The sequence below is a fragment of the Gopherus evgoodei genome, chromosome 9 (genome assembly GCF_007399415.2).
Source record: "Gopherus evgoodei ecotype Sinaloan lineage chromosome 9, rGopEvg1_v1.p, whole genome shotgun sequence".
NCBI classification, from domain to species: domain Eukaryota; kingdom Metazoa; phylum Chordata; order Testudines; family Testudinidae; genus Gopherus; species Gopherus evgoodei.
Window position 1 is genome coordinate 69,311,419 of NC_044330.1, and position 133,159 is coordinate 69,444,577.

At 49.4% G+C, this 133,159-nt stretch overlaps 2 protein-coding genes and 1 long non-coding RNA gene across 8 annotated transcripts; 1 reads left to right on the forward strand and 2 right to left on the reverse strand.

Moving 5' to 3' along the window:
- The first annotated feature begins 25,452 nt into the window (after nt 1–25,452).
- RAB9B (RAB9B, member RAS oncogene family) lies at nt 25,453–66,019 on the forward strand. 5 transcript variants are annotated; one of them, XM_030576129.1, is made up of 4 exons: nt 54,515–54,584; nt 57,633–57,718; nt 58,812–58,881; nt 62,484–66,019. In XM_030576129.1, the coding sequence occupies exon 4, from the start codon at nt 62,520–62,522 to the stop codon at nt 63,123–63,125; it is 606 nt and encodes a 201-aa protein (XP_030431989.1). In that variant the 5' UTR covers nt 54,515–54,584; nt 57,633–57,718; nt 58,812–58,881; nt 62,484–62,519; the 3' UTR covers nt 63,126–66,019. The 5 variants fall into 5 exon arrangements, with proteins under 5 accessions (XP_030431991.1, XP_030431988.1, XP_030431989.1 ...); XM_030576128.1 differs by lacking the exon at nt 57,633–57,718 and having other exon boundaries at nt 54,507–54,584; XM_030576127.1 differs by lacking the exon at nt 57,633–57,718 and having other exon boundaries at nt 54,526–54,623.
- Nucleotides 66,020–66,793: 774 nt separating this feature from the next.
- On the reverse strand, nt 66,794–71,718 carry LOC115657835. The gene is made up of 2 exons (XR_004002068.1): nt 71,349–71,718; nt 66,794–69,304 (listed from the first exon to the last, which is right to left on the reverse strand). It is a non-coding gene; the product is annotated as an uncharacterized LOC115657835 (long non-coding RNA).
- Nucleotides 71,719–103,696: 31,978 nt separating this feature from the next.
- On the reverse strand, nt 103,697–121,354 carry PLP1 (proteolipid protein 1). 2 transcript variants are annotated; one of them, XM_030575758.1, is made up of 7 exons: nt 121,212–121,354; nt 112,685–112,871; nt 111,034–111,190; nt 108,767–108,935; nt 107,957–108,028; nt 106,649–106,714; nt 103,697–105,893 (listed from the first exon to the last, which is right to left on the reverse strand). In XM_030575758.1, the coding sequence occupies exons 1-5, from the start codon at nt 121,213–121,215 to the stop codon at nt 107,958–107,960; spliced, it is 588 nt and encodes a 195-aa protein (XP_030431618.1). In that variant the 5' UTR covers nt 121,216–121,354; the 3' UTR covers nt 103,697–105,893; nt 106,649–106,714; nt 107,957. The 2 variants fall into 2 exon arrangements, with proteins under 2 accessions (XP_030431618.1, XP_030431617.1); XM_030575757.1 differs by having other exon boundaries at nt 110,929–111,190.
- Nucleotides 121,355–133,159: the final 11,805 nt, after the last annotated feature.

The following is a 133,159-nucleotide window of genomic DNA, read 5'->3' on the forward strand; positions in this document are numbered from 1 at the left end:
TCATTACACTAGTGCCAGAATCCACTCTGCCAGCCACTGCGTCCAGTGAAACCCACACACTCCATTACACTAGTGCCAGAATCCACTCTGCCAGCCACTGCGTCCAGTGAAACCCACACACTCCATTACACTAGTGCCAGGATCCACACTGCCAGCCACTGCATCCAGTGAGATCCACATGCTTCATCATTATGTTAGTGCCAGGATCCACACTGCCAGCCACTGCATCCAGTGAGCCCACACACTCCAGTGCACTAGTGCCACCTCACACTGCCAGTCTCTACAGAGAGATCCCTAACCCGCTTGAGGGGCTTAGATACCTGGGTCCCTGCAGGAAGGAGAGAGCTTTCCCATTCCTCCCTGGGATGTGCTTTTGGAATGGCTGTAGGGGAACCTAATGTTTCACAGTCCACACTAGTCCCCTCCCCTTTTCTTGCTGTCCGTTTAATACACATAAAGCTAAGTCTTGCATGCTACCAAATGCTTCCCACTGCAATCCAATTCCTTCCCACACTTCTCAGCCATGTTCGAGGTGACAAGAAACAGAGAGTTCTTTAAAATGGAGGTTAGGGCATCTCCTCCTTCTCTGTGAGGCATGAACAAGGCCTGATTGGTTTTCTCTTTTTAGCTGTGTTTTTTTCTGGTGCACGTTTTTTACTGTGGAAATATCTGGAGCGTCATGTCTGGCCTCACCTGCTTTTGTTGGACGTCTTGTTCTCCGCTGTACATCGGCAGCTTTTGCACACTTGGCTGGAGGGGGCACTATTTTTGAAACGAGAGGCCTGTCTGACCAATTGGTCGCTGGGTACAGGAGTTAAACAGAAGTTATCAAACCCATATTTCTTTCCCTCTGAGCTGCTCAGCTTTCACTCTCTTGAGACCATCATTCACTAATTCTCTAGCTACCCTACCGTCTTCCGAGGTAGACAAGGCATGAATTTCCAGTGGAAAAACAAAGGACTCCCTCCCCCCGAGCCCAGCCCTTTTTTGACAACCCCCCTGCTGGCCTCCTTAATACATAATAATTAGTCACCCCACCCCTCTGCAGCGTTAAAGCACTTTGTGGAGTCTCTTCCTGACCCCTCATATAACCCAGGTGGGAACATGGGTGCTGTGCTGGGCGTGATTGTGCAACTTTCATACCAACCATAGAGTCCGGCTGCGCACAGTCACTGCACAGCACTGTGGAGCTGCGTTGACAGTAAATGGAGCCACACGTTACATCGAGAGGTGGGAGAAGCACAAAGAACGCAGACACCTACAGCACCTATCCAGAGTCCTCCTGCCTCCATCAAGACAGGGGCTGCTAAAACCCCCGGACAGTAGCCAGAGGACCTGGGTTCTAGCCCCAGGCAGTAGAGCGCCCTTGACAATATCCAGAGAGCCTGGGTTTAATCTGTCCTGACTAAGCCTCAAATCAACCCCCATGTGACAGAACATTCCCCACAACAACTCAGGGCCCTTGGGTCACTGGCCAGAGCCTCAGACCACCACGAAAAGGGTGTTTTGGCTGGATGCTTATCTGCTAAAGAGCACACTCAGCAAACGAAGGGGATCTTGAGCCAGCCAGCTCCCTGGACAGTATCCAAGGAGCCTGGGTTCAGCTGCCAGTTTGAAGACTCCCTCTGGCCAGTAACCAGGGAGTTATAATTCCATGAGTACCTTGGCCAGTTCCAGGGAAGCTGGGTTCTCTCTGCAGGAGAGATGTTCCCCTCTCCACCCAGCTGGGCACATCCTCCCTCTGACTGCACAGAGCATTTCCCTCGTGAAGGAATTTATTCCCAGTTATTTTCCTCCTTTTGCCTCAGCCACTAGTGACCCACACTGATGTCCCAGGCCAGGACCCATGAATGAGCCCTCCCTAACAGGAACCCAAAATAGAAACAGCCTGCTACAATTATTCTCCTCTTCAAAGAATTTTTTTAGAAGATCCCTCCAGCAGCAGAGACTGCGTATGGAAATTCATGGCAGCTGCATTGCCTTGCCCGGCCCAGTCCTCAGAGATGAAAGTCAAGGCCAGGTGAAGCCAACTGGCCAGAAAAAGGCAATTCTCAGAATCGAATGTAGAGCAGAGCACTCTGCTTCTCGCCCAATCTCCCCAAACTTAGGGCTGTCCTCGCTCCCGTGAGAGCCCAGCATGCAGAATTACACAGACAAAGGGACATGTTTTCCTCAGGCTGCCTAACCTTTGCCCATGAGTCATTAGATGCCAAGGTACTCATGGGCATTGCACATTCCAGAGGAGGGGCTCACACATGTCTGCAAATTTGGGCTTCCTTTGGTGTCCATTGGATACAGTTCCTGGGTTCTCCCAAAACTCAGGTCTGAGCTCTAGGTGGCAGGGATGGTCTCCACGGCTTACATGGAGGTCTATACTCCTAGAGTCTCTCCTACGCTCAACTTTCTCAACCTGTCCCATCAGCACTAGTACTGATGGAGCTGCACCAGGGAGGGCAGGATTTAATCAAGTCCTGAGTGCAACCCTGCTATTCCAGCCTTGTCTATTGCTCAGAGATCTGAGAAGAGCGCTCTGGAGCAGGAGATGGATCTTGGAAGATCTGGAGAAGAGCAATCCTTCTCCCCCCACCCCTCCCATCTGAAGCTGGACATTTAAGAGAAGTAAGAACCCTCACTTAAGAGCTAGGTTGGGGAGTGCTCTTCCCACAATGCATTGTGACTTTGGGCCCTGTCGCTCAAATCCCCACAGTTAATTCATGGGTTGGGGAACACTGACACTCTGGGGGTTCAACGCAGAGCAGTAAAGAGGTGTGTCACTCCCTTCCCTGCAGTTCTGGGTGCCTTAAATGCTGGGCTGCTGGGGCTCACAGCCCTGTCACCAACAGCCAGTATACAAGTCACACTCTGGTGTCCACTGCTCAGTGACCCCAACACCCTCCCAGTCCCAAATTTCCCCAGAGGTGCCTCCCTGCAGCATCCAGCTCGCTCCTTTAGACATTACTAAATTCGCTGGTCCTTTAAAGACACAGTAACAGCAGTTTATTAAGCTAAACTGGGGTGATCAAACACACTAACACAATCACAGCACGGTGGTTTGTATTAAATGTAAAACAAGTTTATTAAACAAAACGTCAGAGGTTTAAGTGATACCAAGTGCAAGGAGTAAAGAGAGTCCAGGGGACAAACACAAACAAGTAAAAATACGCTTCTGCAGCTAAAACATAACTTCAGCACATTCCTTGCCGAGGCAGGTGTCTCACCAATATTCAGTTCCCAGAGACTTCAGCCACCTGGGCTGAAGGATCTGCTTTTCTCAGATATACAAGAGCTCTAGCCTCTTGTATCTGCCCACTGATGGAGACCAAAATGGGTTTCTGTTTCTGCTTATATCTCCCAACGTTCATTAACCCTGTTACAAGCGGCAGGAAGGTTTCCCTCTCTTCTTCCCTTTCTGTTGACTTCCCATCCCCCTGCTGATACCTATGTAAATAGAGCTCCCATTGTTTAGGTTCCATAGGGCTTAATTTACACTGGAGACAGGTAGATAGCAGCTTTCCCTCCTGGCTGGGAAAAAACCTCTTTCTCCCCGTGTTTGATCACAGGCTTTACAGCATACTATCAGGGAGTATCCATAGTTCTTCATGTAGTGTTAATGAAGTCATTTCACAGGTACATTAATCACCAATGTCACCAGCTTTCATAAAACACCTTACTGCATGATCTTTTATACTACAGTGATGTGGTATAAGATCAGTTGATTCAATAGCTTTTCATTTGAGGTGCAGACCCCACCGTTATGGCCCAGTGAACCTTTGCAATGTATTTTTTGAAGAGTAAACACAGACCAAGCTTCTGTCTCCCGCTGGGGGAGTGGGGAAGGCACTAGGCTGCCTTCCCAAGTTCATTGACCTTACTCCAAGAGACAGGAACTGTCCCTGTGGGTGCTGTCTCCATTCCCCCATCGAGCGTGGTAAGTCTGGCTCTCCTGGTGGTTTTGTTTACCTTGCACGTAAATGTGCTTTGCTTTGTCTTTGGTCACCCCCCTTGCCTCATTATATTGAAGACACATTCAAGTAAGTGGAACCCTGTTCTTTGTCTGGGACAGCCGTGACCAAGGCACTGCTTGCCAAGTCATGTTCAGAAGATAATTCTAACTCACATTTATAACTCTTAGCACACACTCTGGATGCACACCACACACTGATTTGGGGAACCAACGTGTTACCAGTTTGTGTATGATACCTTACATGACACCTTTTAGAAACTGATTATGCCAACAGTGTGGTTAGGTGTAGTGAGTGCATTAGGCCTGACAAGAGCTGCTGACACACAGGAGTGAGCCACCAATGGGCCTGCGTGGCATAGAAATACCCAGGGTTAGTGATAAACCCAACTGCTCCCCTCCTTCACCAGCCTGGACCTAACTGTTGATCCAACCCCTCTGGATGGGATTAGGCACTTTTGGGAGTACGGCCGCATTGTCTTTGTGTCGCATCGCTGATTGTGAAGAGAAGTCTGCCCGAGAAGTTTATTAAGCTTGTTTAGGGAGCGAATGGCATTCCAATCCCTTCCTTGAGGCACTGGCTGTGACTTTTACTGAGCAGAGGCAGAGTGACTGCAAGCAGTAGGAAGGAGAAAAGCAGAGAAGGGAGTGTTGAAGAACCAGCGCAGAGGGAAAGAACAATGTTGCAATGCAGCCCTCGAAATGTCCCTCACTCCGGAAGAGGGTTTATTGGCCAACTGGGGGAAAGTAATTACAAAAAAGCCGTTTGTTTCAAACGCATTCCCTCTGTCTTGGCCCTTCTTCCCCTTTTCACTCTGGCAGCCGAGGGTGAAGGCGGATGACTCTCCTGTGGTTGGAAGTGCAGAGAATGGCACCTGGGCCCCGTGGCGCAGGATGGAAAGGTGTGTTTGTGCTGTACAGTAGGCTGGAGACAGCCCAGACGCCTAGACCAGATGGAGGCTCTCCACTAGCATCCCCAGCCACTTGCAAGTTCTTGGACTGTAGTGAATGAAAGCCTGGGGAAGCACACGTGTTTCCAGACACCTGATTTTCACCCAGCCCCACTTGCCTCACATTAACCCACCAGCCAGCTGCCTCCATTTTGGAGAAGCACCTGCCTTTCCCAAAGGAGGTTGCCTGCTTTGAGGGGGCTCAGCATGCTAACTGGGGGGCTCAACCTAAGCCCATCCTGGGGTAATTACCCCAAGGCACATGTTCAGCCAGGATCATCAGTATTGCGGCAGGAAGTTTAGCTTCTTCCGTGCTTCTCAAGAGGGAGCGATGCCTGGCCCCAAAGGAAGGAGACACTGCCAGTAAAAATGGTCTCACTGGAAACTGCTTCAGGACCGTGTCCTGGCGAGGATGCTCATCTCCTGCAAACAGGGGAGCTGGGTTGAGCCAAAGAGGGGGGAAAGGATGAGAAGGGGGAGCCCACCTTAGCAGGGCTCCCCCTGCAGCCTTCCTACTCTTTTTCTTTTACAATATTTCTGGAGTGAATACAGTGCTGCTGCCAGGTGTTGGATTGATAGCCCAGTGGAGACTGAGCTGTTCTGTCTGCCCTCAGAGCTCTCACTCCACCCTGTCGGTGTGCTTCACCCTGACCCATGGGGGGCCTCCTCTTGCCTGAGCGTGTGGTTCGGTTTTCAAGCTTTGGCTCCTCTGCTAAGAATGGCACCACAGGGCACCGGAATGGGAGGTTTTGGGATGGTGACTCCTGACCAACAGAATTGGACCTAGCCCATGTCGCACAGGTAGCCGGGTATAGAGAGGATTTTTACATACTACACACTCGACCTGGAATGGTGGCTTGTTTATATTGCCCCCTTCTCCATGAGGCAGTGACTGATTGTAGAGGAGACCAAAGCCCCATGACATTGCCAGAGGCTACTTTCTGGCTGATTCATCCAGTGAAGCTCCAATGGGGGGAACTCTGGCGGGACTGTAAGGTGTCTGAAGGACAGAGTGAAGGAGGAGGCTGAGTTATCGGCAGAAAGAGGGCACCGACATACATGCAAATATCAGGGGATCAACAACAATGGGGAAGGGAATTCAGCAAAGCCTTGCGGCTGTTCAAATGCATCTTGTCCCCCACAATGTAATGCGCTTGACTTCAGGGGAATCACACCGGCAGTGAACATTACTCACTATATTTCTGTATACAATGGAGGATAATAATAATCTTAATTAGCACCCTTCACTGTGGCTGTTTTAGGGAAACTCATTCCCCCGCCCCAGGAGTCAGTAGAGCCATTTTACAAAGATGGGAAAACTGAGGCACAGCAAACTGGTGCCAGAAGAAGAACCAAGGAGGAGCCCTGACCTCCAGTCCTATGCTCCAACTAATACACACACTTCTTCCTCTCAGGGCATGTTTTGAGGAAAGGAGATTTGGAAACATTCCAGAGCTGAATAAGGGAAGAAGACATGTATTTGTCTTGCATCGAGTGGGAGAGATGGAGGGATCAAGATAGAATAAAAACTGGAGGAAAGGAAGGGAAAGCAGGTGCAAGCATGACCATTCCATTGGCTGAAATCTTTGAGGCAGAGACAGGGTGGAAGCTGCCTATGGAAGGAACACAGCTATAGGTCAGACATGCTGGGAGCTGCCTCTGTGCACCCAGGAGGAAGCACAATCATCACAAAGTCATGAGCCAAACTGAATGGAGAAGTGCAGTTTGAAAAACTGTCCTGTGTTTATGAGGAAACTGCTATCTGAGTCCAGATCCACTAATCACTGTAAAACTCCCCTGCAGTCACAGTGAAAGCAGCAAGCAGCAGACAGAGATGCTACTGGCTTTTGTTGGTGCAGACTCTAGGGGCAGGTTCCTACTGACAGTGGGACAGCTAGGGCAGAAGAGGTTGCAGCTGTTGAAAGCAGCTGCGTCTTTTACTCAAGGGGAGGGGGGGACACCTGCGACAATCATGGCAACCACAGGAGTGGGCAGTTGTGGCTGGGGACAGAGTATGGCTTGGCCAGCTGGGGGAGTTGCTGCTGATTCTTCTGTGCATCCCCAGAACATCCTGTGTCAGTGGAGCTACCATGGAGCCCATGGTGGAACAGAAAGCCACCAAAGGCAGGCAGTGGAATGAACCTTGGGTTGCCCAGTGGGATAATGCCTCTCTCCCCATCAGTACAGTAGACCAGGGAGGTGCAATTTGTCATCAGGATTGAATCCCGCCCACTCTAGTTTAGGCACTGGGTCGGCATTCAAATAGCTTCCTTAGGCCTGCTCAAAGCTAGAGCTGGTCGAGGTTTTCCATCTCGAAAGTCCTCCAAGGAAAAAGGCAGTTCCAGCTGAACCAACGTTTTAGGGCTGGAAAATGCCAGGTGTGACAAAAAACATCAGTTTTCCAAGGGGACATTTTAAAGCGATGTCGAATGCCACAAAATGTTGTTAAGTCAAAATGTGGATTCAAAATGAAAATCCTCCTGAAGTGTCCTCGGGGAAACCAGCCTTTGCTGCTTCGAACAAAGACGCTTCATTCAGAGCTTCCAACCAGCTCTCATCTATCCTGCTCAGTGTGTCAACCCAGTCGTCTTGGGAACTGCCAGCCCTGACTTTGCTTTAGAAGGTGATTCCCCCAGCACAGGAGGGCAGGCCATTGGGAAAGGGAAGGATTCTCTTCTCCCAGCAGGACGGGAGATCTGCCTTGAACAGCCGGGAGCAGCATGTGGAGAATACTGGCACTGACTGAATCTGGATTCGACTCTCTCCAGCCCAGGGTCTTTGCCTGTTGCTATTCAGATGAAGAGCAGGTCCTTGGCTTCTTTTCCTTTGCTAAATAGGAACAGAGGCACAGATGGCTGGAAGGCCAAAGGGCAAGTGTAGGTGGAGTCTCAAGGCCTCTCCCAGCTTATTTACAATGGAGGTGATTGTTCTTGGGGTACCCACGGTTGAGTCTTCTTGTTACCTCCAGCCTCCAGCAAGAGGAAATCTTGCCTGTGGTAACTGGGTGTCAGCTCCCCAACACCACCAGCCTGTCAGCCACCCTCCTCCAGGCTATGCCAGCCCCATCTTCCCTTGCAGGTTAACAACAGGTGCACCCTGGTCCTCCAGTCACTTTGAAGCATTTCCCCTGTGATATCCAGCCCCTGACACTGGCTACTCACAGAAATCCCAGCTCCTCTACCCCTAAGGGAGCAGTGTACCCCAGTTTACCAGTTTTGCCTTAAATCACCGCTCCTGTATAATGCACTGCATTGAGAAGCACTCATAATAAAGTTAAGGAAGGTTTATTGAAGAAGGAACAGAGGTTTCTCTAGAAATGAGAGAGAATAATGGAAACAAACAGGCACAATACAAAACAAAATCATAAAACGTGAACTAGGGCCCACACTATTAACAGTTCCCTTTCCTGGCTAATAAAGTAGGTTCACCCTACCCGCCAGAGTTTAGTCTGTTGCAGAGCTGCTTGGCCTCCCAGGAGCAAGGATCCAAACTTTCATGGAACACCTCAGCCAGATGTCCCCTCAGTGAATGGATGGGAGTGGCCTTCTCCACCTGTGCTACACTGAATCAGTCTTTTGTCTTTATTCATAGACACAGGGCCGCCCAGAGGATTCAGGGGCCCCTTCCATAAAAAAAAGTTGCAATATTATAGAATACTATATTCTCGTGGGGGCCCTGTGGGGCCCAAGTCAAATTGCCCCACTTCCCCCCCCCGGGGCAACCCTGGGAAAAATAAACATTTAAAAACCTTCCACATCTCAGCACAAACCCAGTTTTGAGAAAACTTCTTTTCAAGTCACCTTTGCAAGGTATTACTGGTTCTCAGCATCAGCTAGTGCTAAAAGGCACTAAAGTTCATTAAAAGGGTTGGACAAATATTTTCCATCAAAACTTTTTTTGGATTGAAAACTAGGGGTTTTTAAAAAGCAGAAAAAAATCACAGACACCAACCACCACCCTGGGATCCCACCCCCCACCAACCTCCCCTGTTCCCTGACTGCCACAACCCCTATCCACCCCCCTGCCGAGTCCTGATAGACCCCTAGAATGCCCACAATCCAACCCCCCGTTCCCCATCCCCTGAGTGCCCCCCCGACCCTCTGTCCCCCCCCGTCCCTGACTGTCCCCGGGACTCCCTACCCCTTATCCAACACCCTCCCCCAGCCCCAGCCCCCTGCCATGCTGCTTACCCCTGCCTCCCCCCTCTCCCAGTGCTTCAGTGCCGTGTCCAGGAGGCCCTGGACACCACTGCAGCGGCGTGGCTCCAGCGGAGCCTAAGTTCCTGCTGGTCAGCCTGGAGCCCCTCCCCCTTACCATGAGTCTCTGATCGGGGAGGTGCTCAGGCCCCGCCCCAGCCACACCACTTTAGCTCTATCCAGGGCCACTCCGGACGCGGCATGCTGAGGTGCCGGGGGAAGGAGGAGCCGGGGCCAGAGAATTCTCGTGGGGGCCCCTGCCGGGCCTGGGGCCTGGGGCAAATGGTTCCACTTGCCCCCACCCTCTGGGTGGCCTTGCATAGACTGGGAGAGCTGCTGGATTGCTCCTTTTTATGGCCAAGTGGCTTCACTTGTTTGCTGTTGTCTTTGATGGTTTCCATTGACTGTTCTGGGCTGGGGCAAGGCTCAACAATTGAACAAAATTGAAATTACATCACCGGCCAACCAGGAAGGGGTGACAACTCCTTCCCGTTTGAATGGGCAATCAATTCCCTTACATACAATTCCCTGACATACAATTCCCTAGTGCAAGGGTAGGCAACGTATGGCACATGTGCGGAAGGTGGCACGCAAGCTGATTTTCAGTGGCACTCACACTGCCTGGGTCCTGGCCACCAGTCTGGGGGGCTCTGCATTTTAATTTAATTTTAAATGAACTTTCTTAAACATTTTAAAAACCTTATTTACTTTACATACAACAATCATTTAGTTCAGTTTGTTGATCTGCCGCGTCCACAGGTTTGGTCGATCGCGGCTCCCAGTGACTGCAGTTTGCCACTCAAGGCCAATGGGGGCTGCGGGAAGCAGTGCGGGCTGAAGGGTGTGCTGGCTGCAGCTTCCCGCAGCCCCCATTGGTCTGGAGCAGCAAACCACAGCCAGTGGGAGCTGCGATTGGTCGAACCTGCGGACGTGGCAGGTAAACAAACCGGCCCGGCCCACCAGGGTGCTTACCCTGGTGGGCCACGGGCCAAAGGTTGCCAATCCCTGGTTTAGTTATATATTATAGATTTACAGAAAGAAATCTTCTAAGAACATTAAAATGTATGATTGGCATGTGAAACCTTAAATTAGAGTGATTAAATGAAGACTCGGCACACCACTTCTGAAAGGTTGCTGACCCCTGCCCTCGTGACTTACTTTAACTCCAAGCCCATATAGTTTTCCATATAGTTACGTTATTCCTTAAATATCAGCTGGACACACATCTAGCAATGATTAAGTATTGATAAGTTACAAGCTTTCAGCACAATCTTTACATGCAACCCTTCAAGGCTAAATGCCATGAAAGTGGTGTGTTAGGCATAGTGAGTTTGCCAGGGCTGAGACGGGAGTTGCCTGTAAAGAACTGTGAACCCTTTGTCCATTGACACCAATGGGTCTCTGTGTCATAAGGCATTGTCAAGGAGACAAGCTCATGTCTATATTTCCCAGTGTTGTTCTCTAGCATTGGGGGTACGATACAGCCTGTGGGGAGGCTCAAGGACTGCGGGGAAGGATAATGGGAGCTGCACGCCGGATTCTCTGTATGGCATAACTCTCCAGGGCACTCCCTTTGTCGGAGGACAGGCAAGGTACAGCCCGTGTGCAATAGGAGGGGCAGGAGGCTAACAGGTGGAAGCTGATACTGTCATCCTGGAGGGAGGAGCTGTTCATATCTGCAAGTCCAGGCACTTTGGTAATTTATCCTCAGGGACTGAAGCTAAAGTCTACCCAGGCTGGGCACAGAACTTCAGTTCTGGGCTGCAGCCTCCCAAGGGCTGTATGTGTTGCAGGTGAGCAGCTGCATCCCCGCCAGCCAACAGTCCTCAGCATCCTTCCCTAGGCTTCAACTCTCATCCTACAGCTTGACTGTGGACCCCAGCTTGACCTCACCCCTGATTCCTGGCAGGCCTCTTGGCCTCAGAGAGTGTCTGAGTGCTTGTGGAAAGAAGCAAAGAAAGGCTGTGTCCGAAAGCCCATGATGTATGGTGTGAAGGGCTTGTACTACCCCTTTAAGGGACAGTCTGCTGCTTACAGGCAAACCAGCCTGGGTGCTATCAAGGAATCCTGCCCCGCCCTGGGGCTGGGCTGCATAACTAGGAACAGGAAGCTCAGTGAGGCCTAGTCCTGTTGGCTGGGAGCTATGCTGGCTGATACATGGCCCAAGACACTAGCCTGATTTGGGCTTCAGAGCCTGCTTTTCTGACTGTAAGGTCAGGCTCAGGACCCTGGGGTAAGCCCCTTCTGAGCTGTGTTAAGTGGCTCCTTCCCTGACCTGATATTGGCCTGCCTCCCTTAGAGCAGTTAAGTGACCAAGGGGTTCTGCTGGGTGAGGCTGGCTTAGAGAGAGGCCCTTTGTAGAAGACATATATCTGTTAGCTTGGGACTGAGCTCCCCCTTCTTGGACCCTGTGCAGGTGGGCACAGAGATCAGATCATGGTCTTCTCCCTGGCACTGCTCACCAAGCTGCTGAGGAAAACCCTCCTCATTATTCCAAGAGATCAAAAATGCCCTATGAGTCCTCTTGTTGTCTGAGACTTGCAGACTTCTCCATCTGTGACTGTGGCAGGCACATCCAGCTCTGGCTCTCCCCTGTGCTGGGTAGGGATATTTAGAATACTGCCCCTCATTCTCCCCCTTGGTCAGGCTGAGCTGTGCTTCCACCCTCTCTGCCCACGGCCTTTGCACATGCCCCTAAGCGGCATGGATGCTGTCCACAACACAAATACCATTGTTTTTTAATGACCTGTTTGTGACACTGGTTATAAAAGGGGTGGTTCTCTTCCTCGCAGCTGTGGCTGAGTCATGCATGTGAACCTGCACCTACCATGCTGTCAGGGCTGGCTCTAGGTTTTTTGCTGCCCCAAGCAAAAAAAATTTTGGCTGCCCCCCCCCCCACCAGGCAAGAGCTCCCCCTCTTGCCCACCAGTGCCCCCCCCCACTCACACCCCCTGCTGCCCCAGCACTGGGCTCCCCCCAAAACGTGGGATCTGCTACCAGCCCACGGCAGCCGAGCCCTGGCCCAGCTGTGACTCTGTCCCCATGCGGGTGGAACTGCTGGGCGGCGTGGAGTGGGAGTACTTCCAGGTGGCGGTGCGGCTGCGGGGCGGCGCAGAGAACACAGCCCCCTCTCTGGGCTTCACGGCGCTGCTAACGGCCGAGGTGGATCAGTTCGTGCTCACTGCCCTCATCCCTGACATGCTGGCGGCCGAGGACCTGGAGAGCCCCCCAGACCTGCTGCTCTTCAGCATCATGGTGCCCTGGCCCAGCCCCAGTGGGAGGGAAGGTGAGGATCTCCGGCTGCGGGGCTACCTGCTCAGCACCGATGAGCCCAGCCAGCTGCTTACCTCCTCACACACTCCGGGAGCCCCTCTCATCGCCACCGTAGCCAGGGCTTGGCTCCAGGGGACCTCGTTTCCCTCCCTCCCCGGCTCCTCACACACTCTGGGCAGGGCCGCCCAGAGGATGCAGGGGGCCTGGGGCAAAGCAATTTCGGGGGCCCCTTCCATAAAAAAAAGTTGCAATAGTATACTATAGTAACATGTATTTGGAAATGTAAAAAATAACTAGTGAAATACATTCAAAAATTAATTTGTAATAATTTGAAAATACACCAAATACATTATTTAAATACATTACATGCTTTACTGGTATGTATACATTTGCAGTTACATAATGGGCTGTTACTGGGTGATGGTGATGGTTGGTGCCAATGGGCTGCCACTGTCTGGGGGTGGTGCTGCTGTTGCCCAGGGCTGGGTGGGGAGCTGGGCTCTGGATTGGGGGGTGCCTGGCTCACAGGGGCTGGGCTCAGGACTGTGGGGAGATGGGGTCGGGGGTTGTCCAGCTCAGAAGGGCTGGACTTGGCGCTGGGAGTCAGGGCTGTGGGGGATGGGGTCGGGGGGTGCCCAGCTCAGAGGAACTGAACTCGGAGCTGGGGGTCAGGGCTGTGGAGGATGGGGTTGGGGGTGCCCAGCTCAGAGGAACTGGGCTCGGAGCTGGGGGTCAGGGCTGTGGGGGATGGAGTCAGGGGGTGCCCAGCTCAGAGGGGCTGGGCTCAGAGCTGGGGGTCAGGGCTGTGGGGGGAATGGGGTGGAGGATTGTGCCCAGCTCAGAGGGGCTGGGCTTGGAGCTGAGGGTCAGGGCTGGGTGGGGAGGATGGGTTTGGGAGGTGCCCAGCTCAGAAGGGCTGGGCTCGGAGCTGGGGGTCAGGGCTAGGGGGGATGGGGTCGGGAGGTGCCCGGCTCCGGCACAGCCCCTTACCATGCCGCTTACCCCCTCTCCCCGAGAGTGCTGCAGCGGCGTGGTGTCTCCAGCTGGGCCTGAGTTCCCGCCGCTCAGCTGCAGCTCGCAGCTTCGCCCTCTTACCAGCTGAGACACCTGGGGATGGGGGAAGACGGAGGTGGGGGGAGCCTCCGACATACCCTGAGGGGCCCGGAGCCTGGGGAAAATTGCCTCACTTCCCCTCCCCTCCCCACCCGCCTGGGCAGCCCTGACTCTGGGAGCCCTTCTCGCCACCACCGCAGTCCGGGCTCGGCTCCAGGGGACCCCGCCTCCCTCTCTCTCTCTCCCTGGCTCCTCACACACTCCGGGAGCGCCTCTCACTGCCGCCACAGCCCGGGCTCGACTGTGTGAGGAGCCAGGGATGGAGGGTGAGCCAAGCCCAGCCAGCAGTGGCAGTGAGAGGGGCTCCTGGAATGTGTGAGGAGCCGGGGATGGAGGGAGGAGGGGTCCTGCTGCCGCTGCCACTCCCAGCGGTGCCGCGTTTCCGAGTGGGCTGTGCAGGGCGCCACCGGGCTGGGCAGCGGGCGCGGATCCTGGCTCGGACGAGTGGCTGCGCCAGGGCCAGCTCCCGGCAATGAGGCCTCAAGCAAAAAAATAAAAATAAAAAAAAAACAGGGGGGAGACGGAGTCCCGCCCCTTAGAAGGTGCCGTCCCCAACACATGCTTGGAAGGCTGGTGCCTAGAGCTGGCCCTGCATGCTGTCTCTCAGTGCATGCTGGGAAAAGCTGGGTGGCTATCCCATAGTGAGAGATAAGATGTGTGTAGACAGAGGTGCCAGCAGAACGTGGTGTAGTGCACTCTGGGATGCTCTGCCACACTGAGAGCTGGTACTAGATGGATTGGCTCACCCAGTGATACAAGAAAAAAAAAAGTGTGCTGACTTGGCTGCATAATGCCAATCAAATGTCAGTGTAGGCGGAGAAAACTAACTGCTACAGCTGTTAACTCAACATTAGCCATGCTGTGTGTGGATGCCAACCATGCTACTAACTGGTTACCAGTTCTGGTGTACGCACTCCCACTCCTGTTAGTGGAAAGCAGGCACTTTGGAGTGGATTGAAAAGCAACATGACCAGAATAGCACTCCTTCAAATTCCTCAAGGCCTGTTGGAACTGGAGCTGCTGTGGTGAAACAAAAGGGTGAGCGGGAGAAGGAATGTGGTTCCCCAGGGTTTGCGCTCACGGAGGTGGGGATTTGTGGGGTTTGTATAAATTGCAGATTGTAACTTCTCCTGCAGATATACCTCCTGTGCAGCTGATCTGTCCCTGAGGCCACAAAATCTGCACCACCTTCCTCCCTGGCCTGCACACGTTCTCTGCAGCCTGGCTGCTCTCAGCAAACCTAGGATCCTACTTTACCAGAGCTTTGTTGCCTTTCTCTCTCCTGCTATGCACATCCTTGGTGATGGCTAAAGCTGTTTCCCAGGACTTGTGCTGTGGGCTCTCTCTCACCAACTGGCTTTGCAATGGGTCTGATCCAGTTTTTAAGCTGTTCTCTGCCACCCTACTTGCTTGGCAGCCTTCTTGTGGCTCAGTTAGGTGGTATGGGAGTTTAACCTGTGAAATGGTAGTGGACATCTCACAGGAGGTGTTGTGAGAGCTCCTTAGTATGGTGTGTTGCATCTGGTTTTTCATATATGGTCTATGCAAACCAGAGAACACATCCAGGCTCCCCACAGGGACTAGAAATCATACTATACCTCCCATATTCATGCCCCTGAGGAAGGTCAGTGACCACCAGTCTGCAGAAGCAGCCCATAAGCCCATCTTTGCCTGATCCACTCAACACACAGGGTTTGCAGAACTCACAGTTCCCCTTTCCTCACACCAGCCTGGGACACAACTAATTCCTCACAGCAGAGATAAAAGTGTTCATCTGCCTGGAGAATGTGTTCTCCTTTTGGTTGCAGTCAGTGGTCTAAAATACATCTCAAGTTGTAACAGCTACGGTTGAGGAGTATTTCTAGGGAGGGGTTGGTCACAGAGGCTATGGGGCAGAGTTAAGGTCATTTGTAGAATTGTAACTAAAAATTCCTGCTGTCCAATTGTTTTACTCTAGCAAAGGAATAGAGCTGGTTTGAGTTAGTGGATATTTATTCTCAACCATCGCTCTAGCTGAACAAATATCTTTGTCTGGCAACTGAACAGCAGGCAGGAAATGCGGGAGAGGCTGGAAGCTGCGGATAACCTCAGTGCAAGGGACCATGAACTGATACTTTTCTCAGTTTTTAGAAAGCAGAAGGAGGGCAGTGGCAGAATGAGGGAGTCTGTAGAGCTTGATCCTGCAAGGTGCTGAGCAGTTGGTGCTGGTAGCTGCCCAGAAAGGCACAGGGCATTGAAAGCAGTTAGCACCTTTCAGGAGATGCTCAGCACCTCACATGATTGGGCCATAACAACTCTCCCAGGCTGCTGCTGTCCACCTTCTCCTTTCTAAAATTGGAGACCTCACTCCACCCATGCTCACTTGCACTGAGGTTACCTTCTTTGCTCAGCCCAAAGAAAGGTCTCGCACTCATGGGCTGAGATGAAATATGGGATTACAGGAGAGTGGGGAGTTTCTGGCAGAGCTGAGAACCAAGGTACAGCCCTAGACATCTCCACATCCTGGTCTGGAAAAATAAGGCGAATAAAAGCCTGTGTGCAGGTGCCTTGCCAACCTGCTCTCCAAGCACAGTCCACACAGTATGTCAAGTTCAAACATGCTTCTACAATTCCTTCCTCCGGATTGCTCAGCCTGCCCCCATGATCCTCTGTCTCACCTGGCAGCCCCTCTGACCTCCCTCATTTCCAGGTGAGGTAATGTGGCACTTGCTTCACTGAATCAGCAGACCCCTCTTATCTCTTTCCCAGCAGGATTCACCCCTGCTATCCGGGAGGGTTGTTTCAGACAAACAGTGCCAGTCTGTTTAAAAAGAACAGTCGGTGTTTGCGTGTGTGGGGTTTTTATTTTTTTTACAGCAGGTGCTTTAAGTGATCTGATAAGGACCAAAGGAAAAAATCACATGACACAAACATGAAGCCGCAGTGAGGTGAGGTCAAGAAAGCAAAACAAAGCGGAGTTAGCAAAAGCTGTAACTACAAAGAGAAAAGGTGTTGCAGCTGTGTTGAAAGAGGGACATGAGAACTTCTCAAGGAAATAACAGAGGGGAATGAAACAGGCGGAAATACCGACCACTACCCGCTCACCTTCCTTCAGTGTTCAGCCTAAAGGATGACAGAAGCAGGGCTGGGAAGCTGAGCGCAATGGATTTGACTGTGGCTCGGTCGATGGCAGCATGAGGGATAATCAATAAGGGGCTGGCGAGATTAAAAGAGGATTTAGAGCAATTCAGACAGATTGGCCTGATGCAGTTCACGCTGCAGTTCTTAAGGAGCTGGCTGAGACAGTAGATTCCTGGGGAGTAAGCAAGGTTCTGGAGGAGGTGGGGGAATAATAAACTGAATATCAGGTAAAAGGTGATCATTGTCCAGGGCGGTTAGTTAATCACAAGGGAGCTGGTGACATCGCTGTCCATTAGAGGTAGTTAGGACTAATACAATAGGACTTTTCCCATGGCATTGTTCCAATAGCTAGATCCCAAGTGCTTAAAGGAATCATACCAAGAGAGGCAGAGTGCTCTCAGGATATAAGCTTCCTGGTTGGGCAAGGAGGAAATGTTACAGTTCTTCAATCTAAGCAGGCACCTGGGTCCTGGGCCATGACTAGAAATTGTAGGACCTACAGGAATACTGCACCTACCAACAACAAACACATGTCATGACAGTGCGGTGTATGTCACCGATGCTTGGAAAGAGTGGGGTCAAAGCATGAGAATGGGAGCAAAGCCCCTATGTGAAGAAGATCAGGGCTCAGCATCCAGCAGAGAGCTTACATTGACTTCAGTGGGACTAGGTGTGCTTAAAAGTGATCACCCGCATAAGTACTTTGCTGGACTGGGGCCTCAATTAAGAATTATTGCAGCTATTTTAGAAAGCTGCTCATAATGCCTTCCAATGATAGGGGTAGGAGCTGGATTTGAAAACTCAAGGGGGCCATCTTCTTGCACCTATTACATCATCTTTTCTATCAACATACAGACCAGGGGTTTAGTCAGTTGTCAAGAGCTTAAAACCACGTAAGCGATTACTTGTAATGGAATCAAAATTAATCGCATGAATGTAAAAATTCATCTCTTCTCCCCCCATGCCCTCTGAAAGACCCTTAGGATCCTTAAACAAGGAGGATCTTGGGATCTGAAGGATCTTTAAACAAGGCATTAATGAATCATGCAGGAGAGTGGATGCTGTGGCTGCTGCTCCCATACCAGGCTGGCATTGCCTCTGCAGAAAAATTGCCAAAATCTTCGGGGCTGTTGTTTTCTGTGACTTCTTTTAGTTTCCATTGTTCTTGTTTGGGTCTGTTCCCTAGCTCTTGGGAATGTGTCATGAAGAGCGGAGACAGCTGTGCATGCTTTGTCCCTTCCAGACCTCACCACTCCCATTCCTTTATGCTGGTACCGAACAGATCTCCCTGAGGAAGCCACACAAGATGGGGAGATTTATTTGATCCATTTAGAAAATGAAATCTCTTCCTTTCCTGAGCTCAAGCTGTGTATATGCTTCCAGAGAAGGAGGCTGTTCTAGGGAATATGGATTCTAACATGGAACGGAGGCAGCAGGAGTGTTAAAGCAACCTCAGGGTATGAACCACACTAGGGAACATGAAGCCTCTGTCTTGGTTCTGTCTCTTTAAGGCTGACACAGGCAGTAATGGCTCTTGAATTTTCCCCTTTCTCCAGCTGCAGAAACTGCAATGAGAGCTCATCTGACAGTGAAAGGAATAGCAGAGACTGGAGGGGGAAGGGATCTCCTCCCAGAATCAGAGGGATGCCAGAATCTGGAGGAGAATCTCCATTCTTGGAAGCAGGAGGTTCCCCTGGATTGCGATGGGGTGCTGGTAGGGTGACCAGATAGCAAGTATGAAAAATCAGGACAGAGTGTGGGGGGCAATAGGTGTCTATATAAGAAAAAGCCCCAAATATTGGGACTGTTCCTATAAAATCGGGACATCTGGTCACCCAACGTGCTGGTCTTTATTTTCTACTCCTGAATACAGAAGGCTCCCCTGGATTTCAGGGGTGGGCAGAGATTAAAAGGAATCCTGCCCTTTGTGTTTTACTGAATGTCCATGGATGAGTAAGAAGATCCTTAAAATGTTAATAGAAATTCTGGGCAAAATGCAGCCCAGTAACACAGTAATGAGTGCAGTATAAAAGCCTAGATGGACAGATAGAGATGCACTAGGTACAATTCCAGTAACTTCAGAAGAGTTGCTTCCACATGTGCAAGGCTGAATTGGACCTTTAGGGGCCTTTTCCCCTTCAGCAGGGTAAATTCCTCTAACCGTGGGCCCTAAATGTCCTAGAAGGATCACTGTTTCTTGCAGTGAGAGGAGAATTCAACTTTCATGCTTATTTATGCCTGGGCTTCCTCCCCACTCCAGGCTGTTTCATACCCCGCCCAGAATGTCGGGGGCATGTCTGTTTCATTCCTCTGGGGAATGCTAGAATGTTTGCCATTCTGTGGTAGATACTGGGCTGATTCAGCAGCTGCTGGTGCATCTAAATTGAGTAATAATTGCTATTTTCTGCAATGGAGAGTTGCATTCTGAAAATTCCAGAGGGTGTGCTGAACAAATGTGAACTGCAATAAAATGCTGGAGCACATTCCTCATCCAGGGCTACTCAAGAGTGTTACCTCACCCCTACCTCCCCTTATTTCTCACATCCAAGAGCAGGGTGGAATTTGTGTTTGGAAAGGAGCAGCTGCTACACTTTGGAGCAAATTATTTTAAGAAGCAGCTGGCTTGTATGCAAGCATTGTTTATCATCTTTCTTTCCCTTTTTTATTACAAAAGAGTTTTGTATGAAAAGAGTTTTTGTTTCTTTGCTCCTGACCTGTAGCCCTGTGCCACTCCACAGCTACCAAGATTTGATAAAGGCAAGTGAGAGTCATAAGCAATAAGACAAGAGAGGCACCTTAAACTTGTGGAAATCACCTCTGCAGGACACTATCAAGGCAAAGAGGTTAATAAGGCTTGTTAAAAGGGTTAGATGCTTATATTAAATAGGGACAACAATGGTATTTGTGCTGGCTGATGAAGAGTACAAGGGCTATTGACCATCCTATCACAGGGCATTAACTCATCACCAGCTGGGGTCAGGCAGGAAATCTCCCCAGGCTCTTATGCCTTTTTCTAAAGCATCTGGCATTGGTCATGGGTGGAACAAGCAGGGCAGACTAAATGGATTGTTGGGGTGTCATAATGCTGTAGAACTTCCATGATCATCTAGGAATTCACAGTCACGCTATAATCACATAGAGTTCCATGACAGCAACAGGGGTAGAGCTCTGACAACACAGGCCCCTATCATGTGAGCTCCAGGAAAATCTCCTTTTACTGTAGAAGTATTAGAAGTATGATACATAGTAGAGCAATTCTGTTTCTATCCAAAGGTGAGCAGTGGTGACATACACGTACTAACTGGCACCAAACAATGCATCACTTCTAAAATGAGTCCTCGGGTATCACTGATTCTGAGAACTCGGAAGGGGAGTTATCATGACCCTCCCATCGTAGGGGATGACCCCATAGCAGAGCTGGGTGAATTCTAAGAATGCAGACTGTTGCAAGAATAAAAATAAATTCTCAAGCAGAGAAATGCCAGGAGCCAGTTGTTGTAGCCCTTGGAGAAGGCAGGAGTTTGGTGCTCCATTCTCAGCAGGCCAGTAAAAAAAAAATATAGCAGTAATGCTGAGGAACACAGCACTGCTGATATCATCAGAATGCTGGTACAGCCAAGTATGCATCTGTCTGGCACCTAGAGCTCCTAATGTTCAATACAAAGTGCACTTCATGGAGCAGGTTATTTGATGCAAAGGCATTAGCAAAGATACCGGTGAGCTCTATAGTTATCAGGCCTGGGTGGGTTATAGGCAGACCCTGTCTGTGGGGAGCAAGGATGTAAAACTTACCAGACTGAAGGGCTTTACACACAGTGCAGTTATTGTAGTGGGGGAATCAACTTGTATTTCCTGACAACTTCTAGGAATTAGGCTGAATCCAGACAGGCTCCATAATCAATATTAGGCAAAAGGGATTTGAGCTGTTTCACCATGATCTAGCACAGAGCAGGTGTAGTAGTGGCTTTTATGCCACCTCTTGCTTGGTTGTCAGTGCAGGGGCATGGCTGGGGTGCTTCTGCACTCTGGCTAGTCCCAGCTGCTAGAATGACCTGTTGGGGCCAGAGGCATAAATTAGCCAGCTGCAGATTTTACTAGGGACTAGACTGGTACCCCACCAGCCCCAAAATCCTGGGGCACAAAAGTGACATACTGCCCCGATCCTGAGCTGCACAGAATCTGCTCCTTTGTATCTACTGTTTATTTCCTCTCTCTGGGTACAGCCTAGAACTTCACATTCATTAATACTGTTGTTGACCCTTCTTCTGAGCCCAGGGTCCCCATCTTGGCACCCTTGCTGACCCTCTGCCAAGTAGTAGCAGAATTCCTGGGACTTGCAGGTCAGTTTCCCATGGAGGAGAAATCAGTGAGGTGGCATGTAGGTGTGTACTCAGTATAATTGCTTTATTTATACTCCATACAGCAGTCCTGGAACTGACAGTCACTAACAGCATGCAGGCAAAGCCTTTCAGAAATCTCAGCCCATGCACCAATGCCTGGTTCCCAGGGAGCAGCCCTGCCCCAGGAATTACCTCCAACTATGGAGAACAAAGCAGCCAGTGAATTCTCTGCATCCTACCACAGCTTCTTGCCATGGATCGGTGCAGAACAAAACTGACAAAGAGCAGCATGTTGTAACTAGTGCAGCTGCTTGGAGCCATGTCTTCCAGAGACTGAACATTTGCTCACAAGCTAAGAAAAGACACTTTGAAGGCTATGTGTAACAGTGCCACCTGGTGACTTCTGTCATCACAATACTGAACCTCCCCTTACTGCCTGCAGTCACAGCCCTTCTCTAGGTCACTCTACACTTTGATTCTGTGTCCAGGTTTTGGCTACTACCCCTCCAGTTTCAGAGTCATTCACAAATTTGATCACAATTCAGTTTACACCAAGGGACCAGCCTGATATAGAAAGACATGAAGTAGCCACGTATGGTGCTGAGAGGGGCTTGCTGGACAAAAAAAAAAAAAAAAATCCTCTGGAAACCAAAGAGGCCCGGACTGGCTACAACAGGTGTCCTTGGGGGACTGATAGATGCATGTAGGACAGACGCAGATCTGAGGACTGGGAATGGCTATGCTACTTCATACCAAAAGAAAATCCCTCCTTCAGAGTGGGGTGGGCACCCCCTGGAATCTACACTGCCCTCCACGTGCCCCATTTGTGGAGACACTCACCGCTCCTAGTTCATATCACAATAAAAAGCAGCAGCAGACACATAACCCCAAAACTGCTGCATATAACAGAGAATGCGGGAATGGCTCTGGCCATTGGCCAGGGACTTCAGGGTCGCAGAGTGTGGAGTTGGGCAGGCCAAATCCTGCATTCAGCTACACCCTTGTAAATCTGGAGTAACTCCATGGCAGTGAATGGCTACAATCATGGGCAGCGTGTGAACACCCTCATGGGGAAGGCTAGCCTCCCGGCCCTGCTCCTTGGCTACCCTGCCCCTTCTACTCCCCTCACCCGCCAGAGCCCTAAGCCCCTACCCCGTCCACTGCAGACGGAGGAACCCTGGCCAAACCACTCTGACCCCCTGGCTGCCTTCTGGCCCCAAGCACTGGCCCACCAACCCTTGCCCCAGGGTCCCAGCCCCAGTTGAGCCCCTGCTGGCTTCGAGGGGGAGGGGGAGCTAGGGTGAGGCCACTGCCTGGGTTAAGAGAGGCTTAGCCTTCCCTAGCCTATGAGACCAGCCGCCCATGGCTACTCTGAATTAGGGTCAGTGTTATTCAGATTAGGGTTAGGGTTGCTTAGGTTCCACATAGCTACAGACTTGTAAGTGAGAGTGTTTTGTAAAACAAATTCAGCAGCCCCCTGACCTAACCTTGCTTTGACAAGCTGGTCAGTGGGGTTACACTGGAGTAAAACTGTTGTGAGGAGACTCAGGACCCAGCTTTTATGTTATTTTGAGCCTGTGACTGCCCCAACACATTGAAAATGCCTGATACAAATTATAGATTCCTGGGTACAGAGCTGGCATATGCTGCGCCCTGCAGTCAGGAAGTGGTGGCCAGTCCCTCTCTAGGGCTGTGATCCCAGGGACATCAGGAGGCCCTAATGGGATCTCCCGCACATCGCTTTGACAGTGCTCTAACTCCACGGACTCCAGCTAGACATGCTGGGCCTGTTTCTCAGTTACACACAGGCCCGTTTGCCCAGCTCTGCCAGCGTAAGGGATGGGAAGGTGGGTGTAGCTACAGCGGGGCTGCCTGGGAAAGAGAACCAGTCCCAGGGAATCTGTGAAGTCACTGAGAGTGGTGGGTGCTCAGCAGCACCACTGAGGATCAGGCCCTAGAAGAGTCCCAAAGAGAACAAGCTTGTTCCAGAAATGGGTGTGTGAAGGAGAGGAGAGGGAACAGCTGGCTGGTTGTTTGTACTATGTCTCTGAAAGGCTGCTCTCTGGGTTCACTGTCACCAGTTCACTTATCTCCTCACTCTTCCTCTGTCCTGCATAGATCTGCCGCTGATTCAGGTTTCAGAGAATCTGCTCAGACCTTCTCTCTGGGGGTAGGGAGGGAGAGGCTGCCATCTGCTGGATTCACTGTTCTTTCCCCATAGCCCCCCTTCCCCCCGCCTCTCCAGTACTCAGTGCTGAGCACTGAACAACACTCATGACATTTTAGAGCCAGAGGATGGTGCCTAGCTGGTCATGTGTCATGCTAACAACAGTCCCTGCCTCTTGGCTCATTGTGCCTCCAACCACAAGACCCTTTGTGTGTGGTATGGAAGCGACAGGGAAAAGTGTTAGGATAAAGGGGAGGGGGTGGCCAGAGCCTTGTCTGATCCCAGCATCCCCACTTGAGTGCGTGATTCTGCAGTCCTTTGTGCTTTAAATAAAGATGTGCTGAAGTATGAAACGGGAACTTGAATGCTGAGCCCAGCTCAAGGAGGATGTGGAGAAAAGACCATAAAGGAACTTTGGCAGCTAAGGGCAGCAGAGCAAGAAACGTTCAAAGAGCTGATTAGCTAGAACATCCTGTGCCTGTCTAGCCCCAGGCAGGACATAAACATAAGAGTCAAGGGAGTGGGGAGGAACGATAAGGACAATCTGATCTCAGGCTTCAGGGCATGGGCAGCCTACAGGGGTCAGGAGGTAATTTTTAGCCCAGGTACAGCTGGGGGTGGGTAAAACCCTAAAGCATTTCCTATTAGCTGCTGCGGGGAGCAAGATACTGGACTAGATGGACCAGTGGTTGGATTCCATACAGTAATTCCTATTAGAGGCAGAGACTTTTGCACAAGGAAACTCGTGACTGCTAATGACTCGCCTGTCTCCAAGCCTTTATCTATGAATGCAGGGCTGAATTATGCTTCCTCAAGGAAAGAGGCAACCAGAGGTGGGGGGAGGGCTGGGTAGAGGGAGGAGAGAGGAGGTGTAGCGCCTGAGCAGAAAAGCCTAAAGACACGATGCCTGTGTAAGACACAAAGAGCTTGATTCCCAGTTACGTAGAGGCCCCCTTATGCAGCTCTGGGGCCACTGGAGGCAGAGCATAAGTTAGAGCTGCCCTGTGGCTGCTCTGATTTACACTGGGGCCCAGGCAAGCCACTGAACAGCCTCAGAATATGGGGAATGCACACATGTCTTAACATAGGATCAGAAGCCCATTGCTTCAGAGATGCAGTGATGGCATGTGTGGAGGGGAAGTGTTGGAGTCACAGCCCCACAATCACCCTACCCAGAAACACCCTCTTTGAAGCTTCTCATGCTGCCAGGCATGCTAGCCAACTTCCCTCCCATGTGCTTCCCAGTGCCCTGCAGCCAGATGATGGCTGTCCCTCTTTGAGTCTAGAGCACCTGCAAAGCCAGCTGTCATTTGCCAGGCCCAAGGGTCACAGGTTTATGTCTGTCTCAAAGCTCCCTCCATGTTCAGCATTAGCATGTGACACATGCAAGCCAGGAGCACTGAAAACAGGTCTGTGGGTACAGCTGTGGCAGCTGATATATGCCAGGGCTCCCACCGTTGTTAGCATATAGAGCTGCAGCCGTAGGAGGAAATGCTTAGCATGCCGCTTCACTCAGATCAAGCTGCCCCTGCTACTCCTGCTCATGCTGCATTGTTACTAGGCCAGTCTGGACAGCCAGTGTTTGTTTTAGAGCGGGGTGTGTTTCAAGCCATTTGCTGCAGTGTCGACTCACTGTCTACTTCCAGCAGGATCCTGAGTAACGCAGTCTCTGTGCCCTGAAGAGCTCACCAGGGAGGCCGTGGCTGGTCTTCTGCAGCTGATCGTTCGCCAGATTCCAGAGAAATGGCTCAGAGGCAGCTGGAAATCCCTGTAAGACACACAGGGATTGGATTACAGCATCCTTGAACACAGCGAATCCCAGACAGCGGGAGCCCAGGCTAATCTTCGCTCTGAAAACCAGCCCTGTCTTTGTGTGTGAGCCCTGACTCCTGAGCTACACTTTCACTAGCAAGTGAACTGGCACGAGCTGGCTCAGGGGACTGGTGAGGAGATATTGATTGGTTCATCCCTAGGTCAGTGCTTCAAAGCAGCCTCTGGGCGATATCCCAGCAGAGATTTTTACATCACTCCCCTTGATTTCAATCGGCAGTACCATGCAGGACAATGCTATGGCCATTCGCATCTGATGGCTGTTGGATGGCCTATGTGAAATGAGTTTGGTGGGTCTCAGACTAGTTTCTGGCATCACAAATGGCATCTCCTCTCTTAGAGAGAGCAGGTGGGTGAGGTAATGTCTTTTATTGGACTAATTTCTGTTGGGGAGAGAGGCAAGCTTTCGAGCTGCACCAACCTCTTCTTCAGGTCTGGGAAAGGTACTCCGTGCCACAGCTAAATACAAGGTGGAACAGATAGTTTAGCGTAAGGAGTTAACACATATTTCAAGCGTCTGTTTGGTGTCTGCTTTCTCACCCTGCTGCCCAGAACAGGAAACAATCGAGGTCTTTGCATTGCTACTGGGTGTTGAAACCCCTCGGACAGGAGTCTCAGAGTTGCTGTAGTGTGCTCCACAGAGAGCGGCGTGTGTGTTTAAAGAAAGGGCAGCAGAGGAAGTGGGCTCATCCATATGCCCACAGGGGGTAAACAAACACATGGCTGAGGCACAAGACCCAGAGGCAAAGGTGGAATGAGTTCCTCAGGGCTCAGCCTGCCAGTGCTATGGGCAGCAATAGATTCCTGGCAAGGGCAGAAAGGCTTTATCAGGGCTCTTTACCTTGGCACAGGCTCCCTGTGTTTACTGTAACACCCACAGCTGGGAGCGAGATTTGGACAACGGGAGTAAACATCCCAATCGCCTCAGTATGTGCCTCAGGAATCTGGAAAGCAGGAGCACAGCCTGGGCCGGAAAGAGCAAGCTCCCGCCCTCGCTCTGCACCGATTATGCCCAAGAAGGGCCCTACTCACTGTGTAGTCCCCTGAGTTCCCAGCCCCTTCTCCCCAGACCCCTGGTCAGTCTGAATAACCAACCTGGCACCTCCCCTTCCCCACAAATGCACATGCAATGTAGTTCCAAACTAGGCACAGGCAGAGAGCAGCCATGTCTGTTTTTCCCGGGGTCAGCTGCTAATTAAACAATCATTTCCTGCTATTGTCCTGCATTCTTATTCCCTTTCCTTCCATAAATCAAGCCCCTGCTGCAGGCTATTCCAGACTGGATCACAGAGCAAGGAATCAGGCCTGCCCAGATGGAAACACTACGTTGCCCACATCTGAATTATGCCAAGGGTCACTTTCTGCTCTTTCCTGGGAGCTGGATCAGTCTAGCTGAGTGCACCCGCCAGCCCTAAGTGGGAGGAATGCTATGCACCCACATGATGCAGCTGTTGCAGAGCGATGCCTGGATCCTAGGAGTGGGTAGGTGCCTAGCATGCTTGTTATCTTGCTCCATGCTGCAGCGAATGCAGTTCAGTGTGTTAAGCAGTGGAGGGTAAGGTAGCATGGACATACTGACCTGCTTCTGCAAGCAAAGGATTTAGCTAACGCAGGCAGGGGAGAGGCTGGAGGGAAGGGCTTCTGTTCTGTTTGAAGGTGTGTTGGGCGAAGCAGCCTGTTAATTTCCTGTCATTTCCGCTTTGGGCACAGCAGGAAGGGACTGGCTGAGCAGCGAGGGACAGATTTCCAAGAGTGCACAGCACCCGCTCTGTGTCCAGTGCAGGAATATTCAGTGCAGGCGCCTAGTGTTATAAAGTCTTAAGCAAAACAAAGACAATTGTCTCTCTCCTTTTTCTCCAGGGCCCACATGGGCCTCCCCTTAGGACGTGACTGGAGCCTCTGCAGCGAAGCCAATTCTAAGCCTCTCACACTATAGGAGTGTTGTATAGAAGGCCATGGCTACACTGGCACTTTACAGCGCTGCAACTTTCGCGCTCAGGGGTGTGAAAAAACACTGCCCTGAGCGCTGCAAGATACAGCGCTGTAAAGCCTCAGTGTAATCAGTGCCGCAGCGCTGGGAGCACGGCTCCCAGCGCTGCACGCTATACCTGTAAGGGATGTGGTTTACGTGCAGCACTGGGAGAGCTCTCTCCCAGCGCTGGCACTCCGACCACACTCACACTTCAAAGCGCTGCCGCGGCAGTGTGTTGAAATTTCAAGTGTAGCCATACCCGAAAGCTCCAAAGGTGCTGCTACAGACAGAAAAGAAAGAAAGAAAGAAAGAAAGAAAGAAAGAAAGAAAGAAAGAAAGAAAGAACTGATACCATCCAAACCATGGCAGCTCCTCTCAGCAAATCCCAGTGTGTTTATCTGAACATGAGCCCCAAGGCCTGCAGAGAATCTACTTGAAAAGAGGACAGGATTGGTAATTGGTTTATATAAACATTTCTGTAAAGAGGATTTTTATCTCACTGCATTTACACTGCAGAGCTCCAGGGCCAACACTTCTGTGCTACACCTCCCTGAAATGCTAGTGGCTCTGTCTGGGCAGGGCGTGTGCCCAGGCCTGCTCGGGGATGGTCTGCTTAAGGGCCTGATCCAAAGCTCATTTATATCAATGGGAATCTTTCCTCTGACTTCCAAGACTGTTCATCAGGCTCTGTGTCCATCCCTGGGAAGCCGCTGATGCAGTTGAAAGCTGCCCTCCCTGGCAGAAACCCAAAAGAGGGCAGTGGTGTAAATGCATCCTTGCCCTTCATGGAGGTGAACCCCCTCAGGGCATGCACAGGGTCACAGCTCTCCAGTTCACACGTTTTCACATCTGTGCAACTCTGGCTGTGAATGGCCATGAGTGCCCAGGTCTCTGAATGTTACATAGTGCATATCTAGGTGCTTGACTGTTGCATGGATACAGCTGCATGGATGTCCATGCCTGGCTGTCACATTGTCTGTGGTGCTGGATGTTATGCTACATGTTCATAGCTGTCTGTTTGAATGAATTCATGTCTGTCACATGTACACATGCTCCATATACTTAGCTCTGCCTCAGCTCGGAGCGAGGGACTAGCTGACCTCTTGATGTCCCTTCCAGCCCTAGGTTTCTCTGTTCCTATGAAATGTTGGCATGTGACTGCACAATGGTCATGTGTGGGCTGCATGTAGTGTCTGTGCAGGTTCACATGCCTGCATCTGTCAGCACTTTGAGTTGGGCAGGAGAAGAGTGATAATCAGACATAGTGAGGGTGGCTCAGGGACCTGTTACAGGCTGGCTGAGATGAACTCCTGTGGGTTTTGGTCAGGGCTGAGCTGTTCCTATGAGGCAGGACAGGAGGCAGAATGATCTAAACTGCTCGGCGTCAGTTTACTGCACCTGTAGTAGCCACCGTTCTCTCCAGCACACCTTCGTTTTTGGCTATGTTCCTGGCTCTCTTACAGGAGTCCCGGATCAGAGCAGCTGCCAGTTCACCCCAGGGTTCTGATAAAGCTCCCCGCCCCAACAGAGCCCCAGATCTGGCCGTTCTCTGCCAGCTCACACCAGGCTGCCGATACAGCTGCCTTGCTCTGAAGCATCTCTGATAAGGGCGTTTTGCTGTTGTGTACAATAGCACACACATGGCACAATGCAAATAGTACTGGCGCTCTCTGTACCTGTGCATTAGGCCACATGCAGATAAGCTTGTTCTTCCTTCACTACTGAGCCCTTGACTGAATTTGCCCCTGGAGGCATTTTTCTCCAGGAACCCTGGGACTCTCCTCTGCCACCGCTGCTGGGGGCGGGCCACACAGCACTGCCCCAGCCAACCCTCCCCATGGCGGTTGGCTCTTCTGTCTCTGAGTCCCTGTCTGTTTCTCTCCCACTCTGTTCACTTGGGCTCCTCTCTATCAGGGGGGTTCAATTAAAGGACTTCCCGAGGACCCCAATTCAGCAAAAGCAAGTCAGCACGACACCCTCTACAAGTGTGCTAGAACTCCTGCTTTGTCCTGTGCTGTTACAGCCAGAATGCCTCCAGGGATCCCCCCTGCTGTGCAGCCCTCCCCCTACAGTGACTTCAGAGCCCCTCTGTGTTACATCCGCCCCCCCCAACCTCCTGCATAATTGCACAGCAGGGTAGTGGAGTCTGTGAGCGGTGACCCCTCCACGATCCCAGGGCAGCCAAGTGTGCCCTGGAAACATCCTCCCCTGCCTTTAAAAGGGCAAGGCAGAGAACAAAGGCCCCTCAGCTGCCACACTCATCACTCCCATGGTGTGGCTCACACACCCCAGTGCAGAGAAGCAAGGCCCTGAATGGCTGCAAGGAATCATCCCCCATCGAATGACAGCAAAGGGCTTATTTCTCTGTCCCCCGCCCCACACAGGGGATGGCTGATAGCCTCCCAAGGGGAGGGGTTGCTCAGCAGCTGTATACAGGAGCGGCGCCAGGGTTTTTGGTGCCCTAGGCGGGGGTCCTTTTGCGCTCCTGGTCAGGGGCAATCCTGCGGCCGGGGGGTCCTTCCGCGCTCCCAGTCTTCGGGGCACTTCAGCGGCGGGTCCCGGAGCGAGTGAAGGACGCGCTGCAGAATTGCTGCCGAAGACCTGGAGCATGGAAGGACCCTCCGTCGCCCAATTTCCGCCGAGGGTGGCAAAATGCCGCCCCCCCCAAATCCTGGTGCCCTAGGTGACCGCCTAGGTTGCCTAAATGGAAGTTCCGGCCCTGGCTGTATAGACATGCAGCCCTCTTGTAACACCATTGCCTTCCATGGATTTGGGCCCCTTTGCACCAGGGCTGAGCTGGGCTTAGCTTGGCACAGCGGCCGTTCCTCCTGCAACCCCGGTGAAAATGGTGGTGGAAATATCTCTGTGTCTCCTTGTCTCCAGGACAGGCTGCTTCAAATCCCATCGTCACTGAGCAATCTGTGCATGCGGCTTATGACCAGTAATTATAGCAGTGCCCACCAGGGGTGGCACCCCCAGGGCCGGTGCAAGGATGTTTCGCACCCTAGGCGAAACTTCCACCTTGCTCCCTCCCCCCTCCGTGCCCCCACCCTGAGGCGCCCCCCCTGCGGCAGTTCCCCCCTTCTGCCCTGAGGTGCCCCCCTTGCGGCAGCTCCCCACCCCCCACCCTGCACCCTGAGGCACTCCCCCCTGCCCCAGCTCATCCCTGCTCCGCGCACGAGCGTCCCAAGCACACCGTCACTGCTTCACTTCTCCCGCCTCTCAGGCTTGCGGTGCCAATCAGCTTAGGTGCCACAAGCCTGGGAGGTGGGAGAAGCGAAGCAGCCACAGTGTGCTTGGGGAGGAGATGGGGTGGGTAGTTTCCCTGCATGCCGCCCCCGCCTTACTTGCTGCAGGCGGCCCTTGTCGCACTCCCCTGCCCCAGCGCCCTCCACCTAAATGTCGGTGGTGACCAGGACAGCGGAAGATCCAGCTGCCGCGGTCGCTGCCAAAGAAAATGGCACCTCCCAAATGCCAGTGCCCTAGGCTACCGCCTGGGCCACCTAAATGGTTGCACCGGCCCTGGGCACCCCACAGGCTGAGCCTGCCAACTCTGCATCCCCGGCTGGGAAAGCAGCGAGGAGTAACTCTGGCACACTTCTGTTCCTCCCTGGAGCCAGGTGCATCCATGGTCAGGTCCTACTGCCTTTCCTTTGCCACTGGGACACACAAAGAATCCTGCCCTACCCTTTCCATTGCCCTCATCTGCAGCACAGAAGTCACTGTCTGGCATCATCAATGGGGCCGAACTGTGGTCCAGCCTTGGTCTGCCCATAGCTGCGGCACTGTTTGGGGACTAAGGCCCTGATCCACAGCCTGCTAAAGCCAATGGGATACAGCATTGTCTCCAGTGGCTTTTCAGAGCCACAGCTAGCACAGAGTTTGTTGGTGTGCTGTACACTGCAGGGCCAACCTGCCTGGGGTGAGCTATGCTGTATTCATGTCCCCCACAGGCCTGCCCGCACCTGATCAGTGCTTGGGAAGGCTGAGCAGAGATTATGTTTTCCTCAGAATTACTCTCTCTTCTAAACCTCTGCCAAATGTGTTGTAATCCAATTCCAGTAAACAAACAGCCAGAGCCCTCCACAGAGCCACCGGAGGAGCCTTGAGAGCAAACCTGCCCTGCCGGTTCTCTGCTCAAACTTGTGACTTAATGTTTAACACTTACACAGTCACAGTGCCGCTCTTCCCAGCCAGGAGCGGGCTCTACCCCGCTCAGGAGATTGCTTTCCTTTCCTCCCACATGGCCTTGTCTGTTTCACAATTCCTGTTACCAGCCCCTCTGCCCCAGCACTTGATTCCTCCAGATCCAGGTTGATTCAAAAACCCCTGCCCCCGGCTGAGCCAGGGAGGCACAAGTCCCAGTCCATTGCAGCTGGATGACACCCCAGCCAGTTATCCTGCTACCAAAGGTGGCATTTTCAGGCAGCCAGAGTGCACTGTAGCAGGCCGGGGACTCAGGGAGCTATCCGACCAAACAATGGAGCAGGAAGACAAAGGCTTTTTGGCTATGTCTATGCTCGCCTTCTTCCCACTGCTTCATTTGTAATGAAAGAAGTGCTGGGGCTCAAGCAATATTTTTACATCTATAACTGATGCAGCAAGCCCAGAGGTGCCGGGGCTACGAGCTGCCAAATCTAGAGGTGCTGGGGCTCTGCCATGGCACAAATTAAATTCTGCTTGTTTTGCACAGGAAAGGGCCTTGCTGTTGTCCAAGTCGTTCACAGCCATATAGGGGGGCTCTGGTGCAGTCTCATCACAGCAAGTCTCTGAAAACTATGAGGCTGAGCAGCTATGTTGTTCTACTCTGCTCCCCATCCTGCCTTCAGGGGGAGGAGGCAATTCTCTCCTCTGCCTGGTGGTGAGAGACTGAGATCCCTGCGAGCACAGTCCAGTTACATACAACCCCCTCCCCCGCTGCACTGTCCCTGGAGTGTGAAATCCCAGGGCCAGGGAACTTTTGTCTGGCTGATGAGTCTGAAACCCAGATGACTCACCAAGGGTGCATGTGCTACCTCTGCCTTCCCCATCCCCCAGGCTGAACCTTTTCTAATAAATCAAGATTTAAAAAAAAAGCTCAATTGTATCCTAAGGCTGAGTTTCTAAGTGGATGACTCTGATCTGCCCGATGGCTTCTCCCCTCTCCCCTGGGTGCTGCAGGACCACCCTGGCTGGGCGCTGGCTGCATGCTGTACAATACATCTTTAGAGAGGGAGGCCCTGAGAGAGCATGTGTTCTCCTGCTAGCCGCCCAGGTCTCCTCCTCGGCGACTGGCCCCACCTCGCAGACACCATCTTCAGCGCAGTGCTGCCATCTGCTGATCCACGGGTTCAAAGAAGCCAGACAACGGAGGGAGCAGGAAGACAAAGGGTTTTTGGCTACGCCTAGGCTGCTCGCCTTCTCCCCACCCACTGCTTAATTTGTAATGGAAGAGGTCCCTAGGCTCAAGCAATTTTTTTACTTTCATAACTGACGCAGCAAGCCCAGAGGTGCTGGGGCTACGAACTGCAATTAAACATTGCTTCTTCCCCTAAAATGTCCCCCTGTTGCTACCCTCGGGGCTGCTCCGCACCTTCGTAGATCAGCTGCCAGTGTTTTAGCCACAGTGCCATCAAATTCTGCTCGGAACAGGTCTAGACAATGGCAAAAAAGCTAGCAGCCTCCAACACCTTGTCGCCACGCCACCCCGACCCCGGGGGCTTCACCAGTGGGAGCAACAAGGAGAAACTGCAGAGAGAAAAGGCTACTGCAGAGAAAGCATGAGAGAGAGCTGACTTTGGTTCTGAACAGCTCGCTGCCAGAAAGGCTCGAGCCCTGTCTACATCAGGAATTAGCACCACTTCAACTACCAGCTTAGCCAAAACTATTTCCCAGGGTAAGTCAAGGCCAGAGCAACGGAAGGGCTCTAGCATTAGTGGTTTCAGCATGAAAGGAAAGGAGTTGGCTCAGAAGGGGTAAAAGAAGGGAAATGAGGGTAAACATCAAGCACAGGCCAAAAACCCAAACAAAGCAAGGAGAAAAGGCAGGGAAATGGGGGAAAGGAAAAATACAAGAAACAAGAGTTAAAAGAGCCCCTGCTGCTCCCACTGGTCTTAATGGAGGCAGTGGGTGCTCAGCACCTTGGAAATCAAGTCCCTTTATGAAGGTGCCTTATATAGGGTCAGGAGGGTCACTTCTGGTGCCCACATTTGAAAATCTTGACCTTGTCGGTATATTCCTGTTCAGGGCCCAGGCCCGCAGATACTCACTGCTGAGTGCATTGCTCACAAGTGGGAGGGTTCCCTCTGAGCACAGGATTATTCATGCTCGTGAGCTCTGTGCTCAGCAGTCAGTGTCTGCAGGCTTTGGCCCTTAGGGTGGAAATCTTTCAGGACCAGGACCCTTGCCTGTACTTGTCTGTGTAGTGCTCAGCACCCTGTTGACGCACACAGAATTAGATCAATAATAAATAAGTATTAGTGAGTAATGTGAATCAATTAATCAAAGGCAAATATAGGCAAAATACCAGGGGGAAATGTGCTAATGGTAAGCTCTGTCTGACTGTGGAATAAGCCCCCTCAGGAGGTACTGGGAGCCCTATTAAATCAAGACCGAACAAGGCACCGGAGAACACAGTGACGTAGTTACATAGCTGTGAAGCACTGTGTCTGGAACTGTCTGATGACAACTTGCCATCTCAGTCGTAGACATTTGAAAACCCCATAGTCACTGTGGGAGAAGATCCCCTCCTGACCTCTGGAAAGTATGATTAGTTATTCCTGGGCACAAAACTGACTAGCACCCCTTTAACTTTCCATCCACTGCTGCTTAAATGCTCCCCAACATCACTTCCATTCACTCTCCCTGTAACAAACACCTCCTGACCTTCCTTGTATTCCCACTACCTCCAGTCCATGCGCCCTAGTTCTGTTCCATCCAGCAGCCTCAAATAGATCATCCAGCCTAATGTTATAGTAATCCTTAGCTCAGCTTAAATCTTTCTATCACCTCATGTTTTCGGGAGGAGGAGGGGAATTCAGTGGCTCACCACCCCATGCTCAATATTGCCAAGGGCCGTGCCGGTGGCATGCCCAGGAGGGGCTGGCTCAGAGGCCCATATGCCTCATGGAGAGTAAAAAACTTCCCAGCCAGTTTAGGGCCTTCCCACTGATTGATCACCAACTGTTGTTCCCTGTGCATCTAAAGGCCTGTCCTGCCCCCATTGAAATCAACAGGCGATGTCACGGGGAGCAGGGCTGGGCCCTATAGTTTTGTTTTGACAAACAGAAGTTTCCAGCTCTTGTGTTTGTTGGTGTGTCTAATGCCTGTTTTGTGATTGGTTTGGATGCTAGTCCAGCCATGGATTCATACACCCGATTCCACCACTCAGCACTGAGAACAGATGCATAACATGGCTCATGCCCAGCTGCGGACATTTTGAAGATAGCCCTTAGTATTCTAGCATGTCTGACTCTGTGTCAAGTCCCACACATACTCTCTCCTGACCATCTCAGCCTCCAAACCCTTCCCCTTTTGCCTCCCTTCCTCCAACCTGTTCCAGGATTCAGAGACTAGTCATTACCCATCTCCCTCCTCTACCCATCTCCGGTTCCCAAATCACCCCTTAGCGTGTCCTCATCAATTTTTCAGGCAGAAAAGGAAGAGAAGGGATTTCTAGCAGGCAGAGAAGGGCAATGTGGGGGAGGGCTCCGTCTCTCCCCACCCGAAGCCTGGAGCATGGTCAGATTGCCTGACTTGCCAAGCCTCCGTTAGATCATATCCGCCACATATCAGATCATGCATGAGCGAAGACACTGTTAATTAGATCACAGAGCCACAATGTTGTGTCAGGCAAACTTTCTCTAGAATAGTCATGTAAAAATGGGCCATATGCATACCTGGGAGGAGGTGTTTGCCTTCCTTCTGTTTTCTCTTCCCCCTTTTTCTTCCTGTATCTTGTTTTTTATGTGTCTTTTCCCATATCTGGGTTGCCTTTTGGTCATTCTTCTATCATTTGTTCATTGTTTTTAACTCTCTCTCCTTCCCCGCCATTATCTTTCTCCCCTCTACAACCTCACTGATGGGTACAATGTAAGAACCTACTGTAGGCAGAGCAGTGTCTGCCACACCTGGCTCCTCTCCGACAGGGTGTTGTGTCCTGCTTGCTCTGACAAATGGGACCAATGAGTGAATGGGTAACAGTAATTGTAGGACCTCCAAATGTGGGTGAACTGACATCATCATCATCATGTTCCTATTACGCCTCTGGCGTTTAGGGCAGTGACAAAACTCCTTCACTCCACTCTGTTTCTGGCAAGTCTTTCAGTGGTCCCCCAGCTGTGCCCCAGGTTTTTCAGCTGAACTGACAGCTCTATTCTAATTCCTTCTGCCACCCTTTCCCTAGCTCCAGCTGCCCCTACCCCACCCACGTCCTCTCACTGACTTGGCCCCCTCCTTCCACTCTTTCCTAGGCTCTGGAAACACCCACTTATTCTGGGCATTGTCGCAGCCCTAAGCCTATGCTCAAACATGGCTTCTGTATGGCCAATTGTCGGTCAAAAGGTCACATTGGTACCGTGTGCAACACTGTAGTGCGATGTGCTACATTATAGTGCCATGTGCATTTTCCAACTCTTTTTCCCTGATCACCTGAGGGACAGGCTAGTGCGGTGTGCAACAATATAGTGCCGTGTGCATTCTCCTGCTCTTTTTGCCTGGTCACCTAGGGGTCAGGCTAGTGCCTTGTGCAAAAATACCAGCGTGCTGTGTGCATAAGGACATTGTGCCGTGTGCAGATCCTGTTTAAGTGGAGGACTCCCGCTCAGAACCTGGAAGGCGAAGGAGCTAGGGACCAATCAGATGCTGACACGAGTAAGAGAGCTTTCTAATAAAACCATGTCTCATGCCAGGATCCGCAGGAGTATCCATGTTAGCTGGAAGGCCTGATCACCCTTTCAGCCAGAAGGGTCTCCTGTGTACCTTGCTGGCTCATGTTGTGTTCCGCCAATTCGTCATGCCCTTGGTGTCTGTACTGCTGGTCAGCTGCACCTGGAGTGTGGTATTTGTATTCTAATTTCTGTGAATATTTTGTTTGCTTAGCCTCTTCTCTTTCTCCCTCCCTTATTTGGCACAGAACTATATATATTGTTGTTATTTGGTACCAAGTTATGTATATAGTATATGAAAGTTAAATTGTTGTATTGATTGCTATTGTGGTTAATTGTTGTACTTTACAATATTTGGTTAATGTATATAGTTTACTCAGTTTGGTGTATCTGCTCTAATTTCTGGTGAGCAGTTAATCACAGATCATTTAGTTTCCTGTTGCTGGTTGTAAATAGATCATTTCAAGTTGTGTAAATATTCTTGTTCTAATAGTATTGTTAGTTAGTAAAAGCGCTCCTCCCCAGCCCAAGTTGCAACTCCTTCCCCATCAATAAACGGCCACGTGGTTTTGAACTTTCAATGTCACGTTTTGATTTTCCTCACTTGATCAAAAACTTACTCGAACCTGTATTAGTCTCGGACAGGCATAACTACACTTGCAGATGTAGAGCACTGGGAGTTAAACCAGCCCTTGGAGACCGCAGCAGGGAAAACGCTGTCGTGTGTTCACACTGTCAGCTGCAGTCGCAGTGGCATGGCCACATTTGTGGTGTTTGCAGGAGCATTGGGAGTGATGCATTATGGGCAGCTATCTAGAGTGACCAGATGCGAGATGTGAAGTATCGGGATGTGTGTGTGTGGGTGGGGGATGGTGCCAGCGGAGCAACAAAAAAAACCAAAAAACCCAAGAGCAGCGGTGGAGGAAAAAACAAAACAAACAAAAAACCCAAGAGCCGCCGGAGCATAGAAAAAATTGGTGTGGGCTGAGCACCCATTGGCAGCTCCATGCCCGCTCCCCCCGCACCAGCTCGCCTTTGCTCTGCCTCCACCTCCCCTAAGCTGGCTGCAGCATCCTGTTTCTGCCCCCTCCCTCCAATGCTTGCACCGCAATACAGCTGATTAGCGCAATCCTGGGAGTGAAGGGGGAGGAGGAGGAATGCCGCGTGCTTGGGGACGAGACAGGGCCAGGATGGGGATTTGGGGAGGGATCCAATAGGGCAATGAGGGGGCTGGGCTGGGGACAGGGCCAGGGCGGGGATTTTGGGAGGGATCGAATGGGGGTGGGAGGGGCAGAGTAGGGGCAGGGCCAGGGTGGAGTTGGGGAGGAGGGGCGCGAGCATCCTCTAACTATGCACCGGAGGGCAAAATATCAGGACAATTCGCATCCCGATAAAATTGGGATGTCTGGTCACCCTACAGCTATCCCACAGAGCACCTCTTCCCATTCTGGCACTGTGGTTTCGGGAAGGGGGAGGGGACATTTGGTGCATCCTGGGTCCTGTTCCAATGCCCTGTGATGCATTGTTTCGCATCCCAGCAATCCCTCTGCTTCCATCCACATTTGGTGCCATCTTTCAACATTTTTTTGTACTGAGCACTCTGTCTTCCCTTTCGGGCTGCTGGAATGGATCCTGAACTTGTGAGGAATATGCTGATGGGTCTTGCCAGCATGTCACAAATTGCAGTCGAGCTACTCTTTAAGCTACAAAGTGACAGTGAGGAATCTGACAATGATGTAGACTTGCATAACGCATACTACACAAGATTGCTTGTGACATTCATGGACATGCTCACCACAGTGGAACACACACACAGCTTTTGGGCTTGGGAAACAAGCACTGAGTGATTGGATCACATCGTCATGCAGGTGTGGGATGATGAGCAGTGGCTGCAGAACTTTCGGATGAGGAAAGCCACTTTCATGAGACTGTTCTGAGCTCGCCCCCCACCCTGCAGCACAGGTACACGAGATTGAGAGCTGCCCTGCTTGTGCAGAAGTGCGTGGCTATTGCAATCTGGAAGCTGGCAACTCCCGACAGCTACCAATTGGTCACTAACCAGTTTGGAGTGAGAAAGTCAACCATTGGAATCGTGTTGATGCAAGTTTGCAGGGCCATTAATCGCATCCTGCTCAGAAGAACCGTGTCTCTGGGCAACATGTGTGACATTGTGGCTGGCTTTGCACAAATGGGAGGGGCAATAGATGGCACGCATATTGCAATTCTGGCCCCAGACCACCTAGCCTCCAAGTACATGAATCGGAAGGGGTATTTCTCGATGGTTCTCCAGGTGCTTGTGGATCACTGTGGGAGTTTCATGGACATTAATGCAGGCTGGTCTGGAAAGGTGCATGACGCACGCATCTTTTGGAACAGAGGCCTGTTCAGGAAGCTGCAAGCTGGGACTTACTTCCAGACCCAGAAGATCACCGTAGGGTAAGTCGAAATGCCAGTTGTGATCCTTGGAGACCCCACTTACCCTTTAATGCCATGGCTCATGAAACCCTACACAGGGGGCCTTAACAGTAGCAAGGAGCTGTTCAACACCAGGCTGAGTAGGTGCAGAATGCCTGTTGAGTGTGCTTTTGGCCATTTAAAGGGCCGCTGGCGCTGTCTGTATGGGATGCTAGACCTGGCCGATGACAACATCCAGACGATTATAGCCACGTGCTATACCCTCCATAACATTTGTGATGGGAAGGGTGAAAACTTCACTTAGGGATGGACCATGGAGGTTCAACACCTGGAGGCTGAATTTGAACAACCAGAAAGCAGGGCTATTAGAGGGGCCCAGTGCAGGGCTGTAAGGATTAAGGATGCCTTGAGGGAGCAATTCGATGCTGAAAGCCACCAGTAATGTTTGGTGTCCTGCACAGAAGTGAAGTGCAGTGGTTCCAATGCTAGTAGGCATCTGTGTTTGCTGCGTATGATGCAATGACTTACAGTGCCTGTTGCTTTCCTGGGCTACTTTATCTTTTACTTAATGCAATAAAGAATGTTTTCAAAGCCAAAAAGTTCATTTATTGAAAAGAAACACAACTGCTGGGGAAACAGAAAAGGCATGACACATCTGTACTGTGTGCGAGGAGGGAAGAGGGCGGTTTGGGGAACAGGACAATTACAGATTTGTGTATGTTGTTATCCTACTCAGCTTCCTTTCTGGAGTGCCATGCAATGAGTGCTGTACTTTAGGCTGGCTAAAATGCAGGGTGATGGGGGTTGAGTGCAGTGTGTAAGCGTCTTAGTTTGCAGGGCTGGGTGGTAAAGCTACAGGTGTTGGAGGCAGCTGGTGGAGATAAGAAACTGGATGTTGGGGGAAGTGGGTTGGCGGTCACATGGGGGCACAAGGGAAAGAGCTTTGGGATAAGGGCTGCAGGGGCGAGTGGGTGGGTGCGGATCTACTCCTTCTGCAGTGCTATAAGCACCTGCATTGAGTCCGCTTGGCGCTCCATAATGCTTAGGAGCCGCTCCATGCTTTGGTGCCGGCAATCTGCATTCTGCTGGCGGAGCCTCCTTTCGGTCTCCTGCCACTCCAATACTTTTTGATTTTTCAGTAAAGGACTGTTGCATGACTTCATGCAGAGGGTCCTCCTTGGTTCTTCATCGATGCTTCCTGATTCTTTGCAGCCTTTCAACCATTGATAGCAAGGACAGCTGGGATCTCAAGATTGCATCTGTAAAGCCAAAATGCAACACTTAACAGAGGCAGTATTGTTCACACCAGACAGGGTAATGATTTGGCTGAACTTAAAGACAAGTATAGTGTACACAATAGCAGAAAGTGCCCGTCCTAAAGTGAGCACACATAACCCACAGGAGCCCCAAAATGGTGAGTAAGCACAAGGACTAGAGGGACTGATTGTTTCAGGGCCATACTGGCCTCTGGGGTCCTGTGCCTTGGGGAGAGCCAACAGCTGCAAGGGGCCCCTATACTGAACACTGTCCCCACATTTTCCACAGGATGAGTTCATCCTGGAAGATATCTCGTTGCTGAGGGTGATCTGGGAACAAGGGAGGGTCTTCTACTACAATGTGGCTTCCGCCCTCACTCTTATGCCACTTGCCTGTGTGCAGCAATGGTCCCCCCACCCCTCATGGCACAGTGGCATTGACATGTTAGCCTTACTGGAACAAGGAGCACAGTAACCTGCTCTGCCAAGCAACCTGCGCAAGTGGATTGCCCAGCTTCTGCATGAGACTGTTGCCTGCTCAAAGTGCCCGAGGCCAAGCAACAGTGGGGAGGGTCCGTCGCCCGGTGTGCTGCGCCAATAAACACACCAGGGTGGAGAAGCAAACAAAGTTTATTTAAGATCTCAAAGCGGTGCAGGGAGACTGACGCCTCAAATCAAGCACACTTAAAACAAGTGGCTTTTCTCTTTTATACCCGAGTTGTTTACTGCAAAACCTGCTAACTAGCTCATCCCCCGTTCCCCCCTTCCCTCTTCTGTCCAGCTGTAGACATATACATTTTATCTAAAAGTGGCCTTGAGTTCATTTCAGCCTAACTCCAGTCTGTTACAACAAATCACTGGCTGCTGACACTACACTTTTGCAGCTGTTAGCACATTAGGTTACACTAGGTTACACAAAGTGTTTAACATGGAGGAACATTGGTTCATTGAGGCCTGAGCAGGAGGGCTTCATCGGCACTCATGATCTTCCACCCTCCCGAGTTACCTAGGGTTATTCCTAGTGACACCAACAGCTCCCTCCTTTGAGAATACGCAACAAACTTTTGGCTGAGTTTTCTCATACTTTAAGGACAACAAGCGATTAAGCTCTAGGGAGCTGGAGTGCTTTACAGCAAGCAAGCAAGAGGAGAGTAACGATACACAACACCACACCAGTGAGCAGGAGGGGAACAATGCCTCCCCCTAGTCCCCCCAGGTTGAGAAACGAGCCCCAGAGGGAATCAGAAATAGTGGGTTCCCTTTCCTGGGCTTTCCACTGTTCAAAAGCCTGTTCGGCTGACAGGATGTACTTGTTAATATCCTGTGCGTTTTCTGGGACATAAGTACAGCATTCATCCCCTATAAGGGCGCACACCCCGCCCTGTGAAGCCACACTTCCACCCAGAAAGTGTCCAAGTATGTTTTCATGATCACGGATCAGAAAGGTAGTCCTGATGCGTCTGTAAGGGCAGTGGGCCAAGTCTGGTACTCAAGATCACTCTGAATGGCCCTCAGCTGGTCATTCAGGAAATCCCGAATTCCTAAACATACGAGATCCCACTGCAATGCCTTCCCAGCCTCAGTTATATTCAATACCATCTTTTCTTGGTGTAGTACTATATTACATCTGTTATTTAACTATTCTTAGGTACTTTCAAAAGGCATTAACATTAAGAGCATAGGAGGGGGTTACATTATCAGTCACTCTCCAGGACACAGGGTGCAGCCTGTAGAATAAACTCCAAACTCCAATCAATCCCACATTCCCAAGCATGGGTCCCACAAATGTCCTCCTGCCAGTGTATAATTTTTTGTTTCTTCACCAAGGTCAGTTCTTAATGTCCTTTCTAGTCAGGAATCCCTGGACTTTGGCAGTTTTAATGGAGTGAGTGTTCCTTCTTCTTTCCCAAAACAGTCGTGGTTCAACATCCTACAGGGGAGAGGTTACCAGCCCATCACCCTGTAATGGTTTTGATTCTTCTAGAAAAATTCAAAGGCATAGTACATCTGTCAGTGGACAAGGGAGAGGTTACTAGCACTTCACCTTGTACTTTTCCCGTGCTGTCCAGAAGGCACAGTGGAGCTAGAAGGAGAAATAGGCTAATCATCAGTAGGAGAATTCTCCCGATGTGGAGGGGTCTTTTTGCAGTGAGAATCATGGGTACAGGCAGTCAGTCTTTGGCACTTCACAGCGGTGTTGGTAGTCAGCAGGACTTAATAAGGGCCTTTCCAGCGTGGAGCCAGAGCAGTCTTTCGTTGGTGGACCTTTACATTGATCCCATCTCCTTGTTCCAAGGAGTGGCAGGGCTGCTAGGGTCTTTGGGTAGCGCTTCTTTACGTGTGGGAAAAGAAACCATTAGTGCCTGGCAGTGTTTTGCAAATCTCATAGCTGCGTGGGCAAAGTCAAGCCCTTCTTTTCCTAGTTGTTAGTCAAGTCTTAACTGTGAGCAGTGTCCTTGAATGGCGTCAGTGTCTTATCTATATCCTGAGCTTGCGAGCTAATTATGTTTTTTTTCCAGTTAACTCATTCTGTTCTTTGTCCTTTTTCCCTTCTTGGCTTCTTTTAACCTGCAAAGGAAACTTCCACTTTTCACTTATACACCTTTTTCCCAACAACAAACACACAAACGTTGTCATTATACAGTACATTAGTCTTATTATTCAATGTATGCCACATATACCCTTTCACTAAAATAACCTTATTACAGAACTTTGGCACAACAAGCTAAAACAAGCATACCCACTTTGATAGGTTCATTCAATTCAATCTCTCGTCCAATAGCTTCCCACCATCCCCAGCCGTCTGGCTAAAAATCTGAGGTAGCCAGAAAGATCCCATGTACAATATGGGGAGTGGGTCAACTTTTCATGTCTTTGCTTCCAAAGACTGTTGGTATACAAATTTTAATAACAATTTTCAATTAAAAGATTTGGCCAATGAAGATTCTTTTTCTTACTTAAGGAAATGCATTAGACTTTGGTATATTACATTCTCCTGATTTATCCAAACACTTTGTATTCCAAGTTGAACAAAACAAGTATCTGCATTCCAATCTAACCCTTCCGCCTGATTTCAAACCAGACCATTCCATGAAAACACTAAACACATCAATTCCGGCTGCAAGATAAACGCCACAAGACAGAACATAGAACACAAAAAAAAATTCCTATTGTGCCAGTAAATGCATGGTACGTTGAATGCTGTTCAGCTGGCATTAGTTTTCTCTGATTATCTGAAAGACAAAAAAAACAGAGGTCTACCCCTTCTGGGCAGTCAATCATCACTTAAAATATACAAATACTCTTGTTGACTTCAGGCAAAATAGAGGAATTACCCCATATTTTCTTGTATTTGTTTCTTAGGCAGCCCAGGTTTTCAATTACATAACACTGTATACATTCTTCAGCTAATTCAACTAAATTGTTCATAGCCAAATCAAATGATTGCAATCCAATAATTTCTTTGCCTGAATTTATTTACAAACATTTCACAGACACCAAGAACTTTCTTTAGCATTTTTACAAAGTTCAACTGCTGTTCCCTCCAGCAACTACAGAGTTAACTTCTCACTTTCCCTTAAATTACTTGCTTGTCTCCCAACAGCCACTTTTATCAACTTAACTCACCATTCCAAGTAAGTCCTGGGTATTTGAAATCCCCATGCTTACACTTACTGACTCCTTTCTTCCACTACACCCTTAAAGTTTTCCAACCTGTTTTCCAATCTCTCTGTCTGTTGTCTGCCCGCCTGGGCCCAATCCTGCTTTTTTTGCTGAACTGTCCCTTCCATGGGCACCAACTTTGTTCCACTACCAGTTTAGCTAGGAGGATGGGCATCTTAACTAGCCCCCACCCCTCCTGGTCTTTTCCCTTAAACATTCTTACTCACAAGACTACCCGAGTCCTCCCTCGTGAGGCTTGCCACCTGGACAAAAACACATGGCCCATTGGGTAAAGGCCATTTACTTAACATACAATCCAAAGCCCTTTAGAGGGGTTACCCAGAGACCCATCCATCTATCTGCTGACACTTAAACAGAAAAGAGAGTTACACAGAGAGCAGAGGGAATTACAGTCTAAGCCAGGCTTTCCTACTTCTATACACTGATCGCTACAGGGGACGGGACAGAAGACTCTCAATTCGACCTCGGAGCTTCCTCGCACGCATGGCTTCCACTCCGAGGAATTACGAACGAGAGGTTCAGTTCCGCCCACACACCCTAATGCCCAGATGAACAGAGCAGAAAAACAACAGTAACCGGTTAAACAGAACAGAACCAGAACCAGATAGCGTTTCCTTATCCTATTAGTGTTCACTTTTACTCATGCAGTTTTCAACATACAACACCAACAGTACCAAGCAAAGCAAACATAAAATAACAAGGGTAAAACAAATAGATGATGTAAAGTCTGCAGGGCTCCCCCTTCTTAATTGCTCACCAAACTGTGACAAATTTCTGTTATCAATCTATCCCTCGTGTCAGGTGATCAGGCTGACACTACAGGATTGTTGGGGGAAGATGAAGAAAACACACCATATTACTGAATTTTTAAAGCTCCATTAATAAAATAATAAAACAACAACGGAGAGTGTTGGGAACACTCCCACATCACTCAGGAAAACATTAATGTCCCAAGCCGGAGCCCCTTTCATACTCACACACGTACGTCCAGACTGGCCACTTCTGTGTATAATGTTCAGAGATGGGGGAGAGGTGGACAGGAGATTATTCTGTATACAGCTTGTCCAGAATTTCCAACATGCTTCCGCTCTTGGGAGGGCTGTTCTTTTACACCCTGGAAACTCCTGCGGTGTCTCTTTCAGAGATTACAGTCCAGGTCAGCTGCTTGTGGCTTCTTCGGTGTCACCAAGCCACACCGGCTCCGGGGTCACAAAGGCACACTGTTGGATCTTACTGGACAGTTAAGCTTTGCAAATGTAATCTCAGTTCTGTAACTTGTATTGCCTTTGGTTTGCCTCTGTCAATTTTCCTTTTTCCACAGCCAGCTGGGGCCGAAAGCAGTTTTTCTTTGTACTTAGCATAGTCTGCGTTGATTCTTGACCTTGAATGCAGAGCAACTTTCTTTTTATCCCTGGGCCAAGCTGAATTTCAAATTTACCCTTTCCTTTCCTCAATAGACAAATTTGCTCATACTGTGTCAGGGCTTTTTGGTGATTAAACGCTCTTCTTAGATGTATGATCTTATCTAGATTGAAGTACCTTCTAGTGGGCATTGTTTAGATGGATTTTCACGCGTGTAAATATTCCAATTCTCTAAATACCTGCAGGTTGTTGAACCATAATGTAAGTACATATAATATGCTGGGGTACCCTTAAGAGGTGAGGTGGAACGTTTAGACTGTCCCCCATTTTCCACTTACACACACAGGGAGGGTGCCCTGTCCGCGCTAGCGGCTCATAAACTAAGGATTTTTCCCTACAGGGTACTTACACAGGAGAGGCTAAGGAGGATGGCCATGACCCTCCTACACCTCCGTTCAGCAAAGAGCATCGGCTAGTCTCTGGGAGACGGCGCCGCTTACTCTGATTGCATCCAGTGAGATGTCCAGACTGTCAGTAGCCCACACGGAAAGGAAAGGGGAAGGGAAGATGGGTACACACACTCCTAGACCCAGGTAGCTTCCTCACCGGATGATGCCAGGCCGAGTCAGCCCACCATAGGGGGATCCTAAAGATCCGCTAGTTACCGGGCTTGCGTTAGAGTAGTCCTGATCACGAGCTTTTGCTTCACAGGGTACTCTGGGCGTCTTCCGGTAACAGTCACTCACACTGGCCCCCAGTACCATTTTGCATCTGATCTTGCTTTTTAGCTACAACAGGGAGAGAGTGCACTAGGACATAGGGTCTCCCCTTTCTAGACAGGTCCCTCCTTTGTCCCTGCACTATCCCTAACCTGCTTTTGAATCCTTGCACTCTGCCAGACAGGGGAAGAACAGGAGCTACGATGGGGGATTTTTTTTTACAAGAGCTCTCCATACAAACAGCTTCAGAAGCTACCCGTTCACTGACAAAACAGGAGTAATTGGAGGATCATGTTATAATTAAGTGATCCTTCTGGTAGCCACCTTTTCTGGTCCTCTAGTTGATATTGAGGCCAGTTTACTGTACAGAACTTTTTCAGTTTATTCTTAGTCATCGGATCCGAGCCAAAGACCTTCCAATTCACTAGAATGCATTCTAATGGTGTGCACCGTACCTGGCGCCCCATACCATGCCCTTGACCCATTATATGACGCTCTATCGTCTAATGGGAATTACAACGACTGGGCGTCCCCAGCCTTGAATTACAACGACTGGGCATCCCCAGCCTCAGGCAAAAGTCCACACTACTGGACTGTTCGTACCTTATCCAAGGGACCGGTTCCTCACCGTCACCCTCAAATGCTTGTCCACTACTTGAGCGCGTTGCACCGTTGTGCCCTCCGGGGTCGGTCGAACTGCGTCTCTGCCGAGGCCCCCGGTGAAGTCACCGGTGTGCACTGGGCGTTGGTCGTCGCCGTAATCCGTTGACCACCAGGAGGGATCCGGGCAAGGCTAATTTTAGCCTCGAGCCCACTGTTGGGCGCCAAGAACTGTTGCCGGCTCAAAGTGCCCGAGGCCAAGCAACAGCGGGGAGCGTCCGTCGCCCAGTGTGCTGCGCCAATAAACACACCAGGGTGGAGAAGCAAACTAAGTTTATTTGAGATCTCAAAGCAGTGCAGGGAGACTGACATCTCAAATCAAGCACACCTAAAACAAGTGGCTTTTCTCTTTTATACCCGAGTTGTTTACTGCAAAACCTGCTAACTAGCTCATCCCCCGTTTCCCCTCCCTCTTCTGTCCAGCTGTAGACATATACATTTTATCTAAAAGCAGCCTTGAGTTCATTTCAGCCTAACTCCAGTCTGTTACAACAAATCACTGGCTGCTGACACTACACTTTTGCAGCTGTTAACACATTAGGTTACACTAGGTTACACAAAGTGTTTAACATGGAGGAACATTGGTTCATTGAGGCCTGAGCAGGAGGGCTTCATCGGCACTCGTGATCTTCCACCCTCCCGAGTTACCTAGGGTTATGCCTATTGACGCCAACAAGACCTTCAATGAGATCACTGAGGCTGATTATCGTGATGTGAGAGAGCACATCACCACCCTATTCCACATCTAGGCATGCACACAGCCCTAACCCTTCTTTCTGCAACCCTCTTTGCCCCAAGAGTCCGCACCAAACAACTACCTTCCCAAAATAAAAGCCACTTACTGGGCACCATCTCTGCTGTTTGTTCTTCCCCCAGCACCATCCGCTGCAACTGACTATCTTCCTCCTGGCTTGAAAACTGCTCTTGGCTGCATGCATTAAGGAATGCTGGGCTGTCCTCTGGCTCTGGGTCCCCCTCCTCCTCAGCACTCTCCCTCCCGCTTTCCTCCTCCTGCCTTGTTGAACTTTGGGCTGTTACGGTCTCTGAAGTATCCATGATGCTCTTTGGAGTGGAAGTGGGGTCTGTGACGAACTGGGAATGTTCTTAATGTTTTCTCTGAATACTGTGTTGGTGCCTCAGTGTCCCCATAGCAGTTCTTAAGTATCTGGCAGAGCAAAGGGCCAGTGCATCTAAATGCCTGGCACTCTGTCTCCTAGCAACTGATGGCCTGGGCCCCTCCTCTGCAAAGATGCCAGCTGAAGGTGTTGGAGACAAAGGGATCAGGTGGCCTCCTGGCCCAGGAAAGGAGCTGAGCAGAAAGGAGGGGCTGGAAGGGGTGGTTAGTCTGGAGCCGGCTGGGGTCGAGGAGTGAAGTGCAGATGTGGGGGGTCTGGTTCACTGCCCCCCAGAAAGGACCTGTCCGAGGGGTCCGGTTCGCTGTATTTACAAGCTCTGTTTTAGACCCTGTTCCTGTCATCGAATAAACCTCTGTTTTACTGGCTAGCTAAGAGTCACGTCTGACTGCAAAGTTGGGGTGCAGGACCCAGTGGCTTCCCCAGGACCCCACTGAGGCGGGCTCGCTGTGGGAAGCGCACGGAGGGGCAGAGGATGCTGAATGCTCCAAGGAGAGACCCAGGAGGTGAAGACGTGTGAGCTTCTTGCCCTGAACAAGTCTGCTCCAAGGGAGAGGAGGCTCCCCAAAGTCCTGCCTGGCTTTGTGGGGAGCAGTTCCAGAGCATCGCCTGGTGACTCCGTGACAGGGTTGCCCCCAAGTATCACGTTCAGCTTTTTGTAGAAACTGCAGGTTGTGGGTGCAGCAACGGAGTGGCTGTTTGCCTCCCACATTTTGTGGTAGGCACTCCGCAGCTCCTTCACTTTAACCCTGCACTGCACTATGTCCTGGTCATGGCCCCTTTCTGTCATGGCCCTTGATATCTGCCCATAGGTATTGTAATTCCTACAGCTGGAGCACAGCTGGGACTAGACAACTTCCTCCCACCAAACACTGATGAGGTCCAGCACCTCGCCATTGCTCCATATTGGGGATCGCTGGCACATAGAGGCCTGGTCACCTGGAAAGATGCTCTGAGACCACTCTATGCCTTCCTGAGCAAACAGGAAGGGGGTTCCCAGAGAATTTAAAGGGTGGGTATGATGAGTGGTCACCTGAGGACAGGGCAGTAGAGTTCAAAGTGATGACCAGAGTGGCTACAACAGGCATTGTGGGACATTTCTGGACAGGTCTGGCTCTAGGCACCAGCATTCCAAGCAGGTGCTTGGGGCGGCAATCTGCAAGGGGCGGCAGTCCGTGCGTTTTTGTGGCCCCAAGCAGGGCTGGTGAAACCCATTAGGCTACCTAGGCGGTCACCTAGGGCGCTATCATTTGGTGGGGGGCGGCATTTTGGGTCCTTCGGCAGCGATCGTGGCAGCCGGATCTTCAGCCACCCTGGTCATTGCTGGTGTTTAGGGGGAGGGATCTGGTGCAGGGGGGTGCGGGAAGGGCCGCCTGCAGCAAGTAAGGGGGGTGCGGCACGCAGGGGAACCATTCCCCGTCCCAGCTCACCTCTGCTCCACCTCCTCCCCAGAGCACGCTGCCCCATTCTGCTTCCATCCCTTCTAGGCCTGTGGCACCACACAGCTGTTTGGTGCCGCAAGCCTGAGAGGCAGGAGAAGAGCAGCGGTGATGGCGTGCTCGGGGAGGAGGTGGAGCAGAGGTGAGCTGGGGCAGGGAGCTGCCGCACAGCTCCCCGGGCTTGGGGGAGCTGCCGCAGAGGGGATGCGCCTCAGGGTGAAGGGGGAGCTGCTGCCGGGGGGGCCACCTCAGGGCAAAGCAGGGGGCGGAGACCTGCCACAGGGCTAGGGGAGGGGGATGGCGCAAGGTAGAACTTTTGCCTAGGGCGCGAAACATCCTTGCACCTGCCCTGGCCCCAAGCAGCGTACCAAATTGCCACCGCAGATGGCGGGGGCAGTCCATGTGCTGCTAGGGCGCATTTCCGCAGCGGCAGCAATTCGGCGGCAGCTTCTGTCTTCAGCTGCCCGCAGCAGCAATTTGGTACGCTGCTTGAGGTGGCAAAAACAGTAGAGCCGACCCTGCTTCTGGAGGCCAAGTGTATTAATAGACCAGGGTATCCACACCAGCACCATGGCACTCCAGCCAGAGTGCAGCAAGCTTTATGCTTCTTGTGGAGTCTGGACGCTTTCCATGCCTTGCCTGTGTGGACACCTCAGGAGTTAGGGTGCCTGAGGCTGATTTAATGCTCTCTAACTTGCAAGTGTAGCCGAGGACTGTCTTTGGCCATAGCAGCAGTTGGTATCTGGATCTGGAGTCAATATCATCTGGATTCTACCAGCTGCTATTTACCCAGTGGCTCCAAAACAAGTGGATTAGTCACATCCACCTTTGAGATACAGTATTGTTCTTCTCTGGGGGAAAACAATAGCACTCAGGGAAGTGTGAACTTCATTGAGCTGTAAGGTGTTACCGTCACTGAAATGCTAATGTTGCCCCTTGCTTGAGGAGGCAAAACAGCCACATGATCTTTTCCTTGTTCACATTATTAAGATTTGCTCTGGACGTCTAAAAAATAGGGTGAAATCTGGGGCCAGATCCTTAGCTGGTGTAAATCAGTGTCACTCCACTGCTGTCCACAGAGCTATGCCAACTGACCACAGCTGAGGCTCAGCTCTTTGATGTTTCCAGTGCTGTCAGCTAAACATCTTGGACTCCCTTGATTTAGCTTTGGGATATTTTGAGCTTTATCATAGTCCAGTTCCAACCACCTTGCTGAAGCATGGGAAGTGCTTTTTGAACGTTATTTTATTATTTGTATTACAGTATCACCTAGAGTCGCCACCTGAGGCCAGGGCCACATCGTTCTGGGCCCTGTGCACAAAGTACAATAAGATAGAGCTCCTGTCTCGAAGTGCTTACAAGTGAAAGAGACAAGACAGACAAAGGGAGCATAAAGATTCCCATTTTACAGCTGGGAACTGAGGCACAGAGAGATCAGGTGACATGCCCAAGGATCCCATAGGAAGCCTGTGGCAGAACCAGGAATCAAATCTAGATCTCCTGAGTCCAGTGCCCTAACCCAGCTTTAGATGAGACTTTCCTGCATTTAAAATAATAAGAAAAATTATTCTTTGTATTTGTACCCCTCCTTCCAGCTGAGGAGATCAAAGCATCGTACAGGGGCCAGATCCAGCACCTTTTGAAGTTAGTGGAAAGACACTCATTGACAGCAATGGGCTTTGGATTGAGCCATGAATCTCACAAAATTCCTGAGATGCAAATAGGCATGATTATCCCCATTTTACAGACGGGAAACTGAGACACAGAGAGGTGAAGGGCCTAATGCACCTGAAGTTCCCACCGACCGCTCGAATTTTGCCCTGAACATAGTTCAGTACAAATCAGGACCTCAAGTGAGTTGCTTAGGGTCACACAGTGAATCTCTGGCTAATTGGGCATGAAGTCAGATTTCCTGGCTCCCAATCCTGGGCCTCATGTCACAAAACTATCGATTCAACCCCTAGTCTGTTGCTCTTTTAAATATGGAGAGTGAAACCCCTTGTTTCTTACCATGCTATTTGCTATGAAGATAAAAGGGAAGGAAAGGCCAAGCAGAAGATCAACCAAAGCCCTTCAGAACCTCCAGTTTTGGGGCAATAATCCCTGCTAGTTTTGCTAAAGTGTCTCCATGATTTCTACTGTATCTGCCCAGACTGTGAAAGTGGGCTCTGAAGCAGCTAGTACATATTGCTGTCCTTTGGGTCGGCATCCAGATGGGGGATGGCAGTTTCCTCCTCCCTGGGAATTAAGAGAGGAGATCCTTCAGCACAATCAGAGATCATGGCAAATTACAGACAAGCTGGTCTGATCCCAGCTGGCAGCCAATACCAGAGAAAACAACCTCCCTTCTGCCCGTAAAGATGATTCTCTCACAAACCAGAACAATAAGGCCCTGCACACTCTACAACAATGTAACAGTGTTACAGAAAGTTATGCATTTTAACAGTGGCTAATGTGATTTGCATCAGCACTACCGTTCTGGTTCCATTAACCCCAGCTGAGCCAGAGGACTGTTACAATGGTACCCCTGAACAACCTATTGTAACAGGCCTGTGTGGATGTGACCAAACTGTGTTATGACTATGTCACCCAATTCAGTCACAGCTCTTATCAGATCTACACATCTTTTTTAGTTCCTGGAGGAGTAGCATGAGTATTCTAATATGGTTGTGAAGAAAGGCTAGTTTAACACAATGATGAGTCTTCCTTCACGTTAGGCTAAATTGCATTCTTTAATAATTGTCAAGGGAATTTAGTGCTGCTGAAATATGCCAGATTGACCAGGAGACGTGAACCCCTGTTGAGCCTCAGAATCTGATAATGCAGGCTTTTTTTCATACGAACCCTCTGCTGCTAGAGGGGAAGTTCAATTTCTGTTCTCCTTGGTCCCTGTGCTGAGGTTACTCACAAAGGTGCCAAAATGCTAATTAGCGTCAAGTGTGGTGCCCGGTGGACCCCATGCACAGAGCCCAGCCTGGCTGACTGACTAGGAACATAAGGCTGTGTCATGCAGTTACTGTTCTTTGGGGGAGACCTGCTTCGTTCAATTAAACCAATCTTTATTAGCAGCGTGATATGATCTGTGAGCGTTACCAAAGGGCTAAAGCTTCATCCAAAGCTGCCTGAAGTCCATGGGAGCCCTTTCCATTGACTCCGAGGGGAGGAAGCTTGGAATCAGGGGCTAAAAGAGAGAACACTGTCAGCAGCTGATCTCACAGATCAGGCAGCATAGGTTAGGGCTTCATGGTGGTGAATGGGCTTTCATCCCCTGAGTCTGTTTCCTGTCTGAGTCTATTTTTGATTTGATAGCAGGTTGCTGCATGTCTCCATGCTGTTTTCTGCCATCACTTTCCTTCCCCCTTTGTCTCTTGCTATTTCTGATCATTTGATGAAGATTCTTTCTCATGTTCCTTTTTGCTTAGCATGTAGCAAACATCTCTCGGTTTGCTTGGCTGCACAACGTTCCTCCCTGGGTTGCTGCTGCACTTTGTCTTCTCTGTTACTATTTCCATTTTGTGGTCACTGAGTTTATATTTGGCAGGACTCTGCTTTTATTTTGCATATTTGTACTGCCGGTGGGGCAGTCTGCTAGTACAAAGGGTCATGTGTAGGGTACTGACCTGCTCTACCTAGTGAATAGTACAGTATATATTGTTTTGATGGGGTTTGACTCAGTATCTTGTTTATTACTATTATTTTGTATTATTTATATTGTTGTAGCACCTACAAGCCCATCATGGATCAGGATGCTATTATGCTGTGTGCTGTACAAATACAGAGTATGTTAGTGTATGAATGTGGCTCTTTCCTCCTTTGGTCCAGAAGTTAGTATAGTGTAAGCCTGGAAGGGGTACCAGGTAGGAATGGAGTATGTTTTGATCAGGTTACTGGTTGGCTTCCTGAAAGCTGAACGCCCACAGCTCCCATAGACTGCAACAAGTTGTGGGTGCTCAGCACCTTTGAAAATCATGTTAGCAGTGGAGGTAGTATATGCTGCTGTGGTGGCACCAGAAGATGAGTGCTCTTCCAGGCATTTTGATTAGCCAGGGGAATCTGCAGCTAATACTGAAGTTCAGAACTGTAAGTGGATGGGTTTAGTGGGTCTGCGCACTATTAGAAAATAAGAACAGCCATACTGGATCAGACCAATGGTCCATCTAGCCCAGTATCCTGTTTTCTGACAGGGGCCAGTGCCAGCTGCTTCAGAGGGAATGAACAGAACAATTTATCAAGCGAGCCATTCTCTGTCATCCAGTCTCATCTTCCGGCAGTCAGAGGTTTAGGGACACCCAGAGCACGGGGTTGCATCCCTGATCATCTTGGGTAATAACCACTGATGTACTTATCCTCAATGAACTTTATCTATTTTTTTTTAAATCCAGGTATAGTTTTGGCCTTCACAACATCCCCTGGCAATGAGTTCCACAGGCTGACTGTGCGTTGTGTGAAGAAGTACATCCTTTTGTTTGTTTTAATCAGATTGCCCTTTAATTTCATTGTGTGACTGCTGGTTCTTGAGCTATGTGAACGAGTAAACAACACTTCCTTATTCACCTTCTCCACAGCAGTCATGATTTTATAGACCATCATATTCTGCGCCCCGCCCCTTAGTCACCTCTCTTCTAAGATGAACAGTCCCAGTCTCTTTTTAATCTCCTCATATGGAAGCCATTCCATCCCTCTAATGATTTTTGTTGCCCTTCTCTATACTTTTTCCAATTCTAATATATCTTTTAAGATGGGGTGGCCAGAACTGGATGCAGTATTCAATGTGTGGGCATGCCATGGATTTCTATAGTGGCATTATGATATTTACTGTCTTACTATCTATCCCTGGCCTCGTGGTTCCTACCATTCTGTTTGCTTTTTTGACTGCTGCTGCACATTGAGCAGATAGTTTCAGAGAACTATCCATGAGAACTCCAAGATCTCGTTCTTAAGTGGTAACAGCTAATTTAGACCCCATCATTTTGTATGTATAGTTGGGATTATGTTTTCCAATGTGCATTATTTTGCATTTATCAACATTGAATTTCATCTGCCATTTTGTTGCCCAGTCACCCAGTTTTGTGAGACCCCCTTTGTAGCTCTTTAGTCAGCTTTAGACATAACTATGTTGAGCAATTTTGCAACATCTGCAAATTTTGCCACCTCACTGTTTATCCCTTTTTCCAGGTCATTTATGAATATGTTGAACCTCATTGGTCCCAATACAGATCCTTGTGGAACCCTGCTATTTACCTCTTTATGTTGTGAAAACAGACCATTTATTCCTACCCTTTGTTTCCTGTCTTTTAACCAGTTACTGTTCCATGAGGGGGCCTTCTCTCTTATCCCATTACAGCTTACTTTGCTTAAGTGCCTTTGCTGAGGGACCTTGCCAAAAGCTTTCTGAAAGTCCGAGTACGCTATTTCCACTGGATCCCCTTGGGCACATGGTTGTTGACCCCCCCCTCAAAGAATTCTGCTAGATTGGTGAGGCATGATTTCCCTTTACAAAAGCAATGTTCTTCTCTCTTCCCCAACATACCTTGTTCACCTGTGTGTCTGACAATTCTGTTACTATAGTTTCAACCAATTTGCCTGGTACTCAAGCTTACCAGCCTGTAATTGCCAGCATCGCCTCTGGAGCCTTTTTAAAAAATCCACCATCCTGATTTTTCGGCAAAGTGGGCATTTGGGACAAAAGCTTACTTTTGCCAAAAGACTGGGGTGCAGAGGAGTGTGTGATAGGATGATGCCAGCCCCGTGGAGCGGGGCGGGGGGGAGGAAGCAAGGCTCAAGCGAGCAGCGACCCCAACCCCAGCCTCTCGAAGGAGGCGGGCAGTCTTGGGCACAGCGATGCGGGGGGCTCAGGCAAGACCCACACGGTGACCCGTTTGCCCTTTGGACGAGGGGGAAGGAGAGGGAGGGAAAAGCAGAGCGTGGCATGGGTGAGGGGCGGGGCCAAAGGGGACAGGTAGCTCCTAACCCCGCCCCCCAGCCCCCACGGGTGGTGGTGCGCGCGGCGCGTGCCCGAGAGGGGACAAATCCGCTTGTAGCCGGCCGGCGGGCGCACGCGCGGTGGCGGGCAGGGCGGGGAACACACCGGGTTGGCCGGGGCGCCTGCCCTTGCCCTTCCCCGGCTCAGGTAGGAGGCGGCGGGAACGGGCGCGGCGGAGGCTCTGCGGTAAGGGGCGTGCGGGCCGGACCGGTGCTGCTGCCGCTGCCGCCGCCGCGCGGCCCGGGGATGGGTGCCGGGGGCACCGACCGCCCTCAACAACCCCCCGCCCTTCCCCCGGAGCTCCCGCTGATCCAGCGCCCGGCACCCGGCTCTGCCCCCCGGGGTCCCCAGCGCCCCCCCGCCCGTCCCCCTGTCCTTTCTCCAAAGCTCCCGCTGATCCAGCGCCCAGCACCCGGCTCTGCCCCCCGTGGTCCCCAGCGCCCCCCCGGTCCTTTCCCCAAAGCTCCTGCTGATCCCCCTCCGAGCACCCGGCTCTGCCCCCCGGGGTCCCCAGCGCCCCCCGCCCGTCCCCCTGTCCTTTCTCCAAAGCTCCCGCTGATCCCCCTCCCAGCGCCCGGCTCTGCCCCCCCGGGTCCCCAGCGCCCCCCGCCCGTCCCCCCGTCCTTTCTCCAAAGCTCCCGCTGATCCCCCTCTCAGCGCCCGGCTCTGCCCCCCGGGGTCCCCAGCGCCCCCCGCCCGTCCCCCTGTCCTTTCTCCAAAGCTCCCGCTGATCCCCCTCCGAGCACCTGGCTCTGCCCCCCGGGGTCCCCAGCGCCCCCCGCCCGTCCCCCCGTCCTTTCTCCAAAGCTCCCGCTGATCCCCCTCCCAGCGCCCGGCTCTGCCCCCCGGGGTCCCCAGCGCCCCCCCCGTCCTTTCCCCAAAGCTCCTGCTGATCCCCCGCCCAGCGCCCGGCTCTGCCCCTCAGGGTCCCCAGCGCCCCCCACCCCCGGTCCTTTCCCCAAAGCTCCTGCTGATCCCCCTCCGAGCACCTGGCTCTGCCCCCCGGGGTCCCCAGCGCCCCCCACCCCCCGGTCCTTTCCCCAAAGCTCCTGCTGATCCCCCTCCGAGCACCTGGCTCTGCCCCCCGGGGTCCCCAGCGCCCCCCCGCCTGCCCCCCCTCCTTTCTCCAAAGCTCCCACTGATCCCCTGCCCAGCGCCCGGCTCTGCCCCCCGGGGTCCCCAGCAGCCCCCCCCGTCCTTTCTCCAAAGCTCCCGCTGATCTCCCGCCCAGCGCCCAGCTCTGCCCCCCGGGGTCCCCAGCGCCCCCTGCCCCCCGTCCTTTCCCCAAAGCTTCCGCTGATCCCCTGCCCAGCGCCCGGCTCTGCCCCCCAGGGTCCCCAGCGCCCCCCACCCCCCGGTCCTTTCCCCAAAGCTCCTGCTGATCCCCCTCCGAGCACCTGGCTCTGCCCCCCGGGGTCCCCAGCGCCCCCCCCCTGCCTGTCCCCCCATCCTTTCCCCAAAGCTCCCACTGATCCCCCGCCCAGTGCCCGGCTCTGCCCCCCGGGGTCCCCAGCACCCCTCACAACCTCCCCGCCCTGCCTCTCAGCCCTCCACTCCTTCCTGGTGTGCCCCTCGCTGACCCACCTTGCTGGGGCCCCCACCACCTATCCCCAGACCCCCACCAACCCACCTCCCAAGCACCCCCTTCACCCGGCACAGTGTCCCAGGCCCTCTGTCAGTGCCTCTTGGACCCCTGCCATGGTCCTCCCACCCAGCCCAGCAACCTTGTGGGCCCTACAAACCCAGCCCCCTTCCCTTTCATGGGCCCAGTACCCACCTGGCCCAGCAGCCTGGGGGTCCCCTACTGACCTACTTCCCCAGCCCCCTATGGCCAAACACTCCCCAGGCCCCTTGCCTTGCTTCCCACCAACCCTGCACCTCTGGGGCACCCACCAAGCCACCTCCTCAGAACCTTCTGTCCCCAGCCCAGCACCCTTGGGGGGCCCCCCACCTTCCCCAGCAAGGCCCAACTGATCTAGCACCTCTGCCCCTCCCCTAGTGGCCCAATCTCACCTGGCCCAGTACCCCTTGCACCTCCTGCACTCTGCTTTCTACTGCCCTCCTGAGGCCTTCCCTCTCTGGTCCGAACCTTGCCTCCCATGACTCAGCTTCCCAGCACCATTGGGTCTCCTACCTGGTATAGCAGCCCCCAGCCTTTCTGTCCCCTTCCCCCCCTCCCTGAGTCTCAGCACCCTCTCCTCCACCCCATATAGCATCTCCGGGACTGCTCACAGTACCCCTGGGTGTCCCTCACCTTGCTCCCTTGCTGCCCTACACCTGGGGCTCATTACCCTGGGCATCTTCCACTCTGTCTTTAGGCATCTCCCCACACTGCCCCCACCCCTGGAGCTCATTACCTTCTGGGCACACCCCTCACTGCCCTGCCGGGCACCCCCTGAGGATCCCTGTGCTTTACCTCCTCACCACACCCCCTTAGTCCTGGGACCTGTGGACATCAATTCCCCTGTCCCCAGGCAGGTCCTGGCACTGTCTTGTTACCTGGGCAGGCATAGAATGTCCATCTATAGGCCCATGAGGCTCAGCACTGCTGCAGTGCTATTGCCCTGTGTGTTGAGGCGATCATGGTGATGTTACAGGGAGAGGGGGAGAACTGAGTCTCCCATGTTGGAGCATAACCTAGGTGCTTGCAGTGAGGGATGCTGGGGTCTGAGCATTAATTCCCATCTCCCTCTTACAGTGATAGAAAGCTGGACACATTCATTACAAAGCCTTTTTTGCTTTCTTCTGAAGATGCTAATGGATCTAGGGAGAGACTTACTAAATTAAATGTAGCCTAAACACAGACCTTCTGCTGTACCATATCTGTGCCTTAGTTATAGACAGGTGCTAGTGACCTGCATTAAGGAAACTTACTCTTTTCTTTCAGAGCATCATCCATTGCACATTCAATCACGTATGATATTAAGAGTCCGTTGATATTTATAAAGGGTTAAATTATTAATATTAGTTACAAGCATGAGTGGTATGTGTTATAGATGGTTATAAGCATATCAGTAGGTGTCATAGCTGTAAGTCATGTTTATAAGCAACCTGTTTACCTGTTGGATTCTATGGCGATCTATACCAGTTGATCAACTATTTGTTAAAACACTGACCCATCAGTCACTAGTTAATCCTCTGTAAGTCATTTATAGATAGGATATTAATATAATGTCTGACTGCTCGTTCCACCAGAGCGGTTTGTGTAAAGTGCTCTTGAAGTCAAGCTGCTTTTGACAAGGGATTTAGAGAGGAGGATCAGAGGATTTCAGCTGTCAGTGGTGAGTGGGAAGCTTTCCTTGGTCATCTGGCACAGGGGAGATGTGCTGTATTTTTGGGGTTGGGGGGCGGGTTTGTTCAGAATTTAAGCTTTCATTAAAAAAAATCTGGGCTCTTTGGAGATACTTCTGGAAGGTTACCTTTGCAACCAATGTAACCCATGCAGTGCTGTTGTCCTGACTAGGTGGACAGGTTGCTCAGTACTCTTACTTAGGTCTTTGCTGAGTAGCAGTGAAGCAAAATGAACAAGACATTGGTCAGTTTCACTTTGCCTGCAGCAGAGAAACTGGGGTAAATCTCAGTTTCATTCAGTTGTTATGTAGAAGAGCTCTGTACAGCAGAGTAACTTCTCTTGGGGCAGAAAGTCAAAACCAACCAAATAAACAAAAAACAATGTAAAACAGAGGCTGCTAGAGTGTAGAGTGAAGTTGAGGTCTTCCCCTTCCTAAATGATAAGTCAGGAGCTTCTGGGATCGGGAGCGAACAACCTTTTTCTCCCTCTAAGTACCCAGAAGGGGGTGGGAGTGCTGGTTTTAAATTAATCTGCCATTTACTTGCCAGAGGCTGGTATGAACAATGAGATCCCCAAACAGAGTCCAGGGACTCTTGGTATGAATTCCAGGAGCTGAGGTTGGCAGGGAGCTCAACTTTTAGCAGAGCATTCCCCTGTTCCTCATAGTGAAGGGCCCTTAGTTTTCATATCTTCCTCATGCTAACAGACTTAGTCCTTTGGCTGGTAGGTTTTGGGTACATTTTCAAGCCCTTGATCATGTTTTGGAGTGTGTGGATTGGTTTTCCAGCCAAATCCTTATTTATTGACTTCCCAGAGCGTCAACTCTATCTGTCCTGAGGGAAGTGTCTTTGGGACAGGGTTACAAACGCTGCAGAACTTGTTGCTCATTTGCCTTTGCTCTTCTGCCAGCTCTCCTTAGCTATACCCTTTTCTAGTATGATGGTGAAGAAACTAGTGTCCAGGTCAGAAATGAAGAAAATTCTGTTATTGTCCTTTGCTCCGATTCAGAATTACAAATGAATGGAGATGCAGCAGACTGAGCGTAGCTGTGGATAACTCATTAACTGTTCTTTGTTTTTTAGTGAATGTAACGATCGCGAAAGGTGACAGCTTGACAATCCTGGAGACTGAAGTCATTTATCGCTAGAACAGGTACATGAGACAGCAGCAGCATAGACCTCCCTCACTCCTCTGCGTCTCAACATCGATTTGTAGAATGTCTCTAGGGGAGAGAGGGCAGTTTAGTACTTGGCCTTTCTGCAGAAGATGCAAACATGAACCTGTTGTGCTGGTAGTTCTTGCACGTGGACACCTGTTCATTAGGAAGTAGGCTGAGCCTCACAAGACCACTTTTCACAAGGCCACAGCATATCATATTGATGTGGAACTCTTTTATAGGCAGATTATCATGTGATTCGAATAGAATTGTTTCAGTGTATTAGGTGTTGCGAAAGCATAAAGAAAGTCCCTTCTCTGAAGAGCCTAATCTAAAATTGATCACTTTTTGATGCTATATCAAGAGTTCTGTATAACTGCTTTAAAAACAGCCTTAAAAAGAGGAAGTACAGTAAAAACACTACTCACGCTCAGTTGGAGAAGTACCAAGCTCCGCATGCTAGTCTCCTTGGCAGAAAAAAAGCATTGCAAACAGAAAACAGCACAAAAACAGGGGCTCCGTGATTGAGAATGCCTTCAGAGCTGTATAGGGAACTCTCCAGAAAGAAAACACACAATCTTACAGCTTAACATGGGTCAGTTAGCTTATCTAAAGCACTCCAGGGAAACTAACAAACCACTCCTCTTATACTAACATCAGCTCTTTTTTACCTTAACCACCAATCAGTTTAGCGAGTCAGAGATATGAAATCCAGCCTGCCTGAAACTGCTGAGCTAAAGGTTGAGTCATGGAAATAGAGTACTTCATGACAAAGAGGAGGAGGTGACAGAGGCTTACTTTATTCAGGTTTTTTCCTGCCAAACCCTAAAAGTTGGAGTATCCCAATTCATAGACTCATAGACTTTAAGGTCAAAAGGGACCATTGTGGTCGTCTAGTCTGACCTCCTGCACAATGCAGGCCACAGAATCTCACCCACCCATTCCTGTAACAAATGCCTCACCTATGTCTGAGTTATTGAAGTCCTCAAATTGTGGTTTGAAGACCTCAAGGTGCAGAGAATCCTCCAGCAAGTGACCCATGCCCCATGCTGCAGAGGAAGGTGAAAAACGTCCAGGGCTCTGCCAATCTGCCCTGGAGGAAAATTCCTTCCCGACCCCAAATATGGCGATCAGCTAAACCCTGAGCATGTGGGCAAGACTCACCAGCCAGCACCCAGGAAAGAATTCTCTGTAGTAACTCAGATCCCACCTCATCTAACATCCCATCACAGACCACTGGGCATACTTACCTGCTGATAATCAAAGATCAGTTGCCAAAATTAGGTTATCCCATCATACCATCCCTTCCATAAACTAATCAAGCTTAGTCTTAAAGCCAGATATGCCTTTTGCCCCCACTACTCATTTCAGTCCTCTAATGGTTAGAAACCTTTGTCTAATTTCAAGTCTAAACTTCCTAGTGTCCAGTTTATATCCATTTGTTCTTGTGTCCACATCGGTACTAAGCTTAAATAATTCCTCTCCCTCTCTAATATTTATCCCTCTGATATATTTATAAAGAGCAATCATATTCCCCCTCAATCTTCTTTTGGTTAGGCTAAACTAGTCAAGCTCTTTGAGTCTCCTTTCATAAGACAGGTTTTCCATTCCTTGGATCATCTTAGTAGCCCTTCTCTGTACCTGTTCCAGTTTGAATTTATCCTTAAACATGGGAGACCAGAACTGCACACATTATTCCAGATGAGGTCTCACCAGTGCCTTGTATAATGGTACTAACACCTTCTTATCTTTGCTGGAAATACCTTGCCTGATGCATCCTAAAACCGCATTCGCTTTTTTAACGGCCGTATCACATTGGCAGCTCATAGTCATCCTGCTATCAACCAGTACTCTGAGGTCCTTCTCCTCCTCTGTTACTTCCAACTGATGTATCCCCAATTTATAACTAAAATTCTTATTATTCCCTAGATGCATGGCCTTGCACTTTTCACTATTAAATTTCATCCTATTGCTATTACTCCAGTGTACAAGGTCATCCAGATCTTCCTGTATGATATCCCAGTCCTTCTCTGTGTTAGCAATACCTCCCAGCTTTGTGTCATCCGCAAACTTTATTAGCACATTCCCACTTTTTGTGCCAAGATCGGTAATAAAAAGATTGGTCCCAAAACCGATCCCTGAGGAACTCCACTAGTAACCTCTTTCCAGCCTGACAATTCACCTTTCAGTACGACACCTTGTAGTCTCCCCTTTAACCAGTTCCTTATCCTCCTTTCAATTTTCATATTGATCCCCATCCTTTCCAGTTTAATTAATAATTCCCCATGTGGAACCGTATCAAATGCCTTACTGAAATCGAGGTAAATTAGATCCACTGCGTTTCCTTTGTCTAAAAAATCTGTTGCCTTCTCAAAGAAGGAGATCAGGTTGGTTTGGCATGATCTACCTTTTGTAAAACCATGTTGTATTTTGTCCCAATTACCGTTGATCTCAATGTCCTTAACTACTTTCTCCTTCCAATTTTTTTCCAAGACCTTACATACTACAGATGTCAAACTAACAGACCTATAGTTACTCAGATCACTTTTTTTCCCTTTCTTAAAAATAGGAACTATATTAGCAATTCTCCAGTCGTACAGTACAACCCCTTCAATTTTTCTGAAATTCCCTAAATTAAGAGGACTCAAAACAATGTCACAATACATTGTGAAATCTTATAAAAATGCCAAGTATCTCCCAAAATTTTTGAGGAAACTGTGTCTGAATCGCAGTTCCATAGTGTCAGGGAGAAAGGTAAATGAAAAATTCTCATCCATTTGTGGTGTGGGCACTGTGTGAATCAACTTGTGAGTAAATCCCCTTTACCACTTTCTCCCCGTTCCACTTGCCTTTGATTTTGACATACCTTAGCTCCATTGACTGCAAAGGTTGGAGGTGATTGGATCTCCTTCATGGTGCTGTGCTGCACTCCTATAAAATCAGTAGTCTGTCCTTTCCTCTTGGGGTGTATTTCTCAAACTACCCAAATGCAAGGCAAAATGTGTGACAAAGACCTACAGTGAGGGCACAGAACTTAAAATGCTGTGTGATTCCTTCTTTTAGTGTAAATAACTTTCTGTTCCCTCCATTGCATGGTTCTTTTTCTGAAATGAAATGGGACCATTCCTCAGGATGGGACAGTTGAGGTGTGTCTTAGGGCTTGTCTACACTTTGAAGTGCCTCAGGGATACAGCTGCATGGCTATAGTGCTTCAGTGTAGATGCTAACTACATTAACCGGAGGGGTTCTCCCACTGATGTAGGTAATCCACCTCCCTGAGAGGTGGTAGCTAGGTCGATGGAAGAATGTTTACACTTGGGGTTAAGTTGGCTTAACCACTCAGGATTTTTCACACCCCTGAGCGATGCAACTAAGCTGACTTAAATTTCTAGTGTAGATCAGGCCTTAGGGACAGAAATTATTTTCTTCTTCCGCTCCAGTGATTCTGGTTATAGGGACAAGTAGCTATTCAATCAATCATACACTTCTGTAACTCAGCTTATTACCTGAAATTTTTGTTCCTGTGCAGAGAAATTAATTGATGGATCAACTAGACTTTATTCAAGGAGCTGTTTGTTCTGTTTTTTTAAATCTGTAGGTTGTCTTACTCCTGCACCCCTCCTGTGTTGCTGCAATGACCGGAAAGTCCCTGCTCTTAAAAGTCATTCTCCTGGGGGACGGTGGAGTTGGGAAAAGTTCCCTCATGAACCGTTACGTCACCAACAAGTTTGACTCGCAGGCTTTCCACACCATAGGGGTAGAGTTCTTAAACCGCGATTTGGAAGTGGATGGACGTTTTGTGACCCTCCAGATTTGGGACACAGCAGGGCAGGAGCGTTTCAAGAGCCTGCGAACCCCCTTTTACAGAGGAGCAGACTGTTGCCTGCTGACCTTTAGTGTAGATGACCGTCAGAGCTTCGAGAACTTGGGCAACTGGCAGAAGGAGTTTGTCTATTATGCAGATGTGAAGGACCCTGGCCACTTCCCATTTGTGGTCCTGGGCAACAAGATAGACAAACTTGAGAGGCAGGTGACCACAGAAGAGGCCCAAGCATGGTGTTTAGAAAATGGGAATTATCCTTACCTGGAAACCAGTGCCAAGGATGACACCAATGTGGCAGTGGCCTTTGAGGAAGCTGTGCGGCAGGTGCTGGCTGTGGAGGAGCAGCTGGAGCATTGCATGTTGGGGAACACTATTGACCTGCACAGCAGTTCCAAATCAGGATCTTCATGTTGTTAGGAGTCACCTGGGGATTGTATCCAGGACTGATTGTTTAAACAGAACACGTGCAAATGGCTCTTGGGCATGCTGAGATATGCAGACAGAAAGGACAATGGGTGGGGTCACTGGCTGTAGGAGTCACAGCCTTTCTGGCTGAATAACAGTTGGAGTCTATGGGTGTGAAGAAAAGGATTTAGGGGAGAGATCTAGTTAGGTGCATTTGGAAGTAGTTCTCCACCCTTCCTTCCTTCTTGCTAACAGATCTAAGGATAGGGTTAATCTGAGAGGGTTGCAAATTATGGTCTGTGCCAAGATTTAGCCACAAAATGAGACTTGCAGAGTGCTAGACATTCCCCACATTATTTTATTAATGAACTGAAAAGTACTAAGCCCACTAACCTCTACTGCACCTCATGACTGTACATTGCCAAAGTAAGGTTTGATCAGTTTGCTGCAAATAATAAAACCAAATGGGAAGATTTCAACCTTTAATTGGCATGAGGGTGCCAAGTACAGAAATGACTGACATAGTTCTGTTGCTTAGGTTAATCCCCTGGCATCCTGCCCTGCCCTAGTCTTTCTGACCCTCTCAAAAGAAACTTGCTATGTGGTAGAATGATGCTATGAGTGCATCGCACTGGAAAGTAACAATATTCCAATAATTTGAAGAACAGGGTATGAGGGAGTGGAGTATGTTTGAATGTTGCAGCCTTAATTCTAGACAGCTGCCTGCCATGGTCAGTTTTCTTCCCTTATGTAACTTTGCTCCATATGGATGTTACTTTCCTAGTGTGAGTAGCCTCCTCCTAGTTTGTGTGTGCCCTTGTTTTTTCTCACTCATAGTCTCAATGTCTTACCTGTGAGGAAGGTTTTAGAATGAATGTGGAGGACAGTAGACTCTGTGTGAATCTTTCGTGGGTCTCTGTGCCATGTAATTACCAACAGATCATGGCCCCAGCCATAGGCTCCTACACTGTCGATGGACTGAGTGACAACTCCTAGAAGTGCAGATGACTGGGCCTGTAAAACCACCCTTTCGTAGGTGCGCTGGTGTAGCGGCCCTGGTTCTGGCTTTGCTTTGTTAGCCCAAGGGTCACTGTCTTAAGCCACTTCAACTCATCTCCTTTAATCTGGATGCTGCAGCTCTGAATCAATTAAATCTGCTCTCTGCAGGACCTAAGAGCAGCCAGGATACTGGGAGTTAATTGCTGGTGAGGAGGACAGACCTAACAGGTGTCTCATTGCACTGTCCTGTTTTCTCCAAAAGGGTGAGGAGTTCAGTGAATTCTGCATTTACTGCAGTCTTAGTGATCTCGTTGATAGATTTGAGTGGCAGGGAAGCCATTTCAGCTAATTGAATCTTCCTTACCCGGACGACTGGCTCCAGTCAGTGGGGAGGAGCTCTGGGCAGCCTCAAAATGGCTGAAAATCAAAATTTTGCAGAGAAAACATATTACAAATAAACCCGGGGCTTTGCTAACCCCGGGCCTGTATGTGGCTACCAGTCTCAAGCTATCCATCTGTAGCATTGGGATCAGTGCTTGCTTGCTACTATGTATTCTGCAGATTTATGTTCTGTTTATCCAAGATTATGTTCTGATGACTCTGTCTGTAACTGTAGAGAGACCTGTCTCGGAGAGAGCTCCCCTGTAGTCATCTCAGTGGTGAGGAGCGCAGCCATCATAGGCGCAGCTGATCCCAGGTTCCCCTGTGTGAGCCTTGATGGTAAGTCTCACAGCTCAAATACAGCAGCTTTGTTAACTTTGTCTGCTGGACAATGGAAGTTAGTCTCAGTTGCTTCTAGGCTCCTGCTCTGCAGGGGGAGTGTGTATTTTGCATTAACACAAGATAAGTCCCCTCTCTTTGCAGGGCGATAATGTGGAAGTGATGATAGCTGCAAAGGTACTATAAGGGTGAGGCCTAATTTTAGTGAAGTTAGGCACCTGCAACTCCCATCAACCTAAATGGGGCAGTGCTTGATGCTTTTGGAAAATCAGACCCATGGTGTTGACCAGGGTGCCCTGCATCTCTCTAGTTACACTTTGCTTATACTATTTTTATTTAGCAATCTTGGATTTCCACAGGCGCCCCCAGAGGTACTAAGGGCCTTGCTTTCATTGTAATGGTACTGGATAATTGCAGTGGAAATTCTATGACTCAAACTCTGTTCCTATAGTCCTGGTTAAAGATTTAGTGTAGACAAATTTGAGAACCATGTTTAAAAGTTATTCCAGTTGAGCCAGTTTCTAAGATGATCCAGTGTGGATGGGCTAAAAGGTGTTAGAATGTTTATAAATCATAGTGATGGAGCCTAAATGTATTTAGTCCAGTTAGGCCAGATGTTAAGTGAAACCCCTTTCTTTTTGACCATGCTACTTTTCCAGCCTGGTTATTGCATGATCTGTCTGAGCATCAACCCTTTCTACAAAAGAGTACAATTAATGTGAACAAGCTGTGATGTGTGAGGGAGAATGCACAGCAGTGTATCTTCCTGTGCTTTGGATGCTTGTTGACGCTTATGGCTGAAGCTTGAAAACCTTCACCGTATGTGAACTGTGCATATGGGTTTACTAGCTGTCTGTATAATCCTAGAGTGTGTTAGTGTCTTTTGTTTATTTTTAACAAACTATATGGTTAATTTTTTAAAAAGCTGTATGTATGTAAACTCCATTTTTAAAAACAAGTACAGTATTTTCTGTGTATTCATTTAATTTATTTTCAACCAATGCGCGCACACTTCCTGGGAGAGCCAGGATCATGAATTCTTCATTAAAGGTCGATTGCCAACTGCTTGTCTTGGCTGGCCCCTCCTTGACACTCTCTGCTGCGATTGCTGCTGCTAAGAAACTGGGGTTGTAAAACTGATAGTTTACCTTGATTTTAACCAATAAAACATGGATATATAAAGTGAATTCAGAGCACAGCTGTTTTTTGGTCACTAGGCCACTATCCTCAGTTGGTGTAAATCTCGAAGTCAGTGGAGCTACTAATTGACATCACCTGAAAGTCTGGTCTGAGATGTGGCAGGGAAATGTAACCAAGGCATCCAAGTGCCATGTGTGCAATGGAGTTGGTTATTTCTGAGTATTTATAATAAGAATCATCATCTAAGAAAAGCAGCTAGGGGAAGTGCAGGGACTCTGATTATGCCCTGCAAACTTGGTGGGATCAAGGCTTGATTGGACATCTTGCACCATCCTCTTCTTGTGTACCTATATAGCACCCGGGCACAATCTGACCCTAACATGATCAATGAGCATTGACACTACCAGTCTGTTTAAAACATTCATCACTTGGCAGTTTCAAGCACCAGGGATTTAGCCACAAAGCCAGAAGTCTTGTAAAGCCAGACCACAGTTTGGTAGATTGAGTAAATAAACACTTTAATGGCTGAGAGATCCCTGAAACTCTGCCAGGCTTTCTATTTGACCAAGTTTGCCTATACATGTATTTTCCTGTTGGTTTCTCCTCGTGTCCTGTTACACAGTCTGATTGCTTATCACCTTGCAAATGTTTTCAGTGGAAATGATGCTGATGCCACAGCCAGAAGAATGGGACTTCATTTTAGGGGCCGACGAAGTGTTAAAAGTATCTGTTGGGATTTGGTGGTTCCCAGTGAATCTGATGCTGGGTAGAATCAAGGGACTTCGATTTGATGCAATGCAATTCAATGCAATTCGATTCAGTTCAATTCAACAAGGCTTTATTCAATATGTGCACAAGGAGAGCCCCTGGTACAAAGAATCAGGCAGAGTCCCCTCCAACAAGGACCCTTCCCCTTGCCATTTTATAGCACATGGCACTTACATAACAAGTTAAGTTACATAATATAAACCTCTAACCAGTCAGAGTTAACCTTTCCATATATGGGTTTATTTATCACATGCTCATAGTTCTCCATTCCACAGGTTGAGCTCAGCCCTTTCCCCCTGGCCTTCTCTAGAATGTTCCTAGGCTGGTGAGCCACAGCGTGCTTCCCTATGCATAAGTACCCTGCAAACCACATTTTATCCAAAATGAACGCAAGCATACCCTTCAGCTCCCCCATTTGGTTTTGGGGCTAAGAACAATTCTTAGACCCCACTAACACCACTTCCTTGTATTTATTAGGAGCAATAATTAACTTTAACAATTAACTATGATTTTGAGAACAGAATGAAATAATACATAATATTTACAATAAAAATAATAATGTCCCAATACCATTGCGAGAACACAACTGAAATCTATCCCCATGGAATCTTTGGTTTCCACAATAGCAAACCCTTTTATTCACTGAATTACTGTAATTGCCTTACCACTTTTCATAATATTTAGGTTTCCCATACACAAAACCTATCCTCCAGGATGGAACATTGGTCCCATGGGAAAGCCATATAGTTATCTCCGGCCCTTATTTTACACAGGTGTCTGTGACATGAGAATGGGAGTGGGTGCACTGACCGAGCCTCCCGTTGAGGAATTAACACCCCTCCAAGGAGGCAATGACCATCTCAACATACCCCTATTATCGATAGGGACCACTCCCCTTCCACCATCCAAGGTGAAGATATTCTGTCTTTGAGAACTGCAGCTCTCACCCAACATGGCACCTGTGGCATGAGTGAGTCTCCTATCAGGGCTGCAACTTTCATGTTGAACACCAGGATAATACTATGCCAGGAAGATAACACAATTTTTCCACATGCCTAGACCAATGCTTGCCTATACATTTTAGTAGTTTTTAATAGATGGCTGAGTACAACAGTGAGGACCTGACCAACTGTGTTGCAGAGTTAAGGTGATATCTAACTTGATTAGACATGAGCCCCACTCGCACCACAATAAACTGTCATTCCTGCTACTAACAAATTTTCAACCCAGTTCCCATTATTAGATTTGAGTAATGGCATTTACAACTGATCCAGTGGCTCCTTCCCAAGTGATTACATCAATAAAACACTAAAAGCCACTGCAGCATTATTAAGATGACACCTCTAAAATTTTTTTCAAGTTTCAGAAACCTCTCAAAACAATTAGTGGACCACAAAAATTTCTACATCAGTTTTAAACTATGAATATCAAAGGCATCAGTAGTTTAACTACATCAGACACAATGGCCTTAGCCACTGGGAAAGCTTCTAGCCATTTAGTAAAGTGATCCATGATTACCAAAACATATTCTTTTCCTCTGCCCAATGGCAGGGGTCCAATGAAATTTATTTGTAACTGCATGAAGGGCTGTGTTGGTCTTGGCTGATGTTGTATTTTCATGTTACACATCTCACATAATCATGCATATTTGCATTAAGCTTAGGATGCTACCAGGTGTCCAACATCTGGTGGATAACCCACCGTGCTCCATCATGTTTCAACATGTGATACACTTGTATCATAGTTCCTATTAGCACATTTGGTAACGCTAATGTGTTCCCTGGACCTCTCCAGGTGTTATCATCACACAGTTTGCCCCTATTGTCCATCCATAACCACTTCTCTGCCCCTGGTGCAGCGTGTTGAATGTCCTGTAATTTAAAAAAGTTTGGGGTTTTTATGAGAGGCTGTGTTGCAGCAATCAATTGGGTCTCTTTATCTTGCACTGCTGCTTGTTTAGCTAGTTCATCTGCCCTTTGGTTCCCCTTGCTATGAGAGTCTGTCCCTTTTGTATGGGCCTTCACTTTTATCACTGCTACTTTGGTAGGTTTCTGCATGGCTGCATGAAGTTTCTCCACTATTGGGGATCCTGTACTTGTCAGGAATCCCCGATTTACCCACAGGTTAATGTAATCATGTACAACCCCAAACGCATATCTAGAATCAGTATATATGTTTATAGCATGACCTTCCGCAGCTTCACATGCTGCAACTAATGCCTGTAGTTCTGCTACTTGGGCCGATGCTCCAGGTAAACTGCCATGCGCCACCAGTTGCCCATCTTGAGTACAAATGGCCCCATCCTGTGTATCGCTTGCCATCCACATAGAAGGAAGAACCATCCACGTATAGGCAAGGGGCACCAGGTATTTCAGTTTCTTTTACCAATGGAAGGTTCATGGGCTCTTCCTTAAGGCAACAATGATGCGGGTGTCCCTCATCTGTGGTAGGCATGAGGATGGCAGGGTTTAGCAACAATGCTTGTTGCAGATATACCGAAGGCATTAGCAAGCTTGTTTCCCATCGAGTCCATCTTGCCACATGGACTGCCGAAGATTTCTTTCCTGATAAAATAGCAAGGACAGCATGAGGCATGACAATATTTACATCTTGCACACCAATAAGTGTTGAGGCCTGACTTAGGGCCACAGAAGCTCCTTCCACCGCCTGGAGGCATGGTGGCATTGCTTGAGTGACAGCATCTAGTTTAGAAGAGTAGTATGCTACTGGGCGCTGTTTGTCCCCATGTTTTTGCATTAACACTGCTGTCATGTGTCTTTCTCTGACGTGTGTACAATGTAAAAGGAATTAATGGGTTAGGAAGTTCCAACCCTGGGACAGTACTTAGCCTCTGTTTCAATGTGGTAAATGCCTGTTCACATTCAAGTGTCCATTCAATTGCATCATGTGGTCCACCAGCACCCTTCAGGAGATTATTAAGAGGCTGGACAATCCTTGAATAATTTGGGATTTGAGTTTGGCAGAAATTAAATAGCCCCAACTCTTTCCTAACTCCTCTGACCTTAATCGGTCATGGGCATGCATTAATAGCCTCAATGCGGTCAACAGTTAAACATTTGTACCCCTTGGATATTAGATACCCCAGATAGGATACTTCCTCCTTTGCAATCTGAGCTTTTCTAGCATTACATTTTACCCTACTGTCTGCCAAGTGTTGCAGGATCACTTCTAAGTCTTTCATGTGCGTTTGCAATCTGGTGAGGAGACAAGAAGATCATCAACATACTGTACAACACACGAAATCATGTCTGGCAGCTTTGCCAGCACACCAGCTAACTTTCTATGAAACAAATTAGGTGAGTTATGAAAACCCTGGCTTAGGCGAGTAAAGGTATATTGCTTCCCTTTAACAGTGAATGCAAACCAAAATTGACTGTCAGGGTGCACAGGAACAGACCAAAAGCCATTGCTAATGTCCAAGGCTGAAAACACTATGTGATCATCAAAAGCATATAAGCCTCCCTCTATCATCCACTCTTGTACCTTTCCCCGGAAGGGCGGGTTTAAGCTGCAAAGATGGCAATTTTTTTAACACGCTCAGCAAGTCAGAAGGGCTCATAGGAGTGTGCTCTAGGAGATTAACAGTAGCAGGATCCCCTTCCCCTGGATTAGGATTAGGGACAATGTGCACTCTCACTGGAGCCATGAAACTAGACTGATATCCCCATGTTACACATGTAGGGTCCAAAGGTGCTGAGGGACAAGATCTCGTTCCCTGCAAGTCTGCTTCTTTATATGTTTTTGCTTCTGCTTGCAGTTTTTCTGCCTTTGCTTCTAACTCTCCCACCCTTCCTTTTGGCATATCACACTTTCTAACCAACTGTTCATAATCAACAATTAAACACATACCAGCCATTTTGTCTTTCTTTATTTCAATCATATAGCCAAAATATCTCCACAAGAAAACTAATAAATATACTGCTACAATAGTTATAAAAGCACTAGCCATATACTCTTCATATTGTGGATCATTATATCCCTTCATCTTTCCTTTTTTTTTAACCTAAATATCCTCCAATCTCCAAATTTTTAAACACAATCCTGTTTACAGACTAATAACAACGTATTCAGATCAAACACCCCAGACTAAAATGACCAATCAGCAGATTAATCCTTTTCCAATTTATTTGATCTGCACAATTACAATGTCCAATTAGGAGATCTGGGCCAGCCAACACATTAGCTAGAGGTACTTATGGCTATATCTGCCCCTACACTAACTGTTGGTCCTTACAGCCTCTTTGTTTTCCCACTTCAACACTTAGAGGAATTTACAGCCCCCACACTAAGTGCAATGCCTTAAGACTGCCAATTTCCAATTAGGAGATCTGGGCCAGCCAACACATTAGCTAGAGGTACTTATGGCTGTACTTGCCCTTACACTAACTGTTGGTCCTTACAGCCTTTTTGATTTCCCACTTCAACAGCACTTAGTTGGAGGAACTTACAGCTTAGCCAGGTACAATGTCTTAAGACTGAAACAAACCCCCTGAATTCCCTGGCACCTAGACTTGCTTACTACAAAAGGTATGAGAGTCACCAGTCAGGTCAGAGAGACACAACCAAATAAAAAATGAACAATCTCACCCTCTAATTTGATTGTAGGTCATGATCCTGAAAGATATTTCTCACCCTGCTTGTTGCGCCAAGAAACTGTTGGGATTTGGTGGTTCCCAGTGAGTCTGATGCTGGGTAAAATCAAGGGACTTTGATTTGATGCTGTGTGATTCAATGCAATTCGATTCAGTTCAATTCAACAAGGCTGTATTCAATATGTGCACAAGGCAAGCCCCTGGTACAAAGAATCAGGCACAGTCCCCTCCAGCAAGGACCCTTCCCCTTGCTATTTTATAGCACATGGCACTTACATAACAAGTTAAATAACATGAACCTCTAACCAGTCAGAGTTAACCTTTCCATATATGGGTTTATTTATCACATGCTCATAGTTCTCCATTTCACATGCTGAGCTCCCCCCGCTCCCCCCGGCCTTCTCTAGAATGTTCCTAGGCTGGTGAGCCACAGCGTGCTTCCCTATGCATAAGCACCCTGCAAAGCACATTTTATCCCAAATGAACACAAGCATACCCTTCATATCCAAAGAGCCTGTTTTCATGCGGGCGTCAGAGGATGTGGTAAGAGAAATTCCCAGTAATTGTCAGACTGGAGCAGTGCTGTTTCTAAGAAGGCTTTACTATCAATGTCCAACATTTGCCTGAAATAGCCACTCTAACTGCATGAATCCAGCATTCTCTCACTTTGACTTTTATTTTAGCTCCCACTGCAACTGTAAGGGCCAACATTATTTATGTATTCTCCTCTATGCGCACAGTTATAGCTAGCTCACTGCTGCCCTGTGCTGAGTAGGATTCAGCAATGGCATGGGTTAGTGGTTGGAGGAGGGGCTGCTTCCAGCACTAGTGATGGCCTTTGTGGCCTCAGGTAAGTTGCTTGGTCTTCCTGTGCCTATGTTCCCCAAGCTGTCAAATTAGGGAAATGATACTTCAGCCATCTTTGGAAATGGCTGTGAAGTTCTTTGGCTGAAGGCTGTGTGTATACAGCATTAGTCTCTGTCAAGGTTCATACAGAGGGAGGGTGGACAGCAGCTGGATGTGAGCTAATCAGCTCCATCTGATGGGAGCATTCCCTGTATGACCCCTTGTCTGAAAACAAGGAAAGCATGAGCTTCTGGTAAACATTTGGGTTTCTTCAGCACTGGCCATTGAACTGTATTCTAATTAAGTTGCAGCTAAACTCATTTCAGGCATGGTTTGGCTGGTCTGGAACTTGGTTAAATAGACTTTAAAGAAGGATTAAAGCCAATGTTCCCTCTAATTTTTTTCCATCCATGTGCAGAATAAATTTGATTGTGTGCACTGAGGTGTGTGCAGATGTGTGCCACCAGTAGAAACACAAAACCTAGATATTATACATATTTTCTAAAAAGTTACCATAGGGATAGTTACTCCAGCCAGGACAAGTTAGGGTTTAGAACTCACTACTCGAAGAATTAAATTTAAGTGTAAGAGAAATAAAAATTATGAAAGGTGTAGACCAGTAAAATACCACACTTCGAAAGAATAAAATTAGAGAATATATGTGCATTGCAGGAAATACCCAGAAGTGACAACTGCAATAATGAGTGTGCATGTGTGAGTGAGAGAGAAAGAAATGGGGACAGGGTGGTGTGTGTGTGAGAGTGAGCAGGACAGTGTGTGTGCTGGCTGCTGGGGAAGTTCCTGAGAGACGCCATGCGCTGTGTGTGCGGAAAGCTTTCCTGCTCTGTCCTGAGCCCTGTCTCACCCTGCCCTGCTCTGTGGAGATGGGGTACATGAGCAAGGGAAAATGGGGGGTGGGGAAAAGTGAGTGTGTGTGAGAGAGAGTGAGACACAGATTGTGTGAGCTGGCTGCTGGGGAAGTCGCCGAGGCTGTGCGCTGTCTCTTTAAAGCACTCACTCACTCAGAAGGCTCTCCTGCTCTGTGTCCTGAATCCTGCTGCCCCTCTCCCCTGCTCTGTGGAGATGGGGTACAGGGGTGGGGGAAGAGGAAGACCCCGACATCAACACACACACACCCTGCCAGGGGCGGCTCTAGGTATTTTGCCGCCCCAAGCATGGCAGGCAGGCTGCCTTCAGTGGCTTGCCTGCGGGAGGTCCCCGGTCCCGCAGATTCGGCGGCACACCTGCGGGAGGTCCACCGAAGCTGTGGGACCAGCGGACCCTCTGCAGGCACAGCAGAGCGCCCTCCGTGGCTTGCTGCCCCGGGCACGCACTTGGCATGCTGGTGCCTGGAGCCGCCCCTGCCCCCTGCACAGCTGGCAGGAGCAATGTGGCTACAAAGCAGGGGGAGGGGCACCTGAGCACATGCTGCTGGATTTGTGGTGGCTCTGCTAATCAAGTGGGCGTCATCGGGGGAAAACCTGGACATTTGTAGCAGGGACAGATGAGGGACTATAGAGGGGAAATCTAATGACCATCTTAGGTGGCTGTATACTAATGCAAGAAGTATGGGGAATAAACAGGAAGAACTAGAAATTCTAGTGAATAATCACAACTACAACATAATGAGTATAGTGGTATAGGAAAGACACAGAGAAAAAAAGGAAGATGATGCCTTGTATATCAAAGATGTCTATGCTTGCACTGAGGTTGAAATAAAAGTGGGAGGCAGATCTGTTGAAAGGCTCTGGGTGAGGATAAAGGGGGTAAAATACAAGGGGGATGTCATGATAGGGGTCTACTACAGACCACCAAACCAGGAAGAAGAGGTGGATGAGGCTTTTTTTTAAACAACTAAAAATCATACAAAACACAGGAGTTGGTAGTGATGTGGGTCTTCAACTACCCAGGCATCTGTTGGTGGGGGGGCTGGAAATACAGCAGGGCACAAATTATCCAACAAGTTCTTGGAATGCATTGGAGTTGGGAGACAACTTTTTATTACAAAAGACGGAGAAAGCAACAAGAGGTGAGACTGTTCTGGATTTGATTCTGATAAATAGGGACTAGTTGAGAATTTGAAGGTGGAAGGCATCTTGGATGAAAGTGATTGTGAAATGGTTGAGTTCATGATTCTAAGGAATGGTAGGAGAGAAAACATCAGAATAAAGACAATGGACTTCAAGAAGGGAGATTTTAGCAAACTCAGAATTGGTAGGTAAGATCCCGTGGGAAGCAAATCTAAGAGAAAAAAGAGTTCAGAACAGCTGGCAGTTTTCTAAAAGAAACTTTATTAAGGGTACAAGAGCAAATGAGTAGGAAAGATAGGAAGTATGGTAAGAGACTACCCTGGCTTAACCAGGCATGTAGGAAAAAAATTAGAAAGGTCAATGGACAAAATGAGATTGAATTAGCTTGGGACATAAAGGAAACAAGAAAAAAGAAAATATTTTACAAATAAATGAGAAGCAAGAAGAAAACTAAGGACAGGGGAGGCCCATTACTCAGAGAGGAGTGAAAGACAATGACAGAAAATGCAGCAATGTCTGAACGTTAAATGCCTTTTTTTTTGTTTCAATTTTCAACAGAAAAGTTAGCTGTTATTGGATAACTAATATAGTTTACATCCATTTAAATGGGGGTAGGATCTGAGGCTAAACTAGGAAAAGAACAAGTTAAGAATTGTGTAGACAAGTTAGATGTCTTCAAGTCAGCAGGCCTAATGAAATGGGCTTAAGTTGCAGCAAGGGAGATTTAGGTTAGATATTATGAAACACTTCCCAACTGTAAGGATAGTTAAGCGCTGGAACAAATTATCTAAGGAGGTTATGGAATACCCATCACTGGAGATATTTAAGAACAGGTTAGACAAATAGCTGTCAGGAATGGTCTAGTTATTACTTAATCCTGCCATGAGCGCAGGGGACTGGACTAGATGACCTATTGAGGTCCCTTCCAGTCCAATATTTCTAGGATTCAGTGATACAATGATTTCAGTGGGAGTTAGATACCTAAAGACCTTTGAGGATCTGGGCCACAATCCCTATCTCTAATTGTCTGTAAAGCACCATGCACACATTGCTGTAGAAATATTTGATTTAGCTTTATTGAATCCTTTCTACAAGGACTTCAGATTCCTTGTCCCTCCCAGTCATTGAGCATTTTGATAATTGGATCTTAGTTAAGGGTTAACTTCTACCCTTGGATACATCAGTAGAAACCAGATGGGTGTATTGGAGGGCGGAAGGAGATACTCAACAGATCCAATTGGAGTGCCCATCCACAACTCCACTCCTTAAACTGCTGATGAAAACCAGAGCATTTCTAGGGGTTTATGTCCTTTGTCCTGTCCACTTTGTAGCTGAGAAGCCCATCAAGTTGCTTGGCTATGCCTGCCTTCCTGCTCTGCTCTTTACTTGTATGCTCTGTTACACCCACAATTGATGTGCTGGCAGCTTTTCTGAAGCGTTGCTGTGTATTAAACTAAGGTAATTTGTAATTGTAGTGTGCCAGCTTGGACCCATATTGGGCACCAAGGGATAACCCATCAGCTAGAAAAAAAATTCATTGTTACCACCTGTTAGGCACATATCTGGTGATCATCACCAGGGTGGGTGTAGATGCTGGAAGCGATGCAGTGTTTCTGTACTACGATATGTTTAAATATTATCGAGTGTCCAATCCAAAGAAATCATAAACTTAAAAAGGGCCATCACTTATAGAAACGTTGTCTAATTTTGGCCAATAGTAGCAGTAATCTTCTAAACACAATTGATAATGCAAATATGTACTCAAAATAGTATGGTTTGGGGAAATATTTAGCCCCATGTGATATATTTTGTGCATATTTTTAACAAATGTGATGCTGACACTGACTATACCCCAAGTGCTGTCAGCCGCACCAATTTTTCTCTCATCTCTTTTGGTTGCTGTGCTCTAAGGTGTAGGAAATGGGCCTACTCATATTTAGCTGACAGATGTAGGGTGAGAATTCTCTGGTGAAAGAATGCTGAACAAATTCAAAGCATTATGCCAAGAGAAACCTCCTGAGGGTGGGGGTGACCCATTGCTTTGGACAAGGACGATGGCACTGCTGATTTCAGCCACAAGGAGGAGACAGAAGACTAGGAATCAGTAGTAGCTTCCTTCCTTAGTTCCATGGTAAATCATCCCAAAACAGTGGACAGGAACACTCACTTCTTTGCAGGAGCTATTTCGTTTGAGCAGGCCCTCCCCACTTCTGCAACAGTCTATATCTCAACCAGGGAAAGAAGAGTGGATAAAGCCCCCAAAACTCTCTAAGAACATAAGAACATAAGAACGGCCGTACTGGGTCAAACCAAAGGTCCATCCAGCCCAGTATCCTGTCTACTGACAGTGGCTAATGCCAGCTGCCCCAGAGGGAATGAATCTAACAGGTAATGATCAAGTGATCTCTGTCCTGCTGTCCATTACCACCCTCTGACAAACAGAGGCTAGGAACATCATTCCTTACCCATTCTGGCTAATAACGATTAATGGACTTAACCTCCATGAATTTATCCAGTTCTCTTTTAAACCCTGTTACAGTCCTAGCCTTCATAACCTCCTCAGGCAAGGAGTTCCACAGGTTGACTGTGTGCTGTGTGAAGAAGAACTTCCTTTTATTTGTTTTAAACTTGCTGCCCCTTAATTTCATTTGGTGGCCCCTAGTTCTTATATTATGGGAACAAGTAAATAACTTTTCTTTATTCACTTTCTCCACATCACTTATGATTTTATATACCTCTATCATATCCCCCCTTAGTCTTGTCTTTTCCAAGCTGAAAAGTCCCAGCCTCTTTAATCTCGCCTCATATGCGACCCATTCCAATCCCTAAGCATTTTAGTTGCCCTTCTTTGAACCTTTTCTAATGCCAGTATATCTTTTTGAGATTAGGAGACCACATCTGTTACGCAGTATTCAAGATATGGGTTGTCATAACCTTAGTCCCAGATCTGGACCTTAGCGTCCAAATATGGGGGTTAGCATGAAAACCTCCAAGCTTAGTTACCAGCTTGGACCTGGTACTTGCTGCCACCACCCAAAAAATAGAGGTTTTGGGGCACTCTGGTCCCCCTGAAAAACCTTCCCTGGGGACCCAAGACCCAAATCCCTTGAGTCTCACAACAAAGGGAATAATCCTTTTTCCCTTCCCCCCCACCCTCCAGGTGCTCCTGGAGAGATACACAGACACAAGCTCTGTGAATCCAAACAGAGTGACTCCCCCTCTCCGTTCCCAGTCCTGGAAACAAAAAGGACTTTCCTATTCCCAGAGGGAATGCAAAATCAGCTAGCAAATCCAACGCACACAGATTTCCCCTGATTTCTTCCTCCCACCAATTCCCTGGTGAGTACAGACTCAATTTCCCTGAAGTAAAGAAAAACTCCAACAGGTCTTAAAAGAAAGCTTTATATAAAAAGAAAGAAAAAATACATACAAATGTTCTCTCTGTATTAAGGTGACACAACACAGGGTCGATTGCTTAAAAGAATATTGAATAAACAGCCTTATTCAAAAAGAATACAAATCAAAGCACTCCAGCACTTATATTCATGCAAATACCAAAGAAAAGAAACCATATAACTTACTATCTGATCTCTTTGTCCTTACACTTAGAAACAGAAGATTAGAAAACAGAACTACTTCTCCAAAGCTCAGAGAAAGCAGGCAGGCAGAAAACAAAGACTTAGACACAACTTCCCTCCACCCAAAGTTGAAAAATCCGGTTTCCTGATTGGTCCTCTGGTCAGGTGCTTCAGGTGAAAGAGACATTAACCCTTAGCTATCTGTTTATGACATGGGTGTACCATCGATTTATATAAGGGCAATAAGATATTCTCCATCTTATTCTCTATCCACTTTTTAAAGATTCCTAACATCCTGTTTGCTTTTTTGACTGCTGCTGCACACTGCATGGATGTCTTCAGAGAACTATCCCCGATGACCCCAAGATCTTTTTCCTGGTTAGTTGTAGCTAAATTAACCCCCATAATATTGTATGTATAGTTGGGGTTATTTTTCCAATGTGCATTACTTTACATTTATCTACATTAAATTTCATTTGCCATTTTGTTGCCCAATCACTTAGTTTTGAGAGATCTTTTTGAAGTTCTTCACAGTCTGCTTTGGTCTTAACTATCTTGAGCAGGTTAGTATCATCTGCAAACTTTGCCACCTCACTGTTTACCCCTTTCTTCAGATCATTTATGAAGAAGTTGAATAGGATTGGTTCTAGGACTCACACCTCTAGTTACTCCTCTCCATTCTGAAAATTTCCATTTATGCCTACCCTTGTTCCCTGTCTTTTAACCAGTTCTCAATCCATGAAAGGATCTTCTCTCTTATCCCATGACAACTTAGTTTACATAAGAGCCTTTGATGAGTGAAGTGGTCAAGGCTTTCTGGAAATCTAAGTACACTATGTCCACTGGATCTCCCTTGTCCACATGTTTGTTGACCCCTTCAAAGAACTCTAATAGATTAGTAAGACATGGTTTCCCTACAGAAATCATGTTGACTTTTGCCCAACAATTTATGTTCTTCTATATGTGTGACAGTTTTATTCTTTACAATTGTTTCAACTAATCTGCCTGGTACTTGACATTAGACTTACTGGTCTGTAATTGCCAGGATCACCTCTAGAGTCCTTTTAAATATTGGTGTTACATTACCTAACTTCCAGTCTTTGGGTACAGAAGCCAATTTAAAGGCGTTGTGAGAGTTGTGCCTACCCCCTTCCTCAGTCATAGCCTAAGGATGAAACAAACACTTGCTAGATGCAACCCAGCCATCTTCCTTACCTCAGACAGGGAAGAACTGAGCAGACAGAACGGAAGGAGAACATAAGAACATAAGAACGGTCATACCAGGTCAGACCAAAGGTCCATCCTGCCCAGTATCTGTCTACCGACAGTGGCCAATGCCAGGTGCCCCAAAGGGAGTGAACCTAACAGGCAATGATCAAGTGATCACTCTCCTGCCATCCATCTCCATCCTCTGATGAACAGAGGCTAGGTTCGCCATTCTTTACCCATCCTGGCTAATAGCCATTTATGGACTTAACCACCATGAATTTATCCAGTTCCCTTTTAAACGCTGTTATAGTCCCAGCCTTCACAACCTCCTCAGGTAAGGAGTTCCACAAGTTGACTGTGCGCTGCGTGAAGAACTTCCTTTTATTTGTTTTAAACCTGCTGCCTATTAATTTCATTTGGTGACCCCTAGTTCTTGTATAATGGGAATAAGTAAATAACTTTCCTTATCCACTTTCTCAACATCACTCATGATTTTATATACGTCTATCCATCCCCCTTTAGTGTCCTCTTTTCCAAGCTGAAGAGTCCTAGCCTCTTTAATCTTTCCTCGTATGAGACCCTCTCCAAACCCCTAATCATTTTAGGCCATGTCTACATCTAAAATTTTGCAGCGCTGGTTGTTACAGCTGTATTAGTACAGCTGTATAGGGCCAGCGCTGCAGAGTGGCCACACTTACAGCAACCAGCGCTGCAAGTGGTGTTAGATGTGGCCACACTGCAGCGCTGTTGGGCGGCTTCAAGGGGGGTTCCGGGAACGAGAGAGCAAACCGGGAAAGGAGACCAGCTTCGCCGCGGTTTGCTCTCGCGTTCCCCGAACCACCCTGCAAACCGCAGGGAAGGAGACCTGCTTGCTCGGGGTTCCGGGAACGAGAGAGCAAACCGGGAAAGGAGACCAGCTTCGCCGCGGTTTGCTCTCGCGTTCCCGGAGCCACCCTGCAAACCGCAGGGAAGGAGACCTGCTTGCTCGGGGTTCCGGGAACGAGAGAGCAAACCGCGGCGAAGCTGGTCTCCTTTCCCAGTTTTGCTCTCTCGTTCCCCGAACCGCCGAGCAAGCGGTTCTCCTTACCTGCTTGCTCGGGGTTCCGGGAACGAGAGAGCAAACCGGGAAAGGAGATCAGCTTGATTACCAGAGGCTTCCTCCTTCCATGGAGGTCAAGAAAAGCGCTGGTAAGTGTTTACATTGGATTACCAGCGCTGGATCACCAGCGCTGGATCCTCTACACCCGAGACAAAACGGGAGTACGGCCAGCGCTGCAAACAGGGAGTTGCAGCGCTGGTGATGCCCTGCAGATGTGTACACCTTCAAAGTTGCAGCGCTGTAACTCCCTCACCAGCGCTGCAACTTTCTGATGTAGACAAGACCTTAGTTGCCCTTTTCTGAACCTTTTCTAGTGCTAGAATATCTTTTTTGAGGTGAGGAGACCATATCTGTACACAGTATTCGAGATGTGGGCGTACCATGGATTTATGTAAGGGCAGTAATATATTCTCAGTCTTATTCTCTATCCCCTTTTTAATGATTCCTAACATCCTGTTTGTTTTTTTTGACTGCCTCTGCACACTGCGTGGACATCTTCAGAGAACTATCCAAGATGATGCCAAGATCTTTTTCCTGACTCGTTGTAGCTAAATTAGCCCCCATCATATTGTATGTATAGTTGGGGTTATTTTTTCCAATGTGCATTACTTTACATTTATCCACATTCAATTTCATTTGCCATTTTGTTGCCCAATCACTTAGTTTTGTGAGATCTTTTTGAAGTTCTTCACACTCTGCTTTGGTCTTAACTATCTTGAGTAGTTGAGTATCATCTGCAAACTTTGCCACCTCACTGTTTACCCCTTTCTCCAGATCATTTATGAATAAATTGAATAGGATTGGTCCTAGGACTGACCCTTGGGGAACACCACTAGTTACCCCTCTCCATTCTGAGAATTTACCATTAATTCCTACCCTTTGTTCCCTGTCTTTTAGCCACTTCTCAATCCATGAAAGGACCTTCCCTTTTATCCCATGACAGCTTAATTTACGTTAAGAGCCTTTAGTGAGGGACCTTGTGTCATAAACAGATAGCTAAGGGTTAATGTCTCTTTCACCTGAAGCACCTGACCAGAGGACCAATCAGGAAACCGGATTTTTTCAACTCTGGGTGGAGGGAATTTTGTGTCTGAGGTCTTTGTCTGTCTGCCTGCTTTCTCTGAGCTTTGGAGATGTAGTTTCTGTTTTCTAATCTTCTGTTTCTAAGTGTAAGGACAAAGAGATCAGATAGTAAGTTATATGGTTTCTTTTCTTTGGTATTTGCATGAATATAAGTGCTGGAGTGCTTTGATTTGTATTCTTTTTGAATAAGGCTGTTTATTCATATTTCTTTTAAGCAATTAACCCTGTATTTTGTCACCTTAAAACAGAGAGACCATTTGTATGTATTTTTCTTTCTTTTTTATACAAAGCTTTCTTTTAAGACCTGTTGGAGTTTTTCTTTACTTCAGGGAAATTGAGTCTGTACTCACCAGGGAATTGGTGGGTGGAAGAATTCAGGGGGAGATCTGTGTGTGTTGGATTTGCTAGCCTGATTTTACATTCCCTCTGGGTGAAGAGGAAAGTGCTTTTGTTTCCAGGACTGGGAACGGAGAGGGGGAGTCACTCTGTTTGGATTCACAGAGCTTGTGTCTGTGTATCTCTCCAGGATCACCTGGAGGGGGGAAGGGAAAAAGGATTATTTCCCTTTGTTGTGAGACTCAAGGGATTTGGGTCTTGGGGTCCCCAGGGAAGGTTTTCAGGGGGGACCAGAGTGCCCCAAAACACTCTAATTTTTTGGTGGTGGCAGCAAGTACCAGGTCCAAGCTGGTAACTAAGCTTGGAGGTTTTCATGCTAACCCCCATATTTTGGACGCTAAGGTCCAAATCTGGGACTAGAGTTATGACATGGTGTGCAGCGGTTACGGGATAGACAGAATCCAGAAGCCAGTAGAAATATTTTATTTTTCTTTTCTCTGCTAGGGGCTTTTTAGCAGAGAGAAACAGTTTGGTTTTAAAAAAGGAACCAGAGAGAATTTTTTTTTTCTGCTCTCTCTGGCAGTTTGTGGCTTGCATAATAAGCAAGAAACCATTAAGGTGCTATTAAGAGTCTTTTGTCACACAATAGCACTCCCATTGAGAGTCATTACCAGCACTATATACATGCAAATACAGTGGTTTTTCTGGTTTGCTTTACATTGAAAACAAAGGGCAAACCCCCTGTTGCTAGGCAGACCCCAGGAGGCAACAGAGCCTGCAGTTCAGAAGATAAACACCGGAGGGCACCCCAACACAAGAAAACAGGAACCATGACTTCTAAGGCAAAAATTGAGGCCGAAGAACAAATCAAAGAAGCTGAACACAGGCGAGAGATGGAAAAACACAAATAGGAACTAGAAATAAAACAAAAAGAGATGGAGCTGAAAGAAAAGGAAGAAAGCATCAAACTGGCAGCCTACCAAAGAGAACAGGCAGCCAAAGAGGCAGCACACAAAAGAAAACTAGAAGAAGAAGAGGTGGCCCACCGACGAGACATGGAAAAACACCAAAAAGAAATGGAAAAACACCAAAAAGAAATGGAAAAACAACAAAAAGAGAATGAAGAGAAGGAAAAACAGAGAAAACATGAACTGGACTTGGCAAAAGCTGGGCTGCATGTGCCAGCCAACCCTAACAACCCGGCGCCAATTATGGCTCCACAGCACAGGAAATTTCCCACCTACAAGGCAGGTGATGACACCGAGGCCTTCTTGGAAAATTTTGAAAGAGCCTGTCTTGGGTACAGCATCCCCGAAGACCAGTACATGGTAGAATTGAGGTCACAGCTCAGTGGACCTTTAGCAGAGGTGGCAGCTGAAATGCCTAAGCAGCAAATGAATTACTATAAACTTTTTCAAACCAAGGCCAGATACAGAATGGGGATAACCCCAGATCATGCCCGTCGGCGCTTCAGAACCCAAAAGTGGAAACCAGAGGTGTCATTTCCCAAACACGCCTACTACGTTGCAAAAAATTATGAGGCCTGGATATCAGGACACAATGTTAAAACCTTGGAAGAACTGCACCTCCTCATACAAATGGAGCAGTTCTTGGATGGTGTTCCTGAAGACATCACACGGTACATACAAGATGGAAAACCCAAAGATCTTGCTGAGGCGGGGGAGATTGGAGCCAAATGGATGGAAGTGCCAGAAAGCAAGAAAGCTACTGTCAAGGGGAACGATTACCCCAGGGGGCACACAGACCATAAGCCCTACAACCGAGGACAGCCAAAGACCCCACATACAACCCAAGTAAAGCCACAGACGCCCTATTCTTCCACCTCACCAGTCTCCAGTAACTCACCTCGGCCCAGTGACCCGTCAGATGGAAGATGCTTTAAGTGTAATGAACTGGGACATATCAAGGCCAACTGTCCAAAGAACACCATGCGAGTGCAATTCATTACACCACCATCACCCCAAAGATCCCCAGGCAGGATGCCTCTCAAATACCCTTGGAGCGAAGGGAAAATTTGAGAGTGGGCGGAAAGAAGGTTACTGCGTGGAGAGACACGGGGGCACAAGTGTCAGCTATCCACCAATCCTTCGTTGACCCCAAATTCATCACCCAAAGGCCAAAGTTACAATTTACCCCTTCATGTCACAAGCTGTAGACTTGCCTACAGCTCAACTGCCTGTCCAGTACAAAGGCTGGTCAGGAATGTGGACTTTTGCAGTCTATGACAATTATCCTATCCCCATGCTACTGGGGGAAGACTTGGCCAACTAGGTGAGGCGGGCCAAGAGAGTGGGAATGGTTACCCGTAGCCAAACCAGGCAAGCTTCCAGACCCATTCCTGTTCCTGAACCGTCCACAGAGGCCCCGTCTGTGTTACCAGAGACCCAGACAGAGGGAGTGGACCCGGATTCCATGCCAACCACTGAAACAGCCACAACACCTCCAGTCCCAGGCCCGGAACTGGAACAGCAACCAGCACCAGCAAGTGCAACCACATCTTCAAACTCAAAGCCAGAGGGCGCCAGCGAGCCAAAACTGGCAGAAGCAACAGACAGCCATACCCAAAAGGCTCAGCCAGAGCCTGAAATAACTTCAGGTGCACCAGCGGAGAGCGGTACACCAGCAACGGAAACAACCCCATCACCTACATCGCTTCCAGAGGGACCAAGCCCAAGTCCACAGTCTGAGGAAGAACTGGTGACCCCAGCCTCAAGGGAACAGTTCCAGACTGAGCAGGAAGCAGATGACACCCTTCAGAAAGCTTGGGCGGCAGCACGGAGCACCCCACCGCCTCTCAGCTCTTCTAATTGATCCCGGTTTGTTATAGACCAAGGACTTTTATACAAGGAAATTCTTTCTGGTGGACACCGGGAAGAATGGCAGCCGCAAAAACACTTGGTGGTTCCAACTAAGTACCGGGGGAAGCTCTTAAGCTTAGCCCATGATCATCCCAGTGGCCATGCTGGGGTGAACAGAACCAAAGACAGGTTGGGGAAGTCCTTCCACTGGGAGGGGATGGGCAAGGACGTTGCCAAGTATGTCCGGTCTTGTGAGGTGTGCCAAAGAGTGGGAAAGCCCCAAGACCAGGTCAAGGCCCCTCTCCAGCCACTCCCCATAATTGAGGTCCCATTTCAGCGAGTAGCTGTGGATATTCTGGGTCCTTTCCCAAAAAAGACACCCAGAGGAAAGCAGTACGTACTGACTTTAGTGGACTTTGCTACCTGATGGCCAGAAGCAGTTGCTCTAGGCAACACCAGGGCTAACACTGTGTGCCTGGCCCTAACAGACATCTTGCCCAGGGTAGGTTGGCCCTCCACATCCTTACAGATTCAGGGTCTAATTTCCTGGCAGGGACCATGGAAAAACTGTGGGAAACTCATGGGGGTGAATCACTTGGTTGCCACCCCGTACCACCATCAAACCAATGGCCTGGTGGAAAGGTTCAATGGAACTTGGGGGCCATGATACGAAAAATTCATCAACGAATTCTCCAATAATTGGGACCTAGTGTTGCAGCAAGTTGCTGTTTGCCTACAGGGCTGTACCACATCCCAGTTTAGGGTTTTCACCGTTTGAACTTGTGTATGGTCACGAGGTTAAGGGGCCATTACAGTTGGTGAAGCAGCCATGGGAGGGGTTTACGCCTTCTCCAGGAACTAACATTCTGGACTTTGTAAGCAACCTACAAAGCACCCTCCGACACTCTTTAGCCCTTGCTAGCGAGAACCTAAAGGATGCTCAAGAAGAGCAAAAGGGCCTGGTATGACAGACATGCCAGAGAATGTTCCTTCAAGGGTAGGAGACCAGGTTATGGTCTTGAAGGCGCAACAGGCCCATAAGATGGAAGCATCATGGGAAGGGCCATTCACGGTCCAAGAGTGCCTGGGAACTGTAAACTACCTCATAGCATTTCCCAATTCCTCACTAAAGCCTAAAGTGTACCATGTTAATTCTCTCAAGCCTTTCTATTCCAGAGACTTACAGATTTGTCAGTTTACAGTCCAGAGAGATGAGGCTGAGTGGCCTGACGGTGTCTACTACGACGGGAAAAAAGACGGTGGCGTGGAAGAGGTGAACCTCTCAACCACCCTGGAACGTCTGCAGCGGCGACAAATCAAGGAGCTGTGCACTAGCTTCGCCCCATTGTTCTCAGCCACCCCAGGACGGACTGAACGGGCATACCACTCCATTGATACAGGTAATGCTCACCCAATCAGAACCCCACCCTACCGGGTGTCTCCTCATGCCCAAGCTGCTATAGAACGGGAGATCCAGAACATGCTACAGATGGGTATAATCCGCTCATCTACCAGTGCATGGGCATCTCCAGTGGTTCTGGTACCCAAACCAGATGGGGAAATACACTTTTGCGTGGACTACCGTAAGCTAAATGCGGTAACTCGTCCGGACAACTATCCAATGCCACGCACCGATGAGCTATTGGAGGAGTTGGGACGTGCCCAGTTCATCTCTACAATAGACTTAACCAAGGGGTACTGGCAAGTACCGCTAGATGAACCTGCCAAGGAGAGGTCAGCATTCGTCACCCATGCGGGGGTGTATGAATTCAATGTCCTTCCTTTCGGCCTTCGAAATGCACCCGCCACCTTCCAGAGGCTGGTAGATGGCCTACTAGCTGGATTGGGAGAATTTGCAGTTGCCTACCTCGATGATGTGGCCATTTTTTCAGACTCCTGGCCCGAACACCTACTACACCTGGAAAAGGTCTTTGAGCGCATCAGGCAGGCCGGACTAACTGTTAAGGCCAAAAAGTGTCAAATAGGCCAAAACAGAGTGACTTACCTGGGGCACCAGGTGGGTCAGGAACCATAAACCCCCTACAGGCCAAGGTGGATGCTATCCAAAAGTGGCCTGTCCCAAGGTCAAAGAAACAGGTCCAATCCTTCTTAGGCTTGGCCGGATACTACAGGCGATTTGTACCACACTACAGCCAAATCGCTGCCCCACTGACCGATCTGACCAAAAAGACCCAGCCAAATGCAGTTAAGTGGACTGATGAGTGTCAAAAGGCCTTTACCCAACTTAAGGCAACGCTCATGTCTGACCCTGTGCTCAGGGCCTCGGATTTTGACAAACCATTCCTAGTAACCACGGATGCATCTGAGCGTGGTATAGGAGCAGTGCTCATGCAGGAAGCAACAGATCACAACTTCCATCCTGTTGTGTTTCTCAGCAAGAAACTGTCTGAGAGGGAAAGTCACTGGTCAGTCAGTGAAAAGGAATGCTATGCCATTGTGTACGCCCTGGAAAAGCTACGCCCATATGTTTGGGGACGGCGGTTCCAACTACAAACTGACCATGTTGCACTAAAGTGGCTTCATAGGCCAAAGGGAACAACAAGAAACTTCTTCGTTGGAGTTTAGCTCTCCCAGATTTTGATTTTGAAATTCAACACATCACAGGAGCTTCTAACAAAGTTGCTGATGCACTCTCCCGTGAGAGTTTCCCAGATTTCAGTAGTTAAAAAGTGTTCTTAAAATGTAAAAGTCTGTTAGTTATATACTTAGTAGTATATGTAAAGGTGCATGTGTTGTAGTAATCTGTTTATTTTAAAGTTCTAGAAGGAAATCGCCGCCAGTGAGCTTCCCCACTGTCTGCAATTTGGGGGGCGTGTCATAAACAGATAGCTAAGGGTTAATGTCTCTTTCACCTGAAGCACCTGACCAGAGGACCAATCAGGAAACCGGATTTTTTCAACTTTGGGTGGAGGGAAGTTGTGTCTGAGGTCTTTGTCTGTCTGCCTGCTTTCTCTGAGCTTTGGAGATGTAGTTTCTGTTTTCTAATCTTCTGTTTCTAAGTGTAAGGACAAAGAGATCAGATAGTAAGTTATATGGTTTCTTTTCTCTGGTATTTGCATGAATATAAGTGCTGGAGTGCTTTGATTTGTATTCTTTTTGAATAAGGCTGTTTATTCATATTTCTTTTAAGCAATTAACCCTTAATACAGAGAGACCATTTGTATGTATTTTTCTTTCCTTTTATATAAAGCTTTCTTTTAAGACCTGTTGGAGTTTTTCTTTACTTCAGGGAAATTGAGTCTGTACTCACCAGGGAATTGGTGGGAGGAAGAAATCAGGGGGAGATCTGTGTGTGTTGGATTTGCTAGCCTGATTTTACATTCCCTCTGGGTGAAGAGGAAAGTGCTTTTGTTTCCAGGACTGGGAACGGAGAGGGGGAGTCACTCTGTTGGATTCACAGAGCTTGTGTCTGTGTATCTCTCCAGGATCACCTGGAGGGGGGAAGGGAAAAAGGATTATTTCCCTTTGTTGTGAGACTCAAGGGATTTGGGTCTTGGGTCCCCAGGGAAGGTTTTTCAGGGGGACCAGAGTGCCCCAAAACACTCTAATTTTTGGGTGGTGGCAGCAAGTACCAGGTCCAAGCTGGTAACTAAGCTTGGAGGTTTTCATGCTACCCCCATATTTTGGACGCTAAGGTCCAAATCTGGGACTAGAGTTCTGACACCTTGTCAAAGGCTTTCTGGAAATCTAAGTACAGTATGTCCACTGGATCCCCCTTGTCCACATGTTTGTTCACCCCTTCAAAGAACTCTAATAGATTAGTAAGACACGATTCCCTTTACAGAAACCCATGTTGACTATTGCTCAACAGTTTATGTTTTCTATGTGTCTGACAATGGTATTCTTAACTATTGTTTCGACTAATTTGCCCAGTACTGACGTTAGACTTACCGGTGTGTAATTGCTGGGATCACCTCTAGAGCCCTTTTTAAATATTGGCGTTACATTAGCTAACTTCCAGTCATTGGGTACTGATGCTGATTTAAAGGATAGGTTACAAACCTTAGTTAATAGTTCTGCAACTTCACATTTGAGTTCTTTCAGAACTCTTGGGTGAATGCCATCTGGTCCCGGTGACTTGTTAATGTTCAGTTTATCAATTAATTCCAAAACCTCCTCTAGTGACACTTCAATCTGCGACAGTTCCTCAGATTTGTCACCTACAAAAGCCAGTTCAGGTTTGGGAATCTCCCTAACAATCCTTAGCCGTGAAGACTGAAGCAAAGAATCCATTTAGTTTCTCCGCAATGACTTTATCGTCTTTAAGCACTCCTTTTGTATTTCGATTGTCAAGGGGCCCCCACCGGTTGTTTAGCAGGCTTCCTGCTTCTGATGTACTTAAAAAACATTTTGTTATTACCTTTGGAGTTTTTGGCTAGCCGTTCTTCAAACTCCTTTTGGCATTTCTTATTACACTCTTGCACTTAATTTGCCTCACTAGGATTCGACTTCCACGTTTTAAAGGAAGTCTTTTTATCTTTCACTTCTTCTTATACATGGTTGTTAAGCCACGGTGGCTCTTTTTTAGTTCTTTTACTGTGTTTTTCCTGCTTGGGTCTCCCTTCTATTCAGGGCCGGCTTTAGTCCTATTCCACCAATTCCCCCGAATCAGAACCCACGCCTAAGAGGGCTCCATGCCCAGTGAGAATCCCTTCCCTGGCTAAAGGTGCCTTTTTAATTTTTACTCACCTGGCGGCACTCTGGGTCTTCAGTGGCACTTCAGAGCTGGGTTCTTCGCTCACTCTGGGTCTTCAGCGGCACTTCGGAGGTGGGTCCTTTGCTTGCTCTGTGTCTTTGGTGGCGGGTCCTTCAGTGCCGCCGAGGACCTGGAACGAGTGAAGGACCCGCTGCTGAAGACTCGGAGTACTGTCCAGTGAGTACGAGCCCCACATGTTTTTTTACATTTTTTTTTTTTTTAGTCATCCCTGCGGGGGGCCCATCAAAACTGTTCAAACTGAGCCCAGCACTTCCTAAAGCTATCCCTGGCTGCAGGGAATACATCACAACTCTCTATGTGAGACAGAGGCGTGTATATCTATCATTCTCTATAGAGACAGAAAGATAGTCATGTGCCTTTGTTTGCTATTTTTTTCACTGTCTCTGGGATAATATTAAAATGGAAAAAAGTCAATGATGGTTATGAAGGAGATTAGAGAGATACAATGTCTGATAGTAAACAGTCAGTATGAAAGTTTTAGAGTTCACTTAAATAGCTGAAAGCTAAGAAATAAAAATGATGACACAAGATGACAAAGCGCCAGGCTTAATTTTTAAAGCAAATATTACTTAACTTTTTCTACTCATACCCAGGCAAATTTCCATCTGTGCAGAGCCCTTCCCTTCTATGGTGACACTTGTCATAACCTTAGTCCCAGATTTGGACCTTAGCGTCCAAAATATGGGGGTTAGCATGAAAACCTCCAAGCTTAGTTATCAACTTGGACCTGGTACTTGCTGCCACCATTCAAAAATTAGAGTGTTTTGGGGGCACTCTGGTCCCCCTGAAAAAACCTTCCCTGGGGACCCCAAGACCCAAATCCCTTGAGTCTCACAACAAAGGGAAATAATCCTTTTTCCTTCCCCCCCCTCCAGGTGCTCCTGGAGAGATACACAGACACAAGCTCTGTGAAACTACACAGAGTGACTCCCCCTCTCTGTTCCCAATCCTGGAAACAAAAAGAACTTTCCTATTCCCCCAGAGGGAATGCAAAATCAGGCTAGCAAATCCAACACACACACAGATCTCCCCGATCTCTTCCTCCCACCAATTCCCTGGTGAGTACAGATTCAATTTCCCTGAAGTAAAGAAAAACTCCAACAGGTCTTAAAAGAAAGCTTTATATAAAAAAAAGAAAGAAAAAATACATACAAATGTTCTCTCTGTATTAAGGTGACACAATACAGGGCAATTGCTTAAAAGAATATTGAATAAACAGCCTTATTCAAAAAGAATACAAATCAAAGCACTCCAGCACTTATATTCATGCAAATACCAAAGAAAAGAAACCATATAACTTACTATCTGATCTCTTTGTCCTTACACTTAGAAACAGAAGACTAGAAAGTAGAAACTACTCCTCCAAAGCTCAGAGAAAAAAGGCAGGCAGAAAACAAAGACCTCAGACACAAACTTCCCTCCACCCAAAGTTGAAAAAATCCGGTTTCCTGATTGGTCCTCTGGTCAGGTGCTTCAGGTGAAAGAGACATTAACCCTTAGCTATCTGTTTATGACAACACTGAATACATGATGTCAAGTAACACACAGACCGAAACAATGTTAATGTCAGCTTTTGCCTTTTGGCCCCGCTCTCCCTGCGGGAGCCCTGCAACCCCGCGGTCTCCCTCCCCAGGCCAGAGGACAGCAAGTCCCACTGCCCCGCTACCCCAGCCAGAGCCCCGCAACCCAGCGGTCCCGCTCCCCCAGCAGCCCCAATCTCCCGGCCAGAGCCCCGCGACCCCGACACCCCGGCCAGAGCCCCTTGACCCCGCGGTCCCGCTCCCGTGGCCAAGCGTGGCAAGTCCCGTGGTCCCGCTACAGTGGCCGGAGCCCCACAACCCCACAGCACCGCTCTCCCGGCCGGAGCCTCATGGCCCCACTATCCTGGCAAGAGCCCCGCATCCCTGAAGCCCCGCTCTCCCGGCGGAGCCCCTCAACCTCGTGGTCCCACTACCCCATCTGCAGCCCCGCAACCCAGCAGCCCTACTCTCCCAGCCGGAGACCCGCAACCCTGTGGTCCCACTCCGGTAGCCGCAGTGAGGCAAGTCCTGTGGCTTCGCTACCCCAGCGCGGACCTGGTCTCCCGGCTGGAGCCGCAGCCCCACTACCCTGGCCAAAGCCCCGCTTTCTTGGCTGGAGCCCTGCAACCCCCTCGGAGTAGAGATCCCCAGGCCGAGCTCGGCAAGTCCCGCAGCCCCGCTACCCCAGCCAGAGCCCCACAACCCCGCAGTCCCACTCTCCCGACCGGAGTCCCACGACTTTGCCACCCTGCAGTCCTGCTCTCCCGGCTGAGCGCAGCAAGTCCTGTGGCTCCGCTACTGCGGCCAGAGCCCTGCAACCCCTTAGCCCTGCTCTCCCTGCCGGAGCCACGTGGCCCCGCTACCCTGGCCAGAGCCCCGCATCCCCAAAGCCCCATTCTCCCAACCGGAGCCCCGCAATCCCATGGAGTCGCGCGCCCCGGGTCAAGTGTGGCAAGTCCCGCGACCCCACTACCCCAGCCAGAGCCCCGCAACCCCACAGCCCTGCTCTCCCTGTTGGAGCCCGGAGGCCCCGCTACGCTGGCTAGAGCCCCGCTACCCTGTAGTCCCACTCCCCCGGCCTCAGCAAGGCAAGTCCCGTGGCTTTGCTACCCCAGCCAGAGCCCTGCAACCCCCGCACCCCTGCTCTCTGGGGCCAGAGCCCCGCAGCCCCGTGGTCCCGCTCTCCCCAGCCAGAGCCCCGCAACCCGTCAGTCCCGCTACCTGGCGGGAGCCCCGCAACCCCACTCTCCCCAGCCGGAGCCCTCACCCAGCAGCCCCGCTCTCCCGGCCGGAGACCGTAGGCCCCGCTACCCCAGCTAGAGCCCCGCCAACCCCATGGTCCCACTCCCCTGTCCCCAGTGAGACAAGTCCCGCGGCTTCGCTACCCCGGCCAGAGCCCCACAACCCCGCAGCCCTGCTCTCTGGGCCAGAGCCCCATAACCCCACGGTCCCGCTCTTCTGGCCGGATCCCAGCAACTCCATGGTCCCGCTCCCCTGGCAGGAGCTCCGCAATCCTGCAGTCCCGCTACCCTGGCCGGAGCCCCGCAACCCGGCAGCCCCGCTCTCCCGGCCGGAGCCCGGAGGCCCCACTACCCCAGCTAGAGCCCTGCAACCCTGCTCCCCTGCTCCCCTGGCTGCAGCAAGGCAAGTCCTGCGGCTTCGCTCCCCAGCCGGAGTCCCGCAACCCCGCAGCCCCGCTCTCTGGGCCAGAACCCCACAACCCCGCAGTCTCGCTCCACTGGCCAGAGCCGCGCAACCCCGCAGGTTCCACTCTCCCGGCCGGAACACTGCAACTCCACGGACCTGCTCCCCTGGCCGGAGCCCCGCAACCCCGCCGTCCTGCTCCCCCAGCCAGAGGAAGGCAAGTCCAGCAGCTTCACTATCCTGACCGGACCCCGCAACCCCACGGTCCCACTACTCCGGGCGGAGGCCCACAACCCGGCAGCCCCACTCTCCTGGCCGGATCCCGGAGGCTCCGCTACCCTGGCTAGAGCCCCGCAACCCCTTGGTCCCACTGCCCCAGGTCGTGCAGGGGGGAGGCATGGCACTATATGTGAAAGAAATGTAGATTCAAATGAGGTAAAAATCTTAAGTGAATCCACAAGTTCCATAGAATCGCTATGGATAGAAATGTCATGCTCTAATAAAAATATAATATTAGGGATCTATAATCAACCACCTGACCAGGACAGTTATAGTTGATGATGAAATGCCAAAGGGAAATAGAGAGGCTATCAAAATTAGAACCCAATAATAGTGGGGGATTTCAATTATCCCCATATTGACTGGGAACATTTCACTTCAGGACGAAATGCAGAGATGAAATTTCTCGATACTTAAATGACTGCTTCATGGAGCAGATGGTACGGGAACCCACAAGGGGAAGAGGCAACTCTAGATTTAATCCTGAGTGGAGCGCAGGAGCTGGTCCAAGAGATACTATAGCAGGACCGCTTGGAAATAGTGACCATAATACAATAACATTCAACATCCTTGTGGTGGAAAGAACACCTCAACAGCCCAACACTGTGGCAAAGGGGGAACTATAAAAAAATGAGGGGGGTTAGTTAAACAAAAGTTAAAAGGTACAGTGACTAAAGTGAAATCCCTGCAAGTTGCATTGGCCCTTTTTAAAGACACCATAATAGAGGCCCAACTTCAATGTATACCCCAAATTAAGAAACACAGTAAAAGAACTAAAAAAGAGCCACCATGGCTTAACAACCATGTAAAAAGAAGCAGTGAGAGATAAAAAAGATTTCCTTAAAAAGTGGAAGTCGAATCCTAGTGAGGCAAATAGAAAGGAGCACAAACACTGCCAGCTTAAGTACAAGAGTATAATAAGAAAAAGCCAAGAGGAGTTTGAAGAACAGCTAGCCAAAAACTCCAAAGGTAATAACAAAATGTTTTTTAAGTACATCAGAAGCAGGAAGCCTGCTAAACAACCGGTGGGGCCCCTTGACAATCGAAATACAAAGGAGCGCTTAAAGATGATAAAGTCATTGCGGAGAAACTAAATGGATTCTTTGCTTCAGTCTTCATGGCTAAGGATTGTTAGGGAGATTCCCAAACCTGAACTGGCTTTTGTAGGTGACAAATCTGAGGAACTGTCACAGATTGAAGTGTCACTAGAGGAGGTTTTGGAATTAATTGATAAACTGAACATTAACAAGTCACCGGGACCAGATGGCATTCACCCAAGAGTTCTGAAAGAACTCAAATATGAAGTTGCAGAACTATTAATTAAAGTTTGTAACCTGTCCTTTAAATCGGCTTCGGTACCCAATGACTGGAAGTTAGCTAATGTAACACCAATATTTGAAAAGGGCTCTAGAGGTGATCCCGGCATTTACACACTGGTAAGTCTAACGTCAGTACCGGGCAAGTTAGTTGAAACAATAGTTAAGAATAAAATTGTCAGACACACAGAAAAACATAAACTGTTGAGCAATAGTCAACATGGTTTCTGTAAAGGGAAATCGTGTCTTACTAATCTATTAGAGTTCTTGAAGGGGTGAACAAACATGTGGACAAGGGGGATCCAGTGGACATAGTGTACTTAGATTTCCAGAAAGCCTTTGACAGGTCCCTCACTAAAGGCTCTTAAACGGAAATTAAGCTGTCATGGGATAAAAGGGAAGGTCCTTTCATGGATTGAGAAGTGGCTAAAAGACAGGGAACAAAGGGTAGGATTAATGGTAAATTCTCAGAATGGAGAGGGGGTAACTAGTGGTGTTCCCCAAGGGTCAGTCCTAGGACCAATCCTATTCAATTTATTCATAAATGATCTGGAGAAAGGGGTAAACAGTGAGGTGGCAAAGTTTGCAGATGATACTAAACTACTCAAGATAGTTAAGACCAAAGCAGAGTGTGGAAGAACTTCAAAAAGATCTCACAAACTAAGTGATTGGGCAACAAAATGGCAATGAAATTGAATGTGGATAAATGTAAAGTAATGCACATTGGAAAAATAACCCCAACTATACATACAATATGATGGGGGCTAATTTAGCTACAACGAGTCAGGAAAAGATCTTGGCATCATCTTGGATAGTTCTCTGAAGATGTCCACGCAGTGTGCAGAGGCAGTCAAAAAAAAAAAACAGGATGTTAGGAATCATTAAAAAGGGGATAGAGAATAAGACTGAGAATATATTACTGCCCTTACATAAATCCATGGTACGCCCACATCTCGAATACTGTGTACAGATATGGTCTCCTCACCTCAAAAAAGATATTCTAGCACTAGAAAAGGTTCAGAAAAGGGCAACTAAAATGATTAGGGGTTTGGAGAGGGTCTCATACGAGGAAAGATTAAAGAGGCTAGGACTCTTCAGCTTGGAAAAGAGGACACTAAAGGGGATGTGATAGACGTATATAAAATCATGAGTGATGTTGAGAAAGTGGATAAGGAAAAGTTATTTACTTATTCCCATTATACAAGAACTAGGGGGTCACCAAATGAAATTAATAGGTAGCAGGTTTAAAACAAATAAAAGGAAGTTCTTCTTCACGCAGCGCACAGTCAACTTGTGGAACTCCTTACCTGAGGAGGTTGTGAAGGCTGGGACTATAACAATGTTTAAAAGGGAACTGGAAAAATTCATGGTGGCTAAGTCCATAAAAGGCTATTAGCCAGGAAGGGTAAAGAATGGTGTCCCTAGCCTCTGTTCATCAGAGGATGGAGATGGATGACAGGAGAGTGATCACTTGATCATTGCCTGTTAGGTTCACTCCCTCTGGGGCACCTGGCATTGGCCACTGTCGGTAGACAGATACTAGGCTAGATGGACCTTTGGTCTGACCTGGTACCGTGGTCCTTATGTTCTTAAGTCCCACAGCTTTGCTACCCAAGCAGGAGCCGGGCAACCCAGCGGTCCCACTCTCCTGGCAGCCCCACAACCTCGCGGTCCCACTCCCCTTGCCGGAGTGCGGCAAGTCCTGTGGCCCCGCTCCTCCAGCTGGAGCCCCAGGACCCCGTGGTCCCACTCCCCAGCAGCATCGAGGCAGTCCCCGTGGCTTCACTACCCTGGCAGGAGCCCCGCAACCCCACAGCCCCACTCTCCTGGCCAGAGCCCCGCAACCCCTCAGTCCCGCTTCCTGGCTGGAGCATGGCAACTCCCATGACCCCGCTTCCTCTGCCCGATCCCCGCGGCCCTGCCACCCTGGCCAGAACCCCCGCATCTCGAAGCCCCGCGCTCCCGACCAGAGGCCCGGGCCCCCACGGTCCCATTCCCCTGCCCGAGCGTGGCAAGTCCCGTGGACCCGCTACCCCCCCCCCCCGGCCCAGAGCCCCCCACACCCATGGTCCCACTCTCCCGGGCCCAGTGAGGCAAGTCCCACAGCTTTCGTACCCCGGGCCGGGAGTCCCCGCAACCTCCGCAGCCCTGCTTTCTGGGCCAGAGCCCTGTAACCCCACAGTCCCCGCGCGCCGGCCGGAACCCTGCACCTGCCGGCCTGCTCCCCCGACTGGAGCGCTGCAAGTCCCATGGCCCCGTTCCCCCTACTGGAGCCCTGCAGCCTGCAGCCGACCGCCCCGGCCAAGGCCTCGACCCCATGGTCCCGCTCCCCGGCTGGAGCATGGCAAGTCCCGTCGCCCCCACTACCCGGCTGTAGCCCCGCAGCCCCGCTCTCCTGTCCGGAGCGCAGAAATCTGAAGTGCTGCCTGGAGAGTATGTGCCCCACGAATCGGGCCCCCCCACTGGCTAAAGCCAGCCCTGCTGCTATCTTTATTGTAACCATGTAGTGAAATGGCCTCCAGCAGTGAATTTTACATAGCTGTTTGTCTCCAGTTATCTCTAGCAGAAGCAATAGAATAAACCACAAGGAGAATCAGAGGCCTGGTCTACACTACGCCTTAAACTGATTTTAGCAGCGTTAAACCAATTTAACGCTGTACCCATCCACACCGGAGGCCTTTAATCGATATAAAGGGCTCTTAAGACCGGTTTCTGTACTCCTCCCCAACGAGAGGAGTAGCGCTAAATTGGTATTGCCATAATCGGATTAGGGTTAGTGTGCTGCAAATTGACGGTGTATCCCAAAGTGCACCATTGTGACTGCTCTGGATAGCAATCCGAACTCAGATGCCTGGCTAGGTAAACAGGGAAAGCCCCATGAACTTTTGAATTGCATTTCCTGTTTGCCCAGCGTGGAGCTCTGATGAGCATGGTGGCGATGCAATCCCAATCCAAAAAGATCTCCAGCATGGACCGTACAGGAAATACAGGCTCTGACTGCTGTATGGGGAGACAAATCTGTTCTATCAGAGCTCCGTTACAGAAGACGAAATGCCAAAGCGTTTGAAAAAAAATCTCCAGGCTACACAGTGCTGCATGACAAGCATAACGGAAAGCCAAAGATCAAAATGGATGCTCATGGAGGTAGGAGGGGGGACTGAGGACTCCAGCTATCCCACAGTCCACAGCAGTCTCTGAAAACTATTTGCATTCTTGGCTGAGCTCCCAGTGTCCATAGGTTCAAACACATTATCCAGCGTGGTTCAGGGTATAGCTCATCAATTTACTCCCCCCCCACATGAAAAAAAAGGGAAAAAATTGTTTCTTGACTTTTTTTAATGTCACCCTATGTGTACTGAATGCTGCTGGTAGAACGCGATGCTGCTGCAGTAAAGAGCAATCTCTGCTCCTCTTCTCTTTCTGGTGTCAGATGGTACAATAAGCTTGATAGCTGCTGAATACTCCTAGCTGGCCTCAGATGAGGCCAGCCGGGGACCTGGGTAAAAATAGGAATGATTCCTGGTCATGTCCCAGTAGATTGGTACAAAACAGCTGGTGACCGTTCTCATCATAGCACTGGGGGATGAGCTTCAATCAGTCCCCTCCCTTTCGTGTGTAAAGAAAAGATTCTATACTGCCTGGACTATCATAGCAGCTGGAGGCTGCCTCCCCCTCATTTTATCTCACTAACAAGTCACTGTTTCTTATTCCTGCATTCTTTAAACTTCATGACACAAATGGGGGGGACACTGCCACGGTAGCCCAGGAAGGTTGGGGAGAAGGGAAACAACGGGTGGGGTTGTGCAGGGGCACCCCCCATGAATAGCATGCAGCTCATCAGTTCTGCACGATCTGACACGGAGCAGCTGTGCTCTCTAGTTCTCTGATACACTGGATTCTCTAGTACACTTGCCCCATGTTCTAGGCAGGACTGACTTTATTTTTAGATACCATAAAGGAGAGATGACTTGGGGAATCATTCCCATTTTCACCTTTGCACCCCTAGCCGACCTTAGCCAGGGGCACCCATGATAGCAGCAGATGGTACAGAAGGACAGATAACCATCATTGCATCACCAATTTACAATGACAGCAAACAGTAGAGAACAACTGATAACCATCCTTGCTATCATGTATAAGCAAATGAATGCTGCTGTGTAGCGCTGCAGTACCGCCTCTGTCAGAGGCATCCAGTACACATACGGTGACAGTAAAAAAAAGCTGAACGGGCTCCATGGTTGCCATGCTATGGCATCTTGCCAGGGCAATCCAGGGAAAAGGGCGCGAAATGACTGTATGCTGTTGCTTTCCCGGAGGAAGGAATGAGTGACGACATTTACCCAGAACCACCCGCGACAATGATTTTTGCCCCATCAGGCACTGGGATCTCAAACCCAGAATTCCAAAGGAGGGGGGGGGGAGACTGTGGGAACTATGGGATACCCACAGTGCAACGCTCCAGAAATCGACGCTAGCCTTGGACCATGGGATGCCACCACCGAATTAATGTGCTAAGTGTGGCTGCGTGCACTCGACTTTATACAATCTGTTTTACAAAACCAGTTTATGTAAAATCGAATAATCCCGTAGTGCAGACATACCCTGAGCCAGGTGTCTCTGTACCAGTATCCCTCTGGCAGCCAGGGGCAGCAGCAGAGACTCCAAAGTGCATGACTAGCTTGCCTTGCTATAGATTTTTAGAATCATTATATACACACAGTTTCCTCCTATCTCTCAATACAACCAGTAGCTTAAGTGATCATTGATTATGCTGTAAATGCTGATTGAGGTATTGCCCCTCTGCCCAAGCTCTGGAAGGCATCTGCTAAGTATATAGACCCCAAAGACAGAGCCTTATGTTAATAAAAACTTTGTATATTAGCTATGCTATGGCCATTCAGCCAAATGCGAAGTCATAGAGACTCCATTGCAATCAGAGGAGCTCAGCCAGATTTTCAGCAGTGTAACTCAGCCTGGAAATCAGCCCACTCCCCTTTATTTTTCTTGAAGCATTACCCAAGTAGCATAGCTGTTGCACTTTCCTCCATGATTTGGGGAAGAGGGGAACAGGGTTAATCTAGGGGCATCAGGGAAGTAGAGGCTTGGCACAGAAAAGTATGCAAGTTCCTACCATTAGTTTGCCACACACTTTGCAACTGTCAATACAGCACGCAGCTCACACCCAAGGCATGCAATTTGCACCAGTGTTTTCACTGAGTTTGTTCAGTATACAGTTGGCCAGGAACTATTTAACCCCCCCCTCCTCACGTGGAAAACTTTGATGAACACTCGATTTTTTTTTTCATTTTTAGTGTAGACTCTTAATTTAAAAAAATCCTTCCAATCATTTGTTTTATTATTATTGTATTTTCAGCAACAACAACAAAAAAACCTGATTTTTTTCATTGACAAAAAATGTTTTTTTGGCTGTAATTTCTAATTTGTCAAAAAAAGCTACCTTCCATCAAAAAAAAAGAAATGCTTGGAAGAGAAAACATCCAACAGGTCTAAGTTAGTGTATTCATCCCACAGGCTAGGGGAATTCCATAAAGTAACTTAATTGCTCCTTTTGGCCATAGCTGTTCTGCTCAACCTAACCCTTCAGGGGCGCTGTGTAGTGAACACCTCATTAAAGCTGCAGAACCCATACTAAGAAATGCTGTATGGGAATCTCAGGAGCGCCAGGGAGCGGCATCTGTTGCTGATCAGCTAGTAGCATGGTGTCTCTTCCATCCTGATGGTTGTCAAGAGCAAAATATACCTCCCAAGAGCTGCAGCACGTCTTGATGGCTCTACACTGTCACCTGTCATCACTCCTTGGCACTCTTGCAATTCACTACTATGGTAGAGCTGGCATTCTAGCTAAAATCATCTGCCTGGGCTTACTGTATTGCTTCATAACGTGCTCGCACTCCCTACTCACAGCAGGCCTGAGTGTGAGGGATGCTGGGCACTCACAACTCTCATTGACCTCAACAGCCTTGGGCTGCTGAGTGTGTGTAGACTGCAGCATGCTGGGGACACATCAAACTGAAGCCGTCATTGCTGAAAACTGACATCTTTAAACAAAGGTGTTGCAGCTGAGGCCACATGGATTTATTATTGACCTAGAATAACCATCCTCCCCCAGGCAGGAGGGCATTTTAGTGTCTGTGCCATTCAGTCCTGGCCTCCTTCACCCCCCTCCCCAGTCACATCCCAGCCATGCTCCCCAGGGAGCATGTTCTTGTCTGTGAAGCAGCGAATTGAGTCTGGATTCTGGATGAACCCTCGACTTCCACACACTACCCTGTGCACTGCTGCACCCGGCCTGACCCTGCTGATAGGAAAAGCAATCCATTTCAGCAGTGAGAGACTGTTTCTTGTTATGTAGCTCGTTCCTGGGTGCTGGCCCTCTGAGCGCACACAGAGCTCTTTCAGCACAGAGAAAGGAGGGTGACAGCCTGTAGGAGAGCAGAGGACAATGGCTCAATTGATGCACTGTGGCGACCCATGGGTTTCTGCAAGCCAGGACTCGTAGTGTGGAGAGAAGCCTCAAAGGATAGGGCAGAACATGAACTTAGGATGGAGGAAGCACAAAGCACTTAGGATGAAAGCTACCCCTGCACTTGCATCGTTCAGCCCTGGGTTAAAGGCTTATGTGGTGGGGATGGCCTTATACAGGGTCTCTGTGCCGGGATGAATATCGTCCTTCAAAGTGGGTCAAGAACCACTGAAGCGAAATATTCTTAATATCTTACTATCTAAGGGTACATCTATCCTGAAATCAGAGGGCGTGGGCTAGCACCAGGAGTCAGTGCCCAGAGTTCTGGGTGGATTTGCACAGCCTGTGCTGAAGCAGTTATGCTGGTCTGGGACCCAAGTTAGCTAGATAAAAGCTGAAGCTGATGGTATAGCACTCACCGCCTTCTAGGTCTACCTGAAGCCTCCCACTGTCATCAGGTGGATTTGCATCAGGTGCTGAGTTCATTTGGCCACCTGTTCTGGACGAATACTCCAAAACAATCTCTCCAGCCATTCCTCTGAGTACATAAGTGAATTCACTCCCTCTGTGGTGTCCTTCTTCAAAAGTTCTAGTGTATGTGTTTCCTGGCAGGCGCATGCCCAGAAATGGGACGTTTACAGTGAACAATTGCATGAACCAGACTTTTGACTTGGTAATTTTAGTAGCTGTTCTGGAAACCTGATTCTAAGGGTACCACTCACCCAGCCAGGGCAGAAATTAATCATGTGACCTAGTGTCCAGCCTATACTGCCTGCAAAGTTCAAATCCTTGCAGCAGAGAGCCAGAGAGCTAGCCCCAGTGTGAGCGTCAGAGATGGTTAAGGCCAGAAGTGACCATGATAATAATTTAGGCTGCCCCTCGACCCCTGCCTGCCACAGGCCATTGCTCGTCACCCAGCAATTCCCTTCAGCAGAGGGAATTATGTGTATGCTCTTTACTGAACCCTGGAAACTTGAGATAGGTTTGCACAAAATATCTGTCAAATAGTTTCAATCGTGTCCATCGTGTCAATCGTGTGAGCGGGAAAATAAAGGACTAACTCCGATTACTAGATTGTTTACTGCAAATTGGTTGTTCACCTCTATTTCTAATATGTTTTGGTGTGAGCCATCATGGCTGGTCCAGCTGTCTGAGAACTCAGTTTAGTTGGGACCGTGCTAATAAATTTAAATATGATTCCTTCAGTTTACATCATAGCTAGGACCTAAGGCCAGGGATACCAGAATGGAGAGGGGGAGCCAAGGGGCCATGACTGGCCCATTTTTGAATGTGGACAGACCTGGCCTGTCCATTTTTCACCATGGGCAGCCAGCCCTGCCCCTCCGCTTCCCCCTGAGGCTCACCCCCAAGCTGGAAGTTGGAGCCTGGCCCTGGTAAGAGTGGCCCAGGAGCCTGGGCAGCTGTGGTGAACTATGGACCCTCCACCTGCCTAGGATGGGGAGGGGCCCGAGAGCAGCCTCCAGCCTGTGTCCCCACCCCTGGCAGATGGAGGGTCCGTGGCTCCCCACAGCTGCCCAGGCAGCTCTTACCATGGCCCAGCTGTGGCTCTTTGGCTCCTGAGGCCCCACTCCCCCGCCCCTGGCCAGGCTTGAAGCTGGAGCCTTGTTGGGGTAAGAGCCATGCAGGCATCTGTGGGGAGCTGCAAAGCTTCACGTGCCCTGGGTGGGAACCTGGGAGGGTGGGGGCACAGGCTGGAGGCTGCTCTCAGCCCCACCCACCCCGGGCACATGGAGGGGCCTGGACTCCTCGGCGAGGAAGAGAAGGAGCATGACCATGGAGGGGGTGGGGCCTTGTGCCCCCCCCCCCCTTTTAGGAAAAATCCGCCGCCCCCCCCCCACATAAGGGACTGACTCACCCTCAGATCTAGCATGTAATAGCACTGTGCACACAGCTCTTGTGTCCCTTAATAAAGCTGCCACCTTGCTTGGTTTTTTTGTGGTACTTATGAAGACAAGGGACTGACAGAAACAGTGACCAAATGATACAGCAGGCAAGTTGTTGTGCACATTTATCAGGCTGTTTTGCCAATGCAATAACCTTCCTATTTTAAGCAACAGAGAGTCCTGTGGCACCTTAGACTAACAGATGTATTGGAGCATACGCATGCTATTTTAGTAACAGAGGATTCCACCACACACCTGCTTTCTCATCTGCAGCACCTTCTAGTCTTGGGCTCCCTCTAGGGTTGCCAACTTTCTAATCACACAAAACTGAACACCCTTGACTCTGCCCCTGCCCCGCTTCCCAGAGGCCCTACTCCCCCTCCCCCTGCCCCTCACTCACTTCGTCGCTCCCTCTCCCCCACCCCACTCACTTTCCCTGGGCTGGGGGAAGGGGTTGAGGGGGTGAGAGTTCTGGCTGGGGGTGCAGGCTTTGGGGTGGGGTCAGAAATGAGGGGGTTCGGGGTGCAGGCAGGGACAGCAGGCTGGAGCAGGGGGATTGGGTGCAGGAGGGAGTGCGGGCTCTGGCTGGGAGTGCAGGCTCTGGGCTAGGGCATGGAATGAGAAGTTTGGGGTGCAGGAGAGGGCTCAGGGCTGGGGCATGGGGTTGGGATGTGGGAGAGGGTGCGGGGTCTGGGCTCCAGGAGAGAGTTTGGGTGTGGAAGGGGGCTCAGAGCTGGGTCAGGGGGTTTGGGGTGCAGGATGCAGACTCTAGGAGGGGGTTCCGCTCTGGGGTTTGGGGTGCAAGAGGGGTGGTGGGCTTTAGCCTGGTGGTGCTTACCACAGACGGCTCTGCACAGCTCCTAGAAGTGGCCAGCCTGTCTGGCCCAGCTCCTAGGCACAAGGTGGCCAAGTAACTCAGCGCCCATGGTTCTGGGCGCTTGGGATGGGGGCAGCACGTGGACATGCTGGCTGCTTCCGGGGAGCTGCATAGAACCAGGGCAGGCAGGGAGCCTGCCTTAGCCTCTCTGCACCACTGACCAGTCTTTTAACAGCCTGGTAAAACTGGATGCCTGGCAACCCTAGCTCCCACCCAGCTCTGCCAGTGACCCTCAGTCCTGGCCTGCCTCCCTGCTTCTTTTTATGGCCTATCTTGCTGATATATATTTTTCATTTGTATTTTTTCAGTCATGTCTTTCAGATGCCAGGTGCTAGGGTGAAAATCCTCAAAGGTATTTAGGTGAAATCAATGGGAGTTAGGTGCCTAAATACCTTTGAGGCTCTGGGCCTAGGTTTCTACAGGGACATGTCTAGCGTATTGTGCAGCAGGGCCAGTGCTTCTGCTTCCATCTGGTGTGACATCAAAGAGTTATTATCAAAGCAAGCTCACCAGGATGCAGTCTCCTTTGTGTCCAGCCTGGCGGCCATCCCAGACAGACAGGTGGACAAGCAGGTTCAGAATGGTCTTAATTTTAATTTATTTTCTTTAATTTTATAAAATACACCTTGTAAGATAAGTCTCTAAAAACTTGCTCTTTTTTATTGGTTAAAAAGTTGAAATTCTAGATCAGAAATGAAGGAAACACTTTCAGTTGATTAACTTTCATTTTGTGGGTGTGTTTGGGTTCCAGGGGGGTAGGGGAGAGAGGGGTTGGTTATTTGTTATGTTATTAAATCAATACAAAATACAAGACTTCATTTTCCTGATCTTGACTGGTTTCTTTCCACCCCATTCCACCCTATCCCACCTGCTCCCCAAACCTATGTGCACTGGGGAGTCTAACCAATCTATTTCAGCATACATGGTGACAAAGATGCACCATGCTCCCTGCTTGGCAGCACTGCTGGCTGACCCTGTCCCTGCTGAAACCAGTGTCAGAATTGCTGCAATGAAGGAGCTACAGTCTGCCACTGAAAGTAGTTTCTTCAATAAATAAAACCAAGCCAAATTTCCTGACCTACAGTTAATAAAAACAGAAGGGGAAAGGCTGGAACTAGGAATATTCAGCAGACATGGACTTTTTACTCTCTGTCTGTGGGCCGCTGTGGTTGTTTGACTGCTGAGAACTTCTGGCAATGATCAGTCTACAAAGGGGAGCAGCTTCTCATTTGGAACCTTGCCCCCGCTTGAGCATGTTGAAATAATACGATCCTTTCCCCATCCTGGTGTCTCCAATGAAAAGGGAAACATCGAAATCTCATTCTAAGTTTGGCTGCATACGCAAACATTGGCTCATAAACTTGCCCAGTGACAAACACCTAAATGGAAGCTGGAGGGTTTGGAATTGCACAGAAATGGCCATATTTAAAGACTGTGTAAATCCAATCATGCAGAATGTGCTGTGCCCCCCTTAGTAATTTATTTAATTGCCTTCTGAATGACTGGCCATGGTCAAAAGGAGATACTGAATCTTTCAGGTTTTGGCCAGTTTCAAAATATACGGCCTGGCTCTTGGGAAACCATTGAGAAAAAGGGAGGGCTGGGAGTGGGAAAAAGGTTAAATTTGGTACGCATTGGAAACAAATCAAGATCTTCGATTTACAGAACATTATGGAAGCAAACGTCACCCAAAGAGAAGAGCACCATTGTGAAAGTATGACAGAGTTCAGTTGCACAGCTGGTTACAAGAGGAAAGATGCGAAAAGACATACAGTTCAAAGAGTTATCCCCTGTCTACAAAAGGGACCTTTCTGGGTTTACACTCTCAGGCCCTTGGTTAGAGAAGTCCCTCTAGTCCAAGCTGGTATCCACCTCTCCCCTACTGCTTAGGACCTGCAGTAGGGGACATAGGGAGTGGCTCCCATGCAATGCTGAGACAATTCTAATCCTATTTCTGCTGAGGTGTAAGACCAAGAGTCCCCTTCGTCTACAGAGACACCAAGCTCCTTTATGCTTTAAGTAGGGGCGGCTGTGTTAAGGAAGTGGGATTCTATGAGCATCGGGGTCTGTGCTCTCTCCCCGTATTGGGAAGATCCTTGCTCTAAACCCCCTGGTTGCAGCATGCAGATTAAGGTAAATTCTCTTTCTTTACCATGGGGAAGTCCTCTTCTTCTCCATCTGCAGTATGAAGATAGAAGCAAATTCTGTGTCTTTTATAACAAGCAGAGTCTCTAGTGATGGAATCAAGGCCAGGCCACTTCCTCCTCTCTCTGTGTAGCATGCAGCATCTTTCTCACTCATAATAGAGCAACCAACATTGATTCCTGCCTCCCAGAAGCAGAAAGGCTCATTCCTATTTCTAGGAAGTGTCAGGAAGTTGGAGTCATCCCACATCTGCGTTTTCCTGTTTTTGGCCTTGCAGGAAATCCTCTTCGTTTAACTTTCCCTATTCCCAGCAAAACTTGCTGCAAAGCAACATAGCTGCAGACATACACCAAGAGAAAAGTGCATGAGGACGTATCCATCGTTGGGAGTCTCCCTGTCCTTGTGATGCTCATCATGATGGATACAATAGAGGAAGAAGAGGGGGAGTCAGCGGTGAAGATGGAGTTAAAGTAGGAGATCTGGTATTGGGTGGCTGCATTGTTAAAGCCTCGTGGTTAGAGAAAAAAGGGCATTTTGGATATCCCGTCTCCCTCTGGCAGACTAGAACTTTGTGCCTCGGCCCATGAGTTTGAGGACGGCAAAATTGTAAGTAGCGGCAATCATGTAAGTGAGCTGTGGTGGAGGAAAAAGAGCAAGTGAGAGATAGGAAGATTCAAACCAACATTCTGTGTGCAGTGAAACAGGGCTGGGCCAGAACCCCAGATGGTGTAAATCCACAGACATCAATGAAGCCATGTTGATCTACACCAGCTGAGGATCTGGCCTACTCTGTTCATAAGCCCCAGCCCCTTTCAAACTGATTAGACATCTCTCTCCTGGATGCCTGCGATGCCCTTCTTAACACCAGTCAGTCACTCTTCTCCAGGCTTTTTGGATGCCTTTCAATTAGTTGGACCAGCAATAAGTTTACCAAGGCATAGTCAGTTTTCAAGGAATGGTCAATTTTCCCAACAGTTTCAGTAGCCCATTCACCAGCAGTACTGGTGCAAAAACACTAGCATGGAATGTGTCTGATGAAATGTAAGTTACGTGAGGTGTTCAGGGAACGGCTGCATACAATACAGCAGAGTGCTTGTTGCAGGGGGTTGGATTAAATGGGCCGGATGGTCACATCCAATCTTGTCATCTGTGATTCTATGACACTATCCACCTCTCCTTATGATCCCCACCTTCCAGCAGCAACTTCTCCTGCTACCTTCTTGGTTCTAAAAATCACGGCTCTGCTCCAGTGAGCAAGAGGAAGAAATAACCAGGCACTCTGTATTAAGTGAGTTTCTTGCCTATCAGCTGCCTTGCTTTAATGATCTCACCTCCTAACAGCATCTCTTAGGATGAGAAGAGAAGTTTTTGGTGGAGCATTGACTCACCAGTGAAACCAGCGTGGCTGCAGCACCAACAAATGCGGCAATAAACAGGTGGAAGGTCATTTGGAACTGCAAGGGAATAAAACAATGAGTCGCCATTTATAGATGCTTCCCAGATAGCAGAGACAAAGGGGGTTTCCACAAGGTATCTGCAAACAGGCCTCTCTTCACTAAATTGGACTGAATCTGTGGAGCCAGTCAGTGAGATGGCATCTACAGTCCCAGCAGCACTTGGCAGTGATGGGCATGAGGGTCTGCTTTAGGCACATTCATATTCATCCAGCTTTGACCCTTCTATAAATTGCTCTACCTGTGGACTTCCAGTGGTGTCCTGTGTGGATTGCCTAGTCCAGGGGAAAGAAGGGTGTTCTATCTCCATTCAGTGAGGGAGGATGCTCCAGTGGTTAGGGCACCAGCCTAGGACTTAGGAGACCTGGGCTCATGTCCTTCTGCTACCGACTTCATTTGCAACCTTGCATAAATCACTTAATCTCTCTGCCTAGACTGTCATCTGTAAAATGTGATAATGGGACTTTCCCTACCCCACAGGGATACTGAGAGCTGCCTGATACTACAGTGACGGAGGACAGATGTGCACCATAGACAGATGTGCTCTCTGTTGGCTTTTCCAACAATAGATCTCTGTCCTATACAACATGGCCACCTCCTAGTTAATCTTGGGCTCCTCAATGTGGTCTCCTCAATAATTCATTGTCTATGTTGGTCGTATTCAGTGTTTTAGGCTTTGCTACCCTGTTTCATCCAAACAACCCAGCGTCTGACCTGAAGGATTCATATTTTGCTCACTTAGAGAGAGATTGTCACCAGCAACCCTATGTTGCTTGTATTGACATTAAACCAGATTATGTCAACTCTTCTAATCTCACTGGAACTGATTCTGATCTCACTTGCACCATTGCAAACACACTGACTTCAAGGAATTACACTGATGTGAGGTGAAAGGAAAACATGGCTTGCTAATTCTGTGATCACATCCAGCTTGGAGCCCACTGCCTCTAAAATGAGATGTGACATCACATGATTTTATTATCATTTAGATTGTGATAGCAGTCAAAATGTGCCATTGCGCTACACAAGCACAAGGGGCCATGCTCCCTGCTTTCAAAAACCAACCTACCTTTTCACCCAGCCCTCTATACATCCAATTCATAATGCAACCCACGCAATAGGGTCTGGCTCCTTGGCACCGGAGAACTCCAAGATGGCTGATGTGTGCCAAACGTCTTTGCCTCTCCTGATCCAAATGCCTGCCTCAGAAGGAATGGCTGGCATGCCCAGCGGTGCACTCACCTCAGGGTCTTACAGATGGACAAAGGTTTGAGCCGCACACCTTTCCGTGAAAGCATTCCATGGAAGGGACACCTACATAAGACACAAAAGTCATCCAGGATGAGCTGAGTGGAACCCACAGGGCACAAGAAACCTTGCTCAATCTTCCCCATTGTGAGCCACTAATGTATGTAGAAAGTGGGAAAGGCAGGTCAGTTACTTAGACATGAGAGTGAAAGAAAGGCATTCTATTCTAATGGTATGAATACACTGCAACATGGGGCATGACTGCGCTTTATCCAGCTGGCTTTGGCGACAGATGCAGAGAAGCAGCGGCAGGATGCCTTTTGCCTGGGCAGTACAAGCCCACCTGGTGAATACTCAGGTGTGTGGCCCATGCTGAAGACCATGTTGCTGTGCCTCCACAGGCCACAGGTAACTCCGAGTTAGCTGGTTAAAGCTAGCTTGGGTATGTCTACACAAGCTGCAGTCAAACCTATGGTTGCCGTGTAAACAGACCCTCAGTGTTTGAGATACATCTAGCAGCAAGTGCCTCCACCCAAATTCTGCTATATCTGCCATCTGTTCTATCCACCCCAAATTCTGTCACATCACCCTTCCAAGACCCTGCTGATCTCACCCAAACGTCTCTGCTCATAATTCCCTGCCGCATCATTGGCTTTTCTTCAAGAATGTCTAGAACGCAAAACCAAATCTGGGGGCTGCTGGAGTCAGTGGGAGTCTTGCCACTGACTTCAATGGGACCTGGGTCTGTTCCTCTGTCTTTGAAAAAATGGTGCTTATTAGAGAGAGACGCAATCCACGGCTCACCATACATCCTGGCATCAGCACACAGCGTGCCTATACTGGCAGAGGTCTTGGTGGGGAAGGCAATGGACTGGCATGTTGTCCAGGTGTTGAAGTAAATGTAGACGGGCACAGCAGAGCAGGCAAACACCAGGAGCCAGACGACGGTCAGGGCATAGGTGATGCCCACAAACTGAAATGGTCAAGACAAGCAAGATGGCAGGAGAACGGTTAATGTGCTGCCAGAGCCTTCAGACATGAGAGCATGAGACTGGAGATCTGCAAGCAGCCTGACATGAGATGCAATGCAAGGATCTCCACCAATCGGAAGGAAAGAGAAAGCACCTCCAGCAGACACAACAGGGCAGTTGTCTGCCTGTGGGAAGGCTAGAGAACTGACGCCATGTGTGTTGTGTGTGTGTGTCTGTACCATGCATCAATATCAATATGCACACAGGCGCACACCTGTAAATAGACACACACTCACAATTGAAAAAATATATTTAAGTGGAGCCAAATTTTCAAAGTTAGGCACACGCAACTGTGCACGTGTTCTTGCACCTGGCTAATTCCTGTGTGCCAATATCTAATCTAGTGTGTGGATGGGTATCTATCTACACACCTGGCCTGGGCAGTATTTCACTCGCCACAGGCATGTGCCAATCCTTGATTTGTACAGACACATACTGGGGATCTGTGCGTGAAATTGACCGATGGGCATAGCTGGGCCTTGTGCAGCCTTCAGTGCAGGGGCAAACTGTACTATGGGCATAAGCAGTGTGTGCAAACCAGTGAGTGCAGTTGTAGCCACCCAATATTGAAAATCTGGCCCACGAGGTGCAAAATAAATGATCTTAAAAGGAAATCGCATCCGTTCTGCTCAATTCCCCAAGGCCAGGAGCACCCTTCACTGTTTCTGTAAGCTGGGAATTGCGGATGAAATGAACGTTTTGAATTAAAATTGGGATTAAAGCCTAAAAAGCTGCGTTGTGTCTAATAACATATGGGACATGCTGTCAGATGGCCCAGTCCTGAGAGGTGTTAAACCTAACCTCAACCCCCAGTTTTCAAGCCCCTTGTAGGATCGGACTCGTAGAGAACTGCTGGCACTTGCTGTAGTATTGGCTTAATGTTGGATGTTTGAACAAGAAACAATTTGTTTGACAGTCAAGCTATAAAACTCTCCTTCTAACTGCTTTAGCACTGCCTGATCTCCCTACCTTCAGACACCTCCTGATGTTTCACTGCGGCACTGTCACGTCCACGATTGCCCTGTCATTGCACAGTGGCCAAGGTTTTGAAACGTGGCTACTGAATTTCGGGGACTCAGTTTGAGACACGGCAACAGGGCCTGGCTGTCAGAGGACTGGAGCTCAGCCCTTTCTGAAAAGCAGACCCTTTTAAGGTGACTCAAGCTGAACAATCCTAAAACTTGTGACCCCGCAAAGTCACGAGTCATGAATCTTAGTCAGCTGCAGTGGAGGCCACCAGTGGAGGCAGATTGCCAGAGTCACTGCTGCCTTTGAGAGAGGAGGACTGCCAACAGACCCATTCCGTATTGGTTATTAAATAATATCTAAACACCCTGCCCCACCAGACCACTGCACAAACACAATGCAGAATACATATGTTTGTGGGGAGGGAGTATCTTTGGGTTATGTGGAGCACCCAGCACAATGGGGCCCTGATCCGGGCCTACAGGGACTATTGCAATACAAATAATAATCACTGATAACCTCCGGGGCTGAATCCTGTGAGGTGACAGGGCCCCTGCAACTGCCAGTGAAATCAACTGACTTCAAACAAAATGCTTTTTGTTTAAACATTAAAATTAAAGTGCAACCTCCTGCAAATAGAAACAATGCAGGGGCTTGAATAGAGGGAGAATAAGGGTGGGGAAGGGGTTAACAAGTAAGAGGTCAGCAAAGGTGGCAGGAGATGTAGCTGGGGTGGTGAAGAGTGCATCTGGCCGTGGGGAGCCTCCAGTGGCAGGGCAGCTGAGCCGGCGGGGTGCGCTTTCCTTTTAGATGCCATCGAATCAGTGCAGCCGTTCCACTGGGTACGCAACTCCCACTGGAGCCGGTCAGCCGGATGGAACAGGGCTGCAGTCTCATGCCCATCAGTCATATCAACCTGCATAAGTGTTCCAGTCACGTGAATTAGTGCCAAACCCTGGTTAAGATCACCTTGTCGGGATGTCCTAGCCATTTTCCCAAACACTGACACACCCGCTCCAAAGAGTGAGCTTGATGGTGGCCTCTGGAACCCCTCCCCTTCTGGCCCCCTGTTACCGTAGCGCTGAGGCCCTTGCCGCAGATGGTGGTCTTGTAGTCGCCAAAGATCTGCCTGACGGCACCAGTGGTGTAGAAGCCCTCAGCCAGAAGGAGGGCTCCATAGAGGAAGAAGAAAGAAGCCGTTCCATAGATGACATATTGGAACGCGTGGATCCTGGAGGGGACACAGGGAAGAAACAGAGACAAAGAGAGGGAGGGAGAGAGAGAAAGATAACCTCTTAACTCTCATTGCAGATCTCCTCCTTCAAACTCCCTGGGAGCGATAGGATGCACCACAGAGAGAATCTCTCCTGGGAGCCACCAGCAGCGAGTTCCCCTCCCAGAAAAGACAGAGCAAAGGATGGCCTATATGAACAGCTCCCCAGGACTTACTTAGAGCCCGAGAAGCAAGTTCTGATCTCTGGTACTCCCCCTTCACTCCAGAATCAGGCTAAAGTGATCAAGGAAGCTACATCAAATAGGAGCAGGGGGGAATAGGCTAGGGAGGATGAGGAAGATCCCAAAGGTAATGGCCCATGGAGCAGGCAAGAGGTAGGGAAAAGCATCTGCCTGAATGGCTTATGGGTGGCACAGCAGGGAAGGAGAAAAGGAGATACCTGGTCCCATGCCTGTGTATAAAGCCAGGCAGAGAGCATGGTAAAGCGAGGGCAGCGAGACCTGCTCTACCTGGCAAGTATGGCTACCCTGCATTCTCCATACCTACCGAGAGCAGAGGATCCAACACTATATCCACCGTACCTAGCAAGGGTCAGATAGAAAACACGTGTGAAAAAAACAAGATGAAGAAGGGCCCCCTCCAGGCAGGGAGAATACTCAGCAGTCTCACCAAGCCTCAAAGCAAATCCGGCAGTCATGGACAGCCCCATGATCACGGGGTCTTAACAACAGCCCAAGCCGATGGGAACAGGGCTGAACTAACTGCATGCCCAGAGATTTGCAAAGGAGGCCAATTCTTCCCATTGGGATGAAGGAATCATCTGACCTGTGTAAGAAGCAATGACCCCAGAGAAATGGATCATGGAGCCTGTTTCCCAATCCAGCTGCATATTGATACCAAGATAACCAGCTAACCCATAACAGGCCTGGGCTGGTTCAGAGCTGGGTGTGAAGGTGGTGACGGCAAGTTATTGCCCAGAAGTTTTAAGAGTTTCTGGCCTAAATTTTCAAAAGTGACTGGTGATGTTAGGTGCCCTGATTTTTGGGTGCCCAGTGTGAGAATCCTGAAGGGGTCCTGATTTTCAGACAGCGCTGAGCACCATCCCTCTGAAAACGAGGCCACTTCAAAGTGTCTCAAGTTAAGCACCCAAAACCTCGAGTCCCTTTTGAATCTGTTTTCTGGAACGTGGACTCACTGCACTGCCAGCCCTGCAGCCTAGTGGTTAGTGCTCTGCACAACCCTGTGGGAAAGCCAGCTTCAGATCCTGGCCCCAATCTCATTCTCGCTGGATGGCAGGGACTGAGTTATCTTAGTAGCCAAGGGAGAGGCAGCATCTCTTACAGCTTCACACTAGCCCCTGAGCGACTGCAGAGCAGTGCAGAGTTCTGATGGGAATCCTGTGCAGCCCTCCAAAGCCAAGGGAGTGATGGCTGAGAAGCGGGCCCCGGAAAGGGGCATCAGGGTCTAGAGCATGAGAAGACGAATACTTACACGTCAATAAGATACTCATAATCCTGGTAGTTTTTGGAGAAGTAGGTCTCAATTAGCCGCTCGGTGCCAGTGAGTGCTTCGTGCCCACAGCCACAAAACAGTGCTACCCCAAAGAAACACAAGCCAGTGGCAACCAGCGAAGCAAAAGGTGCCCCTATCAGACATCTTGCGCAGCACTCTAACCAACCTAGGGAAGAAGAGAGAAATCATTTCGATCACAGAGCTCTGTCATTATCCCAAAGGGGTGGCGCACTGTCAGGTAGGTTAGAGGTGCCATCCTCTCCCTCCACCCCATGAAAACTTTATTAATAAAAACTAATAAAGGGTGGGGAACAAGGGAGGCTTAAATAACCTACTAAGAAAAAAATGGTTTTCCCAATGTTAAGAAAAATGCAAACATCCATCTGCAGGGCTGGAGAGCCAAACTCAGCAGCATTGATGCTGCAATTGTGGGTGCTTTGCTCTGTACACAGGGCCGCCCGGGGGGGGGGTGCAAGTGGGGCAATTTGCCCCAGGCCCTGTAGGGGCCCCGCAAGCCATGGCCCGGCAGCAGTCCGTGTCTTCAGCTGGCATTTCGGTGGCAAGGGGCCCTTCAGTCGCTCTGGGTCTTCAGCCTGGACTTCGGCAGCGCGTGTCCTTTCAGTCACTCTGGGTCTTCGTTCGGCATTTCAGCGACAGGGGGCCCTTCAGTAGCTCTGGGTCTTCGGCGGCATTTCGGCGGCGGGGAGCCCTTCAGTGCTGCCAAAGACCTGGAGAGACTGAAGGGCCCCCTGCCACTGAAATGCCGCCGAAGACCCGGACCACCGCTGGGTGAGTACAAGCGCTGCAGCTCCCCCGCTTTGTCCCAGTCCCCCTGAATCCTCTGAGCGGCCCTGTCTATAAGAACACCAGATGAAGCTAAGATCTAAGTCTCAAGTTTTAATACTGGGGCGCCCCTCCTAGGTTAATTAGATAGGATATTGTGTCCCCTGTGGGCCTCCTCTGCCTGTGAATGAAAGCATTGCCCTAGGGCTCAGGAACAGGGAACTGAAATTGACTAGCTGCTAGCAACACAGGTGAAACTGACTAGTCTCCATTTGAGGCCCAAGCTGAGTGAAATGTCACAGGGAGAGAGACAAATGAGATGTTAAAAGGGCTTCCCACATGAATAATGGGAGCTGTTGTGATAGTCACAGATGAGAACTTTTTTTAATGTATGATGTTTACCTTGGCACTGAAGATGTACAGACACAAGCCCTGTGCTTATCACACAACACTCCCACCAGCTTAGAGGGAAGAGGAGAAAGAATCCGTTTGATACAAACCAGTATCCTGGCTCAAATCCCTCAAAGACACTCACTCCCATCTAGCCAATGGGAGTTAGGTGCCTAATGCCTTTGAGGATCTGGCATCCTATCCTTCTTACACTTTGAGTCACCAATCAGCGAAAATTACGCAGAAGACTGTGGCACTCAGTGTCTTCTTCTGGATGTCAGCAAGTCCCCAGCCCACACCATCACTCAGCAGGAAGTCTGAATAAAACTGAAGCTGCTAACTAATACAGCCATCATGCCATCCAGAGCTGAGCCTCTTTACAATTTACCTGCAATTGGTGCTGATGTTGTAGGTGTAATCCCAAAGAACCCGGCTCTGCTGTGGTGCCTATATATAGCTAGTGTGCTGGAGGCCTAGACTTAGGGTCTGGTTTTCAGAATTGCCACCCACCTGCAGCTCCCATTGGTTTCAGCTGGAGCTGCAGGTACTATATCAGGCCCTTAATCTGCAGGAACTTGCTCCGGTACCAGATAGAGGTCTGGGTCTGAATTCTCAAACGGGCAAAATTCAGGTGTGTGCAGACTGAGGTTTTGTTTTGACCCATCACACAAATCAAGGCCACCTACAAATCCAGTTCTGATGCTGGATCCAGCTCTGGATTCGGAACCTGTGCAGAGCAGGAGATGTTGGAGCCTGGAGTCCAGTTCAGCGCCAATCTCTAGTAGTTAAAAACAACCAGAAAACCCAAGACAAACTCAAGCCAAAGCTGAAACCAGCTGCTTCCTGAAAAATCACACTCGCCCCAGAGTAGAGTGACCAGATGTCCTGGTTTTATAGGGAGAGTCCCGATTTTGGGGTCTTTTTTCTTATATAGGCTCCTATTACCCCCCATCTCCATCCCGATTTTTCACACTTTCTGTCTGGTCATCCTACTCCAGAGCAGCAGCTTCCTTCCCTCATTCTCTGCTGTTTCTTCCCCTTTCTGTGAGAGTCCCTCCCTGTGAACATGGCTGGAGCATTGGGTGATTGCAGACAGCTTTGCACATCTCCCGCCAAGCCCCTGTTGCAGCTGGGAGTCGTGGCTGTACTGGTCTTTTTCTAAACACACACAAGACTGATGGATTTAATAAGAAGAAGGTTCGTCCAGATGACACCCACTGCTCTCTGCCGGCTCCCTTCCCATGAATTGTGCAGCGGGGAATTTTCCAACACCCACTTCCCTCCCTACTCCACCCCACCGTGTTTTTTCTCTTCCCACTGAAGAATGGGCCCATAAGATATCCACAAGGTTACTGGCGTGAATGCTCTCCCCTCCCCTCAATGCAAGGTTACAGCCTGTACTGATCCCTTCATGCACTGAGAACAATGGGGCTTTGTTCTTCCCTTGCCAGCTTGTGTGTGCTCCTCGTGTTCGCCATGCTCGGGGGCAGAGTAGGACCAGGGGAAGCAAACAGGGAACAATGGGCGGACTATTCAGTTACCAGAGGTTTGGAACCAGCACCGGCAGTCAGCAGTATGTTGCTGGTGGCTGCTGCAGGGCCTGAATGGCTGTGTCCATGAGAGCGGCAGGCTGGGATCAGGCAGGCCTCCTCGGCATGCGTGACTCATGGCAGACAGGTGATTCTGCAGCAGGTCTGGACCAGTGCATGAGATGGAAGTGGATTCCATCAGACAGCATGATCTTCCCATTGACGTCACTCTCCAGGAATGTGCTCCCACACCCCAGCCAAGCAGCCTGAGCTCCTGTTTTGGCATCCTCTCTGTTGGCTACTGCAAGGGACTGGGAGCCAATCCAAGATGAACGACTGACCATGGGCCTGATTCTGCATTCACCGATGTAAACCAGGAGTAGCGAGGGAGTCACACTGCTATGAGATCAGAAGGAGACCCTGTGTGTGTGAGACCGGGCAACCTGCAGCAAGTAGTTTAACTTCCTACATTGTACCTAAGTTGTTTAGCCGACCCAGCCTGGAAATTGGGAGGTAACGGGACATGCAGGCCACTGTCTAATCTAGATGATAGCTAGCTAATAGCCAGTAATAGTTACCATTAAGCAAAGACACTTCCAGCCCATCCATCGCTGCCCAGGAGCCTCTGCTGAGCTTCTCAGCAATGAGCACTCAATACCTATTTCCTGACACAAAAAGGTTAGGCTCATCAGAGGGGACTAAAGGTGTTAGGCACCCAATTCCTAATGGGATTTGGGTACCTAACCTCTGCCAATCCCAGCCTAAATGCTTGGGTAAATCTGGTAGTTTTGGACAGAAAACGGAAGGAATTTAGGCTGGAAAAATCCAGATGGACTTCTTTAAAGCATCAGGTTATGGGATAGATTCCTATGGGAGGTGGTGGAAGCCCCATCACCTGGGACGGTCAGACCCAGACTGGAGGAAATGCTAGAAAATGGGGTGTAAGGAACAAGCCTGAACTGGCCTGGGAGATGAACTGGATGCATGGTGCTCCTCCGGCTCCAGTGCCTAGGATTTGCTATGAGATGATCTTCAGAGAGCTCCTTGCACCCTGAGCCACCTGCTCTGCACTGGGAGAGGCAGTCACCTTTCAGGAGACATGGCCCTTGGAAGAGCAGTTGCAGGAAATTCAGAAAGCTACGACAGCCCCCAATTCAGTGAAGCCTCCCTATTCGGGAAGGGCGCTTAAGCAAGTTGGTTTAACCTTAAGCATGTGCTCAAATCCCATTGAAGCGGATGAGATTCAGACACTACGCTTAACGCTAACAGTGTGCTTTCCTGAATTGAGGCTTTAATGCTTAGCACTGCAGCTGCAGCAGGGAAAATTTGCCCTCCTTTCTTCCACATTTGGCACGTGAATTGCATGCTGGCTGGCCAGCCCAGGAGCCTGAAATCATCTCACCTGCTGGCTAGCCACAAAACACAGATAGGCTTCCCCTGTTCTATCCCACTGCCCATTAATGGAGGTGCCCTGCTCTGGAAGGTGAGAAGAACTCGGTCTCTCTGGCCCAGCCAGTCCTTAGTCTGTTGGCAGAGTTTGCCCATGGGGGCACTGACTGCAGGGGTAGTTTTTGGGATATAGACCCCAGGAAATGGGCCAACGTGGTTTTAATCTCCAATGAAAGGTGCAATCTAGGCAAGATGCTTTGGAGATGGTTGAATGTCCCAATCTAGGAGGCACTTTGCAAGAACAGGTTTTGCTTTGTTTCAGCCAGAGGCAGCAAGCGAAGTGCCCGAGACACTGCACATTGCACTGTAGATTGTGTCCACACCTCACAGCGATGGATGATTGTTCTTGGGGACCTCTTGTACTGGGATCCATCTCAGCAGAGCCAATCCTGCCCCAGTGCTGCCTGGAGCTCTCCTCGCCCCTCTCTGGCCTGGGAGCACAGGGGCTCTGGGAGGCAGTGGTGAGTCACATGCTGCAGGAATCTGGGACACAACTGAAGGGAGGCGGGGAAGGCTTCTTGTGAAGGGGGTAAGAGAAAGAGCCCCTTGTATCAGCACAATTCCCAGCCTTGTACCTCAGCCCAGCTGACGAATGGGGTAGAACAATAAGGCCAAAACAACAGGATGAGCCATTGAACTAGAAGCCCTGTCTCTCCAAGTCACAGACCCTCCCATTCCCGGCAGTGCAACACCCCCAGCCTCTGCCACCCACCGCCCCCCCGAAAACTCCCCCCACACAGTGATCCCATTGACGAGGCTGATGAGTGCTGAAAGGTCCAGTGTGCTAGCCCAGCCCTGACTGGTACAGGGGTGGGCGAGGAGGGGGTGCAGAGCAGTGAGGTAACTGCATATTGCCAGGAGGTGCCAGAGACAAACAAGGGCCTCACAGCCCTATAGATCCCCAGTCGGGACAAAGCCTCTTCTGTGAGGCCCCCATGCAGCCACTCTAACAAACTCCAGCAGAGAGCCGGTGCTGGGATTAGGGGAGCGTGGCTTCCTGTGGGCAGCCCTTCACCAGCTGGGGAGAGACCCCAGGGGCTGCCCAGGATCAGCCAAAGCTCCCGGGCCCTGGCGATCCTGGCTAATGTTAAAAGGTAGAAAACCATCCCAGGTGGTCTCCTCCGAGCAGCACAAGCCTGCAAGACTGCCCCGGGTTAAGATACCTTATGATTATTACTGGGGCCATGGTGCTAAATGCAGCCCCATCTCCCCTTAGCATAGACCTCTGGAGCAACACAAGTGGGGAAGGCAAAAGAAGGTTCTTTTATCAGAGACCAGCCAGTGCCTAGGGGCAGATGCCCCTCACACTCCCCAGATTACCCCCAGGTAGGCTGCAGGTCCTCACAGCCTGTTTCCCTTGGCAGACTGCAGAAGTCTCTGCCAGCTCTTCAGAGGCAAGCTACTGGTCTCCCTGACAGAGCCCATGGGGCTCCATCTCTGTCTCTATCACTCCAAGTGGACTAGTGACCCCGGCCCTCCTCCCCAGAGGCAGACACGGGGCCTTGTGCTCTCTGGGAAGGATGCAGGAAGTGAGGATGCAGAAGAGGGCTATCCTCTCCCTGCAGCCTCTGCCTGTGCCGGAAATTCAGATCAGTCTGTGGTCACTCCCTGGCTGCAGCTTGGAAAGGGCAGAAAGTGAGCGTCCCTAGAGTGCCGTTCTGGCCAGGAAAGAGACTCAGTAACAGGGCATCAGCAATTTCCCATGGTCCCCCCTGCCCAGGCCATTCCACAGCCCCTGGCTCCCCTTGCAAGCCAAAGACAGGTATTTCTAATACAGTTCTGCACCTGGCTGGAGTCTGAAAACCAGGGGACCAGCTTCAAGGGCTCAGTCCAGGAATGGATATGGCCCCAGCCTCTGTTTTCTTGCTGTCTCCTACATCATGGCCACGAATAAAGCCCCTGTCCCTGGAATTTAACAGCCAGTTCTGATGATGATGCAGAGCCCGTGAACAGCAAAGCTCACATGATTGCATCAGCAAACTCAGCAGAACAGACTCAAAGCCCGCCAGGGAGCTGGTCTGGGGAGCAGGAAGGTACCATTGTACAGCATCACATTTCTAACCACACAAGCAACCTCCTTCATTCCTCACTAGCCTTGCTGTTGGGTCTGTTCTAGGCCTATGGCCTTGGTGTGACTGCACCTGCCTTTTGCCTCCATCCCCACTCCTCAGCTCCACCCCATTCCTGCTGTGGTGTCCAAAGCTCCCAGATCTGAGCAAACAGTTGCCAGGTTATCCCAGAATGAAGCATCTTGTCTGGTTGCCAAGGAAATGGCCACTGGACTCAGACCCAGAAGAGAGCTTTGGACTTCCTGATGCAAAGCTTCAACTGTTAGGAGGAAATTAACAATATTGCATCAAAAAAATGTTGCATCAAAAAAAAAAAGCAGTAGCCTTTTTTAAACCATCAAATTAATGCTGGAAAGGTTGACTGTGAAAATGAGAATTATTTCACTCCTCAGCTCCCCCTGTGGTTTCCATTAAATACCATAATCTTCACTTCTTGCCCTATAAGTTGCTGAGCACTGTTAAAATAGCTGCCATGTTTCTCCCCAGTGGTGGCTGAATTTAAGTGGGGGGTATAAAGTGATCATCTGGCTAGCTAACTGAGTGTAAAGCACTCAGGGATCCTTATAAACCTGTCACAGTAGCACTTCCTAATTAGACAGCATGTTTCTTCTGAGCACCTCAAAGCACTTTCCAGACTTTGAATTAATTCACACAACAGCCCTGTGAAGCAGGTAATAGTTATTATCCCTGTTTTCCAGATGGGGAAACGGAGGCACTGAACACTAGGTTGTTTGCCAAAGGTCACACAACACTTGAGGGGCATAGCTGGGACTGGAACCCTGGATTCCTGGTCCCTGGCCTTAATCACTAGACCATGCCACCCCTCTAAAGATAAAACATATGATCACTGGGGGTTTGTCTATACTGCAATGTATAGGGTGCGACTGCAACTAGTATAGACATACCTGAGATAGCTTTAATGTAGCTCGCTTGGGTATTGGTGCAGTGAAGCCTCAAGTAATTAGGCAGGGTCCTGGGCAGGCTTGTACAGCCCACGCTGAAGCCCGTGCCGCTGCGGCTTCACAGCAGTGCAGATGTACCCTATATTCCCTATCTGTAACCTGATGGTTGATCTCTCTCTGGTTCTCCAGCCTTCCTGTTCAGAAGCTCCCGTATGCAGGGAGTCCAGTTCCAAACTGAAGGACTGGTCAGCTGGATATGTCTCCTCCTGGCCCCAGTATCCTGGCAGTAGGAGTCTACAATATCTCCCTTCATCCCCATCCCTCTCATCTGTCCCTCCTCACCAGAGACCTTCCCTGACTGACACTCCATTTCCTTCAATCCTGCACATGCCGTCTGCCCCTCCACCTTCCCCACAAGGAGTTTTACATTGAAAGCAGATCTGGGACAGAGCCATGGCGGCCAGTGCCACAGCTCCTCCCATGGAGCCGGCTGACCTCGGAGCAAAGCATCATGAGGACCCAGGAAGTTGGAGGCCCTGGAGTCACATCATTGCTGAACCAGCCTCCAGGAATCAAAGCAGGGGTTCTCACGGGGTGTGCAGAATGAAATAGAGAGAGGGGAATCAGCTGTGTAGGGTTGGGGGGCTGGCCATGGAGATGATCCAGGAAAGGTTCTGTGTCATACAAGGTGGTGGCAGCATGGAAACATTGATGACCCACCGGTCACTTCTCGAGTACAATGTGGATTTTGAGAGAGAACTGACAACTACATTAAAATTAGCAGGAGCCTCTAGATCAGATCACTTCAAACTAGACCCACGTATGCTCCCCTGGCCCCGGAATTGGCACTCTGGTTTTCAAGCCGATCTGACTATGGATATGGATTTTAGAGGAGGATGCATAATTTAGCTTTAAACAGAAACCCAGTTGCAACTGTTGCTGTGGAGCAGCTATCACTGTCCCATAACAGCACCAGCAGAATTTCTTTTCCAAGCTAGGACATTTAGCTTGGAGGCATATCCCACCCAAAGCAGGCTCCCCTCTGACCCACAGCCCCTTTCTCGTCACTCCAGTCTGCACCTACAACAGTTCAATAACAAAACTTGGTAACTTAGAAACTGGAGGGCAGCAAGGCTCCATGCTGCTGGCAGGAGGGCACCCAACCTAGTCAGTTACAGCTTGGCACCTCCTTGCTGGAACTCCCCAGGCGCTTGGAACAAGCTGATCAAAAGCCCTTAAAGTCTCACCATCCTGCTAGGAAGGAAAGTTTAGCTCAAACAAAATAATACAGCATTAGTATCTCCCCCGCTCCTTGAAATCTTGGATTTAAAGAATCTCCTTTTGTGTTAGCTGGAAAGTTTGGAAAGTTCCCTCTCATACTCACCCATTGCCTCTGGACTCAGTCAAATCCCTGTCACCTCTTTTCCCTTTCTGCCTTGCTTTGTTCAGCTGGAACAATCCTTGCCTCTCTCTTCGCTTTACTTTGTCTCTCTGAATATCTTTGGCCTCTTCTCCAGCAAAGAAAAGGACTTTCTGATTGACAGCCTGCCCCCTTAAAGAGACAGGCCACCCTTTTCTCCTCCTCCTCCTCCCATTCTCCCTCCCCCTCATCAGAGCTACTCCCTCATCTTGGGGGTAGCTCCATCGTACCCTACTGTCTTTGGCTGCCAATGTCTCTCTGCCACAGATTTGTTTGTTTCCCTGTTGTCCGAAAGCAGGCGCTCCAACCGCTTTGTGTGGGCAGATCAGGCAGTTCTGCAGCAAATTCAGTACTGAAGAGATTAGAATGTTTGATTTGATTTGTTTTGACCTTGCTTAGGCCTTACTGAGGGCACCTATACACAGTGTTCACCTGTGCAATTGCTACATACAGGAACATAATTACTGTGACAGAGCACAGATGGCTGAGCCGTCCTCACCATCACAAATTCCCACTGGGATAGAGTTTATAACCAGCCATAAAACTTCCCACCATGACAGAATCTCAGGACAGAAGCCCTCTCTCCCAGAAAAGATCTATTTTTAACTTGGGCTTATGTTAAAGGGAGACACCACAAGGTGTGGGTGGGGTTTTGCAAAGCCTTGTAGGTTGGGTTTGGGGTCTGTAGGATCAAAATCCAAACCCAAGGTGCTTAGAATCCAGGTGCCACTTTTCCCAAACCACTAGGTTTCAGGGTGGAGGAGTAGGAAGGGGACCAGATTCCATTTTTCCCTCCATCTCCAGGTTCCAGTTTTAGAGTGACCACAACTTTCCTGCCCTGGGATAATGGAGAATGAAACATGTCACAAGGGGATCTGATGTGGCCGTGTCACATCAGAGGAACATCAGAAAAGGACTGGTGTAATGTGGTGGAGTCAGGGTTGGGGTGGCATCTAGCTAGCATCCCTCTCTACCATGCTCATTGGTAACTGACAGGCATGCTCATCAGAGAGATCAAAGACTGAATGGGCCACACAGACCCTGGAGATGGTCCTTCTGGGCCCAAGAGATCAGTGTGACAGTGTGGGAAAGTGCATCCTTCAGCTGCCACACCATCTCTGGTTTATGGGTGGGCAGGACTCCAGTCTCCAGGGCTGCTAAGCCAGCCCCTTTCCCCAGCACTAACTTTGGCCAGGAAGAAAAGTGCCCCTGCCCAAGCCAGTGGCTTGTTTGAAGCCTTCCACCCCTACTTCCTAATCCCCAGCTTGCTCCTACTGATATAATGACAAGGGAGAGCAGAGGGACTCCAGACTGTTGGGTTAAAGAGAGGTCTCTTTCTAAAGCAAATGAGTGAAGCATTCCCACCCTGGGGCTAAACACCACATGCAGGCTAACATACCCTGGTTAGTGAGCACCTGAGTACATCTATGCCCATCCAGCTCTCAGCTGCAGGAGAAGGACTGTGATAACAGCTATGAGCACTTAGCCAGGGCTCTCCGTGTTCCAAGCCTAGACCTCATGCTGGATGGGCATAGAGCCCACCAGCACACAGCCCACCTGGGCAAAGCAGCTTGTTTGCCAGGGAAGAGATGGAGGGGGCAGAGTTGGCAAAGGAAGTTGGTGTGGTCAGGGGATGTGCCTGGCAGCCCCCACCTGTGGGAATCCTGCTGTAGCCAGAGGCTACCCCTTGCCACTTCCTTGGAGCCAGCCTGAGAGCAGGCAGCAGCGGGGCTGTCTGTCTCCTAGGGTGAATCCCCCCTGGGGCCAGGTGGAAAGTACAGCCCTCTGCAACCGCACTAGTGCAGCACCTGGCCCTCCCTCAGGGATCATCCCCCAGCAGCCTGGAATGGTTCCTGTGGATCCCAGCATCCCCTCAAACCCGGATCTCTTGGTAGACCAGGGGATGCCTCCTCCAGTAAATGAGTCACTAGCTGTTGCAAGCTCTCACCGTCACATCCCCTTCGATCCCCCTCGCCTTGTGCCCTTTCACTCCAAGTCACCAGCCCTAAGCCACCCATCCAAGACCCCAGATTCCCTGCAGACCTGGAGTCCTGCGACTGCTCAGGAAGGCCTGCAGAGGACAGCGTGGCCCTGAGAGTCTGCTGCCTTGTGCTCTCCGGAGCGGCTGAGAACAAGGCTCTGATAGATAGTTTGCACTTTGTGTCAGGCTGGCTTGAGGTGGAAAAGCCTCCGGCTCTGTACACTGCTGAGGTTCAGGACATGGCCCGTGGGCCAGTGAGCTAGTCCAGGGGTGACTTTACATGGCTGCAGCAGCCCCTGCGCACCTAGGACAGGCACCTGGCCCTGCCTCCACACTGGCTCTCATTCGGGGCTGGAGTGACATACGGAGGGAAAGCGCTGCCCTGTCCGCAGGGGCCGGGGGGCCTGGGAATGCCAGTCATGTGGTGGAAGTGGAGCGCGCGTGGGAGGAAGCAGGAGGAGGTGGTCTGGCACTGGCAAGGTTACTAAGGCATCATTGAGGACAGAGTGTGAAAGGATAAAACGCTAAGAACATGGATCCGTGTTGTGTCTGAACCCGACTCCCCAAGGAGCTCAGAGAATGGGCCTGAGCCCCGGCTGCCCCTCGTGAGGTCCCTGGGGCCTGAACATGAGGCAGCAGGCTGGAACTGCACTAGGTCTGGAGGAATAACCCAATGAAGGTTAAACTGCCCAGATCCAGCTCTCCCTTGTTTCCCATCTTGGGGACCCCGGCCCTGCACAGCATCACCTTCTGTATTATCCCCTCCCAGTGCTTCCTCCTCTGTCCTCCAGAGATCCTCACTGTCAGTCACTACTGCCTGGCCCCGTACTGCCTTCTCCTTTACCCTGCGGCTCAGGCTCCCTGCCTAGCCCCAGGCATTGCAGTCCCTGTGCTGGGGAGTAGTTTCTGTAGGCATTGCCTCTTCCCTCTCCCACTGAATCACTTCCCCGGGAGATGCGTGCTGGTGCTGTGGTGGGATGAGTGCTCAGCACTACAGCAGGTTCAGTTCTTTTGTCTCCCACTCGTTTTTGTTCCCTCCATCAAGCCTAAATGCCTGGGCTCTTGATGGAGAACAAAGCAAGTGGCCAGGCAGCAGCTAAAGCTGGTTTCCTTTGTGCATGCACTCGGTGTGATCGCGGCAGTCAGCTCTGCAGGATCATGGCCCGGGAATGCAAACTCCCTACCTGCTGGGGAAGACAGAGGATATATCAGCCAGTTCTGGGCAGCCAAAGGACCCGATCCTGCCAGGCCTGCAGTATGGGAAGATGAGGGTACCCAGCAGGAGACACTCAGCATGGCAGGACTGAGTTCTCACCGCAGCACTAACTGCTGTGTGTTCCAGATACACGCAGGCCAGCTCAGATGCAGCTGGGAGACCCCATCCCAGCTCTCCCAGAGTTCCCTGGAACTAGAGATGTCAGCAACGAAGAGCGTTCACCCCTATTTAAATCAATATGTATCTTATTGATGCCAGAACCGCAACTGACCAATACGATCCTCCCACCACCAGCCAAACTGCATGCACCTGGCACCAAAAGGGGTTATTCTTGGCACAGACTTCTGCTACTAGCAAAGTATTTCCCAAGCTTCAGGGCTCTTCCTCAGCTGAGAGGAGAAAACTTGGCCACGGGGAGGGTTGTTCTGTGATATGATGGTCTAGTCCTCAAGAACCCTTCCATTGGAGTGGGCGGAGAGCAAGAACTCCTTGTCCCAGCACAACGGAATGCTGAAGCCACAAGATCATCCCAGAATCAAAACTGGGCCCTGTTATTGTTAACACGTGGCTGGTCCCCTCTGGGCACCTGGGAGGACTGCCTGCCTGGGACAGGCCAGCAATCATCTCGTCCCTGGTTCAGTCTCAGCTAGCCAGATCCTATTTGGTCTGGACTGCAGCCCTCAGCAGGATACTGAAGCTGACAGTACCCAGGACAAAATTAGCAGATGCCAGAAGCAAGGCGCTAGCGAGGGAGGCGCCGAGATGGTTGAACTACCCACAGCAAAGTATTGAGAGGAGCCTGGGCCTATTCATACCCAGAGCAAGACTTCTCTCACTGCACACTAGTGGGGTGAAGAGCGAAATGACAAGGTTATGGACAGAGTCAATACCAAGGGGGAACAAAGAAAGGGAGAGTTAAGGCAGCCAAGAAGAAAAAGAGAGACAGGGTGCAGGGCTGGCTTTATGACCCATGGGGCCCAATTGAAATACTCGGTGGCTGTCCAGGGCTTTGGCAGCACTTCGGCAGCAGGGGGTCTGTTCCGGGTCTTCCGAGGCACCGAAGGACCCACTGCTGCCGAAATGCCGCCAAAGACCCCCGGAGCGGGATCCCCCTAGATGAGGGCACAAGGCCCTCTTTGGCACAGGACATGATTCTAGGGAATTGGGGGAATCGGTATAAAGCCAGCCCTGACAGGGAGAGAGAGGGAAGGAAAATAATTCTAACTAACAACATCCTCCCCAAGCAGTAAGGAGCAGGCCTCAGACTCCATCCTGGGAGAAGATGGATGGATGGATATGGCTTTGTGATGTTCTTCTGGTTCCCCCCTGAAATCTATTCAGGTTAGAACTCATAATATTCCCCCACCACCTGCCATCTCCCCCAATGCTTTGCCAACACCTGGAGATCCAGCCGTGCCCCCTCTGCTTCCTGTGACAGCCACAGCAATAACAGACCTGGACATGGAAGTCAGCCCACACCGTCAGGGACGACACAAGAGGCCGAATAGACTCCAGCTCTCACTCCTGCAGCTCTCCTGGCTCTGCAATGCTAGCAGCATTAACAACCATCCAGGTTCATATGGAAACTATGCTAATCCGCTGGGACTCAGGACAGGCCCACAAGGAGCAGGCTTGGGAGAGCAAGGAACCTTTCTAAAGTCATGCTAGGGTTGGCTTTGCCTCCAAGGTCTACGCTGGCCAGAGAAACCATTGGCTTAATCCTGAGCATTTGCAACTCCCATTGGCCAGGCCTCTCAGAAGTAAATCCCAGCTAGACACTTAACAAGCAAGACCTTTGGCGCAGCTTTGCTCCCCGGAGAGCTGTTTACATGAACAGTGCAAAAGTGGCCACGACACTACAGAGTTTTCCAGGCGCCAGAGAGGTTTGAGGTTCAGGGTCCAGTCGGGTAAAGATGCAGATCAGCTATTTTCCAGCCTCCCATAGCCAGTGTTACTCTAGGGAGGGAAATGGAAAATTCAAGGTCTTCCCCCAGGGAGAAAGAGCTGATCTCAGCTCCCATGCTGACCCCTCCTGCCAGCTTGCCTTGGTTGCATAGGGAAATGGGTGCAAGAGTCTTGCCACAGAGAAGCTGGGGTTTGGTGTCTCAGGAAGGCCTTGCTCTTGCAAATGGTTTAGACTTCCCTTGCAAAAAAACAGTGGCATTGTGTGTGGGGGGGGAAATGGGGGGGGGTGTTCTCTAGGGAGGGGGTGCAATCAGACATCCTCCCCAGCAGGATAGATGTCTCAGCAAGGGCCACAGTCAGTATTCTGTAGCATCCTTCATCTCAAAGGTAGCCAAGGGGCTTTCCAAAGCAATGAACTAGACACTGGTAGTGCAGCGACCGCATGGGCAAACAAAGCCACCATTATGTGCCCAACAATAGCTCCTGCACAGCTTTGGCTGTTCAGCCCTGTTTCCCCAAGCAAGGGAGCGCTGGCCAGGATCTTAGGAATATCCCCTGCTCTTTGCCAAAAGTCGGGTGGGATCTTTAATGGGCTAAGGAGGGCACCATTATGTCTCATTGAAGGATGCACCTCTCAGAGTGCAGTAAACTCCCCCGGTTGTACTGTACTCAGGTGTCAGTGCTGGGCAGAGTCCCAATTCCCATTATGGTGCTTGGAGCCATTGTTTTCAGATTTGGGGAGAGCCAGCCAACCGTGGTTCTAGATACACACCTAGAACGGGTATGTACAGCGGTACCATAGAGTTCCTTTCCCATCTCTGCCTGGCAGAAATTCGGTACTTGGCATCTAGTAGGCACCTGAGAGTGCTCTTCCCCCCTCCCTGAGTGGCAGCAGTTCAAGGAGATGTCACACACATAATTTCCATTCAAATCGGCAGACGGTAAGGGCAGCCATGGAACATCCGGCCTCCAGGAGACAGCAGGGCCGTCCTTAGGCATAGGCAGAATAGGCAGCCGCGTAGGGCCTCACTCTGCCTGGGGGCACCACTCTGCAGGCAGCCCAGACAGTGTAGAAGCAGGGCTGCTGGGTCCTAGAGAGAGCCGAATGCAGCACAGTCTGAGGGATGGGATTGGCTGCTGGGGTCTCTGGGAAGGACAGGGGGTGGGGGTTGGGGAAGGAACTCACCTGTGAGTGTGATTCTTTCCTCCTGGCTGAGGTCAGGTGAGGCAGGCTCTGTGGCTCTGGAACCAGTATCCTTTGTTGTCCCCCATAACATCCATTCTTCTCCCCCCTGCCCCATGGAGCACCCCCTCCTTTCTCCCTCCTCCCCAGGAGCATCCCTCTCTCTCTCCTCCCTCCTCTCCGTCAGGGCTGGGTTGGGTGAGTGTGACGAACTGGGAATGTTCCTAATGTTTTCTCTGAATACTGTGTTGGTGCCTCAGTTTACCCTAGGCAGTTCTTAAGTATCTGGCAGAGCAAAGGGCCAGTGCACCTAAATGCCTGACACTCTGTCTCCTAGCAACTGATGGCCTGGGCCCCTCCTCTGCAAAGGTGCCAGCTGAAGGTGTTGGAGACAAAGAGGTCAGGTGACCTCCTGGCCTGGGAAAGGAGCTGAGGAGAGAGGAGGGGCTGGGAGGGGTTGTTAGGCTGGAGCTGGCTGAGGGGAGACCTGGGGGTCTGGCTCACTGCCCCCAGAATGGACCCGGCGAGGGGTCCAGTTCTCTGTACCTACAAGCTCTGTTTTAGACCCTGTTCCTGTCATTGAATAAACCTCTGTGTCACTGGCTGGCTGAGAGTCACGTCTGACTGCAAAGTGGGGGTGCAGGACCCTGTGGGTTCCCCAGGACCTCGCTGGGGTGGACTCGCTGTGGGAAGCGCACGGAGGGGCAGAGGATGCTGAATGCTCCAAGGAGAGACCCAGGAGGTGAAGACGTGTGAGCTTCTTGCCCTGAACAAGTCTGCTCCAAGGGAGAGGAGGCTCCCCAAAGTCCTGCCTGGCTTGGTGGGGAGCAGTTCCAGAGCATCGCCCAGGGACTCCGTGACAGTGAGGTGCTGCGGGGGAGGGGAGGCTGGCTACCTGCTGAGGAATGAAAGTGAAAGTAACTCACTTCCTGGGCAGCGAGCCAGGATTGGAATGTCACACAGGCCTGGGGTGGGGTTAGCCAGATGTGTGAAAAATCAGGACGAGGGGTTGGGGTAGATATCCCTATTTTATAGGGCCATTCCTGATATTTGGGGTCTTTTTCTTATATAGGCTCCTTTTACACCCCCCCCCCCCGCCACTGCTTGTCCTGATTTTTCACACTTGCTGTCTGGTCACTCTAAGTGGGGGTAGTTGGTGCCTATATAAGACAAAGCCCCAAATATCAGGACTGGCCCTATAAAGTCAGGACATCTGGATCTGGCCACCCTAGCTGGGGAGCGCCTCTCCCCGGGCTGGCAGCTGCCAGCGATTCGTCTCATCCGGGGGGAGCTGCACAGGGCAAGATGAGCTGCTGTGGCTCCATGGGTGACCTGTCTGAGATCAGATGCTGTGCTAACTTCACCATGGTCCATAAGACTGGCGGTGGTGCCCATTGGCGTGTGATTGCACCTGAGGGTTTGCTGCTGCTGTTGCCACTCTGCACCCCAAGAGGTGGATTTTGGGGTCTATTGCAGCTGTTGGACCAGCAGGCTGGGGGGTGAGGCAAGAATGAAAGCAGTACTGTGTTGCCATTTAGATTGTCATTTAACAACTTTGTTTGCCAAAAATTCTTGCTAACAATCCTGAATCCAATTTCAATATTCTTTTTTTAAAATCAATATCTTAGCCAAAAACAGAAAATTAAGTTGTTGACAATTATTAGTGACAGGTTTGGTTTGAGGCAGGGAGTGGGCCAGTTTTCATCAGAGAAACAAAAAATGTTGACTGACTTTCCTATAGCCTGTTACTCCTGATAAGAACCCTCCAACAACTGTAATATGCTCATCTCCTTACTAGTGTATAAAGCAGGGGTCGGCAACCTACGGCACACGTGTCAAAGGTGGCAGGTGAGCTGATTTTTGATGGTATGCAGCAGCAGGCTGAGCGGCTCAGCCCATCACTGCTCTGGGGTTCCAGCTGCTGCCCTATTGCCAGCTGGGATACCAGCCATCAGCCCCACTGAGCACCTGCTGCTGGCCTGGGGATCCCCAAGGAACCACAGGCTGGCAGTGGGCTGAGCAGGCCAGTTGAGCCACTCAACCTGCTGTCAGCCTGGGGTTCCATTCACTCAGCCGGCAGCGGGCTGAGTGGGCTGGTGGCGGGCTGAGCAGGGCCGATGGGGGACTGAGTGGCTCAGTCTGCTGCCAGTCTGGAGTGCCAGCAACACTCAGCCTACTGCTACTCCGGGGTTCCGGCTGCCGGCCCCTTGCCAGTCCGGAGCTCAGCCGCCAGCCCCACTCTGCCTCCTGCCAGCCTGGGTGAGCAGAATCCCAGGCTGGTAGCGGGCTGAGGGGGGGTTGGCGGCCGGGATCCTGGCTGGCAGGAGTTGGTGGTCAGAATCCCAGACTAGCAGCGGGCTGAGCAGGGCCTGGGATCCTTGTCTAGGGTTCCAGCCACCAGCTCGCTGCCGGTTTGGGGTTTCATTTACTCAGCTGGCAGTGGCCTGAGCAGGACCGGTGGCCAAGACCTCAGATAATAACAATAGTTTATTTATATAATATAGACATAGAGAGAAACCTTCTACAAACATTAAAATGTATTACTGGCACAAGAAACCTTAAATTACAGTGAACTTGGCACACCACTTCTGAAAGGTTGCCGACCCCTGGTAGAGAGTGACCATATGTTGTACTAAGATTCTCCTGCTTTTTTTTTTCCCTGTGAGTCAGTATAACTTTTGCCAGCCCAGAATTTGAGCAGCCAATGTTTTACATTTTCACAATGTTTTCTCCAACTTTCATAAAGTAAATACATAGTTAATATGAGTTAAAAAGGCCAGGGACACTTCTTTGTGAAGAATCTGTACAGCAGATCATGCCCATAGACGATCCAGAAAAGAAATTTGAGGTTGAATTTTTTAATGTTGTGATGGATAAAGCAGTATCTGCTGTTGATGAAAGGTTTAATACCTTGCAAGTACACCATGAACAGTTTGGATTTTTGTATGACATAACTAAATTCAACGAAATAGGAAAACAAGAGCAACTAATGACAAAGTGCAAGAACCTAGAGAGCCTCCTTAAGCACGGTGATAGTTTTGATTTAAATGGACTTGAAATGTACGAAGAATTGAGTACACTGTCATCAATGTTGCCACATGCAAAATCGGTGATGGACATTGTACAGTTTATTCATACCCGCAAACTTGTTAACATATATCCTAATGTGTACATTGCCACTCGTATTCTACTGACAATTCCTGTAACAGTAGCATCAGGAGAACGGAGTTTCTCAAAACTAAAGCTCATTAAAAACTATCTCCGCTCTACCATGAGTCAGGAATGCTTAACTGGTCTTGCTATTCTTGCAATCGAACAAGACACGACTTTGTCTTTGTCATACAATGACATTATTACTGATTTTGCAGCCAAAAAAGCCAGAAAGATTGCTTTTAATTAAAAACAAATCTTTGTTTCAATACCTCTTCATATAAATTTCCAATAAATTTTTGATAAATTAAAAAATATATATTATTTGCATCATTCTGTCATATCAGAATTTTTTCTATAGTGCTGCTTCTTTAGTGCTAGTCCATCAGCATTACAGTGTGCTTACTTAAGTTAAACTGGTTTTAATAACGTAAATGTGGCAAGTTTTCCAATACTGTAAGCTTATGTTTGTGTTGCTAAGAGCAGATCAGGCACAGGGGCACCAGTTTAATAATCTCGCCTAGGGCACCATAAATCCTAAGGCCGGTCCTGGGAGACACAGATTTCCTGGGATATGCTTACTATGCCTGTCCACTGCAGTTAGAGTTACAGTCCCAGCGAAATCCCTGCATGCTGTCAAATGGCCATGTGGTTGAATTGCTGCCAAGACACACACACAGCCCTGCAGCAGTGAAGGGGTTAATAGAGGAGGTCCCCACATCCCCACCACTCGGCCTTTCTAGCAATGACTGCACAGAACTCCTGGCTACTTGACAGTTGCCACCGGCAGAGGAGAATGGATTTTTTTTTCGGCACAATTAGTCCAAACCCGTAAAATATAACAAACAAGGAAGCAGTCCCCTGAGGATCCTCCAAAAAGAGTTTACATGCTCCTTGGATTAGCCTTGAAATCCTCCAAGATTTCTAAAGTGCAGTAATTATTTCCAAAGGCTGAACCAGCCATTCTTGGGAGGATTTCAAAGGGAAAGTTATCATGTTCCCCTCCATTATCCCCACGCAATTCCCGTATCCCCAACACACACACACGAGCAAGCACACCAGGCTGCATAGCTTTGGGCAATCAGAGGTGAGAGGTGCTGACTGAGTCAGGACTCCTGGATTCTGTCACGTGTATGGGAGCCTGGGCCAAGTCCTGGTCAGCGCTCTGTGCCTCAGTTTCCCCATCTGTAAAATGGGGGTTGTACTGACCCTCCTCATGGGCCAGGTGGTGTGGGAGTTCCTTTGTTGATGTTTGCACAGTGCTTTGAGATCCTCAGATGAAATGGGCCATGGAGGTGCAAAGTCTGAATAGCTATTCTCCATTTTGCTCTCAGGGCCCCACCTCACACAGTGCTTGCCTGCATCTCTGACCATCTCCATTTGCATCAGCCCCTCTCTGCTCTGCCTGTGACCGAGGTCTTCCTCCCCCTCTGAATGTCTCTGCCTTCACACGCGCTGCCCATGTGCTTGGAACGCCCTCGCCACAAGCCCCTGGCCTCGCCTCAATTCAAACCACTCCAAAACTCCCACATTTGCAGCATCACCTACCGAAACTGAGGGTGTCTATGTTAAGTACAAATGTTACAGAGGAACTGCCAGGCTGGATCGGAGCCATGGTCCAGCAGTTGTGCCTAGCAGGCGAGGTGGCCTGATCCGGGATGGGGACTGAGTTTTCAGAGCGGAAAAATAATGACGCAAGAGAGAAAGAAACCCTATCCCCTAGTAAGGTCCCTGTGGCTAGCACAGCAGGAGAGTGTGATGTGATGTAACACAAGGTTGCTTTATGGATAGCAAACCCTCAGCGAAGACCCGCTTGCAGTGGGAGAGAAATGTGCCCGCAATCTGGTTGAGTGCTAGGATAATTTCTAATCTCTCCTCACCCCACTGAGGGGGCCTCTCTGTCATCTCAGCACATCCCTCCCTGGCACAGAATTGATTGTGTTTGTTCAATGCAGTCTAAGGCCTTCTCATTGGAGAAAGAGACGGGTCCATCCATTAATATTGAACAGGGGGCTCACTTGCAAGCAGATGACCCCAAAGACAGACATGGCCAGGACAGCTGTGTCCCAGAGGGAGTCTTGCAGGGGTTACTGATTCGCCTGAGCTCAGTTCTGTTCAGACAGCAAGAGAGGGAGGGCTCTCCAGGCCAGGATTACTGCTCATGGGGAGAAATGAAGGAGAGCCTTGAACTACAACAGAGCTTTCTCAGGAGCCAGCCCACGACCATGGAACCAACTCCCCCTGGACCTTCCCATCCACTCCAGCCCCCACCTTCCTCTCCAAGACGCAGGCACAGTTCTTTGACCTGCCTTCTCATATATAAACACAAAGCAATGCGTGTGCATGTGTGTATGTGTGTGTGTGGATGTGTATTTAAAACAACAATGCCAAACCACCCTGCTGCCCTGTGCACACATCTCCCCCTGGGACGCGGAGGAGAGAACAACCACTGGATAGATGTCAGCAACACTGCGGAT

Excerpts from the sequence above, each read along its gene's own strand:
- PLP1 (XM_030575757.1), bottom strand. Across the intron at positions 111,191-112,684 it reads TATGAGTATCTTATTGACGT|GATCCACGCGTTCCAATATG; the intron begins GTAAGTATTCGT and ends TGTCCCCTCCAG. Across the intron at positions 108,029-108,766 it reads TGCTGATGCCAGGATGTATG|GTGTCCCTTCCATGGAATGC; the intron begins GTGAGCCGTGGA and ends TGTCTTATGTAG.
- RAB9B (XM_030576131.1), top strand. The coding sequence starts at position 62,520 with ATGACCGGAAAGTCCCTGCTCTTAAAAGTCATTCTCCTGGGGGACGGT.